The 121896-nt window shown below is 40.5% G+C and overlaps 1 protein-coding gene across 4 annotated transcripts; it reads left to right on the top strand.

Moving 5' to 3' along the window:
- Positions 1-1078: 1078 nt before the first annotated feature.
- LOC124607209 (zinc finger protein 501-like) lies at positions 1079-60456 on the top strand. 4 transcript variants are annotated; one of them, XM_047139478.1, is made up of 4 exons: positions 1089-1140; positions 23069-23180; positions 45643-47257; positions 59303-60456. In XM_047139478.1, exons 3-4 carry the CDS (start codon positions 46565-46567, stop codon positions 59963-59965), a joined length of 1356 nt encoding a protein of 451 aa, XP_046995434.1. In that variant the 5' UTR covers positions 1089-1140; positions 23069-23180; positions 45643-46564; the 3' UTR covers positions 59966-60456. The 4 variants fall into 4 exon arrangements, with proteins under 4 accessions (XP_046995432.1, XP_046995434.1, XP_046995433.1 ...); XM_047139477.1 differs by lacking the exon at positions 23069-23180 and adding an exon at positions 24101-24290 and having other exon boundaries at positions 1092-1140; XM_047139479.1 differs by lacking the exons at positions 1089-1140; positions 23069-23180 and adding exons at positions 18753-18772; positions 24101-24290.
- The last annotated feature ends 61440 nt before the right edge of the window (positions 60457-121896 follow it).

Below are 121896 nucleotides of genomic sequence, written 5' to 3'. Positions count from 1 at the left end.
GTCTGCTCTGGAAACGACCAAAAATCGATGAGTGTTGCGATCCGTTTTGGACTGACGGTGAGATGATTCACCTTCCTCGCCCTGTGCTGCGACAAGTGAGTAGCGTACTAGTTTTCCGTCTGAGCGTTCGCAGACTGTTGAGAAATAAATGAACATGGTGGTGTGCATTTCTTCACGTTCTGTTTATAATGATATAAAATACGGAATGTTCCTGTGCGCGCTGCGATGATATCGATCTGCTTCTCTATCGTGTCCCAGTTCGCACTTTCTGAATCTGGGTCGTTATTTTCGAAATCTGTCTTTCCATACGGAAAAATCTGTCATCCTTAGATAGCGACGAAATAGTTTCCATAGTATACACCGCCTGAATAATAGCCGTGATGTCTACAATTTTGTCGGCCATAGAAGCCACTACTTCGAGATTTATATTTTGAGTAGCTGCTAGTATAGAGTGCTCATTGGTTGGTAGCTGTTGGAGAAATATTGTCCTTAAGAAATCACCGGTTCCTTTCGTTCCAGTAAGACCATGCGTCTCTCGGAGCAAAGTAGATGGGTTCTTTGTTGTCTATTTCGATTTGCAGTTTTTAACTTCACTATCAGACAATCCCAAAACGTAATGATATAATGCCATCTCAGTACTAACATTTGCTGTAGTAAATTGGGATTCCATTTCCAAGCGATATTTCCATACCGGTGTCGTTCGATGATGAGTATTCATTAAAAAACGTATTTAAATTGCCACAGTGAAATTGAAATAGTGATTACAATGATTCCTGTGTACTCATTATCAAATCGGCGTCGCCATTTGTGGGTTCTGGTAAAAAGAATTATTTATTTCTCACCATATCAATGAAACTACCAACAATGCCCACATACCATAACTTTATAACAGGTGCAATGGAAACGATAAAAAGATAAACATAAGATTTTTTTCTATATGCAAGCTGGCTGATGCGAATGGAGAAAACTGGTGCGACATGCCAGTGCAAGTTTTCAAAGCATTTGAAGCACATCTAACTTTTTAACAACGCCAAAGTCAAAGTTGATGTGCAACTGTAATCATAACAAGTAACAGTAAAATCTGTGACATATTTGGAAGTGGTATGTGTCACTGAAGTTGACAGGAGTGGGAAGGGAAGGGTATGTTTAAGCCGTAATATTTCTTATTTATTAAGTGTCACTGCTACTCTAGTTGCCGGAAACTAGTTCGACTGTGTACGACGTCGCGTCAACAGAGAGACCGCGCGGGAATGTACATGTCACAGTAGAGAAGTCAGATCGACAGTAGTGCAGCTCATTCTTATAGAAAAGTTAGTCGTAATGCATCGGAATCCCGGCTGTATGAATAAGTTATTTAGGACGCCCAGTGAATTATATATAATTTGATGGTTTACAACTACGAACATAAAGTAGCCGAAATCTATAAAGGTTAAATGCTGGTTTCGCTTCAGGAGGAAAAAGTGTGAATCATTTGCAATTGTGTGACCGTATTACTGCTACATGGCACAAAGGGCAGCTGAAACAAGCAGAAAGATTTAAACGTTCAGGAAACCAGACAGAGAAAGGATAGTGAGGAATTTGAAACTTTTAATGAAGGACAGGAACATGTAGAGAAACTACGGCTAAAGTTTGAAAGAATAGTTGACCATGTGCTTTTAGGTGTGTGCCCAGTAGGACAGTTCATAATGGGAGAAATTCTCCTTGGTGTACAGTGACAGTGAAAAACTTCTAAAGAAACAGACACTACTGAATAATGTATATAAAATAAAACATAGGCTATAGGTAGATTTTGAATGAAACGTGTTTTGCACTCGATAGACTCAACACTTGAAGCCTTCAGTGACTACTGTATCTGAATGTTATTAAATGATTTTTCACAATACTCGAGGAAATTCTAGGTGTATGTAAAGGCGACATTGTTTCTCGTACCACTGAAGAGATGAGTAAGAGATATTTGTGTTAGTGGCATTGAGAATGACTGAAGTCATTAAAACTGAAGGAAGCTCCTTGACCTATCAGATTCTACAATAAATTTTCAGCTGAGTTAGATTAGATTAATAATAGTTCCATGGATCATGAATACGATATTTCGTAGTGATGTGGAACGAGTTAACCTCTGCTAACTATATTCTATCATAGGTCCCTTGAACACTGCTAAATATTGCTCGCATACAGATTGTGAGGATAAGATTAGAATAATTGCAGCATGCACAGAGGCATTTAAACGCTGATTTTTCCCACATTTCATACTTGGATGGTACAGTGAGACCTACCCTCTGCTGTACACTTCACAGTGGTTTGCAGAGTATAGATCTAGATGCAAAGGTGTATGCAAATAAATCGGTATTATAGTTAACGAACTGGCAGGGTGAAGGTTTCAATTTGTTTATTCAAAAAATTTTCTTCTAAGACGTGAAAAGAGGAGGCACTGTGCAACATCAAAAACCAAATAACTGTACTCATATTTGAGTGCTGTTTATATTGACAGTGTCCAATGGAAAATTCTGAGAGCTTTAACAACATTTTGATTTGAACCCTTACACTGTGCTTTCTCCTAGTACTCTGAAAAATTACATGCATGTAGGTAAAACGTTTCATTACATTGTGTTCTCTGTCTCTTTTGGAGAGGATGTATACTTTGAGTGTATGGTAGTTCGCATGTACACTACTACAAATTTTATGAGGGTAAAGCCCTATGTATTGCTTCAGAATGGTATTTCTAAAAGAGTTTGTAGTTATCACGTATGGTTGGTGAGTAATAACACACACTAAGTATTGAATATGCATTTGTTAATCACTGAGCCAAAATGAACAAACATAACAGAAGAACAAGTTACGTGGCGAGAAGATGCTACAACAAAAGCAGTCCAAAGAAATAAGTCAAAGGTAGGGCACTCTGCGCCAGAGATGCCACAAGTTAAATTGAAATCTCCACATAATTTATTTTATTATGTAGGAAATAAAATTTTTTAAAAAGTACATCACACATTTTAATGAATAATTTTAAATTACCAACAAACACTCTGCATTACTGTGATCCTTCCATGAATTTCTACCACTGTAGTTTCAAAATGCTTATTACAGGATCTCTTAACTTTCAGTGTTCCTATATTTGTATCCTTTCTTTGATAAGTTACTTGTTTCAAATCCTTTGTATCCACTTAGTGAGCGATTCACTTGATGTAGGCCTTAGGTAGAGTCTGAACACATTTTTTCAACCCCCTGCCCCAGTAGCAGCGAGTACAGCAGAGGAAAGCTTCGTCACAAGAATTCATAATCTTCATGCCAGTGCAGCGGTTGTAGGCGGCATCTGGTGCGAGAAGTAGGCGCGTCGGGATCTGCGGTGCAAGGGTCCCGTGGTTCCAGCGACTGCGCAGGCGGAGAAATATTGGCCGAAGGCAGGTCAGTGAGTGACGACACTGGTTTCAGTTGATTAACAGACACAGTCTGTGGGCGTCCATGTAGATGGATGATGAACGTGTTAGTACCATGATGTAGTACATGGTGAGGGCCCGAATAAGACGGCTGCAAGGCTGCTCACACAATGTCATCCTGCAGCATCACAAAGTTGCACAAAGCGAGGTCCTTGTGGATGAACATAGGTGGGGTGGGGTGAGGGAGTGGAAGGTGGGTGCGGAGGCATGCGATGTACGTATGAACTCGGTCAACCAGAGTGGGAAGATCCACGTTAGTCGCTGACAGTGAATTGTTCACGGACTCGGTGGGAAAGAGGAGGGGGTTCACCATATGGAATCTCAATGTGCGGAGCCACTGTTCGACCAGGCCGTTCTCCTGCGGGTGGTAAGCCGTGGTGTGAAATTTGGCAACGCCGCAGAGTCGTGCTAAGAGGATGGACTGAAACTGGCATCCCTGGTCGGTCGTGAGAGACGGGGGACAGCCGAAACGAGCAACCTACACCCAGATGAAAGAGCATGCTATGGCCTCGGCCATGATGTCGATAAGAGGCACCACCTAAACCCAGTGGGTCACAGTCGATGATTGATAAGATGTATCTGTAACCCTTGGAAGGAGGGTGGGGACCTATGACGTCAATATGGAAGTGCCAAAGACTCCCTGTTGGAATGTCAGACTTGCCCAATGGAGGTTGAGCGTACCTGCCAATCTTGCTGCGCTGGCACGGGACACATGCATGGGCCTAAGTGCAGCAGTTGTACTTCATACCGGGCCAGACAAAACGCTCCGTAACCAGCCGTGTCGTAGCTTGCGTTCCAGGATGGGCCAGGCTGTGCAAGGCAGTAAAGACCCCATTGCAAAGGGCAGTAGGGACCAGGGGGCAGGGTGTGCCTGTAGAGGTGTCACAAAGGACAGGGATCGTCAACCCTTGTAGTATGTGGGGCTGAACAGAGAGCAATGACTCTTCTGATGTTATTTGCTGTATATCATCATCTTTGGCCTGAAGTCGGGCGAGCTCTTCCAGATTCAGTGGTGCGGTTAGCATGCAGGTGCCGGGAAGGTAGTCCGCCACAATGTTCTCCACACCGTGAATATAGCACGTGTCTGAAGAATGTTGACAGATGTAGTCCATTGGCGGAAACACCTCAGCGGAAGGATAACAAGTAGCATCTATGAGTGGCTTGTGATCTGTATACAGGGTGAAAAGTATTTAAACCGACAAACTCTGGGATGTTGTAGGATACATCAAAACAAATATTTTTCCCTAATGTAATTTTTTCCTATGAGGAGTATTTAAACCAGTAGAGGGAGATTTCACGGGAAGCAAATTAATTAAACCAACAGACACTTTTCTATTTTTTTTTATGACCAAGAGACAACACATTAACACAACCCAATTTCAGTTACAGTAGATTTTCAAAAATGCCTCCATTGACATGTAAACAAAGGTTACACTGTCGGATCATGTTCTGAAACGGGCAACCAGACCCTCTTCTGATGCAACACGAGTTTGCGTAAACAAGGTTGCGCTTCTCTCCCCACACAAAAAAAGTTCAAGAGAGGACATATCTGGGGATCGAGCAGGCCTTGGTACAGGATCACCTCTGCCAATCCACATTTCTGGGAGCCGTCGGTCCAGGAATTGATGTACAAGACGACTGAAATGTGCCGGTGCTCTGTCATGTTCGAACCACATGCGTTGTCTTGTAGGGAGTGGGACGTCTTCCACCAATTTCGGCAATGCTCTGGCGAGAAAATTGTAATAGTGCCTGCCATTTAATGGCCTAGGTAGCAGATACGGCCCAGGTAAACAGTCCCCAACAACACCGACCCACACATTAATGAAGAGCCGCACTTGATGAGCACTATAGTTCAATTCTTTTATCTTGGCGGTTCGCGCATGCCCTCTCAGATGAGGGAGATTGCTGCGTTGCCAGTTGCACACACCAAGAGAAGTAGCGCCATAGTATAGTTCGTAAACTTATGTTTAGGGAGGAGCGCACAGTTTATGAAATAAAAGCCACCACGGCCGCATTAACCCTTTCACTGGTACAGAGACGTGCTCCCCGCATTCCGTGCTGTGCGCGATTTTCTCATGACTGCACTGCTCGCCTGTGCAGACAATATGGTGTTTCGACTGCTTTGACACACATTATCATTCGATTTCACAAAAACTATTTTGCCCAAAAATTTGATTTTTACACATCTTCTTGACTGATACCTTCCCCCCAATAAATGACTTAATTTTGTTTCGATGTTCAACGCAGTTCTTGTATAGCATTAGATGTAGTAAACCATTGCTTGAAATTTTAAAGAATTTTCAGAGGTAAAAGTCCATAGCGTATACTTTCCGTATGGTTGATTTTAGTTGCCACTAGAAATTTCAAAAAATTACATTCAAATGAATAAAATTCATGAAGTAAGACACTTCACACAAAGAAAATATTAGGCACCAAACAAGGTTTGAACTCAGAACCTTTCGGTTAGCAGCAAAGCACTTTAACCATTACGCTAACCCAGCTCGTCATTCAATTGATCTACCGGAGGACTTTAAAATATCATGCAAAATACCGACAAACACTGTCGGTATGACTATGAATTACTCAAGTTTCATTGAAGTACAATAGGAAATAAGCAATTACCGCTGTTCTTTATTGCGAAAAAGCTGTTAGTGAGAATGATACAAACACCTTCCCTTGCTATTGCCTGAATTAGGAGGCTTCTTGCTTGTTTGGTTTAATTAATTAATAGAATATGAAGTAATTTGTATAAAGAATGCTTTTTCCAAACTTTCTATAAAAGAAAGTCTGCTATCAAGACATTGCTTTTGTTCGATTACTTTATTTATGACTGAACGTTTCTAAAACTGAAGACACTCGTCCGTGCTCTGCACTGCAGTCGAGCTCTGTCAACGTCGTTCTCTGTTCATTGGCTGACTGTGTTTTGTGACGTCAGATGCGCAGAACGAACCTAAACTCGGCCGCTGTCGTAAATGACGCACACTTTAGTAACTGTGGCATATGGATTATCCTCACTCCAAACATGCGAATTGTGCATGTTGAAGACTCCATCACGCCCGATCGTTGCTTCATCGGTAAACAACACAGAGAATGGAAATATAGGATGCATTTCACACTGTTCCAGGTACCACTGCGAGAACTGTGCTCTGGGTGGATAATCAGCTGGTTCCAGGTTGTGGACATGCTGTAAGTGAAATGGACATAATTGCTCTCGAAGGACTGTTCTTACATTTGTCTGATTCGTCCCCATGTTACGTGCAATTGCACGAGTGCTGATGGAAGGATCCCGCTCCACATGCTGCAAGACAGCTTCCTCATATTGCAGCGTTCTTACCATGCGACGGCGTCCCTGTCCAGGTAATCTTCTAAATGACCCAGTCTCACGCAGCTGTTGGTATACAGCAGCAAAGGTCGTATGATGCGGGATACGGGGATTAGGATATTGTCGTTGATAAACCCGTTGTGCAGCTTATCCGTTGTAGTGCGCTATGTAGTATGCACCAACCATATCAGTGTACTAACTCCAGGTGAATTGCTCCATTAATAAACAGAGACAATGCACTACTACACTGGTGGACAACAGTTGCCTACAACTGAAGATCGTAATACAACCTCCATTGGTTTAAATAATCCTCATATGAAAAAATGACATTAGGGGAAAATATTTGTTTTGATGTCCCCTACAACCTCCCAGAGTTTGTCGGTTTAAATACTTTTCACCCTGTAGATCAAGATAGGTTGCCCCTTCAGGTCACTGTGGAAAATTGCCTCGTACACTGCGAGGAACTCATGGTCAAAAGCTGACCATTTACACTGGCTCTTAGTTAGTTTCTTGGAAAAGAAGTGGAGGGATTGGGTGGAATCACCGGTGTGCTGGTGTAAAACAGCGCCCATAGCTGAGTCACTGGCGTCTGTAGCGATTGAGACATGGGCCTCAGGATTATGGTGGGCGAGTGTGACGGCATTGGCGATGGCAGTTTTAAGGTTACAAAATGCATCGAGCATGGGTTTGGTCCACTCCAACTTCCATTTCCCAGTGGTGTTCTTGCCAAAGAGGGCATTGGTGAGGGCCAGTTGGTTGGAGGCACCCTGAGGAATATGGTGGCAATAGAAATTAGCGATACTCAGAAAATGACGGAGCTGGGCTTAATCCTTGGGGAGAGGGATATCAAGTATGGTTTCGGCATGAGAACTTATCGGTCAGAGGCCGTCGGCGGAGACAGTATGGGCTAGGAAGGTCACTGATGTGGAACACAGTTGAGATTTACCATGGTTGATCACGACACAGTTGGCAGCGAGGACCGAATGAATGGCATCAAGGTGAACTTGATACTCCTCAGCGGAGGAAGAAAAGATCACTGTATCATCTAAGTAAGCGTAAGCAAATGGCAAAGGGAGCAGAATGGAGTCAATGAACCGCTGCCATGTTTGCGCAGCATTTTTCAATCCATAAGGTGTGTAACAGTATTCAAATAGGCCGAAGGGTGTGATGATGGCCGTCTTAGGAATGCCCGGTGGATGCACAGGGATCTGATGGTATGCCTTGGAACAATCTGAAACAGAGAAAAAAATTAAAACCATATAGTAATTGCGTGAAATCCTGTATATGAGGAATTGGGTAGATATCAGTAGTGATGCAAGTGTTAAGGGACCTGTAGTCCCTGCACATGCATAAGGTGCCGTCGTTTTTAGGAACAAGGTGAATGGCTGAAGACCAGTTGCTATCTGAGGGGTGGAGGACGCCCAAAACAAACAGATCCTGAATGATCGCCTTGGCGCGCAGAAGTTTGGAAGTGTTAAGGCGCCTGGGCTTATAACAGGTGGGCCGTTGGTGGTGCAAAATCCTACAAAAAGTGCCATTACTGATGGCCGATACTCGCGAAGGGTGGTCAGCAAGAGGGGTCAAGAAGAGATCCGCAGGCAAAGTTGCTTCACTGACCTTGGTAAACCGAGGCGGCATAGGTGGGACATTGGCTGTAGTAGATGATGGAAGGCATGGTGAAGGAGTGACCCGGTGCGAAGAACCAGGAGGGGCGCATGCAGGTGCATCTTGGAGATTCGTCCGCAGCGATGCGAAAACGACAGCAAGCGGTTGAATGCTCGACACAGGAGCAGGTTGGTGAGAAGGCGTGGTAGTGGCGTATGTTGGGTTGCCTTGTTGCGGTTCTGCAGATAGACGATGTATTGACAACTCAGCAGAGGTAGAGGCAATGCGGGTGCATAAAGCAACATTCTGGATGCGGAGTTTGTTGATTTGTGAGCGCACGTCTGACAGGTCAGTGAACCGTGCAGTAATGCGCTTAAGCAGGGATGCACATGTGGAAAGCGTAGCCAAGGAGGCATAGAGCAAAGTCATCCTGAACTCACGCGAGCACGGAACAGTAGAGTCAGATGGCGGCTCGCAGGTCTGGTGAAAGGTCATAACAATGTAGAAAATCCAAGCCCGATCACAGGTTCATCCACATCAGCAACATGGAAAGTCCAAGGGAAGGTGTGGACAGGTGATAGGGGAAGCGACATCATGATGGAGCCATGGACTGCAATAGGAGAATGATTATCAGCGATCAAGGAGAAGGTAGTAGGTTAAAGTGTCACCAGCATGCTTGGCCGGCATAACGCTAACTGTTGACAAGAAAGCGAATGCCTGATGACGTGTCAGTGGCATAGAGACATCGCGTCGCTGAAGTGAGTGGTGCAGTGTCGGACAGTAGGCGCCGTGAAGGAACATGGCGGGATGTGGCACCTAAACATGCCCGCCAGAATTGTTTGGGTATCGCGCAAGGCGCACAACAGTTGCGGGTGGCACCCCCGCAAGTAGCATGGAACCAGCACAGCGGATAGGCCAGTAAGCAGGGCAGTGCGGAGTGAGAGGGGCCACAGCTGATTGCGTTGGGGCCGGTAACCAATCGGGTTGCTGCTCAAGCGAGGTCAGCGGCCGTCAGGAAACTGTAGGCAGTACCTTCTCTAGACTGCTAGGTGGCAGCTCTTGACTGGCAGCTGAGGCCCTAATGCGAATGCGCTGGTCTCTGCCTGCAGGGCGCAGAACCGAAGGTGCAGGTGTGCCACCTGAGGGTGATGGAGACGTCATCCATGACAGGCGGTGTCGGTGACAAATGATAGTGTAAGCCCGATCTGCCATGCATAAACAAACCTCAAGTAGATCGGTGACGTGAGACAGTAGATGGATTTGCAGATCTGAAGGCATTTTGACCATCCACAGGGTCCAAAATGCGACATCAGGTAAGGCTTGATCGTCAATTAATACACATAGCTGCCTCCAAAGCTGGGAAGGAGTGCGGTTGTTGAGAAGCTCGTTGTGAATAATGTGGTGGATGGTCTCCGCTGGAGGGCGACAAAAGCACTTGATGAGCAGTGCTTTTGCTGTCTAATACTTGTGCAAGTTTCTGTTGAGGTTCGGATGAGCAGGTAGCTTGGGAAACCTGCCGGGTAATACATGTTGAGGCAGCACCAGCAGTCGGAGATATGTGCAATCAGAGCAGGATGCCTCCGACACTGGAAGTGCAGTAGCGGTGAATGGTGCATTGCCCGAGGTCTGCGTGGGGCGGCGGCCGCATGCAGCACACGGTGTAGAGGTGGTGGGCATAAAAGTCGCCATGGTGTGTCCAAACAGCAGGCCTGACGAAGAACACGGCATGGGTATAACAGCCAGTGCCGTTGCAACAGTGGGCGGAAGGCGGTCGAAGTGCAGCCATGGGGAGGCTGACCTGGGAACCGCAAGAACGTGCAATCCTATGCATAGAAATATTCGATTCACGGTTCTGGATCTTCTTCGGCTCGTCAAATCATTCTGAAGATAAAGGCGTTGATGAAGGATAGACCGCAATGTCTTTAACTTGAAGATTGTCCACAATGTCATTAGGCGGCGTGCACTGTTAATGTTGTGGCTGTTGTGCTGCCACACTAGACGGTGGCCATGTTGAGCTGGTTAAGGTTAGGTGGCCGTCGGCATGGACGGACATAAATAATTGTTCACTTTTAACCAAAGTCGCATTAGATACATTTGACCACTCGTGGTCCCAAGCATGGTTAATAGGGTATGTGGCACTTGCACCGAAAGACACTGGTAGATCCATTGGGGCGGAAGCAATGTGGGCTGGCACATGAAGTTCATAAATGACGAAAACAAGCACAAAAAACTCGCAATGAGACGACGATGATGATGATGATGGTGGTGGTGGTGGTGGTGGTGGTGGTGTTGGGGTCACCACTGTGGTTATCACATATGGTTGGTTAGTAATAACACACACTAAGTAGATTTATTAATCACTGAGACAAAACGATCAAACATGGAAGAACAAGAAGTTACGCTCCGAGAAGCAGCTAGAACAAAAGCAGTCCAAAGAAATAAGAGTCAAAGTTAGGGCACTCTGCGCCAGAGACGCCACGAGTTAAATTGAAATCTCCACGTGGTTTATTTTATTATGTAGGATATAAAATTTTTAAAAAAGTTCATCACACATTTTAATGAATAATGTTAAATTACCAGCAAACTCTTTGCATTACTGTGATCTCTCCACGAATTTCTAGCACTGTGGTTTCAAAATGCCCATTACAGGAGCTCAGAATTTCAGTGTTTCTATATTTGTATTCCTTCTTTGCTATTTGTTTCAAATCCTTTGTATCCACTTAGTGAGCGATTCACTTGATGTAGGTAGAGCCGGAACACATTTTTCAAAGCTTATTTCAGGTATAACTGCAAGATGGCCCTACATGGAATATAAGAATTAAATAATAAAGAATTGTTCGATAAACATCAGCACGGTGCAGGAGTTTTTCAAATTTCCCCATTAATGTAAATCAGTGCCCACTAGCAGCTACATTTCATAATTCCTTTGTATCTTGACTGAAAGTGGCTGTAGGATCAAAATGGTGTGTGTTCTTTCTGACATGTCCAAAAGAGCAGACTCTACATATACAATTAAGGGGAGATTGGCCAATGATCGCGTCAGTGCAGATTCACACCACATTCGAATTCTTATGGGATTTGGCAAAACGCTACGAATAATGAGGATAATGGGCAGGAGCACTACATCAGTAGTTTGCAGGTAAGTTGAGAATTTGGGTCTGACGAGAGGCATGCTAGGGAAGTCTGTGCAGTTGCAATGACCACTGTGTCCAGATGGCTCAGTGGTCATGTGAACTCCATTTTCGATGATGCGATTCAGAACATGAAGAAATGAGAGACAATTAGATCTTTGAAAAACAAATACGATCAAGTGACGAACATCACTATCTGGTTTAGACTTGGATTTTTTCTAAAATGCCAAGGAACCTGTAATTAATTTTAGTTTGTTTTATTACTTTTAAATGTCAGTTGAAAATTATGTACTTAAAAAGGGTGGGTCAGAGCATCTGCCTAGTAAGCAGGAGGCCCAGGTTCAAATCCCGGTGTGGCATAAATTTTAAACTTTCTCCATTGGCATAAATCAGTGTTCACTAGCAGCTACATGTCGTAATTCCTTTGTGTCTTAATCTCTACCTCCTCCATATCTGTGCTGCATTGAAGTAGAAGTTATAGCCACACACATTCAGCATTCCTATTTCACTGCTGAAATGATGTCCTGAAATTTGTATATGTGAAGTGCTTTGGAACATGATTAAGAATGGAACAAACTCTGTTAAACTCTTCTTTCTAACATTAGCATTGTGAGAGATGATATTAAATTCAAATGATTGGCTACCAAATTCAGTGAATTGTTCCTATAGTAGCTGATAACATGGGGGGGGGGGGGGGGGGGGGGGCGGCAACATAGAAAGCAGATTTATTGGACTTGGTTAGGCATTGAGTGCACCATCAAACAGCAGTTTTGACAAATCATATATTATAGAAGTCACAAGAATCATTAGGTCACTGAAAAGCAATAGGCTAACTCTTAAATTTCTATTTCAGTGAAAGTACTAATGTCTTGTGCCAAGATAAAAATCTTCTCGGTTTTGAAGCCACATCAATTCCAATAAAATTCTCGAGTTTTTGTGGCTAGTTCTACCATTGTCATCAGTAGTAAAACTACTGACTGCCAGAGATGGCACTGTCTTGTGCCAACTTGGTAATGCCTTGTCTGAGTTACCTTTGCAACCAGATGGTGGGTCAAGGTATAGGTCTTGAAATATTGAAGTATGTGGTAGTACACTCATTTATAAAAGTGGAGATAAACAAGTGACCTCTTGTTATAGACCCATCTCTCTCCTTTCCATGATCTAACAGTTTTGAGAAGGTATCACAACAGAGCATTGAACCACTTCTCTGACAATAATCTGTCAACAGCAGCTCAGTTCAGCTTCTATAAGAGCTTCTGTACAGAGGAACTAGTAGATATCCACAAAAACTCAGTTCTAGTTTAATAAAACAAGAAAAGCTGTGCTGTTGCCATTTTATGTGATCTTACCAAATTCTGTGATTATGTAGATCATAAATTCCATTAGGGAAACTAAAATGATATGGCATCAAATGGTGGAGTCATCTATTAACAATACAAAACAGAGGGTCACATTGACAATTGCTACAATAGAAATAAGACTGAATTCAAAGTGGACATCTTTAAATATTGTTTTTCCACAATATTTGGCAATTGGCTCCTCCTGTTCTTGGCCTGTGTAAATAACTTACCTGAGACATTGAAGAACACTTCTGAAATGTCAATATTTGTCTTAAAGTTTAACATCTGATCTTACAAGAATTGGTATAATGCAATTTCAAGCAAATAAAACTGATTTGCAGACATCAGAAGTAGAGGTCAATTGGCACACTCTGAGTGAGGCTCTGTGTATGAAATTCTTAGGCATGTAGATGGATAATAAACTGAGATGGCACCTGCATGTGAACATGGAGAAAGTATCAAGAACAGTCAGCTGTAATTTCATCTCCAATTTATTTTCCACACTACTTTTTCAGTGATATAATATGCCACCATGAGGCCCTAAACAACAAAATTAGCAGCAGTATTACTAACAAGACTTGCATGACGTAAAGGTACAAACTGGATACATTAGAGCATATTTGTCATTGATAATATCGGAGTAAGTCTCAAAACTGCCAATATGTACGGATAATCCACAAGCTATGTTTCTCATGTAATATGGAGGATAATAAGAACTGTAAAAACAAGTCTCCAAATATGGGTAAGCCAATAACGAAGTATATGTTCTTAGTATATAAGTGACAGTTAAATATCAGTTAGATAAGTGGACAGTTATAATAGCAGTCTAATCTTGCTACTAATAAACCTACACACAAATTTATTCATTATTTTATTTATTTGTCCGTGGACCATTTGGTACAATAGTATTGGATATGTCAGCATCATACAGAAATATTTACATATAAATTTTTACAAAATAGGATAGGATAGGATAGGATAAGATGAGGATATGGCAGGAAATCTATGACCTCATCAAAGGAACCATCATAGCATTCACCTCTGCTACAAGGGGACACTATGGAAAACCCAAGTCAGAATGGCTGGACTGAGGATAAACTCCAGTCCTTCTGAATGTGAGTCCACTACATTAAGACTGGAGTAGCAAACTCCCTCAGTCATGCTTGGATGGAGAATAAAAAATCTAGATTGTGAGTGCAACATGTACAGTCAATAAGTAAATAAATGAAAAAGAAATTTTGAAAATAAAACTGCGTCTGAAAAAGTGAAAACATATGAACAAATCACATGACAATGCATAAAAGTACAAAATGCACAATAAGTCAATCAGTAATGTCGGTAAAATGTGAAACTTTGATTTAAAACACAATAGCATATTGTGTAGCACCGCTAAAAGGTATAAAGCACAAGGATATGAAACTTGCTAAGAATGTATTACAACCATCACAATTAGGTTAGCACCAGAAATTTTCTCAGCAAAGGTGTGTCGTGCTGCATCTAAAACAGAGGATACAGAAGACCAACAGCAGAATCATTCTTTGCAAAGACCAACACAGTGCTATAGCTCCACCAGCAGTTAACAGAATCACAGGAACTCAACATAGAATCCTACAGGGTAACGTATTCATTTACATTGTAGAAACTCTTCTGAACAAAAAGTGATTTTAACTATGATCTAAAAGCTGTTTCCATCTCCAGCGTTTTTGTATATGTTGGCAGTGCATTATTTTAAAGAACGGCACCAACATGACTCATGTGTCTTTGAGTGTAGGTTGTTCTGTATGGAGGGACCAACAGTTGCGAGTATTATAACTGTGATAGGTGGGGTTGGTTAGCAGATTACCAACTCTAGCTCGTCATCAAGCCACATTTGTATATGTACAAGGAGGGGAAAAAAAAGTCCAAACTGAGCTACGTGACAAGATTCAAATAGCCCTTCACTGTAGTGTAAAAATTTCATTTAATCAGCTATTAATTTACCCCAGAAAACTATTCCATAAGCTACAAGGACTAGAAGTAACCAAAATAAGCCATTCTAGCAACATGTATTAAGCAGACTTTAAAAATAATTCTCAAAGCAAAACATGCAGGACTGAGTTTCTGGGAGGTTAGGTACATGGTCTTTTCCGTCTGTCTTGGTCAACACACATACCTAAGTTTTGTGCACCATGTCCTTTGGCTCATTTCCACCCAGTACCAGATGGAGATCTTGGTTTTGACTAGCCTTCCCAAATTTTACTATAGCATGTTTTCTTCACATTTAGGGCCAGCCTGTTAGCACAAAATCATGAATGAAAGGACTTAAGTCCTTGGTCATTTGTAGTGAACAGAGATTTCTTAATGTCACAAACTAATTTGATTTTATGATAGCATGAACTGATGATTTCCACAACCTGTAATCTAGTTTGCAAATATGATTGAACCATTCATTTTCTGCTCCTCTTATCCACAATACATCCAACTTTACCTAAAAGGATTTCATAACTAACCGTATCGAAAGCTTTTGAGAGCTCTAAAGTAACTCAGACATCAAAATTACTAGCTATTTTAGTTGTGTAATAATTTCTTACTGTTTCTATACTTCTACCAGTTAAAGAGCCATGCTGGTTATTATTCAGTGGGCTGTGTTCATCTAAGTACTTCGTGAGTCCTGGTTTTGTTAACCTGTCAGTTACTTTAGAGAATGTCGAGAGGAGTGAAATGGGTTGGTAATTTTCAGCATCATGCCTATTCCCACACTTGAATAGAGACAATTTTTGATCTTTCATGGACCAAATCCTACTAAACTTAAAATCATCATGTGGATAACTGTATGCCATTTTAGCTGTATGCTCGAGGCCTACGTTAAACTAGAGACAACGTCAAAAATTAGAAGAATGGAAAACCTTCTTGTGAGAATTGCATGTTTTAATAGCAATAGCAGTATCAGTATCAGTATCAAAGTAGACAGCCATAACAAATATCACACAATCAGTATAGGGAAAGTTGTAAACAGAAATCAATAGAAGACATTTTTTTTTAAATATAATAAGTGGGTTACGTCAATATCATTTGTAAATACATTGTATTTGCACAACTTAACTATTTATGTAGGTAGGCTGACATAAAAGAAAATGTACTAATCAAATCTAATAATTAGAATGGGGCACTGTGCGCTGTAGGATTGCCACCAGTGACACCGGTCATGCAGAAGCTGGTCCGTTACAACATACAGAACATTGCAATGCTGGGACAATTTACACTATCTGCCTCTTACAAGTCACTTGTCCGTTCCATTACATTTTTGGTGGTTGCTGATGCCGGTGTTGAGAACTTGATTGGAGTGGGTGCGTTTTGGACATCCGGATTTTCTGTCACTAACGTCGTGTGCGTTCAGGTACTGTATATTCAATTAGAAACGCTGTGAGAAGTTTATGGATCTTTTTTTCAGAAGGTATAGGGTGTGCTATGAATTTTTCTTCTCGAATTTCTTTGGAAACCATGGTTCAACCTTGTTTTTGTCATGCGCATCCTATTCCTGTCACCCTGAAAGATCAAATGAAAGCTGAAAGCAGAACTGAACAGACTTCAATCTGTAGGAGCGGTGCAAACCTATTACAGCTGCTGAATGGTCATCTCTGCTGGTTGAAGTTCAGAAGCTGTTGGGTAAACTTCACCACTGTGGTGACTTCAGTATTACTGTCAACGTGCAGTCGATCAAGGATACATATCCTCTACCGCACCAGGAGAAACTGTGAAAATTGATTTGTCTGAAGCATATCTGCTGGTCCCTGTGGACAAAGATTCTCAGCAAGTTCTGGTTTTGAATACTCCTTTTTGTCTCTCTCAATATATGGTGTGGGTAGCACCCCTGCTATTTTCTAATGATTTTTAGAGTAGTTGACAATGCCTACCAGGTTGCATTAATTATCTGGATGATATTGTTGTCACAGGCTCCTCCATGGCTGATCAATTGAAAAATTTGTGGACTTTGTTTTCTGTCTTGCAGTCCGCAGGCTTACATCATAACCTCGCAAAATCTGTTTTTTTCAACTGGCCAGTGTTTATTTAGGGTTCGAGGTCTCGTGGAATTGGGTTTGCCCTTTGCCACACCACATTGTTGCTGTTACATCTATGCCTCCCCTCTCATTGTCCACAGTAGAGCTTCAGGGCTTGGTAGGAAAGATACCATAAATGGTGCACAGCTAGTTACCATATATGACATAGCTCCATTCAGCAGTACTAAACAGTCCAAAGTAGTACATTCAGTCAATGATTTAACAATTGCAAATTTCAGGGAAAGCCTACAGCAGTTAGACTGGGATGAGGTGTACCGTGAACCTAATGCCAATTTAAAATATAATTTATTTCATGACACTTTTGTAAATGCATTTGAAAACTGCTTCCCCAAGAAAATAGTTAAATATACTCGTAAGAAACCATGTAACAAACCATGGCTTACTAAGGGTATAAAAATATCTTGTAACCGGAAAAGGGGAATGTATCTGACAGCAAGAAAGAGTAGTGACCCAGAAACTATCAAACATTATAAAAACTACTGTGCTATATTAAGAAAAGTTATTAAAAAAATCCAGAAGTATGTGTATCATGTCTGAAATCAGCAACTGTGATAATAAAATTAAAACAAATTGGAATATTATTAAAAGAGAAACAGGTCAACCAAGAGCACAGGAAGACAGTATTACCATCATATTAGTCCGCCCCGGTAGCTGAGTGGTCAGCGTGACAGACTGTCAATCCTAAGGGCCCGGGTTCGATTCCCGGCTGGGTTGGAAATTTTCTCCGCTCAGGGACTGGGTGTTGTGTTGTCCTAATCATCATCATTTCATCCCCATCGACACGCAGGTCGCCGAAGTGGCGTCAAATCGAAAGACCTGCACCAGGCGAACGGTCTACCCGACGGGAGGCCCTAGCCACACGACATTTCCATTTTTTTTACCATCATATTGAATGAAAACTTTACGAACAAAAAGTCAGAAGTTGAAAATATTTTTAATAATCATTTTCTAAATGTTGTGGATATAGTAGGATCCAGGTGTTCATTAGAAGATGCTAGGCTGTTAATGGAAGAGGCCATACCTATGCAATTTGATACAATTGAAATCTCACCCACTTCTCCCTCTGAAATTAGGAAAATAATAAACTTGCTTAAAAGCAAAAACTCACATGGAATTGATGGCATTTCCAGCAAAATACTAAAAGCTTGTTCTCAACAGATAAGTAAGATTCTCAGCCACCTGTGTAATAGCTCTCTGGAACAGGGCAAACAAAAAATAAAAAGTTGTTTTATTAACTTAATTATGATGTTAAATTAACTTAATTATGTCATGTATTGGAAAATTTGACTTGTTCCACATCAACACGAAATATCGTATTCATGATCCATGGAACTAGTATTAATCTAATCTAATCTAATCTAACCTACCAGCAACGGCCACTTTGGCCTATCCATTGCATGCAAGAATGTACCTTTTTGCTGGAGCTCATATTGTAAACTTGCTTTTCAAACATTGAAATCCAAGCTACTTTTGGTCCTTTGTTTAGCTACGTTGTAATTGGTGGAGACTTCAATCTACCTTCGATTTGTTGGCGAAAATACATGTTCAAAGCCGGCAGTAGACAGAAAACATCTTCCGAAATTGTACTAAATGCTTTCGCTGAGAATTTCTTTGAACAGTTAGTTCATGAGGAACCAACATGAATTGTAAATGGTTGCGAAAATGCTCTTAACCTCACAGCCACAAATAATCCTGATCTAATAGAGAGCGTCATGGCGGATACAGGGATTAGTGAACACAAGGTCATAGTAGCGAAGCTCAAAACCATATCAACCGAAACCACTATAAATAAACGCAAAATATATCTCTACTTAAAACAGCAGATAAAAATTCGCTTGATGCCTTCCGAGGAGAGAGTCTTCATTCCTTCAAAGCTAATTATGTAAGTGTAGACCAGATATGGCTCAAATTCAGAGATACAGTATTAACAGCAATAGATAGATTCATACCGCATAAGTTAATAACAGATGGGACTGATCCACCGTGGTACACAAAACATGTCAGAACACTGTTGCAGAAGCAACGAAAAAAGCATGCCAAATTCAGAAGAATACAAAATCCTCAAGACTGGCTAAGTTTCACAGAAGCTTGAAATTTAGTGTGGACATCAATGAGAGATGCTTTTAATAGTTTCCGCAATGAAACATTGACTCAAAATATGGTGTTGTTGTTGTGGTCTTCAGTCCTGAGACTGGTTTGATGCAGCTCTCCATGCTACTCTATCCTGTGCAAGCTTCTTCATCTCCCAGTACCTACTGCAACCTACATCCTTCTGAATCTGCTTAGTGTATTCATCTCTTGGTCTCCCTCTACAATTTTTACCCTCCACGCTGCCCTCCTATACTAAATTGGTGATCCCTCGATGTCTCAGAACATGTCCTACCAACCGGTCCCTTCTTCTAGTCAAGTTGTGCCACAAGCTCCTCCTCTCCCCAATTCTATTCAATACCTCCTCATTAGTTATGTGATCTACCCATTTAATCTTCAGCATTCTTCTGTAGAACCACATTTTGAAAGCTTCTATTCTCTTCTTGTCTAAGCTATTTATCGCCCACGTTTCACTTCCATACATGGCTACACTCTATACAAATACTTTGAGAAACGACTTCCTGACACTTAAATCTATACTCGATGTTAACAAATTTCTCTTCTTAAGAAACGCTTTCCTTGCCATTGCCAGTCTACATTTTATATCCTCTCTACTTCGACCATCATCAGTTACTTTGCTCCCCAAATAGCAAAACTCCTTTACTACTTTGTGTCTCATTTCCTAATCTAATTCCCTCAGCATCACCCGACTTAATTCGACTACATTCCATTATCCTCGTTTTGCTTTTGTTGATGTTCATCTTATACCCTCCTTCAGAATTTGAAAGAGAGTATTCCAATCAACATTGTCAAAAGCTTTCTCTAAGTCTACAAATGCTAGAAACGTAGGTTTGCCTTTCCTTAATCTTTCTTCTAAGATAAGTCGTAGGGTCAGCATTGCCTCACGTGTTCCAACATTTCTACGGAATCCAAACTGATCTTCCCCGAGGTCGGCTTCTATCAGTTTTTCCATTCGTCTGTAAAGAATTCGCATTAGTATTTTGCAGCTGTGACTTATTAAACTGATAGTTCGGTAAGTTTCACATCTGTCAATACCTACTTTCTTTGGGATTGGGATTATTATATTCTTCTTGAAGTCTGAGGATATTTTGCCTATCTCATACATCTTGCTCACCAGAGTTTTGTCAGGACTGGCTCTCCCAAGGTTGTCAGTAGTTCTAATGGAATGTTGTCTACTCCGGGGGCCTTGTTTCAACTCAGGTCTTTCAGTGCTCTGTCGAACTCGTCACGCAATATCATATCTCCTATTTCATCTTCATCCACATCCTCTTCCATTTCCATAATATTGTCCTCAAGTACATCGCCCTTGTATAGACCCTCTATATACTCCTTCCACCTTTCTGCTTTCCCTTCTTTGTTTAGAACTGGGTTTCCATCTGAACTCTTGATATTCGTGCAAGTGGTTCTCCTTTCTCCAAAAGTCTCTTTAATTTTCCTTTTGGTCAGTATCAATCTTACCCCTAGTAAGATAAGCCTCTACATCCTTACATTTGTCCTCTAGCCATCCCTGCTTAGCCATTTTGCATTTCCTGTCGATATCATTTTTGAGACGTTTGTATTCCTTTTTGCCTGCTTCATTTACTGCATTTTTATATTTTCTCCTTTCATCAATTAAATTCAATATTTCTTCTGTTACCCAAGGGTTTTTACTAGCCCTATTCTTTTTACCTATTTGATCCTCTGCTGCCTTCACTATTTCATCCCTCAAAGCTACCCATTCTTCTTCTACTGTATTTCTTTCTTTCCCCAAAATATGGTAGATAACCCAAAGAGATTGTGGTTGTATGTAAAGTACACCAGTGGCAAAAAAACAATCAATACTGTCACTGAGCGATAGCAATGGAAATGTTACCGATTATGGTGCCACTAAAGCGGAGTTACTAAATACAGTTTTCCATAATTCCTTCAAGAAGGAAGACGAAGTAAATATTCCAGAATTTGAAACCAGAACAGCTGTTAGCATGAGTGACATAAAAGTAGTTAGGTGTTGCGAAACAACTCAAATCACGTAAGAAAGGCAAGTCTTCTGGTCCAGATGGTATACCAATCAGGTTCCTTTCAGAGTATGCACACACAATAGCACCTTTCTTAGCAATCATATACAACCGCTCACTTGACAAAAGGCCTGTTCCTAAAGACTGGAAAGTAGCACTGGTCTCACCAATATTCAAGAAAGGAAAAAGGAAATAGGAGCAACCCATTGAATTACAGACCCATATCACTGACCTCAATTTGCAGTAGGAGTTTGGAGCATATACTGTACTCGAACATTATGAATCCTCTTGAAGAAAATGACTTGTTGATACATAATCAACACGGATTCCGAAAATATTGTTTTTGTGCAATGCAGCTAGCTCTTTATTCCCATGAAGCAATGAGTGCTGTCAACAAGGGATCTTAGATCGATTCCACATTCCTAGATTTAGGCTTTTGATACCATTCCGCACAAGTGACTATTAATCAAATTGTGTGCATGTGGAGTATTGTCTGAGTTGTGTGACTGGATTCGTGATTTCCTCTCGGAGAGGTCACAGTTCGTAGTGATGGACGGTAAATCATCGAGTAGAACAGAAGTGATATCTGGCATTTCACAAGGTAGTGTCATAGGCCCTCTGCTGTTCCTGATTTACATAAATGATCTAGGTGGTAATCCGAGCAGCCACCTTAGATTTTTTGCGGATGACGCTGTAATTTACCATCTAGTAAAATCATCAGACGATCAATTCCAATTACAAAATGATCTAGAGAGAATTTCTGTATGGTGAGAAAAGTGGCAATTGGCACTAAACAAAGAGAAGTGTGAGGTCATCCACATGGGTACTACTGCATCAAAATAGTCTTTGGACTGAAGACAACAACGACAACAACAACAACAAGTAGTTCAGTAGGCTCAGCTCTGGCGTAAAGGGTTATTTTTCTGTCAGAACTGATGGAATAAAAGTTCAGCAATAAAAACAACTATTACTATGCAATTTGAAACAAATTTTGTTTGTGTGTGTGTGTGTGTGTGTGTGTGTGTGTGTGTGTGTGTGTGTGTGTGTGTGTACAATTCACTAGAAAGTCAAATTGATGCTTGCTAGCTCCATCATTGACCAGGACTATAAATTTTTGATGTATTTAGCAGTATTCGGTATGGAATCAAAGACTTGCATGCTGTGTCAGTGTGAGTTGCCCTGGAAGAGAGCAGCTGAATCACACCTCACTAATCTGTACAAGGACATTGATCAACTGAGCGAGGTGGCACAGTGGTTAGCACAGTGGTCTCGCATTCGGGAGGATGATGGTTCAATCCCACATCCGGCCATCCTGACTTAGGTTTTCCGTGATTTCCCTAAATCACTCCAGGCAAATGCTGGGATGGTTCCTTTGAAAGGGCATGGCCGATTTCCTTCCTTGTCCTTCCCCAATACTATGAGACCAATGACCTTGCTGTTTGGTCTCCTCCCCCAAACAATCCAATCCAACCCAATCCAACCCAACCCAACACTGATCCCGAAGAAACTGTGGAGTAAAACCAATGGCTCCAGACAGATTATGCATCACTTGAAACAAAGCAACTGTCAGTAGACAATTTTTTCACTGAGATAGCATAAAAAATCTCTGACCTCACCATTCACCACTTTGTTTAAAAAAAATAAAATGCAATACCTGAAAACTGTGAAATAAAATCTTGTCTGGTGAAGTAAATGAAGTGCTAGATTTTGCAGAGAATTGCTCCTTTGTTGTCCGGAATGCTCTCCATGGTTTTCACTGGGAAAAATAGTCCAGCTGCTGTGCATTCAATTTTTATGTATTTTGTTAAAAATGAACAAATACAATGTAACAGGTTTTGAATAATTAGTGACGGTCCAAGACATGATACAGTTACAGTTGCCTTTGGATGAAAAGTGAATTTACAGAAACAAAATGGGACAAATCTGCAGAAAATAACATACTTCAACAATGAGTATGTAGCTATTAGAAAAATTTCTGTGCTACCAACTCAAAGATTTTGGTGTAAATGCTGAGTGGAACTTTACTTTTTTTTTTTTTTTTTTTTTTTTTTTTTTTTTTTTTTTTTTTTTACCAGGAAGTCATGAAAAATTTGCATGTGCTGCGATTGGAGACACTGGAGCACAAGATAGCCTGTAGCACACAAAGCAAAAACTAAATTCTCACACATTTTGATTTACATAAATTCTGTGAGTAAAATTTGAATAAAATTGAAATAATTTTTGTTGAGAAGCCCCAAATTGAATCAGCCAGATCTTCTCAGTGTTTTCTGTGGTACAAGAGAAAACGAGCAGTTTATTGCAGTTGATCTGAAAACAATTCAAGTGAAAAAGGTTGTCAGGAGACTTCATGTTGTTAGTTCCCAAAATATCAGAACCAACTGATCATATCTCAGAATTTATGGTTTCAACATTGGAACCAGTGTAGTATGTTGCATGCATGTGTGACCACAGCTAGTGGGTTGTGAGTGTTTGTCATTTCATTTGAGGTGAATGGTGCTCTTGGATCAGCAATATAGTTTATCAGAATCAGTAAATAGAATTGATGAGAAATTTTAATCACTGCAACAATGATGCTGTGAAAATCTTTATGTCAGCTTGGGAATTGTAAACAGGGCCAAACAAGAGGTTTGAGAAACTCTGCTCAGTCTGTTTAAAGAACCCATGCAAGGATTGGTAACTTTTATTAAGCAATCTCCTGTAGTGACCCGTGTAAGATTCCACACCTGCAACCTGGGCATACAACTGTATGGTGCACCACAAGTCACAAGATGCTAGCATCGGCAGAGGCCTCCACTCTCGGGTGTGCACGTAGCCTCTCTGTAGTGCACTGTACTGACTGGGTGATGACTCATAGACTTGGGCCAGTTCAGCCTTGCTCTCAGTCATATGTTGACATTCAACCTGTGTATCTCGCGCTAGTAGTGTAGCCACTCCATGTTCCTGTATCCTTGAAGTAATAAAGTGTTAGGTTTGTTATTATCTGTGTGTTCTTGTAGTCAGAACACATTGGCGATGAGTAGGGCTATTTTTCACGTGTTTCATTGTGCAGTTGCTTTTCACATTTAGTTGTGACACCCCCCCCCCCCCCCCCTTTTTTTTTTTTTTAGGTGGAAGCTCTGCTTCACATGGAACTTCTGATGGTCATGCGACAGGCTGTGCCGGAGTTGTTCTGTCCCCTTTTGTGCCCCTCTGTTTCCTCCTCCATTCCTGCCATTTGATGAGGCAGCAGAAGATTGGGAAACATACAAACACCGCCCACAGCAACATTTTTACACCATCCATGGTACGGATGTGGAGGTATGTCATACACTGTTTTTGTCTTGTATTTCTCCTGCTTTGTATCAGATGTTGCGGAATTCCTATTATCCCCACCACACACGTGCTGTGGCCACTAGGGTTGAATTCTATGTATGGAAGAAACAGCCCCATCAGCCTTACCATGCCGGGGCTGCGACTCAAAAGCCTTAGTAGCCAGTGCCATTTTGCCACATCCAATTCAAAAGAGTTGTATGTGAATGTTGTGATTCATGAAGTTATAATCTGCTCTGCCCTGGATAAGGAAGTCCGGCAGTGGGCTATCCAATTAGAAAATCCATCCATCGATTAGGTATTGTCCATTGCTGAGTCACATGAGGTCTCTCACACCGCTGGTCAGCAGCTGGAAGCATAGTGCGGTGTCATGGTGATGCAAGGTGGCCTGGCTGCATCCACTGCAACCGGGGATGGTGACATAGTGGCAGTTCAAGCTGATGAGTCCAGTGACTTCTGCACAGTGTGTAAACAGTGTCACAGCAGCTGCTCCCTGTTGCCTCGTGTGCATCTTGTTACTCACAACATGTGTCCTCAGCATTGGGATATCTGTCGTAAGTGTCGGAGAGAAGGCACATTGTAGCAGTCTGCCAACCAATGACCAAAAAACAGTTTCAGAGAATACAGATATGGATATGCAGGAAGTGTCATTCTCGCGGCTGGTTCGTGATGAGAAGTCTTAACAACATTTTTATTGTGGGTTTGGTTCACTCACGGCAGATGTGTTTGCAGATGGATATCAGCATGGCAGTTTCCCTGCTTAATGCCCAAACATATTCAGACGTTGGCTCTTCTCCACTGTCACCTGTAAACAGCAAATCCGCTTGCTTGGTCAATTCACTGTTGACCTTATCTGTAGATCAGTAACTCGGGCTATTACCATTATTGTTGTTCATTATGTTAGTTCAGGAAACCTTTACGGGTTTGTTGCCTTTTAGACCTTTGGCTTTTTGGTCACCGACTCCGTGGAATTGGTATCTGCTGACATCCAATATCAGTCATTGAAATCTCTGCGCTCTGAATTTCAGGATATTTTTGAAGAAGGCCTAGTGTTTGCATTAGACCTTAAAGCAGTCAGCTTGTTCTAGATTTTTTCGGGCTCGGCATATTCTGATAACCCTCCACTTCCAAGTCAAGGCGGAGATGGACCAGCATGCGTCTCTCAGGGTTGTGGTTCATATTTCCTGTAGTAAATGGGCCACACCCCTTATCATGATGAAGCCCTACCCATTGTCATGCCTGGGAGAGCTGTTCATATGCTTAGCAGGAGTGAGTTCTTCTCAAAACTTGATCTTTTCAAAGCATATCACCAGTTATCCTTGGATGAGGGTTCAACTGTATCATGGTTCTTAATATGCCTTTCGGCTTGTAACAGTACCAACGGTTAATGTTTGGCATTGCAAGTGCCCCTGCAATTTTTCAATGCTATATGGAACATGTCACATCCACTTTTCTGTTTCAGCTACCTGGATGACATTGTGATTATTGTACATACCATGAGTGATGACCTGCATAATCTCTGGGCTCTTTTTCAAAAATTTTGGGCTGTGGGTCTGTATTGCAATCTACAGCAGTCTTAAATTTTTCCATTGCACTCTTGAGTATCTGGGGCACACCATATCACAAAAGGGTGTCCAAGCCTTCACAAGTCTGGTCTAGGCCATTATGGATCTGCTGTGTCCCTTATTGTTGCATGAACTGTAGGCTTTCTTGGGTAAAACTGATATATTACCACTGGTTCATTCCTGGAGCGTCCACCAATACATACCCTCACTACCTTCTTCTCCACAAGGTTGCTTCCTTTGTCTGGTCTCCAGCAAGCAACCAAGCCTTTTCCATGCCAAAGGATTGCCCACCTTGGTACCTAAACTTTTGCTCCTAACAAACCATTGGTTTTGGCTACAGACGCCTTGTGGTACGGTGTGGGGGCAGTCTTCACCAGTCAGAATGCAGACGGCTTGGAGCAGCAACTGGAGTTTGCATCCAAAACTCTGTCCAGCACGGGTCCACTACTCTCATGTCAAGGAAGAGGCTTTTGCCATTGTGTATGTGGTCACCAAATTTCACGTTCTTGTGTGGTGCCAAATTCCAACTGATTACAGACCACAATCTGTTAGTTTCATAATGCAATCTGTCTGGCCAGATCCTCTATAAGGCAGCCCACAGGTTGCAGCAGCTAGCCTTGTTCGTCTCCAGATACGACTGTGACATGAATTTTCACCCCACTGGATGCCATGCCAACACGGACACCTTATCCAGGCTGCCTGTCTGTCCAGACCCCAAGTTTGGTCGAGAGGAACTCATGTGTTTTTATTTGGATGTCTTCTCTTGCCAAGTGGTAGACGGCTCTCTGATCACTAGTGCCCAGGTCGCCAAGGACACAGTGTCTAACCCCGTCCTCAAACAGTCTTTACTGCTGGATGCAGTGCACGTTCCACCTTTTATGTCTTACCATCTTTGTACTCCTCCTTCAAAAGTTCTACATCCGAAACCCAACACAGTAGTCATCCTATTTTGGGGGTGGTTGTCAAGAACCTGCACAGTGGTAGCACACTGGTCATGCATCACACTATTGCTACATGAGCAGGAACACCCTGTGCATGCCAATGAGTATGTGCCCATCATAACTGGGACACAGGTACTCTGGGCAATGGTTAACCAGCCAGGCTGCAACTGCTATGACTGGATGGTGCCCATGAGGAGAGCCCCTGTTCAGTGGCACCAAATCTGATGGCTCACAAATTAAGCAGATAAGCCTTCCTTTCAATAGTCGCCACATGGTCTCATCTGTCTCTTCAGAAGGAAAGGATTACTACAGTGCAGAAAGATATGACCCCACAGTGCTTCCTCCTCCGACTACACTGTAGGAGGAATTGTAGGGCTAAAAGACAAGGGGAGACATACTCCCCAGAATACTTAGTTTGCTCTAAGACTGATGGGGACTCGTTTTAGGCCACAAAGCCATTACTTTTTGTTGAGCATTTTGGGGAAGTACCAGTGAATTAAAAAATGAAAAGTTGTTCAGTTCTGAATAAAGCAGCACCTCCTGCACACTCACTGGTACTGCTCACTTGTGACAAGCTGGATTACATTCCTGCAACTGTTACCACCCCCCCCCCCCCCCAATACTGCAACTGTTACCACCCCCCCCCCCCCCCCCCAATAACGGCCTCAATATAATACAAAGTATCATCTTCCATCCTGACCTCCTTTTACAGACCGATGTCAAGTTACGTGCCAATTTGGAGTGACAGTATTTTGTCCTTTGTGTACAGGGAGTATGGTTAATAATAGACTTTTCACCATGGCCTTAGAAGGTGACTTGTTGCCATAAAAGGTCAAGGTGATGAAGTATCAAAGTGATGTGAAACCGTTTTTTCCTCCTCCCATGCAGTGTTTCAAATGTGTGGATTTTGGGCACATGTCTTGACATTGTAATGCCATCTGTACAGATTGTGGATGACAGTTGCACATGAATACTCCTTGTGCCCCTTCCCCTGTCTATCCCAACTGCAGGGAGCAGCATTCCCCCTCGTCACCGGACTGCACCGTCTTTCAAAGAGAAAATAGAATAAAAGACTCTTTGAATGACTTATGTATCAGAAGGACAAAAGCAAATATGATCGTTTGCATCCTGTACATATGAAGTTGACCTTTTCTATATCTACGATGATGTAATCCTCTCTAGTGGCTGTATCGTTGTCCTTTGTGCCTTCCCTTGGGGCTGCTCAACTACACCTGCTTCCCTCATGGTTAGGGTTCCTACTATTTCTGCCACACCCACTTTGGGAGTGTCAACACCACACACACCTGGGATGTCTATCACCTTCCCCCAGCCAAAGAAGCAATACCCTCCTGTGGCATCTTTCACCGTGAAGGGGGCTTTTGAGACACTCCCGTCCCAGCTATCTGCTGATCTGCATCTGTATGCCAGCTAAGTATACCTGATTTCTCCCTGAATGGTGTAGTCTACGGTGACCCAGATGCTGTTGCCGCATTATTCAGGAGCCTCTGTGTGTGAGAATTCATGTACTCAGACAGAACGTGGAGCAAATTTCACTACACGTAATCTAGAGCCATAGAATGCTCTGTTTAGTGAGTGGGAATCCCTCAGTACTCTAGCCCTACAAGCTGACATGTCTACAGGGTCAGACTACATCACAGCCAGACGCCCACACCTATTGGTGGATAGCCAATGTCCCATCCTTGCCGTTTTCAAGCATATGTAGAGTGAGGGTGAGTTCCCATTTCAGTGGTGAGAAAACGTGATCATCGTGGTACCAAGACTGGGTGAACACCCTCTCCAGATGGATGGCTATTTCTCAGTTAGCCTCACTAATTTTCTTTGCAAGTTGTGCAAATATATGGTGAACTGGTGTCTGTGTTGGTATCTTGAATCTCGTGGTTTTTTGGCTTTGTCCCAGGGCGTTTTCACCAAGGTGCCTCTACAGCTCACAATTTGATCTGCCTGGAACCTACCATCTGGTCAGCTCTTGCCCAGTGCCAAAATCTTATCACTGTCTTCTTCAACTTGCAAAAGGTTTATGACACCACATTGGATCATCACATCCTCGTTATCCTACATGAGTGGGATCTCTGGGCATGCTCTCAATTCTGGTCTGGAACTTCTTGTCAAAACTTACTTTCTGGGTTAAAGTTGGTACTTCCTGCTGGGCTCTGCATTGAGGTTCTCCTTTTTCTAATGGCTATCAATGGTCTAGCTGCAGCTGTGGGGTCTACAGTGTCCCCTCCCTGTAGGCTGATGATTTTTGCATTACTATTGCCCCTGTACTGTGAGTGTTGGTGAATACTGATTGCTGGGTGCCATACGAAAGGTGCAGCCCTGGGCTTTCACCCTTGGCTTCTGGTTTCCAGTCACCAAGAAATGCATCAAGCACTTATCTCACTGTCACATTGGCACTCCACGACCTGAATGGTGCCTCAATAACTAATTGCTCAGTTTGCTAAAGTTGTATTGCTTTCAGGGAATGGTCTTCAAAGCCCAGTTGATGTGGCTTTCCCATCTTTGCCAACTTAAACAAATGTGTTGAAGGCTCGGTAACACCAGCTGGGGTGCAGCCCACTGTACACATATGTTGCTTTACAAAGCTCTGATTCTGTCCCACCGCACTTATGGAAGTCTGACATACGGCTCGATATCACATGCAGCATTGTGGATGCTGGAACCTGTACACCATTAGAGGGTCCAACTTGCAACAGGTGCCTTTTGGACCAGCCCTGCTACTCATGGAGGATGGGTTCCTCAACTGCAGATCAGACACCAACAACTGCTGCTCACCCATGTGATACACATTCACTGCCCCTCCCCCCACCCCACCCCCATCCACCCACGAGCATCCAAACTACTGAACCATTTTCCAGGTTGGGAAATCCACTTCCTGTAGCTGAGATGTGAGACTGGAGTCTTGATCACAGTTTTCATATGATGCCTCTGCTCTGATCTCGAACTCTCCTCCCACCCCCAAGTCGCCTCTTGTCAGTGAGCAGTTACATATGCCCCCGTGGTGTGTACCTCATTCTTGGACCTGTCTCGACCTATCACCTCTTGGTTTACCACCGTGTGTCCCTGGCCATGCTTGATGTGTTTCTCGGTTGAGAAGTGGTATGCACTGATGGATGAATTGCTTTTGCTGTGCATGTGCAAGGTACTGTGAGCCACACTCCTTGCCAGACAGATGCAGTGTATTTACTGCACAACTGGTGATCACTGTTTGAGTCTTCAGTCACATTCGTTCTCAGTTCAGCAAGACTTTCTTGATCAGCGGTAACTCCTGACTCATGACCAGTGCTACGCTCATCGCTCACTGTTCGTGACTATCCAACATCTCCTTTCTGGCTTCCATCAAGCTGGACAGTTGGTCATACTTGTCTGGGCACCAGGTTATGTTAGGATTCCAGGGAAGGAGCATGCTGAACAGTTAGCCAAGTTGATTAGCAGGATGCCAACTTTGGAGGTGGGGGTACTGGAACCAGACCTTCAATCTACTACACACCATCGGTTGCTGGAGGCTTGGAACATAGATTGGTGTGCCCTGTCTTCTCCAAACAAGCTGCAAGCAATAAATGGAACCACGACCATGTGGCTCTCTTCCTTCATGCTACCCGCAGGAAATGTACTGTTCTGTCAGCTTCACATTGGCCGCACTTGGCTGACCCATGACCACATCCTACAATACGAACGTCCACCCTTCTGTCACTATGGTGCCTGTCTGCAGTGGCCCACATCCTACTGGATTGCCGCATTTAGGCCACATTATGTTAGAACCTTACTTAAACGTGCTATCGAGCTGCCTCTGGTGCTAGTGGACGATGCAAAGCAGCTGATCTGGTTTTACATTTTATTTGTGATTGTGGTCACTACTCCTGTCTGTAAGGTAGGGTACACAGGCCTCATAGACCACTTGAGGGATTGGAGAGGTGTCCTATTGCCTGCTTGACCCAGTGGGCCTATGGCTGCCCTTGCTCGCTATTCCAGCCTGGTTCCTGCCCTTGCCGCCTTTTTAACTCTTCTTACTCTTTCAAATCTGTCTCTGATTTACTGTCTTGTTGCTATTGTTCTGTTTCCTGAGATTTTATCAACTTATCTATGTTGCCAGTTTCTTGTGGTAATGGAGGTTGAAGAAACACTGCTTGGATGCAGAGGGTGTCTCCCCCATTGCATAACATGTTTCAGTTGGCTCCAGCTGCCTTCAACTCTCCCACCTTCACCCTCTTACAGCTCTTGTACGTCTACTTGCTTCTATTTCTTGGTTTTATTGATTTTCAGTTACAATCGGGTTCATCGAGATTTGTCTTCTGTGTTCTTTTTCTCTGAGGTCTCCTCCTGGCTTGAAGTAGTTTGCTCCCTTTTAAGTCCATCAATCCAATCCAGTCTTTATGCATTAAATGTCTGCTACCACCTCTGTCTTAGCCCATTCTTCCTACCCCATTGCATTCACCCTTTTTTCTCTTCCATTATTTTTTCTCTCTCTCCTCCCATCACATTGTTCACCTACCCTATTCATTGCCTACTCCTTCCATTGCATCCATCTCTGACAATATGCCCACCTTTCCCTGTGTGTGTGTGTGTGTGTGTGTGTGTGTGTGTGTGAGAGAGAGAGAGAGAGAGAGAGAGAGAGAGAGAGATGGCGTTGTCAGCATTGGCACAATTACTCCACCCTTAGCCATCACTACTGACAGCTATTCATGTCCCCTGTCCTACTTCTGAACAATATCCTATCCTTTTCCTTACCCTGCATGTCTTCCTTCCTCACAGCAGCCTCAATCCCCCCCTCCCCTTTTCTCCTTCCCTGTTGGTCATTTCACACAATGTAAGTTCGAATCAATATAATATTTTGGGTTTTTTGAGGAGTAAGTTGATGATAGGAATTTCTTAAAAATATGTTGCTACATTGAAGGAAGCCTTTGCTTTAATGATTACCAACCAAATGTGCTTATCATATCTGTGAGCTTCCCTTCTTTGAAACTTTTCAAAGTCTTCCATCAATCCTATCTGTTAAGGATCTGAATGTATGTTTGCAACATTCTGGGCACAGTCCCATCATTTTCATGCTGTGCTGTAGGGTCCTAATCCCTGTATTTGTGTGTGTGTGTGTGTGTGTGTGTGTGTGTGTGTGTGTGTGTGTGTGTGTGTGTGTGTGTGTAGGGCCTCTTTTCATTCTTTTATGTCAAATATAGCATGTTTCATGGTTATGTTCACGGTGCATGGCATATCCTTAAGAGCTTAGGCAATTCTCTTGAATATTTTCTGCTATACTTGCTACATTAAACAAGCCTCAAATATGATTAGTTCTGAGGGCCATTTCCCAGGCCAGTGTCCCTGTAACCTGGACCTTCCGTTCGCCTTATTTGTGCGTTGCCTAGCATTCTGAACTGTACATTAGAGCTGGTCTTATCACTCACTTTTATGTATTTCTTCTGACTTTCATAGGCATTTTCGCCCTCAGGGGCTCAGTATTGATTTGCTGGGTACAGGCTTGGCGACCCCAGGGTTCCTGAGCTGGGGACTGGTAAGCACCACCAATGCCCCATCACCGTAAGCTCTGAGCATGCTTCAGTGACCACTGTGCAGCGGTGGAACATTGTGTGTCTCAGGGAGCGGGGATCTTGGCTTGACCATCCGGATCACAAGGACAGGATAAACCTCTATAAAAAGAAACCTAAATCTCAAGGTGTGCTGCGCGCTGAGGGGGTGCATGGCTGTTGAGGTGGAACAGTCATTAGTGGGCAACCTTTGGGGAACTTGGTGCACCTCAGTTGTATAAGGCTTACTCAGTCACATGGGGCTCTGTCTGAGTAGACCCTTATTTCCAGAGCTGCTCATGGACTGGGATGGAACCTGTGCCAAAGCAAGCTAGGTTATTTTTTATGTCCCCTCTTGTTTTGCGATCTGCCGCCTTAAAATTCATTTTTTTTCTCGACTAATTGCCATTAACATAAGTGAGCATAATCTGCATTTTCATAAAAGAGAGAGGTTGGCCCTCAGTTCTAAAGAATATAGCACCAGATCTAATTTCATGCTTAGTTTTATGCATGTAATTGATTTTCTGATTTATTTAGACTATTCCTTTCCTTTCATTATAGGGTGAAATCAGAATTGTTTCATAACTTAAATTCTATTGTTGACTTATAAACAAATATAAATTCTGTACTAATTATAAATATTTGGAGGAACAACTAATAGTATTCTTAAAGGATCTATTTGGCTCTGTTTGAGAACATGTTAGCAAAGCCAGCCCTTAATTAACAGTTTTGTCTGAAGTATTGTTTGCATAATGATATATGTTATTTCATCATTTAAACAAATAATTTGGCCTAACTCTTGTACTAGAAGAAACTGTTAAAAAGAACCAATTTTTTCAATGTGTTCAGTTAATCGAATGACTTATGTTTCAGTTGTAATTTCTGTAAATTAAATGTTGAAAATGTGTAGTTTCAGTGTCTATTACTGTGAGGATATATAAGGGCCCGATTTTTGGTCCCGAGATAGTAAGTCCATGGCAGAGTTTCAGATGAGAAATCTGTGTTGGTTAGAACAATAATATCCATCAACTTAACTGTGAAATAAGTGTAACACAATTAAGCCATGTGGTAAAACAATGACAGTGTCTGTTCCATACGTACCTGATTATTCAGAAGGAACTGCGAATTATGTGGTTATGTTTTTTACTGCTCATACATATTCAACAGTAAACTATTGTAGCAGCATGTGGATGTTTGCCTGCAACCTGTTAATGAGGCTTATCGAAAGTTGAACAATAGTGCACTGGACATATAACTGTGTAATTTTCGGGGGAGGTGGTTGTGAACAGTGAAAGTAAAGAACTGTGAAACGCAACTGTGCACGTGTCGGCTACATCATTTACAGTAGTCAGTAGTGCACTTCCACCCCCTATTTTTTCTGCAGCGCAGTATGTCGACACTGAGGACAATCAATGAGGAAATAAAGTAGCTGAACATCGCAAACCTTCGAGATCATCTTCTCCTCCTCCCAGCAGGAAGGGTGTACCGCTTGGGAGTATTCACACCCATTCATCCAAAAGAATGAGAGAAGCTAGTCATCCTAATAGTAAGAATACTTTGGACTGCAGTAATAGGCATCATGGGTTCATGAATAATACTGTGTTTCTGGTGTTAAAAAGAAAGGGGGGGGGGGGGACATTTGAAAAAGTGTCCCCCTTATATATCCATAAGGGTTTAAAAGGCTTTGCTGGAATATTAAAATCTATAAAACAATTGCGTAATGGCTCATTATTGGTCGACACTAACAGGTCAAAGCAGGTAGAGCTTATTAAGAAATTGCAGAAACAGGTGACTATGATATCATTGTTGAGATGCACAGTTGTCTCAACTCCAGTAAGGGCTCTGTCAAATGCTGAGATATCATGGACATGGACATATCAAACTGAAGCAAGAATGGGCATCCTAGGGAATAGCAGATGTGGAGCAACGAATGCGCAGGAATAATGGACCAACTGAAAAGACTGCCAGTTTCATTGTCACATTCAGTTCACCGACACTGCCTGAACATCTTATGGCGGGGTTCCTTTGACTTCGTGTTCAGCCTTACATTCCAGACCCTGTGCTATAAATGCCAGTATTTTGGCCATACAACCATGAGTTGCGGAGGTGAAGCAATCTGCTGGAACTGTGGAAAAGCTGCTCATGACGCTGGGACTGACTGTCCTTCTCTGGTGATCTGTGTCAACTGCTCTGGGAACCACCCAGTCTGGAGCCGAGACTGCCCTGTTTTTTCTGAACGCAAAATACAGAATATAAAAGTGACGAAGCGGATCCCCTATGCCAAAGCCAAAAAAGAATATTCGGCTACGAAACCTCCTGTCTTTGCCTATTCTCGAGGTAGACGATTCGACACAGACGACACTAGTGTGCCTGTATCCATCACAAGCACTTGTACTTGCATGTGTACATGTCAAGGGAAAAGAGTAAGGACAAAGCAATCCAGGCAGCTGCGCCAGGAAAGACCAACAACAGTTGTGCAACAGGAAGGTACAAAAAAGCAGAGTGCCTCTCAACGCCCCCTTGCCCCCTCACCCTCAAAGGGACAGGGACGATGTTCAGGTCAAAAGCTGTTGTGAGTGCCAGCGGACGTCATTATTTCCTATATTGACTGATGAGGAGGATATCGTGGAGTTAGGTGCCTTGGATCCAAGCAGCCCTTCCATTCCCCCTCGCTCTTCAAGTGCTTCACCTTCCCGGTGCAAAGATAGGGGTAAATTAAAACCCCAATGATGACTTTGGTTCCGTACTACAGTGGAACATGAAAGGCTCCAGGACTCATATGAAGGAACTGAAACTCGTAGCACAGGCACGTCCCTTGTGCTTCTGTTTATAAGAAACGCATTTTAAAGATACAGATGTCCTTGTGCTACAGGGCTATATGCTATACTGCAAGGATGACCTGTTGGGGGAAAAGGGCCAAGGTAGGTGTCGTAGTGTTTGTCACTAATGGGCACCACTCTTCTGCTCTCCCCTTGGCTGCTGACCTGCAAGCAGTTTCTGTTCAAATCCATGTGTGTTGAAGGATCATTGTTTGCTCATTGTATTCACCTCTGCAAGATGCACTAGACTCTGAGGCTCTCACGGATCTTATTGCACAACTCCTGCGACCATTCCTCCTCCTGGGAGACTTCAGTGCCCATCGTGTCCTGTGGGGCTCGACAATACTCGCTCTCGGGGTCAGGTTTTGGAGGGCCTCATGTCTCAACACGGGTACTCAGACACATTGCTCCAACACTACTGGGTCATTCTCAGCCATCAACCTCTCTTTCTGTTCTCCCACCCATGCTGACTCTGTTCAGTGGGAGGTCATTGACGACCTTCATTCCAGTGACCACTTCCCAGTCTGCCTTCACCTATTAAATGGCTCACCACCTGAAGTTAAGCCCCCAAAATGGATGGTCAGCAGGGCTAACTGGACACTTTTCAGCCAGCTGGCTGTGTTCGAACACTGCGACAGCGTTCCAGGATGGGTGGACCACATCACACGAGTGATCCATTGTGCCACTGACCTCTCCAACCCACAGTCCTCAGGCCATCTTAGGAAACAACCAGTACCTTGGTGGAGTGCAGTTCCACAATCCGGGAAAGGCGTGCGGCTCTTCGACATTTTAAATGCCGACTGACAGCAGACAACCTTAGGGCCTTTCAGGTCGTGAAGGCCAAGGCTCGACGTGTCACTTGGGAGAGTAAGAAAAGGCCAAGCGTTCTTGGACTCCATCAATCATTCCACTTCTTCTATAAATGTTTGGGAAACTGTCCGGAGGATTTCTGGTAAACGCAACCATTTACCATTAGCAGCAGTGCTGAAACAGGGGTGCCTCCAAACAACACCCAGAGACATTGCTCAGAAGCTGGCCGAACATTTTGCACAAACTACTGCCAACGCAGGCCAGGATCCAGCTTTCTGTCACTATCATGCGACTGTAGACAGGAAAAAGTTGAACTTCAGTTGCAACAGTTCTGAGGCCTACATGTCCCCTTTCTGCATGTGGGAGGTTGAATCAGCACTGAGATCTGTGACACTGCACCTGGTCCCGACCAAATCTGGTATGCATGCTTCACCATTTGCCAGTAGCATCAAAGGAAATCCTTCTCGAATGTTTTAATCTAATATGGCAGACAGGCAACTTCCCCAACTCGTGGAGGTAGGCAATTCTGATCCCTCTCCTCAAACCAGGAAGGGGCTGCACATGTCCCAGTAGTCATCGGAGTATCACCTTAATGAGCTGTGTAAGATAGACCCTGGTGCGAATGGTTAACCATCATCTGGTCTGGTTGTTTGAGACCAGGCAACTCCTTAGCTGCTCTCAGTGTGGATTCTGAAGAGTTTGGTCCACTATTGACAATCTGACCCTCCTAGAGGCAGCTATTTGCAGGTTTTCCCCCACAAGCATCACTGTATTGGCATATTCTTCAATATAAGTAAGGAATACGATACTAGAGTGATATTTTCACTCTGCAGTGGAGTGTGCACTGATATGAAACTTCCTGGCAGATTAAAACTGTGTGCCAGACTGAGACTCAAACTCAGGACCTTTGCCTTTTGCGGGCAAGTGCTCTACCATCTGAGCTACCCACGCATGACTCATGCCCTGTCCTCACAGCTTTACTTCTGCCAGTAGCTCGTCTTCTACCTTCCAAACTTCACAGGAGAGCTCCTGTGAAATTTGCAAGGTAGGAGAATTTACCGTCTTCGATGCAGAATTGTATGCAATCTTGTGAGCACTGGTGCAGATGAGACGTTCTCGCAGAGTCGTATTTCTCATCTACTCAGATTCTCTGAGCTCCCTTTACTCTCTCCAGTGTTTGTACCCAGCAGATACAGTAACCCAGAAATCCAGGATGCCCTTGTACAACTAAATTGACTGGGGAAGAAGCTGTCTTTCTGCTGGATGCCTGGGCATATTGGAACTACAGGGAATGAAAAGGCAGATCGAGCAGCCAAGGAGGCGTGTCGTGATCCTCTGGTATTTCGGTGTACTATCCGTCTGCATGCTATCACTTTGCTGTTGAGGTACAAAGTCATGCGTCAACGGGGAGATGAGTGGCTGGCTCCGTATCATCAAGCCCACAACTCAGCCGTGGAGCACTTCGTTTCACCTATTTTGGTGGGACGAGGTCCTTCTTATTCGTCTTCGCGTAGGCCACTGCCCCATAAAATATGGATTCGTACTCCGGTGAGAGGATCCTCTAATGTGTGGTACTTGTGGCTTGCATATCATGGTGTGCTACATTTTATTGGACTGCATTTTATTTTGCCAACCAGCGGACTGTGACAGATTTGCCAGTGGATCTGCTGTCTATTTTATATAATGATCAAATGAATGTGGTTAGGGTTGTAAAGTTTTGTGAATTGTCCAATGTTTTTAACAAGATTTTAGGGAGATGTTCTTAATGTGTCAAAGGGTGGCTGGCTCACCCTGGTTTTTTGTAAGTGGTCATCCAGTTACATTTCCCTGTGCTTTTCTTTTAGCTCTTCTGTGTTTTGTTTTCTCCATGTGTTACGTGTCTTAATTAGCTCTCTTATCTCCTAATTGGTTTTAGTGCATGTGATACTGGGTGACTACGTGGTCATTTCAAGTGCATGCGTGTACAACACTTTTAGTTCATCTTCACATTTGTTTGTTTTCATAAGTGAAAGGGTGCTGATGACCTTGCCATTGGCCCCCCCCCCCCCCCCCCCCCCACACACACACACAAAACCACAACCACTCAGCTTTCATGTAGTTTCAGTTTCCAATGTGTTATCCATGGAAACTGTGAATTGTGTTACCAGTCGGAGGTACTTGTACTGCCAAGTTGATGCTATATGGACATTGTGTAGATTAGTGATTTCCAACCCATGGGCTGCCTGCTGCCCAAAGCAAGAACCATTGCAGGTATGTGTGTGTCACGTGAGTGGGAAAAAAAACATACATGGTAAATTGAATATTATCAATCTGAAACTCCCACCACACAGTGCTGTTCTCTCAATGGGCCAGCTTCCTTTTTTCTGCCAAATGATGCTATTCTCCTAATGGTCCATCCCCCTTCCCTTTTTTAATGAGCAAACCCAAAACACCTCATCTTCTTCCAATGTGGTCCAGCTAATCTAGATAATTGGTTGCTCATCCCTGATGTAGACGTTGTTGTGGATTAGAACTGGTGGCTGTTCTTGAGAAGTTGCAACACATATGCTTCATTTTGGTACTATTCACTAAGTCCTATGCATTCTAGTAATGTGCACCAAGCATTAAGTTCATTTAGAATTTGTGGTGTAGATTCTGCTATTAGAACTATGTTGTCAATGTTTAAAAGTGTCTCTGATATTGCTTTCTGTAGATGTTCTTTGACATAGTTCATGACCAGATTGAATAGCCATGGACTCAAACCATATCCTTGGTGGACCCCAACTTTTACCTAGATTTCTTCACTGACACTTGTAAGGCTTATAACTTTTGTCTTGATGTACTTATGCATGCCCTTGAGAAAATATCTGTAGTACTCTGTAACTTCCTTGACACTTGGTCAATAAACACGAGGTGGAGGACTTTCTTTAGGTCTTCGTATTTTGCCTTCAGTATGAGTATGTATATAGTGCCCATTATGCTGGTATAACCACTTTGGTTGGGCATAGTTTTTGTTGCCTTATTTAATCTGTTTGCAAGCACTCTTTCCCACACCTTCCATGTGTGAGAAGTTAGTTTTATAGCACAATAGTCCTCACAATCAACTTCATAGCCTTTGTTTTTATAGAACAAAAGTAGGTTATTTCATCTCTATTCATCTGGCATTCTCCCTTCTATTAAGGTAAAGTTAAATAGTTTGAGGTGCCATAATATGTTGGAATTTCTGCACATCTTTAGAAGTCCAGTCAGTATTTCATCAGGTCAAGTTGCTTTACCATTTTTACATCTTTTTAAGGGTGATTTTCAATTCTTCTGTCAACTATTGTGCTTCTGTACAATCTATGAGCACATGAAGGTCTAGTTCTTTTCTAAAGCAGTAATGAGACTTTACAAATATATTACCTGACAAAAACAATGAAGCATCCAGAAGGGGAGTAGGAAATGAGCTGGAACTTCGCAGGTTGAAAGGATCTGTGAATCAGGAATCGATCTGGTAATCTTCCTGGCCGCAGTACCTCAACATCACATAGACAGTTCATGGAGACATGTGCCCTGTGTGGAGGTGCAGTGTCCTATTGAAAAGTGGCACCACAATTCTGTTGCCTGAGAGGTAACACATGAGGATCCAGGATGCAGGAGACATACCATTGTGTCATCTTAGTTCACTCAGTTACTACAAGCTGTGACCAGAAGTCATACTCGATGGCTTGCCACACCATGACACCAGAAGAAAGACCTCTGTTTCTCTCCAAAACATTGGAAGAGTGGCACCTCTCCCCAGGTCACCATCATTCTTACCAAGAATAGTTATCCTTGGTTGTGAAGAACCATGATTCATCTCTGAACACTATGGATACTGTTCATTCGCAGTCCATGCTTTCTAGTCACAGTATCGTGATAAATGCTGCTATTTTTGTTGTGTTGTTAATAGTAGCCAATGCAAGGGACAGTAATTTCCTAGTTTGGCTGCTGCTAGTCTTCGAACAGTAGTGCAGGATAATGTAGAATATTGCATGGATTCCATTACATATTCTCAGACATTAGATGCGGATGTGAGAGGTTTACTATGTGCTTCATGCACTATACAATGATCCTTCTGTATGGTGGTCAGACGTGGTTATCGGAATCTTGATGATGTGTATGCTTGTCCTCAAGTTCCCTGTCCTCAAGTTCCCATGCTGTTCAACATTGGGCCACTGTCACATCCGTGGTCCCACAGATCTTAATATTGCACAACTTGACCAGCCAGCCAAATGGAGAACCACAGTGAAACTCATTTCAAACTCATGTCAGGTGCTGATAACACTGTCTCTCATCTGTATATGGCATCTCCATGCCATTCAGAGTGATCACCCAACAGCTGATACTATTCACACCCTTTATATTCCCTACAGGCATGGTAACAACACATACGTGAACAATAAAAACACCTCATGGTGCCTTTCTACCTGTCACAGAGAACTGCAACTCTAATCATTTACACACACACACACACACACACACACACACACACACACACACACACACCAATGGTGTGTATGTGTTCGAAATTACGTTGCCATCCAGCTGTGTCTTCTGGGTGCTTCACTTTTTTTGTCAGGCAGTGTCTAGTACCAATGTTTCTTAGGTGTACCATTGTTCTGTGTGTGACTTGCTCCTTTTCAGACTGTACCCCTATTTGTGTTTCTCTGATAGCCTCTAACCTAAAAAAGCTGACCAATTCATTCCATACAGCTCCCACAATGTGTGTAGCAGCCTCCTCATTCCATTATTTTCAGTGTTTTGAAATGTTTCTGAGGACTGAGCTTGCAGTAAGTCAGACAGACATGTTTGTGCTTGGTTTCTGGGAAGATTGAGTAAAGATGATCACTTGCCGTATAGTAGAGGCATTGAGGAGGTAATAGGTGTAGAAACAATGTTGAAAATGTAATTGGGCCATATTTTTTCCTTAAAAAATGTTTTGAATGTAGTTAAACAAGACCAGTAATAGAAATTCCTGGCTAGAACAATCCATAAAATAAGGGAAAGACAACCACTCACATATAGTGGACTGATATACGTGGTGCATAGGTATAGGTAACAGAAAATGGTATTTACGTTATCTTTTGTGCTCTTGTCCTTTTTCTAGTAAAACTACACATGTTTGCACACACAGACACCCAGTCAATCATACACACAAGGCAAGGATGGGTATCAGAATAGTGTGAGGCATGTCTTTCAACAGATGATTCAACATCTGCACAAGAAGATGAAATGAGTTCAGAGGCTAGAACAATTAAGAGATTATAGACATAGGGTAGAGGTGAAGGTATGGGATAGAGCAAGGTGAAGATGAGGAGGGAATCAGGGAAGGATGGAGGGTGGAAAAGGAAGGACAGGTAAAAGAGGAGGGAGGGAGAGAGAGGGAGAGAGAGAGTGCCCACAATTGGGGGGGGGGGGGGACTGGTGAGAGAAGGCAGTACACAATGTGAATGGGGAAGGACTGGTGGGGATAGGAGAGCATAAGAGAGAAGGGAGAAAGTAAGCTGCAGCAGTGGGAACAGTTTAGCAGAGGATTGGGCCAGGGGTATTTCAAGAGTGCACCATCTTCTTTAAGACAGTTCGCACAGTGCAGCTCAGAGAAACTTGTGCTGGCAGAGTGTATCCATATGGCCCACAAATAAAGCATGTTTGGCAATTGGATGATCAAGTTCGTGGGTAGCCATAGTTTGGCGGCAGCCATTCATACAAACAGACAGTTAGTTAAAAGTCACACCGTCATAGAATGCTGTACAGTAATTGTGGCATAACTGATACATAACATGGCTACTTTCACACTCAGTCCTGTTTTTTATTGGGTAGGAAATGCCTGTGACTGGACAGTGGTAGGAGATGGTGGGTGGGTGTATGAGGCAGGTCTTGCACTTAGGCTGACCACAAGGGAATGATCCATGGGGTGCAGTATTGGACTAGGGATGAACAAGGATGTTCTTTAGGTTGAATGGGTGACAGAACTCTATTTTGGGTGATGTGGGTAAGATTTTGTTGTTGGTATCCCTCATCTCAGGGCAAGACAAGAGGTTGTTGAAACCCTAATCAAGGATGTAGTTGAGCTATACACAACCAGTGTGATACCAGGTGATCAGAGGAGTTCTGGTCAGTGGCCAGTTAACACGTTTACGAGTGTCTAAGGAGGAGATGGCATGGGAGATCTGTTAATGAATGACCTGTATAGGATATTGTCTATCAGTAAAAGCTCTGGAATGTTATTGGTATATTTCAAAAACTCATGATTTCCTCTGCAGATGCAGGTAGCAAGGCAGTAATGAAGAGACTTTTGGCATGGGATGGGTGACAGCTGTCAAAATGAAGATACTGTTGGTGGTTGGTATGCTTAGTATGACTGTAGCTATTTGTGGAGCCATCTGAGAGGTGGAGTTCAACTTCTAGGAAGGTGGCTCGTTGAGCTGAGAAGGACCTGTTGTAGAGGATTTAGGAGTAGATGTAGAGACTTTGGAGGACAGTGCAAAGGTTGTCCTTGCCATGAGTCCAGATCATGAAAATGTCATCAGTGATAACTGGATAGGAAGGATTTCTCCAGCTATGCCATAAATAAGTTGGTGTAGGACAGTGTTATGAAAGTGTCTATGACAGTACGACAGATTTGTTTACAGATTTGCCCTTTGAAAGTAAAGTAATTGTGGGTCAGGATATGATTCACTGTGAGGATTAAGAAGGGGGGTATTTCACCTGCCTCGTATGCCTTGGTTCCCCCAATAATTCTGAGAGAATGTAATCTACTCCATGTGCCTTGTTTGGACCTACGTCTTTCAGGACTCTGTCAAATTCTTCTTGGTGTAACATTTCTTTGACACATCTTTCGTGTTACAGTACTTTTTAGTTTGTTTCCTTTGTAAAGTATTTCTGCATTTTCTCTCTATCTTATTAGCCTTCCCTTCTGTGCTTAGTAAGGCTTGCGACCTGAGCCCCTTCGTATTCATGAAGCTGCTTTACCATTTTGCACTTTCTGTTAATCTCATTTTTGGTCCTCCATTTGCTAAATTTTTATGTTTACTCTTTACGTCAGTTGAATTCAATACCTCATGTGTTACTGAAGAATTTTTACTGGGTTGTATCTTTTTGCATGTTTGATTCTCTGCTGCCTTTATTGTTCCAACTTGCTAAGCTTCCCAGTTGTCTTCTGCTGTGTTCCTTTCTCACATATCAGTCAATAGTTGCATAGTGCTCCCTTTGAAAATTTTGGCGACAGCTGGTTCTTCCAATTTATGCTGGTTCTACCTCCTTAATTGCTTACTATTCTACTATTTAATTGGCTGTAATCAGAATTTATAACCACTTAATTATGGTCAGAGTCCACACCTATCCCTTTAAATGTCATTTCCTTTAGTCCTTGTTCTTCTACTATTTTTCCGTCTTTTCTTTTTTCAGCTGTTGAATTCTAGTCCGTCACAATCCAGTTTTAATCCTCTTTGTGTGTGTGTGTGTGTGTGTGTGTGTGTGTGTGTGTGTGTGTGTGTGTGTGTGCGTGTGTGTGTTTTGCCTATGACAATGTGTTAACAATGTTATTCATAGTGGTTTGAGTTCCTATGTTCTTATTCATTATGATTACTTTTTTGTTACCCGTATTTGTTTTCTTTATCGAACCTCACACTATCCATTCCCCTAAATACTCCTCAAACCTACCCAGTGAAGGGATATGACATTCCATGCTCCAACATTGTGATGCCAGCATCCTCCTCAGTAGTAACACTTGATAACACACAATTATCAGTGAAATTTGAAGTGTTGTAGTTTTTGTGGCATGGAATCTCATTAACTGGAGTAGAATTGTCTTCAGTGATGAGTCCTGCTTTGAACTGAGCCCTGATAGCCAGCGAAGACGTGTTTGGAGGGGCTCCAGACAGTGGTGGGAAAACAACCTGACTGGTGCTCACCATCCGGCCCAACAACTGGGAGTGGTAGTCTGTGGTGCCATTTCTTTCCATAGCAGTACTCCTTTGGTTCCATCTGCAGCACCTTTATAACAGAGAGGTATCTCGGTGATATTATACACTCCATTTTGTTGCCCTTCATGGCAAACCATACTGGGCTTACATTTCAGCAGGATAAGGTCTGTCCACACACAGCAGGAGTTTCTGCTGACAACACTATCAATCAATGCCAAGCAGAATTGCTACTTGCGTAAAGGCCAGACGTGGACCAACACAGTATTAACTTCTTCAGTTTATGAAGCTCCTTCTCTTGCACAAATCATCCATTTTATTTAATTTTTATTTTATTTTATTTATTTTGAATTTGTAATCATTTGTTTGTCTTAACATGCACATTGTATTTACTGATTTCCCTTCTATTCAGATAATTTCTTTGTGGTACATCCTTTTTCTTTCTTCTTAAGAGTGTATATGCCATTTTATTTGAAAACTTTGTTGTTGATTCAACTTAATGTGAAGATTAACTTTTTATTATAGAGCAGTTTGTTGACAGTAGTTTTATTTTCCAGCATGAGCTACAATTCGAGTGCCTTTGTTAAAGTTTTGCTTCCGTTAATTTCTGTTTTCAAAGAGGATGTTCTCAACACAATTTGTAGGAACACTCACACCATAGTTATCAGAATGAAGTGGCTCCACTCCTGTAGTCCTTCAGAAAGTTTTGTTTCATTTGATAACCTTTTTGCAATTTTAAAGAGAAATCATATGGGCTTAGATGGGCTTTACTTGCTGATGATTCACAGGTGCACTGAGATTAAATTGATGGCCTGGGAAATGATTACCAAGGCATCTGTAGACAGGAAGCGTGAAAGAAAAGACAACTACATTTTGTTTACTCAAGTTATTCTATACACAGTATTAAATTATATCAAATTATTATGCTCTTTTCATACTACCCTGAATAAAGGTCTGAGCAACATTTTTTGTATGTTTCATGCTGTGAAACTCTTTGAGATTAGAGTGATTTCATGTTTGTTAAGCAGCCACCCTTGGAACTTGTGTCCACTAATAACAGTTGTGCAGTTTCATTATCCCAACCACGACACTTTTTGTCTAAATGACATCAAAAAGCTTTGGCAGCTTACTGATGTGTCATAGTGTGAAATCGGTTCCCGTAACACAACAGATAAAATACAATTAGTAGTCAGTCTATTGATAAGATAAAGCTTCATAATTAATTTGTAGTTTGTTTGCAGGTACAGTTCTGCTGCACACTGAAATCCTGTGTTGCTGTACCATAGCATGTTGCACAGAGGAGCCAAAGTAAAATCGTGCTTTTAATTTTTAGCAGTGGTGGAAATGTTGCAGCTGTATCACACCAATCCAGATGACTTCTGTAGCTATCTAGAGTGGCCTAACACACAGCTGCAACATTTCCACTGCTGCTGAAAATTAATTGCTGAATAAACTCCAGTTTACCAACAAGCTTTGATATTTTGTTTTACCTTCTCTAGCAGTGTGATATGGGGTAATGACAGTGATTTCAGTGTGCGCCAGTACTGCAGACAAACAAACAAAAAATATTTAACACCTTTTTTTCTGTGATCGCCCCATGTATTCCCATCGAGTTGAAATATGTCAAAGTGATTTTTTAAAAAAATATTTAACTACTTTTTATCTATCTTGTATATTGGATACTATATGTCCACAGTAGAAATTAATTCAGATGTTTTCCCTTACATATGATTGTTTCTCTTTCAGATGCTGTTGTTTATGTTGTTCCTGTCAACTACAGATATCTTCTGAAGAGTGATGCAAAAATGTTTATTTGGAAAGAAAAAGAATATGTTGAAGGTGGAATACAGTTACTTGATGAGGAATGGGATTCTGTCTAGTCTCGTTGTTAATCTTACTAAATCAGATGTAGTGTGGACATTGAAGGGCCATGTAGTGACTTATATCACATAACTTAATTTCCTGAACTAGTCATGTGGGCTGATGAAGCCAGAGCTAAAGAATTGGTTTTACTGATGTAGTTTATTAACACATTATATTTTTTGTTTCACCAAAGAGCTGTTGCTTGCCATATTTACCAAAGAATACAGTTGTAGTGATTGTTAATGCAGCACACCATTTGTTCCTTCAGTTTGATTTTATATATATAAAGGCTTTTTTGTAGTTACATAACATATTTTAGTTGTCTGGAAAACTTTTCCAGCAACTCTTTTGTTAGGGCAAACACATTGATTTCATTTGAGTGTGAAGGGGAGAGCTTTAAGTAACTGAGCCACACAAGTTAATGCTGGATTCAACTCTTGCTGCTGCTGCCGCCACCGCCGCCTCACTTTACATGAGTGTCCATGTGTAACTCAGAGATTCTGTCATTACAGACTGACTACCAAAGTAACTGAAGTGCCATTTGGCATATTGTCTTGCCAATCTGTCTCTTACTGAAATGCAGAGTGTAAATTTCTAATGTGGATATTGTATAAATCATATGAGACTAAAATTTTAAACACCATGTGCCTTCTATTTATGATATTTTTCTTGATCTGCAGTTGACTTAGCAACCAAGCTTTAGATAAAATAGAGGGGCAGATTTTTGAGTTTTGACCCTTTTGTGATTTAGAGAAGGAATAGAATTCTCTTGTGCTGTAGCATTGTAATAGACAACTAACACATCATGAAGAAAGAAAAAGAAAAATCAAAAGATAAGAAAGAGGAGGATAAGAAAGTAAACAAATGTCAGTACTGCAATAAGAGCTTTGCTGCAGTGAGTGACCTCACAAAGCATTTGAGAATCCACACTGGTGAGAAGCCATATGAGTGTGCTGACTGTGGTGCTCGTTTTACTCAGGGTGGGATCTTAAAAAACCACATTGTGGCCAGACATACTGCACCTGAGCCGTTCACCTGCCAGTATTGTAAACGGACATTTCCCATTAAAGAACGATTGAGACTACATATGCGTACACATACTGGCGAACGACCATACGCATGTCCAGATTGTCCACGGCGCTTTGCTCGTGGTGGGCAACTTCGACAGCATAGAATAACCCATTCGGGTAAAAAACCATACCAGTGTCAAAAGTGCCCAAAACGCTTCACTTCCACAACAAACCTAAGTATGCATATGAAGAGGCACGAAGGGATCCGTGATCAAGTATGTGATATTTGTGGCCAGGCTTTTTTCCGGCGTGAAAGTCTGAAGAAACATGTTGCTTGCATTCATGGTGATGTTCATGCTTTTCGCTGTGATATATGTGGAAAAGAACTGAAAGGCCACATTGTTCAGCACTTACGCACCCACATGAGTGAGAAGCCATATGCTTGTAAGATCTGTGGAGCGGCATTTGCACAACGCTCACAGTTACAGGTTGGTGCTGTTTGTAGAAATTACTTACTTATTGATCTTAATGAAACTGACATTAAGAATATGTTTGTATTGTTGCAACACATATAGTGAGCATCTTTGTCTAATGAACATGACAGAAAGCCGCAGGCTGAAGTTAAGGCTACTGTTTATATGTTGTGTATTAATTATAGTTTCCTTTGGTTTTAATTTAAAAGCAGTGCTTCTATGTTCTGTAAAATATTATTTGTCTTCAGTGAGTGGTCCTTTTACGACGACCTTTCCAGAACTGTCTTGTAACTAGTCATCATTCGAATATCAGATAAGCGCTTTGTCAGCCATTAGTTGACAGTATGAAGTTGTCCTGAGCATTCAGCCATATTAGCTGGTTAAATGTTGATAAGTATCTGGCAGAGTTCTCTTCACATATTGTCATTATGACAGTAGTTTGTCCACCTCTACCTGAGTGATCAGTGCATCTGACTGCCACATAGCAGATGCAGTTTGTTATTGGTAGTGCCAGGGATTTTTCTGTAGTTAGAGGGCTGTAACGAGGTGCATTCAATGTCACGAGGCCAGCTAAGGGGCTACTAGAATAAGTAGCGGCACCTAGGTCGGGAAAGCTGAAAACGGCAAGGAGAGCAGTGTGCTGACCCCATTACTCTGCATACCACATCCAAACAATGCCATTAGGCAGAGGATGACTTGGCAGCTGATCAGCATTGCATTGTCCTGTGAGCCTGTCACAGAGTTTCCTTTTCTTTACAGCTGCTATGTGGATATTGTGATCTACTATTGAGACTGAAAATATATGCCCCTAGTATTCCCAGCGATGTAGCACAGAATCATTCAATCTCTGGCTAAATTATTTTATATTGTGTAGGTCCTGTGACATACATCACTCAGTCTGCCACAAAACCTGTCTGTGAAGAAGATGACATAAGCATGCATAGTTCTGAAGGAAAATGCTGGGATATGGAAAAACGACAACAGCCTTTGTTAATGGAGTGCATACACAGGGATGTCATTATAGATAATATTGACTTAGTAACCCACCACCGAGTTCTTTTCAGGCCAGATGTTTTGGACAGCCTTGTTCTGCAAGAGTTGTTCACAGTTGAAGTTTCATTTGTTTGTAAGTTTGTTCTCAGCTTTCTCTCAGCAGATATAACTGGAACTGGAGTTTGCCTTTTGCTTCCCAGAACAACATCCTCATAAGATTTCCATATCATGTTGTCCAATACATTGTACTGTGGATGTGCCACTTGCACTTCAGTTTTGCACACATTTCCCTCCATACTGATGGCGTTATCTGCAGTTCTAAATTTGATGTCTGCTTTGGTGATGTTATATTTTCTGAGATACATTCTACAACAGTAGAGGACCAGTAGATGACTTAATTTAATATTTTTTAAGAAGTTCATTAAAATTGTCCGTTTAGCTAGTTCTTGTACTCTTCATATATAGTGCCCTTTTTGGTTGCATGTTTCCAGGATTATGTAACATTCTTTTGTCTGTGCCCTTAAACCTCTGTGATGTTGGATGTTGTGCAAAGTCACACTCATAGCTGTGTCTTGAAACTAAGTACTCTTGGTGATGCCTGGCATGAGGCAAATTATGTGACACACTGCTCTGCAGATTTAATTGGAAACATTTATTGGTGGAGCCAGAATAATTCTCTGCCCCACTACTCAAGTAAAAGCAGTCAAAATAAGAGTCTCCAATGTCACCTTGACCTTAAAGACAGGGTTGTTCTTCTCACAACTCTTTAAGTCCATAATTAAAAGCCTTGTGTGTAACTGCTTTCAGGAAAGATTTAAAGATCTGACCACAGGACCGGAATTTGTTCACCACTAACAGTTCAACACACTGCTTTCAACTGGCTCCTAGCATTGTGTGTTGGTTACCTCCACAACGACAAAAACAGGATAAAGCTCAAAGTCAAAAGGGAAAGAGTGACACAAAAACACCAAACTTAAATTTCCATGGAAATTAATATAATTTACTGTCCTCAATGAAAACCTCCCCAAGTCCGCCTCGTTCACCAAACACCGTTGTCCAGCTAGCTACTTGGCTCCACAACCTAATTCAAGGCCTCTGCCTATTGAGTGCCTATATGTTTGTTAAATAGCAACACTTGCCTAGAAAACTACACTAGTTCAATCTGAAATCCACTCCCATGCATAGAAAGACTTTTAAATCTCTCATTGTAAGAAATAACTTTATCAATCACAATGTACTTCTGAAGTACATTGCAAGGACACAATCACTGCCTCAGAGAGCACATGACATCCACACCACACTAAGTCCAATGGCAGATCCCTTGATTTTGGTTGCTACCAGAATTAGCCATGAAGTTACTTAGAGTTCAGGCCTTCCAACTAATCCAAATCAGGAGCAGAATATAGGATCATTGCACATTTCATGCCACCACTAATAGAGCTTCTATAAGGTCCTGTTTTGCGGCAGAACTTCCTGAACTTTCTCTGCTCAGAATGTCAGAAAACACCAGCTTTCTTGGGGAATTGACTCGCCCTTAAAGACAGCCTAGTCAGTTCCAGCTGCTGCCCATTTAGGAGGATTGGGGAAAGACTGACCCAATGTCTCCAGGCCAAAGAAAAAATCCCTGTCCCCGTGCAACCAGAAACCGGCAGAGGTGACAGTAATAATGGACAAGACTAGCACACTTGCTTTTGATCTTTACAAGTAACTGTAGTTATTTCTTCTGAACCCTTGCAGTTATAGCTAGGTTTATGGATGATTTTTAAGTCTCATGCGGGTCTTCAACTATCATTGAAGCCCCAAAATTATTGTACTTTTGATCTAGGTTGTGATTACTGAGTGCTTGTGAATACAGATGAATTATTATGACTGGTTCTAAAACATTCTTCAGAAAACTGAAATGAACAATTTAAGGAAAGATAAGTTGCTACTTACCATAAAGAAGACACATTAAGTTGCAGACAGGCGCAATAGAAGACACTTACACAAAGCTTTAGGCCACAGCCTTCATCAGCAACAGAAAAATGCACACCATTCGCACACGCACACACACACACACACACACACACACACACACACACACACACCTCATGCACACCTCACCACCAACTCTGGCAGCTCAGGCCAGAAGATAACTTTCATGTGGGATGGATGCATCAATCTGGAGGGTTTGGGAAGGGGAAGGTACAGTATGTACAGGTGGGTGGAGAGAGGAATGCTGTCCGGCATGATATGCACAGCTAGAGTGCCAACAGGCACAGTGTCAGGAGGTTTTGGGGGAGGGAGATGGGGAGAAAAGGAGCAAAAAAGGAGAGAAGTAGCTGTGATGGCTCATCCGCACCTCTGTCCACATAAAACCCACCAATCACCAACAGTATGTCTTGAAAGGAGGATATAAGATGAACATCAACAAAAGCAAAACAAGGATAATGGAATGTAATCTAATTAAGTCGGGTGATGCTGAGGGAATTAGATTAGGAAATGAGACACTTAAAGTAGTAAAGGAGTTTTGCTATTTGGGAAGCAAAATAACTGATGATGGTCGAAGTAGAGAGGATATCAAATGTAGACTGGCAATGGCAAGGAAAGCGTTTCTGAAGAAGAGAAATTTGTTAACATCGAGTATAGATTTAAGCGTCAGGAAGTCATTTCTGAAAGTATTTGTATGGAGTGTAGCCATGTATGGAAGTGAAACATGGACGATAAATAGTTTGGACAAGAAGAGAATAGAAGCTTTTGAAATGTGGTGCTACAGAAGAATGCTGAAGATTAGATGGGTAGATCACATAACTAATGAGGAAGTATTGAATAGGATTGGGGAGAAGAGAAGTTTGTGGCACAACTTGACAAGAAGAAGGGATCGGTTGGTAGGACATGTGTTGAGGCATCAAGGGACCACCAATTTAGTAGTGGAGGGCAGCGTGAAGGGTAAAAATCGTAGAGGGAGACCAAGAGATGAATACACTAAGCAGATTCAGAAGGATGTAGGTTGCAGTAGGTACTGGGAGATGAAAAAGCTTGCACAGGATAGAGTAGCATGGAGAGCTGCATCAAACCAGTCTCAGGACTGAAGACCACAACAACAACAACAACATCTTCATTTTGACAGCTGTTGTCCCTTTCACACCAAAAACTCCCTCCCATACTGCCTGGTCAACCAGGGATGGTGTATCTACAGTTACAAGAACTCCTTTGGCCAATATGCTGTGGGTCTCACCAAGGTCTTCGCAGGCAATCACTGTCCCCCAGAACTAGTCCACAAACAGGCCTCCTATGTCTTTTCCCCCATACCCTCAATCCTTATACCACCCCTTCATTACCCAGTACCATCCCAGAATGGAACAACTGAAATGTGTCCTTCACCAGGGCTTTGACTACCTACATTGTGCCTTTGAATGAAGTACATCCTACCAATGATTCTTCCCACCCCTCCAAAAGTGGAGCTCTGTTACCCGCCCAACCTCCAAGACATCCTAGTCCATCCCTATACCCCTTGCCACAAGGATTGTATCCCTGTGGAAGACCCAGGTGCAAGACCTGCCCAATCCACACACTCAGCACTTCATATTCCAGTCCTGTCACAAGTTTATCCTACCCCATCAGGGGCCGAGCCACCTGTGGAAGCAGCCACGTCATTTACTACCTCTGCTGCAATCATTTCACAGCTTTTTATATTGATGTGACTACCAACCAGCTGTCAACCAGGATGAACGGGCACTGTCAAACTGTGGCAAGAGCAAAGTAGACCATCCGGTGCCACAACATGCAGCTGGACACAACACACTTGATTTCAGTGGCTGCTTCACTACCTGAACCATTCTGGATCCTCCCCGCCACCACTAGTTTTTCGGAAATACGCATATGAGAGTTATAATTACAACACATTCTCCACTCCCGTGATTATCTTGGCCTCAACCAGTGGTAACATACTGCCCCCCACCCTCCCTCCATCAGTTTCCACCCCTCTGTCCTGTCATTCCCTCCCATTCTTGTCTTCCACCTCTTTGTTTGCCACCCTATGCCAATGAACCCATGCACCTTTCCCTGGCTTCTCTCCTTTTTGCTCATTTTCCCCCCACCCCTCTGCTCCACAACCTCCTGACACTGCTCCCTTCCCCACCCCCTCCAGATTGCTACTTCAATTCCACATGATTATTGTATTCTGGCTGTGCTGCCAGAGGCGTCTTTTATTGTGCCTTTCCGCAACTTATCGTGTCTTCTTTATGGTAAGTTGCAATCAATCTTTTCCTAAATTGTTGATATCCCTACAAGAAGTTTCCCTTTTTAAAACTGAATTAAAAGTACTCATTGTGAATTTAATAGTATTAGATTTAAATTCGATGGAGGAAATCTTTGACAAGACAAAGGTACAACATGAAAACCACAAGGTCACCTTAGGCAGGTATACTGACTTAGTGTAGTTGATCATCTTCATTGGAGAACGGTAGCCTGCATTGCTGCAAAAGGAGGACATAAAAGGCACTAGCATTGACATCTCAAGCACTCTGTCGATTGTACTCAGATGCGTAGGGCACCCTCGGTGTGACCGTTTGTTGTGTATGTCCTCAAGAGAGTGTCAATAAAATTTCGCTCTGCCAGGTTGATGAACTCTTGGTGTTTATTTCTCATTTTCCAGTAGTGTGTGAGTGTAATGACAGGTACAAATATTTGTCAACAATTTGCCAATGAATTATTGAATGCCTGACTGCTGATGCTATATATATTAAAATGTACATAAAAATAATTTTGATGGCAACATTTTACTGTTTCCAAAGTTTCAGCACCTTACTGACCATTTTAATGTGCACACAGAGGAGGAACATCTCGCTCATATTTTCCATGTGTGTGTACAAATAAAAGACTGTATGAAAGAGATCAAAAGGGCAACATTGCAGCTGTCTACAGGAGCTGCAAAATCACATTGCAGTTCTTGGTGGACTTTTTGAACGTCTTTTAAGGGGGAATGTATACAATAAAACAAAACATGAGATTTGAATATTTCATTGACTATCACCTGCACTTGTCTTGTTCCCCATTATTTTCATTAGTTTCCTCAGGAACTGTGTTAGCAACAGGACATAAGTTCATGTGACTTTTTATTCAGAATCACTAAAACTATCACCCCCTCAAATCACGTTCCTTTCCTCCTGACTCACTGATTTACACAGAAGTAAAATGACTTGTTATTTCTGATTGTAATAAATTATCAGGTGAAAAATCGATTAGGATCTTTATTTGCATCCTTCCCATAATAAATGCTGTGGAATTTTAGGATGCAGCTTAGTTAGCAGTATTGTCTGTTAGAGAGAGAGATATTTCACATGAAGATATCTGCAATATGTATGGTGAATAGATGTTCGTGAGTTGAATGAGGAATTGGAAAGCCTGGTTCTTGTGCTGTAAAAGATGATTTGCTGTGACACCGGGTGGATATTTATTTCAGCCACCATTGTTCTGCCAATATAAAATAGGAAACTGCTCCCATCTGATTCAATGCAAAACACCAGATTGGCCACATAAGAATAAACAGTCAGATACTGGTAAACCAGTTGAAAGTTAGAATTCATCACATGTTATTACAAACTAAAAATTGTTATAGAAGATAAATGTCTTAAAGAAAAGTGTGTGGTGGGGGGGGGGGGGGGGATGCGTAAGACAGAGAGAGAGAGAGAGAGAGAGAGAGAGAGAGAGAGAGAGAGAGAGAGAGAGATTGGTTTTTGGAAAGGGGGGGCAGGTGGTGTAGAGGGAGATATCAAAGCTTGATGATGATGATTGTAATAATTATGAACATATTTGTTTAGTTCATAAAAGACTCAAGATTAGGGCTAATTAGTCAAATTAGTTGTGGGGACTTTCATGTTCACATTTATATAATAATTATACATTTACTTCCCCCTCCCCCTCACCAAACAGCCCTAGTCACCAGCAAAACTTGCAGATCAAATTCCAGAATGAATCTATCACTGACCAGCAGTGTGTGTATCAAACTAGGACTTGGACCTAGACTCTTTACTTTTGTGTACAATTTGTACTATCTTCTCATGACTTGCAACCCACACTCACAATTACTGTAGAATTTTCAAAGTAAGAGAGAGGTACATGGTAAAAACTGTGAATGTGGAACATATGTTATGCCTTGACAGCCACAGATAGAAAAAAACTTGAATTGAGTACTGTTCTGACATACAATTTTCGTTTGGCAGAAAGATGAGCTTTCACATCAGTGATGTTTTAAATAATTATGAGTTTGTAATTGTAGATTGATGCTACTTGTGCAATAGAAGGAAACACAAAAAATTACCTTTTTACAGCTTGTTCTTATTGTATGGCTTAATTTTCCTTTATTACATATTGTTTGAACCTTTAATGTAGAAACAGTGTATTCTGGCTGTAATTTATTGGTACATGTAGTTTCTACAAGTGGTCACCAGAAGATTTTTAATTATTGCTTATTCTCTTTCAACATTGCAGTTGCTCTCATTGTCGTCTCAAGTGTCATTAAGTTTGGAGAAACATAAGTACCGGTATTCATTCACACTTCATTGTCGCCTTCCCTGATATACTACAGAAGGGCTTTTTACTCCTTTTTTATTTGCTGCGATATGCAGGTCTTATCTAAGAATTTTATTTTCAGCAGTCATAGAGTTATTCGGAGTTGTGCTGGCTGTGATTCTTTGATTTCTCCACAACTGTCAAGTGAGCAGTAGCGATATCATCACAGTTCATCATTATTAGGAAATGGCATCCCGTCATGTGAGTAACATGATCAGTAAGAGCTCACACCAACTTAGTATTTCCATGGACATGGGTGTGGTTCTCTAATTGTGATGCTCTGGTGGATCATCAAATATAGTGGTGTTATTTCTAAATGGTGGAGGTCAGCTTAGAAAATTCTTTAGTCACACTTTGGTCTTTAGAAGTGGATCATCACAGCATCTTTTAGTATGGTGTCTGTTTCAGCTTGGTCTTCATGTAGATAATTTTTCTTACAGTTTGTAAATCGGGTTTGTGCTTCTTCAGCTATTACTGAGACTGAACTCCAATTAATTTTTCATATAATCACCTCAATCGGTTTCTCACTTAGCATATTTGCATGTTAACAGCACAAATTAACATTGGGAATCAGGTCCTGCTTAGTCCTGTTCTCCCAAATACCGATATGCACATTCACTAAAAGAACAATATTTGAATATATCATGGTGAAGGTTTAACATACAACATTTGTAAAAATATTTTTTTGAGTGACATATTTATGTTGGGCATTTGTGTGACAAAATATCTAGTTTACAGGACACATAATCATAAGTGTGATGTATCCGTGGTAAGTAAGAAAGCAAAAGTAGTGTTAATTATTTTTAATAATTACCAAATATGTTTTAGGAGTTATACATTGGTGTGAAGGTGTAATTAAATTTTGTGTCACTAATTATGGATGTCTGTCAGTGACATATCACATATAATTTGTCTGTTGCTTTGATAACATCAACTTGCTCCATATTTGCTAGCAAATACTTATAATTTGTCTTTATTAGCATTCTGAAAACCAAAAGATTACTAGCTTTTTTTTTTTTTATTTCTTTGATTTAACTTACAGGAAATATTAGGCAGTGTTTAGTATGGCAGTGATTATCCTTTGCTTTTTTCCAATCTCTTAACCAAGTTTCCAGATGAGAAATGTACAATTTTATGTAGAGTCTGAGCCATGGTGGTTCTACACTTTTTTTGCACACTGGAAATTCTGATACAGATAGAGGCTCTACTGTGAAGGTCTTTTAAGATTAATGAACTCAAGTGGCTTCCTCACTCCGGGCAGGTGCTTAGTCATGTATGTTATTTTTAGGGCAAATGAATTGAATATATCAGTACACTTGGCAATATTTGATTTAATAATTTATAAGACTGAAGCAGTTTTCTTCAGTGCCAATGCTTTAGCTGCTTTTGAAGAGCAGCAGAGTGCTGATTTGGATGTATTCATACACTGACAGAAATCAGCTGTAGGGTAGTTCGAATTACTTTCACCAGGCTGTATCCAAAAAAAAACTGATCAGAAAAGTCATTTTAAAAGAGGTTAATCACTGAACATTATTGTGCAGTTCATTTGAGCATAGATTTAAACATTAATTTTAACATAAGTTCTGAACAAAACAAATTGACAGCCCAAGATGCATCCAGATTGCTTACTTAAGAAAGGACATACATTCAATGTATAGAGGCTGCCAGCATGCCTTCATTGGTAAACTTTATAGATGGAATGAAAAATACCTAAGTGTATAGTATATGCATGGAACATATGAAGCAGAGGCTGTTACTTTGAGTTGATGCTGTTTTGTGTAAATAGTAAGTAGTAGAACAGAACTATATGTAATAAAGAACTTCCACAGAAATTCCACAATTTCTCAAAGACTGTTGATTTCAGAGACACAGGTATGCATGATTAATGTAACTAATCACTGCGCCATGTGAAAGACCTAGGTTATGTCTCATATATAATCCTGGGTGCCATGAAAACTCATATTATTCCTCTTTTCTGCTCAGTACCTTAATAACTTGCTATTGTTCTCCCATAATTTGTGCTTCAAAGTGAAAAATTGTGAAAGTCAGAGGCTGTTTATCATAAACTCTCAAGAGGTGGTGTATTTATCTGACGAGACAAGAAACAAAAATCCACAGAAGTGAAATTGAACCTGATGACAAGATTGTTTGGGAAAGACTCAGTCTCAAGGAATCAGCAGTGGACACAACTGGGCTCTTCTGCCCCCATGACTCACCCGTAGATGTAACTGGAAACTTAAAAGAAACCCTCAGCACATTAGTACATATGTTCCTCGATCATTCTGTCACTGTTGCAGGAGACTTTAACAGTCCAACAAACAATTGAGATAATTGCAGTTTTGTAAGTTGAGGTTGTGACAAGATACGTACAAAATAATACTAAATGCTTTCTCTGCAAATCACATGGAACAAATATTTCAGAAGTCTAGTTCTGATGGAAATATATTAGATATAATGGCAATAAATAGACCCAATCTCATGGAGGGTGTCATATTGAAACTGGTATCAGTGACCATTAGGCAGTTGCAGTAACAATGATTAATAAAATACAAGTGGCTGCTAAAACAAGTAAAAAGCTTTACATGTTCAGTAAGCTAGAGAAACAGACAGTTGTTTCGTATCTTGAAGAGGAACTCAAAACGTGTACCTCTGGGCTGGAGCATATAGTAGAGCTTTGGCTCAAGTTTAAAAGAATAGTTAACCATCCACTGGATAGGTGTGTACCTAATAAAACAGTTAATGATGGGATAGAAGGTCCGTGGTATACAGTCACTGTAAAGAAACTTATGTTAGCTGTAAAACAAAGCATACAGTTATAGATAATGAGATGATCAATGGCGTCTGTTTGACTGTCAAGATGGCAGTGCATGAAGCCTTCAGTGACTACTGTAGCAAAATCTTACCAAAATATCTATCACAAAACCCAAAGAAATTCAGCTCTTATGAAAATTCTTTCATTGGCACCAAAGTTTGTGTCAAGATGCTCATTGTTAACATGGGAACTGATATTGAGGGTAGCCAAGAAAAAGAAAACTGCTCAACTCTGTTTTCAAGGATACCTTTACAAAGGAAGGTACAGAAGTGCTGCCTAATTTTAACTGGTGCACCACTACAAAGATGAGTGATATTAGTGTCAGTAAAGTTGAGAAACAATTAAAACAGTTAAAATTAAACAAGACTCCATGGCATGACAGAGTCTGTCAGATTCTGTACTGAATTTGCTGCTGAATTATCTCTCATTTTAACTATAATTCACTGTAGGTCCTTCAAATGAAAATATGTGCCCAGTGATTAGAAGAAAGTGCAGGTCACACCCACAAACAAAAAGGCTAGCAGAAAGCAGTGCAGTCATTGCTGTAATGTGGACACAGAATGATTTATCTGATTTCCAGAAGGGAATGGTCATAGGCTTCCAGGCCAAGGGTGGAAGCATTTCCAAAATGGCTGGGTTTGTAAACTGTTTGCACATCACTGTGATTAAAGTATATCATGTGTGGCAAAATGGCATTATCCAAAACTGTCACCAAGGCAAGTGTGGTGCACCACAGGTGATAGATGACAGAGGAGAACGATGGCTGTGGAGATGTGTACAGGTGAACAGAATTGCAGTTGTTGAGAAACTGACCACCCGGATGAACCAAGGGGCTACCAACATTGTCTCCTCAATGACCATTCAGTGAACATTGCTGCATGTAAGCCTCCTCAGCAGGTGCCCGATTCATGCAACCGTGCTTGACTGCTGTTCATTGGTAACAAAGACTCGAATTCGTGTGCCAGTATTGCAACTGGTCATCCACTGTGTTGTGACAGGTGGTGTTTTCAGATAAATCACATTTTATGCCCCATCAGGCAGATGGCCATAGGCATGTATAGTCTGAAACGTCTGAACATTATGGTTCTGGATAATGTAGCCGTGACATTCCCTAGGTGATCTTTTCATTCTGGAAGGCACAGTGGACCAACTGTTATTCCTCGGCTCAATGGCATTGTCCAACAGGACAGTGGAATGTTTCGCACAGCTCGCAGTTTTCGTGCGTGGTCCAAAGAGTGCCACCAGGCTCCCCAGGTTTAAACCCGACCAAGAATCTGAGGGACCACCTCGATCAGTGTGTTCATGCCACGGATCCTGAACTGAGACTCAGCTGGCCACAGCACTGGAGTCAGCATGGCTCCATATCCCTGTCAGTACCTTCCAGTCATTGACTCTCTTACTGCTTGTCTCCCAGTTTTCCAAACTACAAAAGGTGGTTATTCAGGCTTTTGGCAGGGAGCTACATTAGTGTGACTGGACAGTGTATTTAAGTTCATAATGACTGAAACTGCTTACATTGTATAATAATTTAAATTTTATCATGATGATTATCATTATTTTGTTACTGCCACGGTCGAGGAGTTGATGGTTGTGAAAGGCACTTTTCTTCTGTATGAAACTGCACGATATGTTAGTATTTACTAATCTACTATATCAAATCCATCCTACAGTAATAATGGCATTTTACTTTCTCTTTTTACAAGGTTCATGAACGTATTCACAGTGGAGAAAAACCTTACAAATGCAAAGTGTGCAAAAAAGGCTTTGCTCACTCTTCTGCTCTCAAGATGCATGTTCGAGGCCATACAGGTGAGAAACCGTTCAAGTGCCTGCTCTGCCCTTCTGCCTCATTTGTTCAGTTGCCTCATCTCAAGAAGCACATGTTGTGCATCCATAAAACATCAAAACCTTACATGTGTATTCGCTGCCGAGAATTTTTCAAGAAGAAAGATGAACTAGAAGCTCACGAGCAGAACTGCAAAGGAGAGGTAGTCGATAATACAAAAAATTTTGTCGGGTCTTCTGACACGGGAAAAGAAAACGAAGAAGATAAAGGGAAGTCTCTTGTACCTCCCATGCCTGTTGCTAAGATGAGAATGTTACTGGCAATACTTCTGAAGAAGATTTCAACTCCAGAAAGGCTGGAGCAACTAAGATTTGGCAAGCGTCTTGTAGATGATGTGCTTTGTGAATCTATAGAGATGTCTGGTAGAAAACCATGTTCTGAGAAAGACATTGATGAAGGTGAAAGACTGAAAAAGAATGTTGAGATACTATTGGAATGGACAGTACCAAAAACATATATGGACAGGTTTCGGAAAGAGGGTAGATCTGCAGAGGCACTTTTAGAAGAACTCACATCGTAATGTACTTTGTTGCACAGAGAGTATTCTATTGGACTTTAGGTCTAGTAATGACACTGTTATAATGTTTTAAGAGATTTATTTTTCAAACACTAAAGAAGGAGCTTAAATGATCTTTTTGTAATACCAAAGGATATTTCATTATTTTTTATTTATTATTTTTGTATTCATAAAATTATAGAATACTGAATAAACAGATAATTATTCTTGACTTGCATAGTCTGTACATTAACACACAACTCAGAATTACTGTGGTAAACCACACGTGATGATAATATAAGGCACTCTGTGTACACTCAAAAAGACTGCTTCAGGTTTCTTTGTTGCAGCTACAGTTAAGATACATTAATTGCAAGAAGAAAAAAAATGTATGTTTGTGTGGCTCAGAGCCATTGGTGCCTAACACATTTATATGTAAATGGAATATTAGCTCCAAAGTTTCAGTCTTGTAGAAAAATCAACACAAGATATAACAAACCTGTCTTTCATTTATTGTGAATATGAAGGGATTACAAATATTTAAATATTTTTTCAAGGTACTAGTAAAAATATTTTAATCATAATTCCAAATGTTTGCCATGTATTGTTGTACAAAACTTCTTGAATAATGTTTTTTAAAGTAATTAGTCACAGCACACTGTAGAAAAACAAAACCCATTTATCCAGATCCATCATTGTAATAAACTTGGCATCCAGTATCAGTCATTTTCTCCCTTTAGGTTGTTATAACAATCATGGTGCACTGGAGGCACATACTGCGAAAGATCCACAAGATACTCTTCCTTTTCTTCTGTAATAGCTCTGCTTCTACACCTTTTGAGTAGTAGTTCTGTTGGCAGTGCAGTTTTTCTCATTGCCAACAAGTATCTTTTGCTGGGTGATCAAATGTAGATTGAACGGAGTATTAAATATTTGCGAAAGTACTTACAATAATACAGGAATAGTTTTCTCAGCTTTACATTTATAAAGATTGTATATAATGGACAGATTCATTGTAGGTCTGAATATGTCGAGCATGGATCTTTATTATGATGATAAAATTTGTATGTAGGGAATTTCTTTATGAAATTACCAGTAGTAAGTTCTTTTTCGGTACTTGGCTTGTTATAGGGCACATGTTTACCTCATTTGTCAACAGGAGGAACAACTTTATTAATTTTCCCATTTCAGTAGGAGTTTCCATCAATAGTGCAGGGCGTGAAGAACTTCTTACAACCAATGTGATCGTCCCCCTTTCCATCTTCTGCATAAATTCTTCTGACCCATTAAAAAGACAGTTTTCATTGCTCACTCCATTTTGCTGTGGCTGGAAAATATTTTCTCCCAGTTTTCTTATGGTATTTTGATAAAATTTTTAGGGCAGCCACAGAGTTCTACTGAACATGACTCAGTTTTTATTAATAGCTCATCAGTTGTTAGTCTATACTCATCTTCATACTGACACTCCTTTATTTCAACTACTTTTTCTGGCTGAGGAAATTTGCAGCTAGTTTGTACCTGTTTTTTAAGGATGAATTATGTATTCCTGTAATGAACTGCTCTGTGTCAGAGTCGTCGTTATTGCTACAAAACAGATGCCAGACATGACTAACTAATTTATTAAATTTATTTGGTTGCATGATAAATTGATAATTACTTACATGTGTGATTTTCAAATCTCAAACTTTCTTGTACCATTTGCTGAGTTTAGACATGGTTTCTCTTGGGTTCTGTCACCTCTTTGATGGAGTATCCAACTAGAGTCGTCGTTCTGTTACCGAATATCATTCATTTTCCATTAAGGTTTAGCTCTTTAGTGTATGAATTAAGCATCTTTGTTGTACTTAGAGAGAGAGTTCTGTTTAGTCTCAGAATTGCTTCATGATAGCACCTCACAATGTCTTCGGAGGTATTGCTGGCACTGTCAGAACATGTGTATCATCATTAGGATTTCACAATGATTTTGAAAAGTTTAATGTTATTGGTTTTGTACCTGTTGTGTTGAGCCATGTAAAAATTAAGCTACTTTGGAAAAAAAACTACAGAGTCAAATTGAGTCCTTTTCCAGTTAACCATGTGTCTACATTTGTCGATGATTTGTTCACAATTTCAATATGCAGATTGTGAATGTAAAATAAAATTTTTAAGACACACATTTTTTTGCCGATATTAGCCCTTTACACAAAGGGTTATTAGTACAGGGTGTGGCAGCATTCATAGCAGGGTATTAAAAACACACCAACAGGCAGTAACTGTAATTTACTTATTACCTCTTATGTCAATTAATTGTTAAAGGTATTCCATTTACTAATGTGTAAGTCATTGTCCATTGCATGGATTACTTTTTGAGTATGACTCCTGTCAAATGATGCCCCCTCTGCAGGACACCTTCATCCAAGCGGCATTGGAAGCTTTCTATAACTCTGTGTAACGTATTCCCTGGGACATTACTGACAGCAGTTCTGATGCGATCCTTCAACTCAGGAATGGTGGCACAATGTGTCCAGAACACTTCTTGCTTCATTTAGCCCCAAAGGAAAAAGTCTGCACATGAAAGGTCAGGTGAGCGAGGCAACCAGGAAATGTCACCAAAATGGGAAATTACTCTACCGAGAAATGTCTGTCACAAGAAGTCCATACAAATTTTGGCCGTATGTGATGTTGCTCCATCTTGTTGAAACCTTAATTGTTCCACATCCTCATCGACCATACCTAATTGGGGAAGAACGAAGTCTTGCAGCATCTTCAGGTAGCGTTCACTGGTGACAGTTACAGCCACACCGCTGTCATCCTCAAAGAAGTAAGGTTAGATTAGATTAGATTAGATTAGATTAGATTACTACTAGTTCCATGGATCATGAATACGATATTTCGTAATAATGTGGAACAAGTCAAATTTCCCAATACATGACATAATTAGGTTAATTTAACAACATACTTAAGTTAATATAACAACTTTATTTTTTTGTGTTTTTTTATTTTTATTTTTTTTTATTTTTTTTAATATTTTTTTCTTAATTTATATCTAAAAATTCCTCTATGGAGTAGAAGGAGTTGTCATTCACAAAATTCTTTTAATTTCTTCTTAAATACTTGTTGGTTATCTGTCAGACTTTTGATACTATTTGGTAAGTGTCCAAAGACTTTAGTGCCAGTATAATTCACCCCTTTCTGTGCCAAAGTTAGATTTAATCTTGAATAGTGAAGATCGTCCTTTCTCCTAGTATTGTAGTTATGCACACTGCTATTACTTTTGAATTGGGTTTGGTTGTTAATAACAAATTTCATAAGAGAGTATATATACTGAGAAGCTACCGTGAATATCCCTAGATCCTTAAATAAATGTCTGCAGGATGATCTTGGGTGGACTCCAGCTATTATTCTGATTACACGCTTCTGTGCAATAAATACTTTATTCCTCAGTGATGAATTACCCCAAAATATGATGCCATATGAAAGCAATGAGTGAAAATAGGCGTAGTAAGCTAATTTACTAAGATGTTTATCACCAAAATTTGCAATGACCCTTATTGCATAAGTAGCTGAACTCAAACGTTTCACCAGATCATCAATGTGTTTCTTCCAATTTAATCTCTCATCAATGGACATACCTAAAAATTTGGAATATTCTACCTTAGCTATATGCTTCTGATTAAGGTCTATATTTATTAATGGCGTCATACCATTCACTGTAGGAACTGTATGTACTGTGTCTTATCAAAATTCAGTGAGAGTCCGTTTACAAGGAACCACTTAGTAATTTTCTGAAAGACAGTATTGACAATTTCATCAGTTAATTCTTGTTTCTCAGGTGTGATTACTATACTTGTATCATCAGCAAAGAGAACTAACTTTGCCTCTTCATGAATATAGAATGGCAAGTCATTAATATATAATAAGAACAACAAAGGACCCAAGACTGACCCTTGTGGAACCCCATTCTTGATAGTTCCCCAGTTTGAGGAATGTGCTGATCTTTGCATGTTACGAGAACTACTTATTTCAACTTTCTGTACTCTTCCAGTTAGGTACGAATTAAACCATTTGTGCACTGTCCCACTCATGCCACAATACTTGAGCTTGTCTAGCAGAATTTCATGATTTACACAATCAAAAGCCTTTGAGAGATCACAAAAAATCCCAATGGGAGGTGTTCGGTTATTCAGATCATTCAAAATTTGACTGGTGAAAGCATATATGGCATTTTCTGTTGAAAAACCTTTCTGGAAACCAAACTGACATTTTGTTAGTACTTCATTTTTACAGATATGTGAAGCTACTCTTGAATACATTACTTTCTCAAAAATTTTGGATAAAGCTGTTAGAAGGGAGATTGGACGGTAATTGTTGACATCAGATCTATCCCCCTTTTTATGCAAAGGTATAACAATAGCATATTTCAGTCTATCTGGGAAAATGCCCTGTTCCAGAGAGCTATTACACAGGTGGCTGAGAATCTTACTTATCTGTTGAGAACAAGCTTTTAGTATTTTGCTGGAAACGCCATCAATTCCATGTGAGTTTTTGCTTTTAAGCAAGTTTATTATTTTCCTAATTTCAGAGGGAGAAGTGGGTGAGATTTCAATTGTATCAAATTGCATAGGTATGGCCTCTTCCATTAACAGCCTAGCATCTTCTAATGAACACCTGGATCCTACTATATGCACAACATTTAGAAAATGATTATTAAAAATATTTTCAACTTCTGACTTTTTGTTTGTAAAGTTTTCATTCAATTTGATGGTAATACTGTCTTCCTCTGCTCTTGGTAGACCTGTTTCTCTTTTAATAATATTCCAAATTGTTTTAATTTTATTATCAGAGTTGCTGATTTCAGACATGATACACATACTCCTGGATTTTTTAATAACTTTTCTTAATATAACACAGTAGTTTTTATAATTTTTGATAGTTTCTGGGTCACTACTCTTTCTTGCTGTCAGATACATTTCCCTTTTCCGGTTACAAGATATTTTTATACCCTTAGTAAGCCATGGTTTGTTACAAGGTTTCTTACGAGTATATTTGACTATTTTCTTGGGGAAGCAGTTTTCAAATGCATTTACAAAAATGTCATGAAATAAATTATATTTTAAATTGGCATCAGGTTCACGGTACACCTCATCCCAGTCTAACTGCTGTAGGCTTTCCCTGAAATTTGCAATTGTTAAATCGTTGACTGAATGTACTACTTTGGAGGACTGTTTAGTATTGCTGAATGGAGCTATGTCATATATTGTAACTAGCTGTGCACCATGATCAGAAAGACCATTCTCAACAGGCTGAGCATTTATCTGGTTAAACTTATCTTGGTCTATAAAGAAGTTATCTATCAGTGAGCTGCTATCCTTTACCACCCGAGTAGGAAAATCAATAACTGGTGTCAAATTGAAAGAACCGAGTAATACTTCAAGGTCATTTTTCCTATTACCCTCTTTCAGAGAATCTACATTGAAGTCCCCACAAATAATGATTTGCTTCCCCCTGTCTGACAGATAGCACAACAAGGAGTCCAAATTTTTCAGAAATAGATGAAAATTTCCTGATGGGGACCTATATACAGTTACAATTATAAATGTGCCTTTATTTAATTTAAGCTCACAGGCACATGCTTCTATATGTTTCTCTACACAAAACTTTTTTGTTTCTATACTTTTTACACAATGATAACTTTTGACATATATGGCAACTCCTCCTTTCTCCATATTTTCTCTCATTACATGTGCAGAGAGCTTATAACCACTTACATTTACCTTATCCATATCAGTAACAATGTGATGCTCAGACAATCATAGTATATCTATTTCATTCTCAGCTTCTAAATCTTCTAAACAAACCAGAAGCTCATCTACTTTATTCTTTAAACTCCCAATATTTTGATGAAATATACTTACATTATTTTTAATTGTACTTTTATGAGAACCTTTCCTTATTCTAACATTTGCAGTACTCTCCTGTCTGAGTTTCTCATTGTGCTTAGGCCTAGTTCCTATACCAGTGGTCACATGGTGTTCAGAGAGGCAGATTATGTCAATTGGGTTGGGTGACTTTAATTCATCAATGGAATTACCTAGGACTGAGATACAACTTGGTGGAGATAAAATTTCTGGTGATTGGTGAAAATTTATAATTGATAGCTGTGATTGGTGATCCAATGTGCTAGAATTGTGCTGTTTAATTTCTTTCCTAAACTGAAGATTTGTTTCAATCCTGACCTCTCGTGGAACTTGACATCTTTCTGTCTTACCTATCCTAAAAAAGGTGCTGCTCCAACACCTGTAACCACTGGTATTTTACCATTCATGGCAGTGCCTCCCCCCCTTAAATTTCCTGCTATTACCCCAGCCAGTTTCCCCTTCCCTTTCCTGTTGAGATGTAGGCCGTGCCTGGTATAGTCCCACCTACTGAGATAATCAACAGGAACCACACCAATATGAGCCCCCGCACCCAATCCAAGCAGCCGTTCCAACTCCAAATTAACTCTCCCAACAGAAGAGTTCAAATGAGGCCGGTCATGGCGTCTCAGGACAGATACAAACTCAACATTGGTGTGTCTCGATGCTGACGCAATCTTTACCAGGTCACACTCTATACTGTACCCAGGATCTCTGTCGATGCTGTTCCCTGGCCCTCCCACAATAACCACGGTGTCTTCCCTGGTAAATCCTTCACAGAGTGAACCTAAATCCTCTGTCACCTGATCCAGACTAGCACTTGGTTTGAAAAAATTTGTGACCTGGTATTCTGGTCCTAATTCCTCCTGCAGAAGTTGGCCTACACCTCTGGCATGAGAACTGCCTAACAACAAAACTTTCTTCCTTTTCGATGACTTTCCTACATTCTTTTTCAATTTCCTATTGAAAGTTTGTTGTGTACTGTCTACACCTACCTCTGCTTGAGGCTCATCAGTTTCTAACTGAAGCAACAGGTCAAACTTATTTTTGACATTCACCACAAAACTGTCAGACTTAGTTCTAGGCCTATTCCTTCTGCTACCTGTTGCCACTTCCCACCTCTCTTTGCCCTTCTCCCTCCTTAACCTGTCCAGATCTTCCCTAGCCTGATCTAGCTCAGCCTGAAGGGCAGCAATTTTCCCCTCCTGTTCCACTATCTTCCTATCTCTGCTGCAAATCCTACATAACCACTGATGAGCCTGATCCACTTTCCCAACACCCACGCCACTGCAGTCCCCCCAGTGAAAAAAACTACTGCATCCATCACACCAAACCCCGGAACTAACAATTCTACGGCAAGTCAGGCACTTCTCACTCATGGCAAAAATAATACTTTAGCTAGAATAAATCAATTAAATTACCGAAAATCAAAAAAGACGTTACAAGAATTAAGCCTATTCACAAATGTATATAAGCAAGTTTCTGATTTAAAATGCCGCTGTTTTTCTGAGATCTGTATTAAAACAACGAAGGTATACGCTATTTATTATATATTTCACTCGATGGAATGAAAAAAAGGACAATTAAACGAGATACTTTAACTTTGATTCTCCAAAAACGTTACGAGAATTAGGCCTATAAACAAATGTATATAGGCAAGTTTCTGATATAAAGTTACGCTGCTTTTCTGAAATCTGTATTAAAACAATGAAGTTATACGCTATTTACGGTAGTTTACTTATTTGTTACCGAGAAACTAGTTAAATTACCGTGAAACAAGAAACAAACACGTTTCCAAACTTTAAGCCTAAGCGCGACTTCGCGAAGTTACGATCTTTTCGTGTTTTCTGAAAAAATACGCAAAGAAAAGTCAAACCTTTAACGGCAAGACTAAACGATACACTAATGCACGTATTTAATTTGTTGTCGGCGTTAAACTAAATTATATTCCTGTCTAAATCACTTAACTTTCTGGAAATGGTTTCTGGCGTCACTTACTCGGCGGCCATCTTGGAACAGGGCCAATAATCCCAAAGGAAGCAACTCCACACCACACTGTGACACGAGAAAGGTGCAAGGGCTTGATGTGCAGTTCATGCGGGTTTACATCACTCCAATAATGCGTATTCTGTTTGTTCACTGAACCACATAACTTGAAATGAGCTTCATCTGATATCAGGATGGTGTTCAACATTTGTGGATTTTGGCAAAGGAAATCGTGCATGATTAAGCAGAATGTTTCATGTGAAACCCAATCATGAGGTCTAATTTCCTGAACAAGCTGCAGCTTATAGGGGTGAAAAGGAGATCTTTGTGCAATATTCTCTTGAATGAGCGATCGGACATATGCACAGTTTGCGCATGATGATGAGCAGATATTTTTGGGCTGTGCAATAGTGCAGCATGAACATTTTCCATGGCTTCTGGAGTCCACACAGTTCATTCACTTCTACTTGGTTTACCATTGCAAACAGAATCTGCTGTTCAAAATGCACGTACCCACCTCACAATGGTCCGTCTATCTGGCACTTTCCCACGACATCCCAAGTTGAAATGTTGCCGAAATAGACACTGGGTAGCAATAACAGAGTCGTTATTCTTGAAATAACTTTGAACACCAAAGGCACGATGCTGTACATTCCACCGCTCCATATCACTGTCACACTCGAAATGGCAGTTCATTAATATGCGAATGCGGCACGAGCTGGTGTGCATTCCTGCAGTACATCATTGTACTACACTAGTCAAATTACGCTATGAACACTACCACACCCTTTATTATTATTAATAATAATGATGATAATGATAATAGTAATAACATTTAAATAATAATTATTAAAATCAGTCAACTCATGTAAATTAATTTGTGGTGAGTCATGTTATTGATTTGCGTAGTGTGAAATTTATAAAAAGTAAAATCCTTGAATCACCCCCTTTAATATTGTCAGAGAGAGAATCATAGAAAAAATAGGTAAAATTGATGGATTTAACTCTGTTTGATAACAGTTATGCAAATTGTGACGGAAGCCAATAGTATGGGCATGGGCAATACTTGAGAACCTTACAGAAATAGTCATGGGGAACTACTTCAACACCCATTTACTGTTTGCAGAAGACAACTTTTGTGTGTGACATAAACAGCAAATGTTGTTTTTGTAAGAAGAAAGTTTAAAATAGTGTATGGAGAAAACAGTTTCAAGATGGGGAGACTGGTTCTCGTTTTAAGGTGGCTTTAAAAACATTGAACAGTTATTCTGAACTACAGTACAATACTGCAAGACGTGAATGATTTGTCACACAGTGTTTTTTTTGGCTTCCCTTTAAAATATTTTACACTTGATTTTCAGCAAGTTGTATGCTTTTGTGACTGGTTATAGATTGGGCCATATGTCCATCTCAGTATGATTAGCTTGAGCAATAGAAACAGATGGATGGACGTAGTAAAGCTACATCCATTTTTAACAACTGAAATACAGAACCCAGTTTCTGTCTTCTTCAATACCCTCAATCCTTAACCTTGTTGGCAGCAACATGGAAGTCACATGGACTATCTTGAACATCTGAAATTAACGGGTTCTTACTGGAGAGGAAAATACACCAACTTGAATTGTCCCAAGCTTTCTTTTAGAACTACTTCTACCTAGATGGGTTATGAAATTTAACTTTGGTGGCAGTGTTGGTGTTTCTTTCTTATTGTTAAGTGGAAACTATTATCATGATGTCTTAAGGTCATAGTGTCGAGAAGTACATTCAGTGTTCAGACGTAACATTCCAGACTACATAGTTTTGAAAATGTGTTGTAGGCTGGCAGACCATAAAGTGTGTAATTTCATTGTATCGTTGATAGTTGGATGTAAGCTGTTGTTCCATAGACAAATTGTTGTACAGCAGCTGGCCTTTATACCATGTTGTTGTTGTTGTTGTTGTTGATGGTGGTGGTGGTCTTCAGTCCAAAGATTGGTTTTGTTTTTTGAAAACATATTCAGCTATCTTAAAAGTGGTTAAAATTAAAATTTAAAACAGCCTTGATCGCAATCTTGTTAAAATAGTTATTGGAGTAAGTGACCGGTTTCGATTCTAAGAAAGAGCAGTTACACGAGTGTTGATGGAACTCATCTAGCAGTGTCCATCCACCGCTCTGAAGTCTGAAGATGACTCTTTCATAGAGTTGAAACCAGTCACTTACTCCAATAAATATTTTAACAAGATTGCGATCAAGACTGTTTTAGATTTTAATTTTAATTGGTTTGATGCATCTCTCCATGCTACTCTATCCTGTGCAAGTCTCTTCATCTCTGAATAACTAATGCTCCCTACATCCATATGAATCTGCTTACCATACTCATCTTTTGGTCTCTCTCTCTCTGTCTCTATGATTTTTATCACCCAACGCTTCCCTCCAGTACTGAATTGGTGATTCCTTGATGTCTCAGAATGCATCCTACTCATCTTCTAGTCAGGTTGTGCCACAAATTCATTTCTCCCCAATGCTGTTGAGTACTTCCTCGTTTGTTACCTGACCTACCCATCTAATCTTCATTATTCTCCTGTAGCACCACATTTCAAAAGCTTCTTAATACCATAGAAATTCATTTTTCGGGAAAGCTGAACTCTTTATTTTTGTTAGTTTAGCAGTGAAATGTTTTGTGCAAGAATCTTGAGCCATTTGCAAGTTTAATTGTTTGAGTCCTTATTGATTGGTTAGAAACTATCATTGTTCCTTCTTTTTTGAATTTTGTCTAAGATAGTATTTGAAGAAGTTTATGCCAAGCAGTAAGAATAATCAGTGGCAGTTCAGTTTTCTGCATAGTGTGCACCACTGTCATTATCCAACAGTTGAGATCACACTCTACCAATGTAGGAGACATGGTTGAGTGTGTTCAGAGCTCTGTGGCAGTAATATTTGGCCTTTGTGTTTGTTATTCCTTTCAGCTACAAGCTGTAGAACGATTATGATTGTGGTGTCACCGCCAGACACCACACTTGCTAGGTGGTAGCTTTTAAATCGGCCGCGGTCCGGTAGTATACATCAGACCCGCGTGTCGCCACTGTCAGTGATCGCAGACCGAGCGCCACCACACGGCAGGTCTAGAGAGACGTACTAGCACTCGCCCCAGTTGTACAGCCGATTTTGCTAGTGATGCCACACTGACAAATACGCTCTCATTTGCCGAGACGATAGTTAGCATAGCCTTCAGCTAAGTCAATTGCTACGACCTAGCAAGGCGCCATCACCAAGTTATATTGAGATGATAATACTATATCAACAAGACCAATGTTCACCAATTGTGGATTAAAGTTAAGTGTTCCAGCAGCTACCTACTTTTCTTTATAGCATTCATTACGTATCCTGTTTCAGACCTCACGCCAGTCAGCGTGTAATTAAACGCGTGCCTTTCGGCTACCCGTCCTAGTGGATTGGCTATCGGGCAGTCCACAATAATGATCTCCCATGAGTAGGCAAATGATGAATTTTGCAGGCAATGTATAACTTACTTTTCGTAAGAAATCTCTTATATTATGTTCTTGCCCAATAAACTGGTACAGTGCACTAAATCAATGGGCCATGATAAAATATTTTGTTGTTATTATTGTTGTTGTGGTCTTCAGTCCTGAGACTGGTTTGATGCAGCTCTCCATGCTACTCTATCCTGTGCAAGCTTCTTCATCTCCCAGTACCTACTGCAACCTACATCCTTCTGAATCTGCTTACTGTATTCATCTCTTGGTCTCCCTCTACGATTTTTACCCTCCACGCTGCCCTCCAATACTAAATTGGTGATCCCTTGATGCCTCAGAACATGTCCTACCAACCGATCCCTTCTTCTGGTCAAGTTGTGCCACAAAATTCTCTTCTCCCCAATCCTATTCAATACTTCCTCATTAGTTATGTGATCTACCCATCTAATCTTCAGCATTCTTCTGTAGCACCACATTTCAAAAGCTTCTATTCTCTTCTTGTCCAAACTATTTATCGTCCATGTTTCACTTCCATACATGGCTACACTCCATACAAATACTTTTAGAAATGACTTCCTGACACTTATATCTATACTCATTGTTAACAAATTTCTCTTCTTCAGAAACACTTTCCTTGCCATTGCCAGTCTACATTTGATATCCTCTCTACTTCGACCATCATCAGTTATTTTGCTCCCCAAATAGCAAAACTCCTTTACTACTTTAAGTGTCTCATTTCCTAATCTAATTCCCTCAGCATCACCCAACTTAATTCGACAACATTCCATTATCTTCGTTTTGCTTTTGTTGATGTTCATCTTATATCCTCCCTTCAAGACACTGTCAATTTCGTTCAACTGCTCTTCCAAATCCTTTGCTTTCGCTGACAGAATTACAATGTCATCAGCGAACCTCAAAGTTTTTATTTCTTCTCCAAGGATTTTAATACCTACTCCAAATTTTTCTTTTGTTTCCTTTACTGCTTGCTCAATATACAGATTGAATAACATCGGGGAGAGGCTACAACCCTGTCTCACTCCCTTCGCAACCACTGCTTCCCTTTCATGTCCCTCGACCCTTACAACTGCCATCTGGTTTCTGTACAAATTGTAAATAGCCTTTCGCTCCCTGTATTTTACCCCTGCCACCTTCAAAATTAGAAAGAGAGTATTTTTTCATGTGCAAAAAAAACTACCATGCAAGTCTTAAACGTTTGTGATACATGATAAACTTGCAACATAGTTTTGAACTTGAAAGATGTTATAATGTGACTTGCTTGTGACTGACCATCTGGAACATTTTTAGAAACAAAATATGGATGTCGATTTCTTGATGTCAAATTAAAGTTTTTCTGTTATTGTAACTCTTTTTTTTATCTGTTGGCATCCTGTGAACTATTTCATCGTGCCTCAGGGTTTGACCCATAAGTTTCTTTTCCAACTTCCTTCTTCTCCACTTCTTTTGGCTTGTTGGACACACTGTTATAAACCATATAGACTTAGCATCTCTGGGAAGAAGCAACACCAGCAGCAATCCTACTACTACTACTACTACTACTACTAGTAGTAGTAGTAGTAGTAGTAGTAGCAGCAGCAGGTGCAGTATACTTGCTGTGAAAATCATCAGTTTTAATCTTTAGTCAAAGTATTTCATTCAGCATTCAAGTATGTTTTTAAACAAAATGATATGAAATGTCGAATAACAGAGTAAAGATACACATAAGAGTTAAATTACATTAAAGATCTTTTGTTTTTGTTTTGTTTTCAGTAATGGAGAAAATTTGAACACTTTAGTATGACATAATTAGTGCCAGTTTTCATTGTTGGTAAGCTCTTTGCCAATATCTGTGCCTAAGATATTGTTTGTGGAATTGAAATGAATCAGGAATATCACCTAAGATTTTAATTGCTAAAGCACTTATATTGAGTCACATCTATTAACAAACATGCAGACAACACTATCTATAAGAAAATACATAAACTTAATAGAAAAGAAATAGTCCTCCTCTCATTTTTGGGTGAAACAGATTTTTATTGAAGAATCTGCTATATATCATATAGTGCATAAAAGAAAGTTTGTTTCACAGAAGACTCGTAAGGGCAGATGTGTGAAGAGTAAACAAACTTGAAATTAATGAGAGCTAATCAGAGAAAAGGTAGAGTGGGAGAGGGTATCATCAAGCCAGAGTTTCACCTTCTCAAACCTGTTTTTGTTTAAACAACTGTTGTTTTATGTTAGACTTCATTTTGCCAAAGGTCTTGAATTTTGTTTATTTTCATAATTTGACATTATATACTTAAAATTGTTAATACATTTGACTTAGTTAATATGCACAAATAGTTTAACTTGTACTCCTTGTGCATTGTAAAACTAAATGAATTACAAGCAGAGTGTTGCTGAGGATAACTGTTTTGCCTTTAGAGATCACTGCCATATTTCATTATTTTAATTTCACAGTACTTTCAAATGTGACTGTAGTCTTGTTCAGATTTAATGTGTTACTAGTTTTGTTGCTGACTGTATGTATAGATCTCATGTATTTGGAATTGACCTTGGAAAATAGTAAGCAGAATTAGCAAATGTTATTTGTTAAATACTTACAGAAAAAATACCCATTCTTCTTTCAGACAGGTCCTGAGATGCACAGTCAGATTGTAACACAGTATGTGAATATGTTTTAAGTCTGTCTTAGTATTTAGAAACCAAAACTCATCAGCTGTTCAAAGTGTTAAAGGAAATTATGTGTGTTCTGTGAAGCAATACAAAATAAACTCAAAACCCTGTTACATTGAATATGGATATTTTATGTGTTGTTTCCAATCATGTGTTCTCAATAAAATATATGTTTATTCCTCCTTCTTTGTGAACTTTATGTACTTTATTTTATTAGATGGGAGATAAATGTGATGTTTAGGTGTTACATATATTGCTTCTTTCATTTTGTCGAGTAGTTAGATACACTGAATTTAGTTGGTACTTTCTTACATAAAGTAACGTTAGGTAGTGATTATACATCTACAGTTCAATGACATTTTCTTTGTTTTCTCAAATTCATGTTTCTTCTAATATCATTATTTTCTGTGCAACCACTTGTTAATGTTTATCCAGATTAAAAGCAGCACAGCCACTTCTCATCCTTAAAAACTATATTTAACAGATCATACATAATAGCAACACAAGGACAGTGATTATTGGCTGTGTAATTAGAGATACAGTAAACCCCTATTTAACATTTTTCTAGGGACCAGAATTTTTTAACCTTAAATGGGGGTTTACTGTAAATCGCGGTTTCGATAGAAAGCAAACCTTTTCCAGAACTCTCTGGTGTATATGTAAAGAGTTTTTTTTTTTTTTAAATTGCTATGAATATTTGAAAAATTGCTAAATTCGCCCATGATAAAAAAAAAAACCGTAAGAGTCATTACTCGAAACTAACACAACGGCTTCTGTGGTGTCATCTAGCCGCAGAAAGCAGCAACAAAGGCCACAATAGAGAGCCTGTGTACTACACAGGCTCTCTAGGCCGCTAGCCCTTACAGTGACAACTAGTGGCATTTTTCGGAACATCTTAGGCTTTGCACCCGAATGTAAACTGCAAGCGGTTTTTTGGATTCCAAAAACCGGAAAAAAGTGCGGCTTGCTTTCGGGCCGCAAAAGCCACTATTGTATTGTTTTCATAGTTGATATTCCTAACTCTAAATGCGGGTTTTGACGTAATGGGAAGTACGTTAAATCGAATATAAAATTGCATTGCACTTTATGGAATAATTTTCAGGACTTGAAATTTCTTCCGTTAAATGCTGGTTTACGCTAAGTAGAGGTCACACAAAATAGGGGTTATACTGTACTTTTACTGGAAGGCAAAAGGAAAATGAGAGACAGATAAATGTGTAGAAAAGTGTCAAAGGTAACACAGAAAAGAGTGAGTACCTGTAAACCCCAGACTGAGCGGTTCTAGGTGCTTCGTTCGGAACTGTGCTGCTGCTACGGTCACAGGTTCGAATCCTGCCTCGGGCATGGATGTGTGTGATGCTCTTAGGTAAGTTAGGTTTAAGTAGTTCTAAGTCTAGGGGACTGATGACCTCAGATGTTAAGTCCCATAGTCCTTAGAGCCATTTGAACCATTTGTAAACCCCAAGCCAAGGGAGAAATAGTGAACTGAATAGCAAAGTAAAGCAACAATAGAGAACTTGCCCTGAAGCTATTAATGACTGTCCTTAGTTTTTTGCTGCCCCTCTAAATTTCCCCGATAGTCTCATATTTACTGCAGTTTTACTCTCCTTGAGGATTGCTTTTAAAATTTTAGAAAACTTTATACACTGAACATCCTATGGATATGTGCTCTCCCTCTCCCCCCTCTCCCTTCCTCTCCTGTCCTGCAGTCATGAATGGAGCAGAAATGGAGTATCTGTTACTAATACCATAAGCCCGATGTTTCTAAATGTATGATTCTATAGCTCCTCACACAGAATATTTTGACTGAAATTCACAATTCTTTTGTGTTGTTGCAGTGTGTGAGTGATCATTAGGTGCTTTTTAGGCAATGTAAGAGTATTATTATTATTATTATTATTATTTCTATTATTAATACTACATACAGTTTTATCTGTTTGTAAAAGATTATCCACAATCTGTGCTGATTTTGTGTGTGAGCTCTACATTTAATTTTAGAATTTTAACCTACATATGAGGGGAATCTTTTGTGTGGATATCAGTTTCCATCACTCTCAAGCAATTCCCATTGTTCTAAAAGTTTAGTCAAAAACTGTTATTCATGCCTATTCGAGTGAGTGCAATTTTAATTGCTATTTTTTTTAATATCCAGGGCTAGTCTCACTGTTTCAGTTCCAGTGCAATTTTATATTTTCTCATAAATGTTATCATTTTCAAAAGATTTGTTTATATTTTAGTACTGTTGTCTATGTTCTGAAAATAAAAAATAACATCACTTTGCGATTGTGTGATGGGCTTTATTTGTATTTCCTTAACACAGAATGCTGAACATTACATTACATTAGCTATACTCCATATATTTTGTGGATGAGGGTGCCTCAGAGTTGTAATTACATTTGAACTTTTTGCATTCCCTCTAGCCATTTACAAAAATTTAATTTCTCTGGACTTGGGGTGAAGAAACCATATCACCATTCCTTCACAGCCTCAGCACCTTCTCTCTCATTAGCTGAACCTGTTCCTTCTCAGCCCAGCGTCCCATCTTCCTACATGTTGACTGCCACCTCTGTGATGGCTGTATTCATACATCTATTTACATCAAGTCCGCTAACAGTGAACAGTACCAGCATTTTCACTGTTGTTATACCTTGAACACTGAAAAATCGCTCCCATGTATTTGGGCCACCCATGGATGGTGCAACAGGAGTGACAAGAATTCCTCGCTCAGTGTGATGTATTTCTCACAAAGGCGTTCATAAACAGGCAGTATCACCCAAACCTAGTCTGCAAACAGACCTCCTGTGCTGCATCCTCATACGCTGCTAATCCTTGAACCAACCCGCAAAGGAGCATTCTTATCACACAATATCATCTCGGACTGGAACAACTGAACCATGTCCTTTACCTGGGCTTCGACTAGCTGTCATTGTGCCTGGAAGTGAGACACAATTTACACACAATCCTGCCCTCTCCTAAGACGGTATTCTGCCACCCACCCAACTTACACAGTGTACTAGTCCATTCTTATGCTACACGCAGTCCCAATCCCTTGCCTGTCTCATGGTGGGATGTAACGAAGCCGTTTTGTAGCTGTACTGAGACCAGAAGATGTGATTCCTTTCAAACGGTGTGTCGCTCTGATGCTATCAATAATACTTTTTACCTCAATTATTTTCTTGTTTGCTTGCCGTCTAGAATTCTCTTGATGCAGTGAACCTACTATGCAATGCCACCAACTCTTCCCATGTGACTTCTTCTCTGTCTGAAGAGGGTTGAGGACTGGAAGAGAGCTTTGTAGTATTCAAGCCTATGAAGTGATGTAACTGCTTTTTAAAGAACTCTTCTGTATTTGTTGCTCTTAGTTAACAATTACAGCATTGGGTGAGTAGGTCTCTTATTAATCAGATCATCATCTCCATACCAAATCTCAGAACAGAATAGATGAGAATGTCATTCCTCTTCAGCTTCTTTCAACTATTTCTGAGCATTGTCATTGTCGATAGCGTCTCTAGTTCCCTACATTCCAAAACACCGCCAGGCTGTGATGACAAAGCATAAGCAACCTCTTCACAGTCGGTGGAGACTCCCAATCACCATAGTGCCTTGCTGACATCTGTGTGTGCATTTCGGTCCATCTCTGTATAATCAGCAAATCGGGGTCTGCACAGTTGGAAGTTCTCTCCACACTAACTAACTAAATAAAGCTGCCAGTTCTCACAAACATCCTTCATGAGTCTAAGGACTAAGAATGGAGCATGTTATTCCAAAGACTCTCATGTTACACCATGTATCCCCCCCCCCCAAATCTCCCCCCTCCCCCCTCTCATTTAGACGAAAGTCATTATATAATTCAACTTATGTAACCAATTACAATCATTTTATAACTTTCAATTTTGGTGAATGTAACTCATGATTAAACTTGAAGTTTATTAAGATCAAACTCAATTTTATCCTTTCACAGTACAGATATTGCGAGTATATTTCTTACTTACTTTTCAGTTTGTGATCACTAGGTTCTATGGCGAGTGCATTTATATTCTGGTTATGTCTTTAGCACATATTTATGGTCACTTAGTTAAGAGAGAAAGTATGTTTTTAATAATCTCCTTTCTTTATCCTCTCTCTCTTTCTTTAAACTACTATTGCCATCCAACTACTTTAAGTTAAATTGTTAGATTTTCATAGATGAAGAAAACCTATAAGAGATTTGAGCTATTTGACCAGAATGGATCATTATTATGCTGACATTTTCCTCTACACAACTTTCTGCTATTTCAAATCCCAGATTTGTGATAAGTCAACATGTTAGGAAACATATATTCAAGGGATCAGTCATTGCCCAGATAAGTATTTGCTTTTGACTGTTTTGGAGAATACTTCATTAGTGTGATTAACAGCAGGTACTGTGTACCTACATTATTGTCTTTGTGATGTAGGTGTCCATCTCCTTGTCCCTCTACATAAAAGAAATGTTACAGATCATTCCTTCCATGGATTCACCTGACCAAGGATTAGACCATCCCTTCTCCAGGTTCATCTATTCTTATTCTTTTCCCTGTCTACATAGAACTGGGTCAACCCAATTTTAACAACTGGAAATTGTATCACAACTTGGAACCCTTACCTTTATAAATTTCAACAATGAAGTTTCTACATATCTTTTTCATCTTACCTGGCTATTTCAAATGCATGTTCACTTTCTCCTTCTTTTATAATCTTTTGCAGTGCTATAACTCACGTACATTCTTTCGAATTGTGCAGTACAGACAGATCCTTGTCTCATGTAATCCTTGTGAAAGGCAAATCACTCACAACCTATTTATTGTTGCCATTGTTATCTTGTGTTGTGTATATTTATTATCGAAGCAGTCAGATTGTGGTCCTACTAAGAAAAAATTATTTGGAGCTGACATTTTAATAATAATGATTATATATTGGACCAATACTCGCTGTATACATTATCCAGTAATTTCTCATGTGCAGTTGAGAATACCTCTACATTTGTTGCAAACCTCTGCTTCATCTCTCTTAATAATTATGAGATACGAAACCTTTACTTAATATCTTTTTAATTCTTCCCAGTTTACATTGAAGGACATAATATATATCATTAACTATCACAATTTTGTAACATTTACGCTAATATTCTAGGTACTAGCACCCTCACATTGAAGATAATTGGAATCAGTAAGCCACTGTTGTTCTCCTATTGGACATAAAGTGAATGTCGTCTACCATGACATCGGGTAAACAGTTTGCTATTCACATTATTTCATTTTCACTGATATTACCCCTTTGCTTATTTGACATTGGTAACATGTATTTTAGACCACAATACCAATGATTCTCCAACTTAAAGTCATCAAAGTGGAATGTAACATTGCCATTCTGTATCTGTACTGAGTCCAGAAGACTTGTTACCTTGCAAACATTGCCACCCTGATGCTGTCAGTGGTACTTTTTACCTTAACCATTGCCTCGTATGCTCACATTTCCAGAATTCTCTTGATGCAGTTGACCTGCTATGCAGAGCCACCAACTCTTCTCTGTCTGAAGAGAGTAAAGGGTTGGAAGAGACCTACATCTACATCAATACTCTGAAAATCACATTTAAGTGCCTGGAAGAGGGTTCATCGAACTACCTTCACAGTTCTCTATTATTCCAATTTCATGTAATGTGCATAAAGAACCAACACTTATATCTTTCCGTACAGGCTCTGATTTCCCTTATTTTATCGTGGTGATCGTTTCTCCCTATGTAGGTCGGTGTCAACAAAATATTTTTGCATTCCGAGGAGGAAGTTGGTGTTTGGAATTTCGTGAGAAGATTTCATCACAACAAAAAATGCCTTTGTTTTAATTATGTCCAGCCCAAATCCTGGATCATTTCAGTGACACTCTCTCCAATATTTCATGATAATACGAAACGTGCTGCCCTTCTTAGAATTTTTTCGATGTACTTAGTCAATCCTATCTGGTAAGGATCCCACGTCACGCAGCAGTATTCTACAAGGGGACAGGCAAGCGTAGTGTAGGCAGTCTCCTTAGTAGATGTGTTACATTTCCTAAGTGTCCTGCCAACAAAACGCAGTCTTTGGTTAACCTTCCCCACAACATTTCCTATGTGTTCCTTCCAATTTAAGTTGTTCGTAATTGTAATTCCTAGGTATTAAGTTGAATTTACGGACTTGTAGTATTCAAGCTACAAAATTAGATGACTGCTTTTTAAAGAACTCTTCTGTATTTTGTTACTCTTATGTTCTGAACTGTAGATTAAAACTGAAGAAACTGCAAAAAGGTGAGAATTTAAGGAGATGGGACCTGGATAAACTGAAAGAACCAGAGGTTGTACAGAGCTTCAGGGAGAGCATAAGGGAACAATTGACAGGAATGGGGGAAAGAAATACAGTAGAAGAAGAATGGGTAGCTTTGAGGGATGAAGTAGTGAAGGCAGCAGAGGATCAAGTAGGTAAAAAGACGAGGGCTAGTAGAAATCCTTGGGTAACAGAAGAAATATTGAATTTAATTGATGAAAGGAGAAAATATAAAAATGCAGTAAATGAAGCAGGCAAAAAGGAATACAAACGTCTCAAAAATGAGATCGACAGGAAGTGCAAAATGGCTAAGCAGGCATGGCTAGAGGACAAATGTAAGGATGTAGAGGCTTATCTCACTAGGGGTAAGGTAGATACTGCCTACAGGAAAATTAAAGAGACCTTTGGAGGAAAGAGAACCACTTGTATGAATATCAAAAGCTCAGATGGAAACCCAGTTCTAAGCAAAGAAGGGAAAGCAGAAAGGTGGAAGGAGTATATAGAGGGTCTATACAAGGGCAATGTACTTGAGGACAATATTATGGAAATGGAAGAGGATGTAGATGAAGATGAAATGGGAGATATAATACTGTGTGAAGAGTTTGACAGAGCACTGAAAGACCTGAGTCGAAACAAGGCCCCGGGAGTAGACAACATTCCATTAGAACTACTGACAGCCTTGGGAGAGCCAGTCCTGATGAAACTCTACCATCTGGTGAGCAAGATGTATGAGACAGGCGAAATACCCTCAGACTTCAAGAAGAATATAATAATTCCAATCCCAAAGAAAGCAGGTGTTGACAGATGTGAAAATTACTGAACTATCAGTTTAATAAGTCACGGCTGCAAAATACTAACACTAATTCTTTACAGATGAATGGAAAAACTAGTAGAAGCCAACCTCGGGGAAGATCAGTTTGGATTCCGTAGAAACACTGGAACACGTGAGGCAATACTGACCTTACGACTTATCTTAGAAGAAAGATTAAGGAAAGGCAAACCTACGTTTCTAGCATTTGTAGACTTAGAGAAAGCTTTTGACAATGTTGACTGGAATACTCTCTTTCAAATTCTGAAGGTGGCAGGGGTAAAATACAGGGAGCGAAAGGCTATTTACAGTTTGTACAGAAACCAGATGGCAGTTATAAGAGTCGAGGGACATGAAAGGGAAGCAGTGGTTGCGAAGGGAGTAAGACAGGGTTGTAGCCTCTCCCCGATGTTATTGAATCTGTATATTGAGCAAGCAGTAAAGGAAACAAAAGAAAAATTCAGAGTAGGTATTAAAATCCATGGAGAAGAAATAAAAACTTTGAGGTTCGCCGATGACATTGTAATTCTGTCAGAGACAGCAAAGGACTTGGAAGAGCAGTTGAATGGAATGGACAGTGTCTTGAAAGGAGGATATAAGATGAACATCAACAAAAGCAAAACGAGGATAATGGAATGTAGTCGAATTAAGTCGGGTGATGCTGAGGGAATTAGATTAGGAAATGAGACACTTAAAGTAGTAAAGGAGTTTTGCTATTTGGGGAGCAAAATAACTGATGATGGTCAAAGTAGAGAGGATATAAAATGTAGACTGGCAAGGAAAGCATTTCTGAAGAAGAGAAATTTGTTAACATCGAGTATAGATTTAAGTGTCAGGAAGTCATTTCTCAAAGTATTTGTATGGAGTGTAGCCATGTATGCAAGTGAAACATGGACGATAAATAGTTTGGACAAGAAGAGAATAGAAGCTTTCAAAATGTGGTGCTACAGAAGAATGTTGAAGATTAGACGGGTAGATCACATAACTAATGAGGAGGTATTGAGTAGAATTGGGGAGAAGAGGAGTTTGTGGCACAACTTGACAAGAAGAAGGGACCAGTTGGTAGGACAAGTTCTGAGGCATCAAGGGATCACAAATTTAGCATTGGAGGGCAGTGTGGAGGGTAAAAATCATAGAGGGAGACCAAGAGATGAATACAATAAGCAGATTCAGAAGGATGTAGGTTGCAGTAGGTACTGGGAGATGAAGAAGCTTGCACAGGATAGAGTAGTATGGAGAGCTGCATCAAACCAGTCTCAGGACTGAAGACCACAACAACAACAACAACAACAACAACATGTAACAATTACAACATTGGGTGAACACATCTCTTACTAATCATGTCCAAACCAAATCAGAGTAGAAAAGAATACCATTTTTTCAGCTTCTTTCAACTGTTTCTGGGCACTGTCATTGTAGGCAGCATCTCTTATTCTCTGCCTTCCAAAACACCGCCAGTAAATAAGCGAAATCTTCACAGCAGGTGGAGATGCCCAATCACTGTCGCGCCTTAGTGTCATTGTGTGGCCATGCGTCTCGTTCAGACTTTGTAATATCAAAAAACCATTGTATGCACACATTCAGGTTCTCTCCGCTCTAACTAAGTAACATTTTCAGTTTTCACAAACATATCAACCTCTGTCAGCCTACGAGGATAAGAATGGCCATGTTACTCCGAAGAATTCCATGTTACATCACAATAGGTCATATCCCTGTGGAAAACCCAGGTTCAAGACCTGTCTGTTTCACCCACCCAGCACATTCTACTGCAGTCCTGTCTCAGGCTTACCCTATCCAATCAAAAGCAGGGCCACCATCTCAGCTGCAATTTATGCACAGCCTTGTACACTGAGGTGACAGAAGTCATGGGATAGCAATATCCACGTATGCAGATGGCAGTAGTGTCACATATACATAGTATAAAAGGGCAGTGCATTGACGGAGCTTTCATTTGTACTCAGGAGATTTGTGTGCAAAGGTTACTGACGTGATTATGGCCACACAGTGGGAATAAGACTTTGAACTCAGAATCATAGATGGAGCCAGACGCATGGAACATTCCATTTCGTATGTTGTTGTTGTTGTTGTTGTGGTCTTCAGTCCTGAGACTGGTTTGATGCAGCTCTCCATGCTACTCTATCCTGTGCAAGCTTCTTCATCTCCCAGTACCTACTGCAACCTACATCCTTCTGAATTTGCTTATTGTATTCATCTCTTGGTCTCCCTCTACGATTTTTACCCTCCACACTGCCCTCCAATACTAAATTGGTGGTCCCTTGATGCCTCAACACATGTCCTACCAACCGATCCCTTCTTCTAGTCAAGTTGTGCCACAAACTACTCTTCTCCCCAATCCTATTCAATACTTTCTCATTAGTTATGTGATCTACCCATCTAATCTTCAGCATTCTTTTGTTGCACCACATTTCAAAAGCTTCTATTCTCTTCTTGTCCAAACTATTTATCGTCCATGTTTCACTTCCATACATGGCTACACTCCATACAAATACTTTTAGAAATGACCTCCTGACACTTAAATCTATACTCGATGTTAACAAATCTCTCTTCTTCAGAAAAGCTTTCCTTGCCATTGCCAGTCTACATTTTATATCCTCTCTACTTCAACCATCATCAGTTATTTTGCTCCCCAAATAGCAAGATTCCTTTACTACTTTAAGTGTCTCATTTCCTAATCTAATTCCCTCAGCATCACCCGACTTTACAGGTCGTAACCAATAGATTGTGGTCAGAATCCACATCTGCACCTGGAAGTGTCTTACAATTTAAAACCTGGTTCCTAAATCTCCGTCTTACCATTATATAATCTATCTGATACATTTTAGTATCTCCAGGGTTCTTCCATGTATACAACCTTCTTTCATGATTCTTGAACCAAGTGTTAGCTATGACTAAGTTGTGCTCTGTGCAAAATTCTACCAGGCGGCTCCCTCTTTCATTTCTTACCCCCAATCCATATTCACCTACTACGTTTCCTTCTCTCCCTTTTCCTACTGCCGAATTCCAGTCACCCACGACTATTAAATTTTCGTCTCCCTTCACAATCTGAATAATTTCTTTTATTTCATCGTACATTTCTTCAATTTCTTCGTCATCTGCAGAGCTAGTTGGCATATAAACTTGTACTACTGTAGTAGGCGTGGGCTTCGTATCTATCTTGGCCACAATAAAGCGTTCACTATGCTGTTTGTAGTAGGTTACCCGCATTCCTATTTTCCTATTCATTATTAAACCTACTCCTGCATTACTCCTATTTGATTTTGTGTTTATAACCCTGTAGTCACCTGACCAGAAGTCTTGTTCCTCCTTCCACCAAACTTCACTAATCCCCACTATATCTAACTTTAACCTATCCATTTCCCTTTTTAAATTTTCTAACCTACCTGTCCGATGAAGGGATCTGACATTCCATGCTCCGATCCATAGAACGCCATTTTTCTTTCTCCTGATAACGACACCCTCTTGAGTAGTCCCCGCCTGGGGATCCGAATGGGGGACTATTTTACCTCCATTTCGTATATCGTGAGGAAATTCAATATTCTGAGATCCACAGTGTCAAGTGTGTGCCAAAAATACCAAATTTCGGGCGTTACTTCTCAACACGGACAACGCAGTGGCCAACGGCTTTCACTTAATGACCAAGAGTGCCAGTGTTCGCGTAGAGTTGTCAGTGCTAACAGAAGAGCAGCACTGTGTGAAATAACTGTAGAAATCAATATGTATCTGTTGGAAAAGTGTGACAAAATTTGGTGTTACGGCCTGCGGCAGCACACGTCCAATGTGAATACCTTTGTTGTTATCACAACATAGCGTGCAACACCTCTCTTGGGCTCATGACAATATTGGTTGGACTCTATATAAATAGAAAATTGTGGTTTTGTCATGTGAGTCCTGCTTTCAGTTGGTAGGAGATGATGGTGTGGTTGTAGTGTGGCACAGACCACATGAAGTCCTGGACCCAAGTTGTCAACAAGGCACTGTGCAAGTTAGTGGTGGCTCCATAATGGTGTGGGTTGTGTCTATGTGGAAGTGACTCTGTTGTCTGAGTTGTGGTTGCATTTGGCTACTTGGAGGCCATTTGCAGCCATTCATGAACTTCATGTTCCCAAACTATGATGGAATTTATAGACGACAATGCACTGTGTCACTGGACCATAATTGTTCGCACTTGGTTTGGGGAACATTCTGCACAATTCAAGTGAATGAACTTGACACCTGGATTGCTCGACGTGAATCCAGTTGAACATTTCTGGAACATAATTGAGAAGTCAGTTCATATAAAAAATCCTGGACTGGCAACACCTCCGCAATTATGGGTGGCTGTAGAGGCAGTATGGCTCAGTATTTCTGTAGGGGGAATTCCAATGACTTGTTGCCACATCAAGTTGTTCCACTATGCTGAGCAAAAAGGAGGTCCAACACAATAATTAAGAGGTATCCCATGACTTTTGGCACCTCGGTGTATGTGGGTGTAACCGTCAACCAGAGTAGACTTGACCACCTATTGACAGAACATGTTGCTGAGCACAACGTGCTCAATTTCATTGGCTGCTTCACAACCCATGCCATCTGGATCCTTTCCTCCAGCACCAGATTTTCATAGATGGGAGTTATCCTTGCAATACATCTTTTGTTCCTATAATTCTCTTTACCTCGATCTCCACTAACCCCTTGCACCCATACCTGCTTCCCCACAGTCTCCACTTCCTCTGTTCTGTCATCCCTCCCAGTACACTCCCCTCATGTAATTGTCATTGTGCAGTACACAAACTCACCTTTTCTGGTACCTGAGTGTCACATTGCTATCCAGCACACCTGCAACCTCTTCCTCCCACATGCCTATATCGTACTCTGGCCACCTCACCCACACTTTCCGTATCCTCCCACCAAACCCCCTGCCTCATTTCTCACCTGACCCACTGCACTCAGTACAACCCTTCACCCCAATCTTCCTGCTAAACTCCAGACCTGGCATTGTTTATTCTGCTGGCATAATGTAGCTGTTCCGGTGTGTGTGTGTGTGTGTGTGTGTGTGTGTGTGTGTGTGTGTGTGTGCGTGCGCGCTCTAGTTATACAAGTAATCTGTCCAAAAGCTAACAAAGTTTTCAATCTCGTTTGTGTACCAGCAACTCAATGCCTCTACTATAAATTGAATTGTAAACTCTTCTCCTAAAGTACGTAATTTTTCTATTATAATTAGTTCCTTATAGCATAGAATTTACTTGTGGAACTAACTGTGGGCAGTGATCACTCTTTGTGCCACAATTTTTTGCTTTTTCTTGGTTGGTTAATTTTTTATGCAGTCCTTCATAATAAATTTTGGTGTTAGTACTAAAAATAAGGTTGAATTGAATTGAATTGAATTTTATTTGATCCTGTAATATTACATTGTGTACAGTAAATGTACGTGTAATATAGGACATGTCAAAGTATTAACATTCTTCATCACTTATTTTTCTTCACCTTTAGCTTACATTTTTACATCACTGATAATGAGTAACAATATATACAAATTTAGTGGCATAAGTATTCTGCAACACTGTAAAACTCTTTTTCAATGAGATAGTCTTTAAGTTTCTTTGGAAAGTCATTGTGAAGTACACTATCTTGCAGGGTTTTGGGCAGACTTCTTAGTAGTCTGATACCAGAGTACTGGGGTCCTTTTTCTAGCATTGCCAGTCGGTGGAGTATGCTCTGTACTTCATTCTTCTTTCTTGTATTGTGGGTGTGTACACTAGCATTTGTAATCCAGTTCTCACTACCTTTTGTGATGTACATTATGGTTTTGTATATATACAACGATGAAAAAGTTAAGATACCTAAATTCTTGAAACAGTTTCTGCATGTTTCAGAGGTCTTTCATCTTAAAATGGTCCTAATTGCTTTTTTTGTAATGTGAACACTCGTTTTGTCTCTTGTTTGTTTGAGTTTCCCCACACAGTCACTCCATACTGTAAGCATGGTTCGAAAAGTCCATGATACACTGTACACAGAAGGTTCTTGTCTGAATACTGTGATAGCTGCATCATTAAGAATATGACAGAGCTCAGTTTCTTACAGACATTATTAATATGTTTTTTCCATTTCAGTTCATTATCCACAAGAATACCTAAGAATCTAGCAGATTCTACTTCTTCCAGCCTTGTTCCATGTCTACAGCCTTTTCCTTGTTTTTAAACACTGCATAATAGTCTTTTTTAGATTTATAACCAGTTCATTTTTCAACAGCCATTGAGCTGTGACATTTGCAGATATGTATGCTCTTCTCTCAAGCTGTTCCATATTTTGGTCACTATTTAGTATTGTCATGTCATCAGCATACAATATTTTCTTTTCTTCCTCCTCAACACCTATATCATTAACAAATACATTAAATAACAATGGCCCCATTACCGAACCCTGCGGCACTCCATATTTGATGGATTTGGTTTCTGATTGGTACGAGTTTCCTAATGATACATACTGCTTGCGGTTGCACAAGTATGATTTTATCCATGCCATAGTTGCCCCCGAATGCCATAGTTGCTTAATTTTTGTATCAGCATTTCATGGTCAATGGTGTCAAATGCCTTTGAAAGATCCAGAAACATTGCAGAGACAACCTTTTTCTCATCTAAGGACTGTAAAATGTATTCTGTTAGACTGACAATTGCTGATTCTGTAGATTTACCCTTTCTGAAACCATGTTGTGAGGGCATGAGAATGTTACGTTTGTCCAAATAGTTCACTAATCTGGTATACATAAGCATTTCTAGGATTTTTGAGAAACCTGATATCAGTGAAACTGGTCTGTAGTTGTTGGGATCATCCTTACACCCTTTCTTGTACACTGGCACTACCTTCATTATCTTCAGTTTTTCTGGAAAAATTGCATCTCTGAAAGAACAGTTTGCTATGTTCAGCAGTGGTGTTATTATCTCCTCACATACCAGCTTTATTACATGATTTGATATTTCATCATCACCAGCTGATTTCTTGGACTTCAGTTTCTGTATAGTTGTCTGCAATTCATGTTCCGTGACTGGTCTTACGAACATAGTACTGCATGATCTTTTTGGTACCTTAATACCCTTCTGTTTCTGAGTATTTCTTTCCAATTTTAGGTTTTCTACTACACTGATATAGTTATTATTCAGTATGTTTGCTATTTCCATACCATCTGTGACCACTGTGTTGTCTATTTTAATTGACCTAATACCTTCTTCTTTGTTTGACCCATCTTTTTCCTTTCTTTCAGCATTGATTGCATTCCAAGCTGCCTTTGCCTTGTTTTTTGAGTTCGCTATAGTGGTGTCAATTGCTCTTGCTTTCGCTTCTCTTATTGTTTTTCAATACTTCTTTTTTAACATTTTATATTTTTCAGCTTCGCCCATCCGTCTCACGTCCTGAAACTTCCTTCGCTGTTCTAGTATTTCATTGGTAATCCACTGTGTTTGATCTTGCTGCCTTTCTTGTCTCTTTACTTTGGGAAATGCTACATTAAAATGGTATTTAATTGTTGAAATAAATGCATCATATTTTTCATTTACACTCTGGGCCTGTAGGGTTTCATTCCAGGTTTCCTTACTTAACATTGTTCTAAAGATGTTGATATTTTGTTCACTGATGATCCTAATTTCTTTGGTTGTTTGTTTTGGTTCTGATACTGTGTCATTACTTCTGTTAAAGCTGATTAGTTGTCCATGATGATCAGATATTTCTGTCTGAACTACATGTAACTCATAGTTACACATATTAGTAATTATGTTGTCAATAATTGTCTCACTTTGTGAAGTCACTCTTGTTGGTGCAGTTATTGTCACTTTCATGTTATGCTGTATTAACAATTCTTCAAAATCCTATCTTATTTTTGTGTCTTTTCCCATGTCAATGTTGAAGTCTCCACATATAATAAGATTTCTCTTCATATTCATTCTCATTAAGCTAGCAATTTTTTTAGAAAGATGCTAATATTGCCACATGGTGACCTGTACACACAAAACACTCTAAAATCCTCTGCCACTATACCAGTAACTTCAAAGTCTTTTTCTCTAGCTATGCGAAATGTAGCAGCTTCACTGTTTACATTCTTTGATAGAGTACCTGTTTTAATATATATACAAACGCCACCACCCTTATATTTAGATCTGCAGAAGTAACTAGCTAGTTTGTAGTCCTTTATTGCCACATTATGTATTTTACTTTCAGTTAGTCCATGTTCACTTATGCATAATATGTCTGGTCTTACTTCACTCAGAAGTACTTCTGCTTCTAATTTTTGTTACCAAAGTATTGAATATTTTGATGAAGTACTTTTATGTAATTTTTCTTTTGTTGATTTACATGTTGTGAGCTGTATTCTGGGGCAAATTCTTTAGTATCGTCTTTTTTTGTATGGTGCTTATATTTTTCTTTTCCAGCTGGAGTGTATGATTTTTCACCCCCTTCAGGCCATATTAGTTTCCCTTGCATCTAATGATTTTGCAGACATCTGCAAACATTCTGCTGAACGTTACAGACCCCAGTCTATTTAAATGCAAGCCATCCTTCGCTAGTGAGTTTTCACATAGGAATTTGTTTGGGTCTATAAAAATTGCCCCAAGACGGTCACATTGTTCTTTAAGAGCACAGTTTATTTTGGCGATATATTTTTCACTCACCGACCTTCTGTTTATGATTCCGCTAAGTATCAGACGAGATCCTGCATACATATTTCTTGCAGAATGAATCATGTTTCTTGTTTCGCTTGCCATTTCTTCCTCACTGCTGCTCCTTAACGAATTCGTTCCAACATGTATAAACACCCCATTATAGTTATGTCTGGTTTCAGAATCTGGTTCTGTAGTATCTTGTCTTGCATTTACCATATTTTTAAAATGTTTACTGAGTTGATGCGTTCTAATACGAGGTCATACGTCGATCTTGCAATTGGGGACAGCGATATTCTTCAGCAGCGAATCGCCAATTATTAAAAAGTCATTTTCCTTTTGTTGCGTATCTGTCGCCTTGTTTTTCCTTTTGCTGTATGTCACCACCTTCCATTTATATTTATCTTCCGGTTTTTGGCTTACTGAGTTTACCGAGACAGGTGGCTGTAGAATGATTTTGTAATGGGAGCAGTTTACTATGTGAGGCTTGGACAATGTTTGGCAGTGCATTACAGTTGTAGCAAGTATGTTGTGTGGCTACATAATATGAAACTGAATGCATCAATGGAATAAAAATGTATGTGACAGATCCCAGTTGCAGTATCATAATAGTGCCATAGAGCACTACAGTTGTGTTTTTATTGTATATGGTTAGATTTGGTTGTAGCATTAATAGGAAGTAAGTTGACTGCAGACTTTGGTTTTCTGGAAAATGAATGTACACTTTGTCTTTGGAGGGACTTTCCAGAAAGTTTTTCTGAAAACTTGATATCAAAGGGACTAGACTATTTACTACAAGTACACAGTTTTTATGTCCTGGTATCTGCAGAGGTACACTAGAAATTGCCAGAGAAAACCTTTTTTTCATATCGTTCCCGGCAAATGCTTTAACTGGCAAAATTAATGTATTTTAGTGAAATGAATATGAGTTCTAGTACTGCCACAAAATGCAGAAAAATAATTAAATTCGTGAGTATCTATATAAATAATCAGGTAAAATGGAAGGGGTGTATTGTCAGTAGCTGGTAAAACCTTGTCACATTTTATCAGATCATCTGTTTTTCACTGTGTCGATGGTGGTACAAACCGTTGTAATATTCCTGACACTCATTCTTTGCTGTCCTATCAGTTAATATTATGGTTGCTGCTTTGTGTGTATTGAAGACGTGAGGAATTTTTACACTAGTTACTGTTCAGAGCTTGTGGAGCTGCTGTTCCTGGACTCTCATTTCTCTCTTCACCTTGTAATGAAGTTTTGCATATGAAAGACTGTTGCACTAGAAGGAAAAAGTTCCCAGAAAGACCACCGCAAATTATCAAAGGTTCAAGCTAGGTAGATCCACTTCCAAAATTGTAAAATACTGTTAAATAGAAGTGTTCTATTCGCAGCTCCATGTTGAATGCATTTGAATGTTGCATGGACAGAAACAATCGCAGTGCATCCAGCAACAACCATGAATCAAACAAAATGTGGTTTGTGAATTTTACTCAAAGAACATCTCATTAGAAAATGGGTTTCTAGGAGGATAAGTAATATGTCATAATACAACCGATCTCACAATTTTTATAGTGGCCCTATTATAGTTGCCTGTGATGATAAACATGAAAACAATTGATCTACAGACACCATCTTTCTCACAATGATGCAGTGATTAAGGCACTGGGTCCCATCTGGGTGAAGTGGTGGTCAAATCCCTGTCCAAGCAGTTACCGTGGTTAGCAATGTCTATACAAGCACGCCAAAATATTTTGCTTAAACTCAGTGTATGTGGCAGTGTTTCAGAGTGTGGCAGTTTAGTAGTCATCCTGTTAGTGCTTGATGAATGCTGCTTTTACTTTTGGTGTGGTTATAACAATCTATATCATTTGAATTTCCTCTTGGTCAAGATTAGCCCCACCATGTGTGGTGGGGTATATGGCAAAGAGAGTGGCAATTTTGATTCTCCTGCTGTTTGGCATCACCAATAACCCGCTGCCCAGTGGTGACCTGGAGACACAGTTCCCTTTCCCCAGTGGATACTGTCAGCCACTGGTTAGTGGTCGTTTGGGTTAATCTGAAATACATCCTGAAGAGAAGAAGATGGTGTCAGAACAAGAGTCCTCTAGTTTCCCCAGCACAAGAAATAACTGGTAAAGTAAGGATAGTCTAGAATTTAGGAATCCAAAAACCTTCACTGCAGTAGCTAACCAAGTATCATCTGCTAATGATGTTTCAGATGTATCTATTCCCCATGTGAATGTAACTTCTGCTTCTAATTCTTGTCAACAAAATGTTTGAAGCATTCTTCCTATAGGTCTGTAACTACTCAGCAGTCTCCTAACTTCTACACATGCACATGTGCAGTTCTTATGTAGTATATATGGGAAGAAAAATAGGCTGCCTTCACCCTAGGGAAAATTTTGCATCGTTCATTACGAGAACTGAAGGATGTTTTAATCACTATATCTGCTGTAAGGAATACCAGAGTGAAAACTGAATTTAAAACTTCAGAGGAGGTCAGTTCCCTAGTAAACAGTGAATTATTAAAATCTAAAAATTTAGTAGCATACTTTCCTTCATTCATTGTTCACAAACAGGGAGTTATAAGAAGAGTTGATAAAGATCTTGAAGAAGCAGAGGTTTTGGAAGGTGTGCAATCTAATTCCCTGTTGTACATGTTAGGTTTGCCAAGAAATATGTAATGGATGGTAAAGAATAAATTTTCAAACTGCAGACCAGCTTGTTAACATTCAACTCTCAGACTTTACGAAGCGCTGTGTCCATCCATGGAACTAGGTGTCCTGTAGATACTTATGTGCCAACTGCCAGGCAGTGCTTGAAATGCCCCTCCAATACAGACACCTCAGCAAACAATGTCGGTTCCATATGAGATGAAGCAGATGTAATAGGCCTCATTCTGCCAAATCCTGCTCCTTTCCTGTTGCTATTTGTGCTCCCTGTGGGGGTCAACACTCATCCATGGATCAGCCCTGTCTTTAATATCATAAGTGTGTGAAGAGCTCAGAAACTAGCTATATGTAACAACATGGACTCCACGGATGCTCTAAACATTGCTTGCATCCTATGTGTCCATCACTGGGTTGCTCATTACCACTCAAAAAAATACCATTACACCACATTAGCAAAACACACAATGTTTCCTGCCACTGCTGGCCACAAACATACATGGACAACAGCCTGAAAATGGGGACAGAACTCAATGTGTGAATGTGCCTCTTCTGGCAAATGTTGCTCACCAGCATAGCCGGTGGCAGGGGGAAGTCGGTCAACATCATAACATACGAGTACATTAGTTGTTTCCAGTACCAAAATCTTGTATACCTCTTAACATTCACTCACACTTATAAAAAGGACTCCCTATCTGCCTGATACCCACAGCTTGGCAATTTCACAAGTACCACTCCAACAGCAGCCTCTAGTTCACACTGAACTGATCAGTAACATAATGAATGTTATTGACAATGTCATTCAGAATATGTAACAAAACAGTGTTATGATAAATAAAAATATCAGACATCTTGTAAGGGGCTTCTTTTCTTCTATTCCAGCCTAAATTATGAAGCCTATTGAAGTATTGCAGTGGAATGCAAGGTATATTAACCCAGAGAAAGTTTCAAAGATAACTATTCATTAGCCAGCCTGATGCATTCCTGATTTGTGAAACATGGTTAAAGTTTCAGCAAACTATTCACTTTAAAAATTATTTCTTAATAGGCAAAGATGTTGTTGATGGGAAAGATAGTGTTGCTATTTTTGTAGTAAATGCACTGCTGTAAAAAAAAGTCCCACTCAATGCAAGAAACAATGAAATCGAATTAATTGCTGTGCAGATTCAGTCTTCTCACAAAAAAATTTACAGTTGTCTCTGTGTATAAACCTCCCCACTATAGGAATATGAATGACAACTGGAAACACCTAATAAGCCAATTTCAGACTCCCTCCATAATAGGTGGAGATCTGAATTCCCATCATGTAGCAAGGAGAGGAGACATACAGTAACGGTATGGCTTTGATGAACATTACCAAAGAAAATAACCTAGTGATAGTCAATGATGGATCTCTCCCTGTGGTGTCTACACCCTACTGTAGAGGTTCTGCAGTAGATACAATGTTTGGCACTCCTGCTTTACTAAAGTTTCTAACTGGCATGTGAAAAGAGATTCAGTGGGATCAGATCATTACCCAATAGAATTCTACATTAACATAAATGTTGATACTAAACAAATATATTACACCAATAATAATGGGGAAATTGCAGAAACCAATTGGGACAAATACAAGGAAACTGTTCAAAAGAAACTTGAATTAATGGGGCATGACTTACAAGAAAAAGTAGCATACCCAGCCTTGATAAACACTATGGAAGTTCCAGCAGATGTCAGCAATCCAAAGAAAAAAGAGTTTACTGCCATGAAGCAACATCCCAAATGCTCTAGAGACATTGCGAAACACTGACTTGCTTTGAAAACCTGTCACCAGAATTCTAACTTGGATAACTTCTTGGAAGTGAACAAAGTAAATGTTCATGTTAACCGATTCCTGAAAAAACAAAAATCAATGCACTTGTTCTTCCCTCAATAAAGCAGCCAATATGACAAACATTTTGTATATAAGTGAAACAAAGGCTTTTAGAAACAGCCATCTGCAGTCCACTCTTCTTATTACAAATTCCTGGGTTGAGGAATTTGTCATTACCAATTGCTCCTTCCATAATCCCATTCTGAAATTGCCCACCCCCTATTGAAGATGACTATCATGACACCTTGCATTGTCCGTTCTTTAAAGAACAACTAAATGTCACTATTAAATCATCGAGTGGCAGCTGTCCTGGTATTGATTCTATTCATTATTCTGTGCTTGAGAATCTGCCCACAGAAAAGGAAAATATTTGTTTTTATTCATTTTTAATCAGTATTGGATGAAATAAGTCCTGATGGAAACATGGAAGACGTAAGTTATAATTCCTCTTCTGGAAAGTGAGAAAGCTTCAGATGTTGCCTCTAAATATTGATCAAATGCTTTGTCATATTGTATGGCAAAAATGCTGGAGTGAATGGTTTAAATGAAAATGGAAATGGTGGCTTGAAAATAGTAATTTAAGGCCTTGAAGTCAATATGGATTTACAAAGGACAAAGGGATTACATACAATCTGTATTCCTGTCCATGGGTATCCTCTAAGAATAGAACTTAAAAAGAAAGGTCCACACCAATGGGCTTATGATCAAATGAAGATACCAATTTTTGTAAACAAGCTGGCAGCTTTCGGTATTCCTTCAAGAATGATGCATGGTATATCAGTACCCTAGTTGCTCAAAGAACAGTCTATGTCTGACTGGACTATGGCTGCAGATAATATAACAACATGATGAAGATTTATCTCACTAAATTAGATACTCTTTAGCACAGAGCTATTCATACGTGTCTTGGACCCACAAATACCCTTTTAATGGAGATACGAAAGATAGCCTTAAGTGTTTGACATCAAATGCTCTCGGATAAATTTTTCATTCAAGGCATGGGTGTTGGGGATAGTGCTGTCTATTAGAGTAGAGACAGCATTTACCAATTATTGACAGCCTCCAACAGAACAACTAAAACTCCGGTTATCTGCAAGAGCTATGGCTCTTGGTGCCCTATCACACATTCTGTGCAAGTTTCTTTACAGCAGCCAGATACCACATTATTATAATACTATGACAAGCTTGATTAGTGTTAATGTAAATTACAGATTTAATTGTCTCGTCGAATCTCGGTGGCCTGATTGTACCGAGCACTTTAAAATTCAATCTGATGAATATATTGGGCATGCCTTATTGTGCCCTCATATCCAAGTCAGTAAAGCCTTCAAAACTACCTAAAAGTACTTCAGTTTTTATACTGGGAACAGCAGCAATTTTGGAAGCAATTGAATTTGCATCTTCAGCTTCCTTTGTAAAGGTATTAAATGTGTTCAACTCCCAGTGTGTTCTTAAAAATATTCATCAATGAAGCTGGAATGTATAAAAAAGATTTGGATTTAGTATTATAATACAGTCACTGTAAACAGAAAGGCCAATCAATCAATCAGTCTGCTGTGGCTACATTCACACACTGGCAGCAACCAAAATGAGGAAGTTCATGTCTTACTGATACAAGCTGGATCTACAGCAATTGTCCTCAATTTGAAATTGCCTTATACGGACTACTTAAGAGAAGTTGAGACATAGAAAACAGCAATGAAAAGAATGTGGAAAGCATCACAACAAAGTAAATGTGGATATTATGTGATATTACAATTTCAAATTCCCACAAGTCCCTGGGTTTACGATGAAGCATTTGGGCCGATCTACCATTTTCACCATCATTAAAATCCAATTTAACCATGCCTCTTTTCCACAGCACCTACAGGGTGTTCAAAAAGTCTCTCCACAGTGCCGTATGATTGTTAGGTGCGAATGCGGTATGCCGCAGTGAATATACCGAAATAAAACTCAGTGAAATACAAGTTATTAATTTATTGAAAATTCATTTTTACTTACAAATTTTCACATTAAATGTTGAAACCCCTCCCCCCCCCCCCCCCCCCTCCCCCATTATTGAATACACAATTCAATTAGTCTAATCATGTTTCCAAACGAAAGCTGTAACATTTCTTCTGTAACATAAGCAGTGAAAGTGGATATTGCGGTTTCCAATTTAATTCATCGATGGGTTTTGGATGGTTTTTATAGACAGTTGCTTTCACTGCACCCCAGAAGAAAAAGTCAGGTGGTGTTAGGTCAGGCGATCGAGAAGGCCAAAGTCCCTGTGAAATTATGCGATCGCCAACATATGTATGCACGGTTGCACCATCTTGTTGAAACTAACCGTTCAGTATTTCACTTAATATAAATTCTCCTATGAATGAGTAGGCCTACAGAATATCACTGCAGTATCGCTGAGTTTATTGTTTCGTTGAAAAATATGGGATCCAAACTCCTATTTTCACAGAATGAAGTAGTTCCTCATGAATACACAATGGATTTGCAGTACTCCACAAGGCTGACAATCATACAGCACTGCGGAGAGGCTTTTTGAACACCCCATATGTAGAATCACAGTTTGTGACTCCCCTGCACTTGAGAGTGACTCTGAGTCACAAGCTGATGTAAATCACATATTGGTTTTATGTCCCAATTTTGACTGTGAAAGATCAGAATTTTTGAAGTCTTTGATGAGTATAGGTTATCTCCTCCCGCAGTCAGCTTCTACTCTTTTGAGTTACAAAAGACATTTGCCTCTATAAAGTGATTGTTAACTTCCTTAAGAGTAGAGGGAAAAATCGGAAGATTGTAATAATATTCATATTTTCATTTATCTCTACTGGTTATGATTAAATGTAAGAAGTAATGTAAACTGGTAACACAAAAATGTGTAGTTTATTTATGCTAATTGTTAAAAAATTTATTGTTGAAAACAATGAAGTCTTGGGCTTTCAAAACAGTAAATATGCTTTTTGTATCTTCTCTGTACAATTGTGTGTTTTATGTAAACATTTGTTTTTGATAGCCAAATAGAGCACATATTCTGGAGGACAAATAAAGAAAAAACAACCCTGTCCAACCACCCTTACTAAGATTTTTTACCTCTAAATCATTTCAGACGAATTTAAATGGCAGTTTCTCTGAAAAAGCAAATTTTTATTTCCTGTCTCATCTTAGCCAATGTGAGCTTGTGCTCTGTCTCTAGTGACATTGTTGATGGGAGGCTAAACCCCAGTCTTCCTTCTAAACTCCTAAAAAATTGTGAACAAATTTGTGCAGTTTGTTACTCAACAGTATAACAAAATAAATAGCTGTTAACTTCTAGTCATCAATTAAAGTTAACTTTGGTTAGAGCACACTCTTTGAAGTTCTGAAGTTACCAGTAACAAAATGTAATGAGTGCAACATTAATTACAATTTGTACAGAAACTTACTGCAGTTAGAAGAATCAAAGGGTGTGAAAGGGGAACAGTAGTTGAGAGTGGAATGAGACAGGGTTGCAGTCTATCCCTAATGTTATTCAATGTGTACATAGAGCAAGAAGGAAGGAAAACCATGGACAACTTTAGAAAAGTAATTCGAGTTCAGGGACATGAAATAGAAATTATAAGGTTTGTCAGTAAGACTTGGAAGATTAGTTGCACAGAATAGAGTGCTTCTAGGAAAGAGGTTATCAGATGAATATCAACAAGAGTAAAACGAGAGTAACAAAATGTACTTGAATGACATTGAGTAACGCTGGAGGTATTCAATTTGGAAATGAGAAACGAAAAGTAGTAGATGAGTTTTTCTGTTTTTGCTGCAAAGTAACTAATGATGGCCGAAGTAGAGAGGATTTAAAATGCAGACTGGCAGTTACAAGAAAAACATTTCTGAAAAACAGAAAATCATTAACTTTGAATACAAATTTAAATCTTAGGAAGTGTATTTTGAAGGAATTTGTATGTAGTGCAGCTTTGTACACAAGTGAAATTTGGAGAGCAAACGGTATAGACAGGAAGTGATTAGAAGCCTTGAAATATTGTACTGCGGAAGAATGCTGTTGATTAGGTGGGTAGATCAGATAACTAATGAGGTGGTACTACATGGAATTACTAAGAAAAGAAATGTATGGCACAACTTGACTAAAAGAAGTATAGTGTATGGTTAATTTGGTACTGGAATTCAGTGTGCGTACGGGAGGGGGGAGGGAGGGAGGTACAAATTTTAGAGAAAGTTCAAGGCATCCTTACAGTAAACAGTTTCAGGTGGATGTAGGCTGTGTTAGTTACCACAGATGAAGAGACTTGAACAGGATAGCCTGTAGAACTGCATAAAACCAGTCCTTGGACTGAAATAACTAAAACTGGTAATGTAAGAGTATTTAAAGACAAATTGAAATATTTACTTAATGTAACAATATTATGAGAAGAAAGCTGCTACTCACCATATAACAGAGATGTTGAGTTGCAGATAGGCACAACAAAAAGACTCTCACAATTAAAGCTTTTAGCCATTAAGGCCTTAGTCAGTAAAAAACACACACACAAGGCCAGGAGGGTTATGAGAATTCCCACATGCACAATTTAGAAAAGCTCATGTTATTGGAAAGGGTCCATATGGCACAGGCAGTGAAGCAGTCATTGAAATGAAGGATATCATGTTTGGCAGTGTGTGCAGCAACAGTGTGGTCCACCTGTTTCTTGGCCACAGGTTGTCGGTGGCCATTCATGCAGACAGGCAGCTTGTTGGTTGTGATGCCTACATAGAATTCAGCACAGTGGTTGCAACTTAGCTTGTAGACCACATGACTGGTTTCTCAGGTAGCCCTGTCTTTGATGGGATAGGTGATGTTAGTGACCAGACTGGATTAGGAGGTGATGGGAGGATGTATGGGACAGGTCTTGCATCTAGGCGTATTACAGGTGTAGGAGCCATGAGGTAAGAGATTGGGAGCAGGGGTTGTGGAAGGATGGATGAGTATATTGTGTAGGTTCGGTGGACATCAGAATACCACTGTTGGAGAGGTGAAAATTGTAGTGGGAAGGGGGCATGACAAGATGTAGTGGAAGAGGGGATGTAATTCAGTTGCTCCAGTCCTCGGAGGTACTGAATTACGAGGGGAATCCTCTTGTGTGGCCGGACGGTGGGACTTTGGGAGGTGGTGGGAGACTGGAATGGTAAGGCATGGGAGATTTGTTTTGTACAAAGTTGGGAGGATAATTACGGTCAGTGAAGGCTTCAGTGAAACCCTCGATATATTTCGAGTGGGACTGCTCATCACTGCAGATGCGACAATTATGAGTGGCCAGGCTGTACGGAAGGGACTTCATGGTATGGACCTGGTGGCAACTGTCAAAGTGGAAGCATTGCTGGTGGTTAGTATATTTGATGTGGAGAGAGGCACTGATGTAGCCATCTTTGAGGGGGAGGTCAACATCTAGGAAGGTGGCTTGGTGGATTGAGTAGGACCAGGTGAATCAGATGGGGGAGAAGTTGTTGAGGTTCTGGAGGAATGTGGATAGGGTGTCCTCACCTTTGATCCAGATAACAAAGATGTCATCAATGAATCTGAACCAGGTGAGTGGTTCAGGATTTTGGGTTTTTAGGGAATATTTCTGTAGATGGCCCACGAATAGATTGGCATAGGGTGGTGCCAAGCGGCTGCCCTTAGCCGTACCCCAGATTTGTTTGTAGGTAATGCCTTCAAAGGAGAAGTAATTGTGGCTGAGGATATAGTTGGTCATGGCGACCAGGTAGGAGGTTGTTGGTTTGGAATCCGTCGGACGTTGGGAAAGGTAGTGTTCAATAGTGGTAAGACCAAGGGCATTAAGAATGTTAGTGTACAGGGAGCTGGCACCAATTGTGACGAGCAGTAAAGGGACAGGAACTGTGGAGAGTCAGTGGAGGAAATGGTTGGTATCTTTTATATAAGAGGTTAGGTTGAGGTAATAGGTTGAAGGTGTTGGTCTATGAGGGTAGAGGTTCTCTCAGTGGGGGCACAGTAACTGGCCACAATGGGGCATCCTGGGTGGTGGTTACATTTATGGACTTTAGGAAGCATGTAGGAGTGTGGGGAGTGGTAGTGGTGAGTAGAGAGATGGACTCTGAGGAGAGGTTTTGGGATGGGCCTAATATTTGAGTAGCGACTGGAGATCCTGCTGGATTAATGGAATGGGGTCACTGTTACAAGGTTTGTAGGTAGAAGTATCTGACAGCTGGCGAAGTACTTCTGCCAGGTAATCCTTGCGGTTCAAAACAGCGGTAGTGGAGCCTTTGTCTGCAGGTAAGATTATAACATCGGGGTCAGTTTTTAGATGGTGAACTAACCTTACATCCGCAGAAAGAAGCACAGTCCATATCAAACCTACTGACCACCAGCAATGCCTCCACTTCAACAGCTGCCACCCATTCCATACTAACAAGTCCCTTCCGTACAGCCTAGCCACCTGTGGTCATTGCATCTGCAGAGACGAGCAGTCCCACTCGAAATATACTGAGGCTCTCACTGAAGCCTTCACTGACCATAATTATCCTCCCAACCTTGTACAAAAACAAATCTCCCACACCTTATCTTTCCAGTCTCCCACCACCTCTCAAAGCCGCATCATCTGGCCACAGAGGAGCATTCCCCTTGTAACTCATTACCACCCAGAACTAGAGCAACTGAATTACATTCTCCATCAGGGTTTCTATTACCTCCCGTCGTGGCCTGAAATGAGAAATGTCCTGCCCACAATCCTTCCCACACCTCCCACAGTGGTATTCCACTGTCCACCGAACCTACACAATATACTCGTCCATCCTTACACAACTCCTGCTCCCAATCTCTTACCTCGTGGTTCATACACGTGTTATAGGTCTAGATGCAAGACCTGTCCCATACATCCTTCCCCCACCACCTACTCCAATCCGGCCCCTAACATCATCTATCCCATCAAAGGCAGGGCTACCTGTGAAACCAGTCATGTGGTCTACAAGCTAAGCTGCAAACAGTGGCTGCATTCCATGTAGGCATTGCATCCAACAAGCTGTCTGTCCACATGAATGGCCACTGACAAACTGTGGCCAAGAAACAAGTGGACCACCCTGTTGCTGAACAGGCTGCCAAACTAGATATCCTTCATTTCTACAACTACTTCACTGCCTACACATGGAAGTTATTGACTCTGCTGTTTCATTTTGAAAAAGTTATATTTAGTACTTGTTCATGTTGTTTTGAGAGTACTGTTAATCGGCATTGTTGATGACTTTGTTAAATAAGGATGTTAATATATTGTTGTTAAACACTCTCAAGACCAAGGGAACCTCTTGACAAGATCAAACTTGAATTCATTTACTGAACAGTGAGCTACAACACCAGCAGCTCCAACAGAAACAGAAACTGCAATGTTGAACACAAAGATGAGTATTGTTTTAATTAAGAACATTGTGTAATGAACAGTGCTAACAAAAATTGTTCTAGGCATCTTATCCTGCAACTAACTGAAAAAATACTATTTCAGGTAAACTCTCCCCAACAGAATTGTACATGACCTTTATTTCATCAGTTATTTATCAATATTTGTATTATAGGTAGGACAGGATCCCATTAGAAGGTGCTCTTCTAGTATGTTAACAGTACTCACTGGTTTTAAGATGCGGTATATAGATCATCAGTGATACCATATAATTTATACAGTATTATAGGTTGCCAAAAAATTCTTATATAGAGGAGGACAATTTTTGTAGATAATGTTTTAGACACTTTCCGAATTTGGGTTGGTCAACACCAAAAAATTTGATTCCAGCTGGTAGGGCATCTGTATATGTTGATGTCATGTACTAGTCGGGTACCCCAGTGAGGCTCATTTTTTTTCCTTTGTAAATACTGTTTACTTCATGGGTCTCACTTACGATACACAGTGTTCAATTTTTTTAATGTTTTACACCAAAGGCAGTGGCAGTTATTCCTGTGGCACAACAGAGCAGTGAAACTCCATAGAAATATTTGCACCTTGTGACTTTCTCCTGTTTTATTTCCTGGTTAATTGTCCTCGGTGTTGATGTACTGCATTGCTTATACTGGCTGAAAAATGTGGGTGGAAGTTCAACACTGACTACTTTAAATGATGTAGCCAACAGGCGCACATTTGCGTTTCACAGTTCTTTACTTTCACTGTTTACAATTCCCCAATATACACGTTTAATATCGCCAGTTAACTATTGTTTAACTTTTGATAAGCCTCATTAATAGGTTGCAGGCAAACATCCAGATACTGCTGCAATAGTTTACTGTTGAACATCTACAAGCAGTAAAAGCCTGTTGTTGTTGTTGTTGTTGTTGTGGTCTTCAGTCCTGAGACCGGTCTGATGCAGCTCTCCATGCTACTCTATCCTGTGCAAGCTTCTTCATCTCCCAGTACCTACTGCAACCTACATCCTTCTGAATCTGCTTATTGTATTCATCTCTTGGTCTCCCTCTACGATTTTTTCCCTCCACGCTGCCCTCCAATACTAAATTGGTGATCCCTTGATGCCTCAGAACATGTCCTACCAACCGATCCCGTCTTCTGGTCAAGTTGTGCCACAAACTTCTCTTCTCCCCAATCCTATTCAATACTTCCTCATTAGTTATGTGATCTACCCGTCTAATCTTCAACATTCTTCTGTAGCACCACATTTTGAAAGCTTCTATTCTCTTCTTGTCCAAACTATTTATCGTCCATGTTTCACTTGCATACATGGCTACACTCCATACAAATACTTTGAGAAATGACTTCCTGACACTTAAATCTATACTCGATGTTAACAAATTTCTCTTCTTCAGAAATGCTTTCCTTGCCAGTCTACATTTTATATCCTCTCTACTTTGACCATCATCAGTTATTTTGCTCCCCAAATAGCAAAACTCCTTTACTACTTTAAGTGTCTCATTTCCTAATCTAATTCCCTCAGCATCACCCGACTTAATTCGACTACATTCCATTATCCTCGTTTTGCTTTTGTTGATGTTCATCTTATATCCTCCTTTCAAGACACTGTCCATTCCATTCAACTGCTCTTCCAAGTCCTTTGCTGTCTCTGACAGAATTACAATGTCATCGGCGAACCTCAAAGTTTTTATTTCTTCTCCATGGATTTTAATACCTACTCTGAATTTTTCTTTTGTTTCCTTTACTGCTTGCTCAATATACAGATTCAATAACATCGGGGAGAGGCTACAACCCTGTCTTACTCCCTTCGCAACCACTGCTTCCCTTTCATGTCCCTCGACTCTTATAACTGCCATCTGGTTTCTGTACAAACTGTAAATAGCCTTTCGCTCCCTGTATTTTACCCCTGCCACCTTCAGAATTTGAAAGAGAGTATTCCAGTCAACATTGTCAAAAGCTTTCTCTAAGTCTACAAATGCTAGAAACGTAGGTTTGCCTTTCCTTAATCTTTCTTCTAAGATAAGTCGTAAGGTCAGTATTGCCTCACGTGTTCCAGTGTTTCTACGGAATCCAAACTGATCTTCCCCGAGGTTGGCTTCTACTAGTTTTTCCATTCATCTGTAAAGAATTAGTGTTAGTATTTTGCAGCCGTGACTTATTAAACTGATAGTTCAGTAATTTTCACATCTGTCAACACCTGCTTTCTTTGGGATTGGAATTATTATATTCTTCTTGAAGTCTGAGGGTATTTCGCCTGTTTCATACATCTTGCTCACCAGATGGTAGAGTTTCATCAGGACTGGCTCTCCCAAGGCTGTCAGTAGTTTTAATGGAATGTTGTCTACTCCCGGGGCCTTGTTTCGACTCAGGTCTTTCAGTGCTCTGTCAAACTCTTCACACAGTATTATATCTCCCATTTCATCTTCATCTACATCCTCTTCCATTTCCATAATATTGTCCTCAAGTACATCACCCTTGTATAGACCCTCTATATACTCCTTCCATCTTTCCACTTTCCCTTCTTTGCTTAGAACTGTATTTCCATCTGAGCTCTTGATATTCATACAAGTCATTCTCTTATCTCCAAAGGTTTCTTTAATTTTCCTGTAGGCAGTATCTACCTTACCCCTAGTGAGATAAGCCTCTACATCCTTACATTTGTCCTCTAGCCATCCCTGCTTAGCCATTTTGCACTTCCTGTCGATCTCATTTTTGAGACGTTTGTATTCCTTTTTGCCTGCTTCATTTACTGCATTTTTATATTTTCTCCTTTCATCAATTAAATTCAATATTTCTTCTGTTACCCAAGGATTTCTACTAGCCCTCATTTTTTTACCTACTTGATCCTCTGCTGCCTTCACTACTTCATCCCTCAAAGCTATCAATTCTTCTTCTACTGTATTTCTTTCCCCCATTCCTGTCAATTCTTCCCTTATGCTCTCCCTGAAACTCTGTACAACCTCTGGTTCTTTCAGTTTATCCAGGTCCCATCTCCTTAAATTCCCACCTTTTTGCAATTTCTTCAGTTTTAATCTACAGGTCATAACCAATAGATTGTGGTCAGAGTCCACATCTGCCCCTGGAAATGTCTTATAATTTAAAACCTGGTTCCTAAATCTCTGTCTTACCATTATATAATCTATCTGATACCTTTTAGTATCTCCAGGTTTCTTCCATGTATACAACCTTCTTTCATGATTCTTAAACCAAGTGTTAGCTATGATTATGTTGTGCTCTGTGCAAAATTCTACCAGGCTGCTTCCTCTTTCATTTCTTCCCCCCAGTCCATATTCACCTACTATGTTTCCTTTTCTCCCTTTTCCTACACTCGAATTCCAGTCACCCATGACTATTAAATTTTCGTCTCCCTTCACTATCTGAATAATTTCTTTTATTTCATCATACATTTCTTCAATTTCTTCATCATCTGCAGAGCTAGTTGGGATATAAACTTGTACTACTGTAGTAGGTGTGGGCTTCGTATCTATCTTGGCCACAATAATGCGTTCACTATGCTGTTTGTAGTAGCTTACCCGCATTCCTATTTTCCTATTCATTATTAAACCTACTCCTGCATTACCCCTATTTGATTTTGTGTTTATAGCCCTGTAGTCACCTGACCAGAAGTCTTGTTCCTCCTGCCACCGAACTTCACTAATTCCCACTATATCTAACTTCAACCTATCCATTTCCCTTTTCAAGTTTTCTAACCTACCTGCCCGATTAAGGGATCTGACATTCCACGCTCCGATCCGTAGAATGCCAGTTTTCTTTCTCCTGATAACGACATCCTCTTGAGTAGTCCCCGCCCGGAGATCCGAATGGGGGACTATTTTACCTCCGGAATATTTTACCCAAGAGGACGCCATCATCATTTAATCATACAGTAAAGCTGCATGCCCTCGGGAAAAATTACGGCTGTAGTTTCCCCTTGCTTTCAGCCGTTCGCAGTACCAGCGCAGCAAGGCCGTTTTGGTTATTGTTACAAGGCCAGATCAGTCAATCATTCAGACTGTTGCCCTTGCAACTACTGAAAAGGCTGCTGCCCCTCTTCAGGAACCACACGTTTGTCTGGCCTCTCAACAGATACCCCTCCGTTGTGGTTGCACCTACGGTACGGCTATCTGTATCGCTGAGGCACGCAAGCCTCCCCACCAACGGCAAGGTTCATGGTTTAAGGGGAGAGGAGTAAAAGCCTAACCACACATTTTACAGTCTTTCAGATAAATTGAACAGTCACTGTCATTGCTTTAACACATGGCCTATTGGTGTAACTCTTATTTCGCAGTTAAGTTGATGCATTGTATTTGATATAACCAATACCAATTCCATGTCTGAAACTTGGCCATGGACTGACTATCTCAGGATCAAAAATTGGGCCCTTATATATTCTCACAATAATAGGCACTGAAACTACCCATTGTTCGATGTTTAATGTACAGAAATTACAATTAAAACTTAACCCATTAAATTAACTGAATAAATCGAAAAATTGGTCCTTTTTAACAGTTTCTTCTGCTACAAGGGTTAAGCCGAATTATTTGTTTAAATGCTGAAATTAATGTTTATAGTTACGCAAACAATACTTTTGACGAAACTGAAAATTACTTTGGAATTAATTAAGGGCTGGCTTTGCTAACATATTTTCGAATAGAGCCAAATAGGTCCTTTACGAATACTATTAGTGGTTCCTCCAGATGTTTACAATTATTATAGAATCCATATTTGTTTATACATCAACAATATAATTTAAGTTGTGAAACAATCACTGATTTCGCCCTATAATGAAAGTATTAACTAGGGATAGTCAAAAAAAATTTTAAAAATTGATTACATACATAAAACTAAGCCCAGAATTAGATCCGGTGTTATATTCTTTAAAACTGAGGGCCAGCCTTCCTCTCTTTATGAAAATGCAGCTCATACTCACATATGTTAACAGTAATTAGTCAGTCATGAAAAAATGATTCCAGAATGAAATTTTATCTCTGCAGTGGAGTGTCCACTGATTTGAAACTTCCTGGAAGATTAAAACTGTATGCTGGACCGAGACTCGAACTTGGGACCATTGCCTTTCGTGGGCAAGTGCTCTACCAACAGAGGAAGTAGGAGACAAGGTACATGCAGAATTAAAGCTGTGAGGACAGGTCGTGAGTCGTGCTAGGGTAGCTCAGTTGGTAGAGCACTTACCTGTGAAAGGCAAAGGTCCCGAGTTCAAGTCTCGGTCTGACACACACTTTTAATCTTCCAGGAAGTTTCATAAAAAAAAAATGAATTTTAAGGATGCAGATGGCAAAACAAGAGGGGAAGTAAAAATATCCTAGCTTGCTTCATGACAACCTGAGAGAATTTTACAGTACACAAAAATTTTAAATCTAAAATCATCTATTCTCCTTCCTCGGTAAAGGATAATCATTTACAAGTGTGTATAAACCTCCGCACCGCCATCTACTGTCATGTTTGAAACTGGGAATTGGCTCTTATTTTCTAGTCTCGAACCAGGCACAAAATCCAGTTCTTCACCCACAGAGGCTACATTCCAGCCATAGAGTTCATTGGTGAGCAGTGGAGATGGAGGGAGGCACAGGGAGTGTCTGCTATCCTGAGCATTGGAGCAACACTCTGGCGTGCACCCAACAGTGCCACTGCTTCCCCTCCTGCTGCAGACCCTTACCAAAGTGTGGTTCCTCTTCTCTCTCCAGTCATTCTGTCAACATGACACGTTAACATCGAGTTTGAATCTAAAGTAACTGGATAGATAAAAAAAATCAACTCACCAAGCAATGGCAGGAGAACAGACGCAGAAAGGAATGTTACACTTATGCGAGCTTTCAGAGCCACTGGCTCCTTCTTCAGGCAGAAGGATTGAAGGGGAAGGAAAGGGGGTGAAGGAAAAGGCCTATAGAGATCTAGATAAAAGAGGTAGATTTTGGAAAAGTCACCCAGAACCACAAGTCAGGGCTGACTTACCAGATGGGATGAGAAGGAAAGACTGATTGTTAGAGACTGCACTGGACAAGATTTGAAAGCCTGAGAGCTTAAAGGTGGAAGACGGGGCAATATGCAAGAGAGAAATTACTGCAAAAACATCGGGCATGAGTTAATAAAAGTGAAAAGCTAAGTGCATTGTATGCAACAGAGGTGGGAAGGGTACAGTGAAAAATAGACAAGTCAGAAAGTGAAATATGTAGATAACTAAAACAGAGTGAGGAAATGAGTAGTTACTGTGAAAAAATGCTGAGATGGAAAAAATTAAATAAATTAAGGCGAGGTGGGTGGCAAGAACCAAGTACATATTGTAGTGCTAGTTCCCTGCTGCAGAGTTCTGAGAAGCTGATGTATGAGGGAAGAGTCAAGATGGTGCATGTGGTGAAACAGGCATTGAGGTCATGACTGTCTTGTTGTAGAGCACGCTCTGCAGCATGATATTGTATGTTGCCAGTATACACCCTGTGCCTAGGCCCATTCATCCTAACTGATAAATTGGTGGTAGTCATGCAGTGCTTGCATTACAGCTGGTATATGATGTGAGTTGTTTTACAGGTGGCTCTTCCTTTGATGGTGTATGTTTTGCCAGTTACAGGGCTGGTATAGGTGGTGGTAGGAGGATGCATAGGGCAAATCTTGCAGTGGGGACAGTCACAGGGGTAGGAGCCAAAGGGTAGGGAGGTAGGTGCAGGAGCAACATATGGTCTGACAAGGATAATGTCGAGATTGGGAGGTTGATGCAAAAGCTATTCTAAGTGTGGTGGGCAAAATCTCAGACAGAATGGATTTCATTCCAGGGTTTTATTTTAGGAAGTCATGGGCTTTTCAAAGTAACTGATTTATACATTCAAGACCAGGATAATACTGAGTGACAAGTGTGTGCTCCGAAGTTGTTTTTTGGAGAGATCAGCAGTACCAAGATTGGATGTGATGGCCCGGGAAATCTGCTTTTGGACAAGTCTGGTGGGGTAATTACATCCAGTGAAGGCTAAGGTGAGAATGATAGTGTAGTGCTGTAAAAATTCTGCATGCAAACAAATATATTTGCCTTGAATGCCAAGGTTGTACAGGAGGAACATTTGACATGGAAAGCACGGCAGCTGTCAAAATGTAAGTACTGTTGTTTGTTAGTAGGTTTGGACAGAAATGTGTAGCTGGCCTTCATTGAGGACGAGATCAACATAAAGGAAAATGGCATGGTATTTGGAATAGCACCATGTGAAGTTCAATTGGGGGAAGGTATTTAAAGATACTAGGAATTTTAACAGGTCAGCCTCACTATTTCACTATGCGACTAAGATATCATCAACATATCTAAACCAAACCAGAGACTAAAGGCTTATTGATCCCATGAAAGCACCCACAAAGTAACACATGAAAAAACTGACATAGGAAGGAGCCATCCTGGTTCCCATGGCCTTACCCCTGATATGTTTGTATGTCTGTCCCTGAAAGCTGAAGTACTTGTTGGTAAGTATAAAGGGATTAAGGTGAGCAGGAAGGATGTTATAGGTTTGGAATCATGGGGCACTGCCTGAGAAATGTTCAGCAGCAGACAGACCAAGCACATATGGGATGATGGTATAGAGGGAGATGGTATCAGTGGTGACAAGCAAGCTGTGTGATGGGCACGAATTTTAGATGTTCTAGAGAGTGACTGGTGTCTTTAATACAGGAGGGAAATGTTTGTATTGTGAGTTCCAAGTGCTGGTCAACTAAGGCAAATATACGTTCAGTGGGTGCTTTGAAGACAGCAACTATAGGAAGGCCAGGATGATTGGGTTTGTGGATCTTAGGAAGAAGGTACTTAGGTTAGTGGAAGTAGCCCAAGTGACCTATTTTCCCCCCAAAATTTTTCACCCACTTTCTTAGGTTAGTGGAGGTAGTCCAAATCACCTATTTTCCCTCTAAAACTTGAACTTCCCACCGTTTCTGAGGGAGCGGGGGAAGTGAGAGGAAGGGCTTAGGTTAGTGGAGGTAGCCCATCGATATTTTCACGCCAAAATTTGAACTTCGCGCCATGAGGTCATTACGACATTGCCACATCTGTCGCCGCCATCTTGAATTAATTTGGCAACAATGCAACATGGGGCGATGCTCTCTTTGTCCCAATACTCATATGTATTTTCATATGCTTTGCCAGAATATCATACCATTTATGCAATAGCTCTCAGCATCAAGCGCATAGCAGTTTCCTACTGATCGCTTGCACATTATAATTCCGAAGATAATAACTGGAAATTATATCTCTAGAAACTCAATACTTTAGCTAGCTGCAGCGAAGTGTAACGTGCTGCAAACCATTGAGTAACTAGAAACTTCTCTCGTCTTTGAAGATCTTTATGTGAAAACTCGAAAAAAAAATAGAGAAAACTGATAGTTCCACTCATGAATACATATGTCAATGATATAACAGATTCAAAATCATACTTTTACTGTAAAAAGTCATCTAAGGTGAATCTCATGTCTAGAGAATCAGCAAATGTGTCTTCCACCCGTCTTTTGCCATCTAGATGCTCACAACACACATCACAATTGGTGTTCTTTCAAACCAAATAAAGATGGGAAATGTAAAGAAGCAGTCAACCGGACAATTTACATGGTAGGGAATAATGGTCCAACGCATACACACATTCATATTGAATCTTCTCAGATTTCCACAGAGAACATGTGTGATCAAGAAGGCTGCCCAACACATACTGACTATTAGTTCACCATTCAGCTGTCTAGAGGGCGACAGAGTTAGGTCAGTTACATTCCTGTACCCCAGCTAGCCTCTCCATTCCGACGGCTCCCACTGTAAGCTGGATACGTCAATCGATCCCACCACAGGGCACTGCTGACAAGTACTCCCTGCACATCTGGCGCCACAAAAGCGATTCTAGGAGTGGTGGGTGGAATCTCAGACAAAATGGATCTCATTTCGGGGCCTGATTTTAAGAAGTCATGGCCTTGTCACAGTAGCTGATTTATACACTATGTGATCAAAAGTACATGGACACCACCAAAAACATATGTTTTTCATATTAGGTGCATTGTGCTGCCATCTACTACAAGGTACTCCGTATAAGAAACCTCATTAGTTATTAGACATTGTGAGAGAGCAGAATGGGGTGCTCCACGGAACTCACAGGCTTCGAACGTGGTCGCATGATTGGGTGTCACTTGTGTCATACGTCTGTATGTGAGATTTACACACTCCTAAACATCCGATGTAATAGTAATTTGAAGTGGAAATGCGAAGGGATATGTACAGCACAAAAGCGTACAGGCCAACCTTGTCTGTTGACTGACAGAGATCGCCGACAGTTGACGAGCGTCGTAATATGTAATAGAGACACATCTATCCAGAGTATCACACAGGGATTCCAAACTGCATCAGGACCCACTTAAAGTACTACGACAGTTAGGCAGGAGGTGAGAAAACTCGGATTTCAAGGTCGAGCAGCTGCTCATAAGTCACGCATCACATCGGTAAATGCTAAATGATGCCTCCTTGGTGTAGGGAGCATACAATTGACCAGTGGAGAAACGTTATGTGTAGTGATGTATCACAGTACACAATGTGGCAATCCGATGGTAGTGTATGGGTATGGCGAATTCCTGGTGAACGTCATCTGCCAGCGTGTGTAGTGCCAACAGTAAAACTCGGAGGTGGTGGTGTTATGGTGTGGTCGTGTTTTCCATGGAGGGGACTTGCACCTCACATCTCCTTGACAGAGGTCCTGTTTACAGAGTTAGTGGCGGCATGACGTGTAATTTCATATGTTGGACGCCGCTACTTTGCGTTTATTTGTTTCCTTGTAAGAGGTATTCTCTGTTACTAATGATCATTTTATATAGACACTATACATCTCTGGAAAACTATATTGTGCATGTACCACACAGAACCGCTGTTTTAAGGAAGTAGTTTTTTTTCATTTTATGGTTTTTTAGCATAGTTTATCGTAGAGAAACCTGCAAGAAGGACGAGTGTTATGCGCTGGAAATATATTTCTTACATTGGAATATTAACAGCATTGTATTCCACATGACTAATAGATCAGGAACTGAAACGATCTAACATTATAGTCTGTTTTAAGTGCAGAACCATGTAGCTTTAGGAGTGTGTTTGTTTATATTCTCTCTTACCAATACCCTCCTGGTACTTATCCCAGACACTAGAACAATACTTTGGAATTGATAGCTTAATTGACTTACGTAAAATGCTTCTAACTCCTTCTGTTGGGAGCTCCATCATGCATAAAAACCACCCATCTCTTGTTCTTACCAACCGTCTGCTGTTACATAACGATACTTTCAAGTCTTATACTATATACTGATAAGGTTAGGTTAGTGGTGTTTAACGTCCCGTCGACAACGAGGTCATTAGAGACGGAGCGCAAGCTCTGGTTAGGGAAGGATGGGGAAGGAAATCGGCCGTGCCCTTTCAAAGGAACCATCCCGGCATTTGCCTGAAACGATTTAGGGAAATCACGGAAAACCTAAACCAGGATGGCCGGAGACAGGATTGAACCGTCGTCCTCCCGAATGCGAGTTCAGTGTGCTAACCACTGCGCCACCTCGCTCGGTATACTGATAAGGGGTGCTAACCTCCTCGACATGCGCATCTGGAGAAATCTTGTGCACTTGGATGGGTGCACACTCGGCAGACTCCATTCAATCATGAGACGCAGAATGTAGTGGTCTACTGCCGGTCAGCTGCAGATTAAATCGGAAACTGTGCTGCAGAGCGGGTTGGTCAAAGACAGTGCAAGGGAGTCCTTCAGCCTCTAACTTCATCCTAAGAATTCGAGAATGTCCTGTGACTCTCATCCGCATAGAGACAGCTCGTAAATTACGCATTATTCTCGAGGTTTTAGAAATATGTAGATCGCTGTCTTGTATGCTTTGATGATGTATATGTTTGAGAATTAAGAATGAATGGACGTACTGCTCAGTCAGTATCTGCATTCGCAATGGTACTCGCAAGGTAAAGGAGGGGCGGTTTAGCAAAGATACTGAAATTGGGATGCAAGCTGTCACATCATTGGTCGGTGTTGAAATTACTGTAAAACTGCTAAAATAATTTGCACTATCTACTGTGACGCTTTTTATTACAGTACATCGACAGTATCTGTTCCACCCTTCTGTCCACTGGTATGCTGTTGGTTACCACATAATGACTGATTGGCATCACTTGTTTAAGTTAGAGAGAGAGTCTTGGCGTAGGGGCAACACCTTCTGGGGGTGGCTAGCACTGAAGCAGTGATCATGTACATGACTGCAACATGAGGAATCAGTCGAAATGGAACACAGAGTCATCAGCTATTCTGTCACTGTGACAGATGAGTTTAAATGTAGAGGCTCAGTTACCACCTCTCATCCATCTCTGTATCAACTGTTTAGTGACAGCTCAATCTAGATCAGTGGTTATACAAATAAATTGTATATAGTGAAAACGGATAATAACATACTGAGCAGAAACCACAAACACCAGCATTTCAAGAGAGTTTGTATTGCGACCCTCTGTTACAGTTTAGACTGACAATCATACTTCTTGTGTAATCTTCACAGAGGAGTATACAAAAAGGTATCTTCCACTGACAAAGTGTATAATAGTAATATAATAGCTCACTAACGTAGTCAGTTTGTGAAATACATTGGCATTTCTGCATGTTTGTCGTCAGCAAACCCCTCAACTGACTACCTAATTACCACTACATTCATTGTAACTACTTCATGATTGTAGCTGAAATAAGTAACTTTACATTAAAACATCTTCTGTATGTAACTACTCTTTTTCTGAACAGATCTCACCATTTTTTCAAAAATCCCATTCACAAATTAAGTTGAAAACATGGTTAATGATGATACGACCTGTGGGTAAAGTTTCATAATTATAACATGCAACATCACATGATACAATCTTTCATATGTAGCATTTCTCTATGTAACATTGTGGGTTGTGTAAATATTCTCTCTAAACTTATTCAACTATTACTTTAGCTGACTATGTACCCACAGAAATTAAAGCGCAAACATGTAAGACGGATAGATACATAGTTATTCGGAGAAAGAGTTGCATCAGACAGACTCAATGATCAGTATGAAAAATATTGACATCAGAGACACGAAAGATAGAAGTAAATGTCACATGGCTAGTGCCCTTGCATTTGTCACACACACATGGGATATGATAGACAGTGTATCCTCCTGAGGGACTTTAATGATGACAGTTGTACTTTCATGTAAAATCTAACAAGCTTAGTATTTCTCTAGATATGGAGTTTCTTCAAGGAAAAAACATTTTGGTTATTAGTACTGTATACATTTGCGTGGTGTCTGTTCTGTTGGTCATGTCTGACAGAACAGACTCCACTCATGACCACCATGGTATACAGTCTCTGTAAAGAAATTTCTAAAGAAATAGAGATTACTGAATGATAGGTGTAAAACAAAGCGTAGGGCTATAGATAGAGAGATGCTGAATGAAACGTATTTGGCCATCAAGAGAGCAATGTGTTGTGCCTTCAATGAGTAGCGTATTGTAAAGTAATCTTTCACAGAACCCAAGGAAATTCTGATCATGTGGAATACTGTTAGTGGCACCAAAGTTAGTGTCCAGTCCCTAGTGAATGAGTGAAATTGATGGTAGTAAAGCAAAAGCTAAAATGCTTAACTCCATTTTCCAATGTTCCTTTACAAAGGAATCCTGGTACCACTCAAAAGATGAATGAAATAAGTATTAGGCCAGTGGTGTTGAGAATCAGCTGATATCATTTAAACTGAATAAAGCTCCACGACCCGATGGAATCCCTGTCACATTCAATACTGGATTTGCGACTGCGTTAGCTCCTCTTCTAACTATAACCTATCTTAGATTCCTCGAATGAAAAACCGTGACCAGTTCTCTGAAAAAGGCACAGGTCACATCCATCTACAAGAAGGTTAGTAAAAGTTATCCACAAAACGACCATCCAATATCCTTGTCGTCGATTTATTGTAGCATCTTACAACATATTGTGAGTTCAAACATAATTCAATATCTTGAACAGAATAACCTCCTCAATGCCAACCAGCATGGATTTCGAAAACATCGATCATGTGAAACCCATTTTGCGCTTTTATAACGTGACATACTGAAAGCTGTTGATCAAGGTAGGTAGATGCAGTGTTTTTTGATTTCCGAAAAGCATTTTGCTCAATACCACATCTACGCTTTTTGTCAAAAGTAGGAACATATGGGGTATCAAATGAAATTTGTGACTGGATTGAGAACTTTTTGGTAGGGAGGACGCAAAATTTAACCTTGGATAGAGAGTCATCTTGAGATGTAGAAGTAATGTCGTGTGTGCACCAGGGAAGTGTATTGGGACCCTTGTTGTCCATGTTGTATGTTAATGACCTTGCAGACAATATTCATAGTAAAGCCAGGCTTTTTGCAGAGATGCAGTTATCTGTAATGAAATATTAAACTACTTAAATATTCAGTTGGATATTGATCAAATTTCAAAATGGTGCAGACATTGGTAACTTGGTTTAAATTTTCAGAAATGTAAAATTTTGCACATCATAAAACACAAAAAACCGTAGTATCCTATGACTATAATATTTATGAGTCACTGTTGTAATCGGCCATCTCATACAAATACCTGGGTGTAACACTTTCTAAAGATATGAAAAGGAATGATCACATAGGTTCATTCATGGATAAAGCAGATGGTAGACTTTGGTTTATTTGTAGAATACTGGGGAAATGCACTCAACCTACAAAAGAGATTGCTTACAAATCGCTCATGCATCCAGTTCTAGAAAATTCCTCAAGTTGGTGGGACCCATACCAGATAGAACTAACAGGGGACATTGAACATATGCAGAGAAGGACAGAACAAATGGTCACAGGTCTGTCTAATCAGTGGGAGAGTGTCAGAGAGATACTGAAGGAACTGAACTGGAAGACTTTGGAGTCAGATGTAAACTATCCTGAGAAAGTCTGTTAACAAAGTTTCAAGAATTGGCTTTAAATGATTACTCTAGGAATATACTACAACCCCACTACGTATCACTCACATAGGGATTCGAAGATAAGATTAGAATAATTGCTCCACGCACAGATGCATTCAAACAATCATTCTTCCCCCGCTCCACATGTGAATGGAACAGGAAGAAACCCTAATAACTGATACAATTGGATGTACCCTCTGCCATGTACCTTACGGTGGTTTGCAGAGTATAGATGTAGATACATGTAGATAATGGCGTGGCTGGGGCATGCCTTTCTAAGAAATAGAGGATGTAGAAAGAAAGGGAAGGGATGGGTGAGAATTCATGACTTACAACTCCACAGGGCATCGTGGTACTGCACTCTACATCTACATCCATACTCCGCTAGCCACCAGACGGTGTGTGGCGGAGGGTACTTTGAGTACCTCTATTGGTTCTCCCTTCTATTCCAGTCTCGTATTGTTCGTGGAAAGAAAGATTGTCGGTATGCCTCTGTGTGGGCTCTAATCTCTCTAATTTTATCCTCATGGTCTCTTCGCGAGATATACGTAGGGGGGAGCAATATACTGCTTGACTCCTCGGTGTAGGTATGTTCTCGAAACTTCAACAAAAGCCCGTACCAAGATACTGAGCGTCTCTCTTGCAGAGTCTTCCACTGGAGTTTATCTGTCATCTCCATAACGCTTTCGCGATTACTAAATGATCATGCAACTAAGTGCACTGCTCTCCGTTGGATCTTCTCTATCTCTTCTATCAACCCTATCTGGTACAGATCCCACACTGGTGAGCAATATTCAAGCAGTGGGCGAACAAGTGTACTGTAACCTACTTCCTTTGTTTTCGGATTGCATTTCCTTTTAATTCTTCCAATGAATCTCAGTCTGGCATCTGCTTTACCGACGATCAACTTTATATGATCATTCCATTTTACATCACTCCTATTGCCTACTCCCAGATAATTTATGGAATTAACTGCTCCCGGTTGCTGCCCTGCTAATTGTAGCTAAATGATAAAGGACCTTTCTTTCTATGTATTCGCAGCATATTACACTTGTCTACATTGAGATTCAATTGTCATTCCCTGCACCATGCGTCAATTCGTTGCAGATCCTCCTGCATTTCAGTACAATTTTCCATTGTCACAACCTCTCGATATGCTACAGCATCATCCGCAAAAAGCCTCAGCGAACTTCCAATATTATCCACAAGGTCATTTATGTATATTGTGAATAGCAACGGTCCTATGACACTCCCCTGCGCCACACCTGAAATCACTCTTATTTCGGAAGACTTCTCTCCATTGAGAATGACATGCTGCGTTCTGTTATCTAGGAACTCTTCAATCCAATCACGCAGTTGGTCTGATAGTCCATTATGTTCTTACTTTGTTCATTAAACGACTGTGGGGAACTGTATCGAACGCCTTGCGGAAGTCAATAAAAACGGCATCTACCTGGGAACCCGTGTCTATGGCCCTTTGAGTCTCGTGGGCGAATAGCGCGAGCTGGGTTTCACACGATAGTCTTTTTCGAAACCCATTCTGATTCCTACAGAGTAGATTTCTAGTTTCCAGAAAAATTAATTTTACTCAAACATAATACGTGTTCCAAAATTCTACAACTGATCGACGTTAGAGATATAGGTCTATAGTTCTGCACATCTGTTCGACGTCCCTTCTTGAAAACGGGGATGATCTGTGGCCTTTTCCGATCCTTTGGAACGCTACGCTCGTTTAGAGAGCTACGGTACACCGCTGCAAGAAGGGGGCCAAGTTCCTTCGCTTACTCTGTGTAAAATCGAACTGGTATCCCATTAGGTCCAGCGGCCTTTCCTCTTTTGAGGGATTTTAACTGTTTTTCTATCCCTCTGTCATCTATTTCGATATCTACCATTTTGTCATCTGTGCGACAATCTAGAGAAGGAACTACAGTGCAGTCTTCCTCTGTGAAACAGCTTTGGAAAAAGACATTTAGTATATCGGCCTTTAGTCTGTCATCCTCTTTTTTCGTACCATTTTGGTCACAGTGTGTCTGGACATTTTGTTTTGATCCACCTATTGCTTTGACAAAGGACCAAAATTTCTTAGGATTTTCTGCCAAGTCAGTACACAGAAGTTTACTTTCGAATTCATTGAACGCCTCTCGCAGAGCCCTCCTCACACTACATTTCACTTCGCCTAATTTTTGTTTGTCTGCAAGGCTTTTGCTATGTTTATGATTGCTGTGAAGTTCCCTTTGCTTCCGTAGCAGTTTTCTAACTCGGTTGTTGTACCACGGTGGCTCTTTTCCATCTCTTACTATCTTGCTTGGCACATACTCATCTAATGCATATAGTACGATGGTTTTGAACTTTGTCCACTGACCCTCAACACTATGTATATGAGACAAAACTTTTGTGTTGAACCATCAAGTATTCTGAAATCTGCTTTTTGTCACTTTTGCTATACAGAAAAATCTTCCTACCTTTTTTAATATTTCTATTTACGGCTGAAATCATCGATGCAATAACCGCTTTATGATCGCTGGTTCCCTGTTCTGCGTTAACTGTTTCAAATAGTTCGGGTCTGTTTGTCACCAGAAGGTCTAATATGTTATCGCCACTGCGTCGGCGCGGTTCTTTCCATCCCTTTTACGACGAACCTGCACCTACCTGTGAACATTGTCTCAGTAGGGAAGCCGAGCGAAACCTACTGTACTTTGACGTGCACCAGGCTGCAATTAAAGTCACTAATCTACGTTTCGGGAGAAAGTTTTCACGTGAAATGAAAGGTTGGAAATTTTGTCCTCAATTAATATATTCTGAAACTTAGGTGAACAAGTATCACTGCCAAGCTTGTGCTAGTCTTAACACAGTCACTCACAATCCCTTTCACTCACGTTAGCAAGTTTATGGTGTTGCATTTCCCGAAAACGTAATAGCTACAAAAATACTGATTGCTTTTGATTGAGAATGCTCGCCAAATATTAAGTCTGCCGGTACCTAATGCAGTCACAGTTTTAGCCACCGACCTGCTCAATACGCCACGCGGAATATATGTCTTTTCTCGTCACAAAATTCACTTAAAAATTCCGAAATTTCTACACGCCCATCGGAATAATTATGCCGTCACTTTACCACACTTTTGATGTAGGAAACATTGCTCGATCCGGCAACTTATCATTTCCATCGGAACTACTACTACACACGTCCCAACTGTTTCATGTATAGGCTCCGACTCCTCTCTAGAAGTCTTCTCTAACAGCAGAGAAAGGCGCGCGAAGAATATTGCTTTACCATTGGTCAGTTTACTCAACAGCCAATAGCAAAACAACAATCTCCCGCGTCAGTCCGCGCTTTTCATCAATAACCAATCGCAAAATAGTAAACCTAACGACTGCACTTTTTACCGACGTAATTATCTAATATGCTGAAGTTTTGTTTATGCATAAAGTTGTTTACTATTGTTATTTATAACTGAATTAACTTTCCCTTTACCATAAACTTACTTTACAAATCTATTCTACAAAAATCCCCTTTGTCCACATCCATACTTCTTCGAAATGTTTCCACACTAAATCCGACTACATAACTCGTTAAACAATTATCTTCATATTAACCTTAAACCACACTCACTCATCATTCATACTGCTAAAACATATTTATAACATTTTACATACACAAAAAGACACAATAACACTTTATGAAAATACTAGAACAGTTTATGTAAAACATTCTATTACTTTAGTGCACTCTAGTGGGCACAATCGAAAGTAAATCAGTCCCCTATCCAATATTGTCCTCTATCGACTGATACATAAACTACATGCGCGTCCAGTCTCGCGTCACCATCTGTCACTATCCAGCTCTGAGACACATCACCCACTTAACCGCCTCCAAGGCAGGATCGCTATACGGCGCTACGCCTCACCAGGAGTCGGTTCTCTGTTTAACTGCTCAAGGTATTTTTCCGATAATGTACTTACAAAAAATTTCACTGGATTCTTTGTCCCTGCCACCCATTATAAACGTTTGAGTCTCCCAGTCTATATCTGGCAAAATAAAGTCCCGCTGGCCGGTGTGGCCGAGCGGTTCTAGGCGCTACAGTCTGGAACCGCGCGACCGCTACGGTCGCAGGTTCGAATCCTGCTTCGGGAATGGATGTGTGTGATGTCCTTAGGTTAGTTAGGTTTAAGTAGTTCTAAGTTCTAGGGGACTGATGACCTAAGAAGTTAAGTCCCATAGTGCTCTGGTCGGGAAATCTACTCGAAATACTTTCCAAATTTTGCTTCAGGTGCTCTGCCACAACAGCTGCTGAGCCAGGGGGCCAATAGAGACATCCAATTACCATGTTTGCGCCAGCTTTAACCGTGACCTTCACCCAAATTATTTCACATTTCGGATCTCCGTCAAATTCCTTCGATACTATTACACTTTTTATCGCTATAAACATGCCTCCCCCGTCACGGTCCAGCCTGTCTCTGCGGTATACATTCCAATCTGAGTTTAGTATTTCATTACTGTTTATCTGGTTTCAGCCAACTTTCTGTCCCTAGTACTATGTGGGCATTGTGGCCGTTTATTAATGAGAGCAGTTCTGGGACCTTTCTATAGATGCTCCTGCAGTTTACTACGAGGGCTATCCACAAAGTACATTGCGTTTTGGAATTAAAAATAAATAAAGTATTGGAATTTTTTTTTTATTATATACAGACGAAAGCCACACTTAAATACTACTTTTCTACATAGTTGCCATTTAAATTAAGGCACTTATCGTAGCGATGGACGAGCTTGGAAATTCCTTCGTCGTAAAATTCGGCCGCCTGCGCCTTCAACTACGTGGTTACTCTTCTTGAAGCTGTGCGTCGTCATCAAAACGCTACAAAGCCAACCACTTCTTCATTGCTGGGAATAAGTGGAAGTCACTCGGTGCCAGGTCGGGACTGTACGGCGGATGAGGAAACAACTCCCACTTAAAAGATTCGAGAACTTCACGAGTGGCATTTGCCGTGTGGGCCCGGGCATTGTCGTGAACCAGCAAGATCTTTGAGCCCAACTTTCCCCTGCGCTTGTTTTGTATTGCTCTTCTGAGGTTGATCAGAGTTTGGAAATTACTTTTTAGAGTTGATTGTAGTGCCTCTTTCCAGGAAATCCACAAAAATCACACCTTTTCTGTCCCAAAAGACATTCATTACGTGGTTGAAGGCGCAGGCGGCCGAATTTTACGACGAAGGAATTTCCAAGCTCGTCCATCGCTACGATATGTGCCTTAATTTAAATGGCAACTATGTAAAAAAGTAGTATTTAAGTGTGGCTTTCATCTGCATATAATAAAAAAATTTCCAATACTTTATTTATTTTTAATTCCAAAACGTAATGTACTTTGTTGATAGCCCTCATATTAGCACATTAATTGTGGTGTCACCACCAGACACCACACTTGCTAGGTGGTAGCTTTAAATCGGCCGCGGTCCATTAGTACATGTCGGACCCGCGTGTCGCCACTGTGTGATCGCAGACCGAGCGCCACCACAAAGCAGGTCTCGAGATACGGACTAGCACTCGCCCCAGTTGTACGGACGACTTTGCTAGCGACTACATGGACGAAGCATTGCTCATTTGCCGAGCCAATAGTTAGAATAGCCTTCAGCTAAGTCAATGGCTACGACCTAGCTAGGCGCCAATAGTAACATTGCATGTATCTAAAGAGTCTCACTTGTATCGCCACAATCTCCAGATGTACCAAAAGGATGGATTAAAGTTAAGTATTCCAGAAGCTACGTACTTTTCTTTACAGCATTCATTACGTATCCTGTTTCAGACCTCACGCCCATCTGCGTGAGCGTAGCGTGTGACTACCTTGTCGCGTCTCAGGAGGCGTCTTGTCGGGCCTAGCGAGGGAATTCTCTAACCCACATGTGCACTCCACACGTACTCCACTACCCTTGTAGCCGCTTCCTGCGTGTAGTGCGCGCCTGACCTATTCAGGGGGACCATACATTTCTTCACCCGATAGCAGAGGTCGAGAAATTTGCACCTCAGATCGCAGAATCGTCTGAGCCTCTGGTTTAAGCCCTCCACTCGGCTCCAAACCAGAGGACCGCGATCGGTTCTGGGAACGATACTACAAATAGTTAGCTCAGATTCCACCCAGCGAGCGAGGCTTTCCGCCTTCACCAACTCCGCCTGTGTGAACTGAGGATGACCTCTGAACCCAGCCGGCAGGAGTCATTGGTGCCGACATGAGCAACAATTTGCATTTGGGTGCACCCAGCTCTCTATTGCCGCCGGCAGGGCCTCCTCCACATCTCAG

The sequence above is a fragment of the Schistocerca americana genome, chromosome 3 (assembly GCF_021461395.2).
Source record: "Schistocerca americana isolate TAMUIC-IGC-003095 chromosome 3, iqSchAmer2.1, whole genome shotgun sequence".
In the NCBI taxonomy this organism is placed as follows: domain Eukaryota; kingdom Metazoa; phylum Arthropoda; class Insecta; order Orthoptera; family Acrididae; genus Schistocerca; species Schistocerca americana.
Note: the sequence above shows the minus strand (reverse complement) of the source record. Positions and strands in the feature narration are given on the sequence as shown.

Excerpts from the sequence above, each read along its gene's own strand:
- LOC124607209 (XM_047139476.1), top strand. The coding sequence starts at position 46,565 with ATGAAGAAAGAAAAAGAAAAATCAAAAGATAAGAAAGAGGAGGATAAG. Across the intron at positions 47,258-59,302 it reads CACAACGCTCACAGTTACAG|GTTCATGAACGTATTCACAG; the intron begins GTTGGTGCTGTT and ends TCTTTTTACAAG.